This window comes from Phodopus roborovskii, unplaced genomic scaffold (genome assembly GCF_943737965.1).
Source record: "Phodopus roborovskii unplaced genomic scaffold, PHOROB, whole genome shotgun sequence".
NCBI classification, from domain to species: Eukaryota; Metazoa; Chordata; class Mammalia; order Rodentia; family Cricetidae; genus Phodopus; species Phodopus roborovskii.
In genome coordinates this window covers 118,691-251,991 of record NW_026125605.1, presented here as the reverse complement: position 1 = coordinate 251,991, position 133,301 = coordinate 118,691, and the positions used below count along the sequence as shown (strand labels likewise).

The 133,301-nt window shown below is 38.4% G+C and overlaps 1 protein-coding gene and 2 non-coding genes across 3 annotated transcripts; 1 reads left to right on the top strand and 2 right to left on the bottom strand.

The window, feature by feature from the left end:
• Positions 1-38,291: 38,291 nt before the first annotated feature.
• LOC127217069 (melanoma inhibitory activity protein 2-like) lies at positions 38,292-68,992 on the bottom strand. Its single transcript, XM_051177913.1, has 14 exons — positions 68,917-68,992; positions 64,411-64,542; positions 63,034-63,059; positions 62,854-62,938; positions 61,281-61,352; positions 59,981-60,085; positions 58,685-58,756; positions 57,264-57,368; positions 52,945-53,067; positions 44,216-44,326; positions 43,536-43,614; positions 43,349-43,395; positions 42,502-42,592; positions 38,292-38,434 (listed from the first exon to the last, which is right to left on the bottom strand). Exons 1-14 carry the CDS (start codon positions 68,932-68,934, stop codon positions 38,292-38,294), a joined length of 1,209 nt encoding a protein of 402 aa, XP_051033870.1. The 5' UTR covers positions 68,935-68,992.
• LOC127217072 (small nucleolar RNA SNORA61) lies at positions 41,129-41,257 on the top strand. Its single transcript, XR_007834067.1, has one exon. It is a non-coding gene; the product is annotated as a small nucleolar RNA SNORA61 (small nucleolar RNA).
• On the bottom strand, positions 65,799-65,918 carry LOC127217073 (small nucleolar RNA SNORA26). Its single transcript, XR_007834068.1, has one exon. It is a non-coding gene; the product is annotated as a small nucleolar RNA SNORA26 (small nucleolar RNA).
• Positions 68,993-133,301: the final 64,309 nt, after the last annotated feature.

Here is a 133,301-nt window from a genome sequence, read left to right as displayed (position 1 = left end):
AAGATAAATTGAACACAAAGAAAGGTCTAGAAAACTACAAGTCTGCTCCAAACTAGCCATTTGAGCTTCCGTGGAAAGGCTATCATAAATGCCCTTCCTGGAAGAGTGAGATCAACAACAAACTTATCCATGGAGTCGTAAACTTGTGCTTGATGGAAACAGGAGCAAACACCCATACATAAACACTGAGTCGAAGTAGAACCCGGATGCAGATGGAGCGGACAAGACCAGGCTGCAGAAACACATGAGACAACAGACACCAGACGAAGGGGCTAATGGGCCAGCAGACTGATGGCTGGGAGGCCAGCATGGGACTGACTCAGGCCACTCCTGAATATGCCTCTCAGCCAGAAGGACTGACAGATCTAAGGGACCTCAGACAGTGGAGCCAGGATGTATCCCTGTTGCACAAAAGGACTTTGTGAACACATCCCCCATGGAGGGATAACTGCCTTAGCCTAGAGACAGGGCCGAAGCCCTAGTCCCTACTTCACATGACCTGTCAGATCCTACATGACCCCAACTGGATGGCATTCCCCTACATATTGATGGGGTGGGGATGCGAGGGGAGGGTAGTAGAGTGCATTGAGAGGGCAGAGAGGGTAAAAGGGAGGGAAGGGAGGAGGGAGGGATATAGGGAGGGAGGGAAGGAGGGGAGAGAGGGAACTGGGATCGACATGTAAAATAATAAATTAAATTAAAAAATAATGCTTTGACTCCAATATTTAAGTTGAAGGACAAGTTACTGGGGGAAAGGATTTCTATTGTTTTGTTTCCACAGAAAATAAAAAGATGTGGATTTCTTCCAGACTAATGTGGTTTGATCCACGCCAGACCACCTGAAACAGAGTACAGGGTGATCCTACATTCCAAACCCCTGGACAAAGCAGCCCTACAGACTACAGCCAGGATTTCTGAATCTTCTTCGAATCCCCATGACAGCGCCCCTTACCAGCAGAATGTAGTTTGGAAAGAACGTTGCCAAAGTTCCCAAATATTGTTAATATAAATGTTTGTTTTTCATTTAATTGGACTTTGTTATATAAAATAAAATAAAATAATAAAGTAAAAAAATCTAAAATACTTTTTAAGGTTTAAATAAGAATAAGTTAGAAAATATGAAATAGTGCACAGAATGTACTGAAACTTTGATGTCCATTTAAAGTTATTTTTCCTTAAATAGACATATATGGTCTGTTTCTTTAAATGTCCCCCGAAGAATGGGTGTTTTGCATGCACATATGTGTCTGCATGCATACTACAATCACTCAGTGTTCTGGAAGGATTGAATTGGGATGCGATCACTTGAAACTGGAGTGAAGAAGGGTGGTGATCCATCACTAAGTACTAGGAATGAAAGGGAGGTTCTCTAGGAGAGCAGCCAGTACTCTTAACTTATAAGCCATTTCCTCAACCTATGTAGTTTATGAGACAAGTTCTTCTTAGATAGAGCACAGTGGCCTTGAAATCACCTTCCTCAATGCAAAATCAAAACAACTTTGGGGTACCATCTTACCCCTGCCCAGAATGGCTAAAATTGAAAACACCAGTCATGACTTTATGTTGGAGAGGATGTGGAGAAAGTGGAACTTTCCTCCACTGCTGGTGGGAGTGCAAACTCATACAGCCATTTTGGAGATCAGTATGGCGGTTCCTCAGGAAAATGGGAATTAGTTTACCCACAGAGACCTGGCAATCCTCCCTCTTAGGCATATACCCAAAGGATTCACATCAATACAACAAAGACATCTGTTCAACTATGTTCATAGCAGCACTATTTGTAATAGCAAGAACCTGGAAGAAACCTAGATGCCCTTCAGGTGAAGAATGGTTAATGAAGATGTGGCACATCTACACAATGGAATACTACTCTGCAGAAAAAAAAATAATGGTATATTGAGGTCGCCAGGCAAGTGGATGGCACTTGAAAGACATCCTGATTGAGAGTAGCGGAGTCACAAAGAGAAACACAGTATGTACTCACTCATATATGGATTTTAGAACTAGATCAAATGATCACGAGCCACATAATTCACATCACCACAGGAACTAGGATACAAGTTGTATTCCACAAGAGATTCATATAAAGTCGTTGAAGACAGGGAAGGGACAAGTCCTGGAGCCTCAGGTAAAGTGGGGGAGGACAGCTAATGGAGAGAGTAGGAGAAAATGAGGGAGGAGAGCTAGGCATGTGCGACCAGGAGGATTGAGCCTGGTTAGGAATGGAAAATAGGAAAGAGAGAGAGAGACAGAGACAGAGACAAAGACAGAGAGAGAACATAAAGGAGCCAATATTGGTTTGAAGATAAAGTTGAACACAAAGAAAGTCCGAGGAACAACAAGACTGCTCCCAACTAACAATCTGAAAACTAACGTGGAAAGGCTATCATAAATGCCCTTCCAGGGTGAGATCAACAACTAACTTCTCCATGGAGTCCTCAACTAATGCCTGTTGAAAACAGGAGCAAACACCCATATATAAACACTTACTGAGTCGAACTAGAACCGAGAAGCAGATGGAGAGGACAAGACCATGCGGTAGAAGTACATAGAGACAGCTTACCTGAACAAGGAGGAGCTAAGGGCCACTAGACTGATAGCTGGGAAGCCAACAGGGGACTGACTCCCCACCTGAATATGGGTCTCAGCCAGAAGGTCCTGAGCAGTCTAAGAGACTGCCTCAGACCAATGGAGCCAGGATGTATCCCTGGTGCACAAAGGACTTTGCAAACATATCCCCATGGAGGGGATAACTGCCTTATTCTAGAGAATCACGAAAGAGCCCTAGTCCATACTTCACAGGACATGTCAGATCTATATGACCCCAACTGGATGGCATTCCCCTACATATAGTATTGTTGTGGTGGGGGTTGGGAGGAGGGTGTTTAGAGTGCATGGGGAGAGGGCAGAGAGAGACAAAAGGAGGAAGGAGGGAGGAAGGGCTGGTGGGGAGGGAGGGAGGGAGGAGGAACTGGGATCGACATGTTAAATAATAAATTAAAAAAAAAAAAAACGCTTTGACTCCAAAATTTAAGTTGAAGAACAAGTTACTGGGGAAAAGGATTTCTATTTTTGTTTTCTGAAAAATGAAAAAGTGGATTCCTTCCAGACTGATGTGGTTTGATCACACCAGACACGCTTGAAGCAGAGTACAAGCTGATCCTACATTCCAAACAGCTGTAAAAGCAACCTTACAGACTACAGCTAGGATATCTGAATCTGCTTGAAGATCCCCCAAGTTAGAGCGCCCTTACCAGCAGGAAGTAGTTTGGAAAGAGCGGCACAACAATTCCCAAATAATGTGTATAAATGTTGAAAAAAAAAAAAAAAAAAAAAAAAATATACCAAAAAAAAAAAAAATCTTAAAAAAAAATTTTTTTTAATCTCCCCCCCCCCCCCCCCCCAAAAAAAAAATTTCCTTTCCTTTTTCACTATTCCAACTTTCAAAGTCCAAATGTCATTCACATTTTCCACTCTTCTGGCAGGGACAGGGGAAGAACTCGACAGGAATACAATAGTACTCCACCTTAGGATCCCCCAAATAGCCTGACACCTATGGAAATTCCACCAGAACTGATATCTTTTTGCAGTGTGCTGCTAACCTTTCCAGCTTGCTCTCAGGCAAACTTGCCCTTTCAGGCAACTCAGGATGCAGCATCCACTACCTGTTTTCTACATGTATCATACTTTCCCTAAGTTCACATCATATACTTTTTGAGGAAAAATACACTTATAGATAACTCAAGAAATACACATGAATATTTAAATTTCTGAATTATATTCTTTCTTAATGTTATTTCATTTAATACCTACATGAGATACACATCTTTCCCAGCTTCTGTGTGTAGTGAGTGATAATTGAAGAGGTCCTGACAAATACAATCTACTAAATAAGCAATGATTAAATAACATAACTAATTAAGAAGTACCCAAATTATTTTACTGGTAGGCTTTAACAAATCCATTGACATTTGCCTGCATAATAGCCATTACAGCGAAACACGTTATATGTAAATGGATTTAGAACAATGAGATAATAGCTATGGGAGAGAGTAAAGTTTTTATTATGGCTAGATATAGGACACCCTTACTAAGGCACCAAAGCTAACCTTCAATACATACATTAGTTGGCATGCTTAAAATTTTTCCCAAGAAAGGGCTAGAGAGATGGGTTCAATGTTAAGGGTCCAGTTGGCTCTTCCTTAGGACCTGTGCTTAATTCCCTGCAGCTACACAGCAGCTCACAGCCATCTGTAATTGCACTTCTAGGGGATCTGACGTCTTGTTCTGACCTTTTCCGGCATCAGTCATGCATGTGATACACAGAAACGTGATGGTAGAGATGACAGAGTCATGGAATATCTGCCAAGGAGAGTTGCTAACAGGGAGTGCATCCAGCCCAATAGAAAGAAGTGGCTTGCAGTCAACAAAGCTGAATAGAGTTGGAGATCTAAGAGGATTTTGACATCACATGGAGATGGAAAGATTGGAGTTTGCCCATTCGTTTCTCAGTCTTCCTTGGCCCAGTATTTCCTCACTCTTCTCTTTATTTGGAATGTTGATGTATATCCTGTGCCATTATATGTTAGAAGTATATGATCTGCTTTTTGATTTTGATTTTAATGGGTGATTACAATTAAGAGATTGCAGGATTCTCAGAAGCAACATTGAACTTTCTAACATTGTTGAGATACTGTGATAGACTTTGGGGGCTTCTAGAGTTGAAAAAAATGTATTTTGCAATGATATTATTATAAACTTCTAGTGCTAGTGAGTGACAGTTTAAAAGTAGCTGGCCCACATACTTTCACAGGGAGTGCCACTGATAGGAGGGTTGTCTTTCTTGGATTTGGGGTGGGTATGTTCATTTGGAGGGAGGGTGACACTGTGTGGGCAGGCTTAGAGGTTTCCTATGCTCATAAGACCTTCCAGAATTTCAATAGACTTCCTATTGCCTACAGAATGTAGGATTCTCAGCTCGTTCTCCAGACACGCAACTACCTGTACACCAGCATTTTATATACCATGATGAAAATGGACTGAATCTCTGAAAATATAAGTGAGCCACTTCAAATAAATGTTTCATTTATGCTCTTATCTCTTTCTCTCTCTCTCTACCTCTCTCTCTCTCATGCTATCTCACACTCTATCTTTCTTTTGTCTTTCCCTCCCCAGGCTAAATCTTCCTAGTCCCACCTGATTTTTCTCTCCTCCCCTACTCTTTATTCTGGCATCCTCTCCACTCACACCCCCCACACTCCCAATATGCTAAGAAGATCTAGTTCTTTTCCCCTTCTATGAGGGAACTTGTATGAATCTCTTAGAATCATCCTTGTATTCTAGTTTCTGGCATTATGAAATATAGGCTGGTGATCCTTTGCTCTATGTCGAAAATATATATATGAGCGAATACATACCATGTTCTTATTTTGCTGACTGGGTTACCTCATTCAGGAGGTTTCCTTCAAGTTCCATCCATTTGCCTGTGATTTTCAAGATTCCATTGTTATTTTTTCCACAAAGCAGTATTCCATTGTGTAAATGTCCCACATCTTCTTCATCCATTCTTCATTGGAGGGGCATCTAGGATGCTTCCAGGTTCTTGCTATTACAAATAATGCTGCTATGAACATAGTTAAACACATTTTTTGTTGCATGGATGTGGATCATTTGGGTATATGCATAAGAGTAAGATTGCCAGGTCCTGTGGTAGACCAATTCGCATTTTACTAAGGAACTGTGATGAAGATCTCCAAAATGGCTGTACAAGTTTCCAATCCCAACAGCAATGTAGGAGTACTCCCTTTTCTCCACATCCTCTCCAGCATAAGTTCTCATTAGTGTTCCTGATTGTAGCCATTCTTGCAGGAGAAAGATGGTATCTCAGAGTTGTTTTGATTTGCATTTCACTAATAGCTAAGGATGTTGAGCACTTGCTTAAGTGTCTTGCAGGCTTTTTGATTTCCTTTATTGAGAATTCTCTCTTCAGTTCTATACTCCTTTTTTAATAGAGTTATTTGGTGTTTGGGTGACTAGTTTCTTGAGTTATTTGTATATTTTGGAGATGAGCCCTATGTCAGATGTAAGGTTGGTGAAGATATTTCCCCACAGTGTGTGCTGCCTTTTGGTCTTGTCAACTGTGTCCTTTGGCTTACAGAAGCTTCTCAGCTTGAGAAAGTTCCATGTATTAATTGTTGATCTCAGAGTCTGTGCTACTAGATTTATGTTTAGGAATGAATCTACTGTACCAGTTTCTTCAAGGGTACCTACCACTTTCTCTTCAAAGATATTCAGTGTGGCTGGATTTATGTTGATGTCCTTGATCCATTTGGATTTGAGTTTTGTGCAAGGCTATAGATATGGGTCTATCTGCAGTCTTCTACACACTATCATTTGTTGAAGATGCTTTCCTGCTCCCATTGTATACTTTTAGCTGTTTTGTCAAAAATCATGTGTTCATAGGTGTGTGGGTTAATATCAAGATTTTTGATTTGATTACTTTGATCTACTTGTATATTTTTCTGCCAATACTAGGCTGTTTTCATGAATATAGCTCTAGTCAGGGATTAAAGTCAGGGATGGTGATGCCTCCTAAAGTTCCTTTGTTGTACAGGGTTGTTTGGCTATCCTGGGTCTTTTGTTTTTCTATATAAATTTGATTATTATCCTTTCATGGTCGGTGAAGAATTGTGCGGATATTGATGGGGATTGCATTCAATCTGTAGATTGCTTTTAGTAAGATTTCCATTTTTACTATGCTTATCCTATCTATCCAAGAGCATGGGAGATCTTTCCATTTTGTGGTATCTTCTGAAATTTATTGGTTTAAATAAACAGTTCTTGATATATAGGTCTTTCACTTGTTTGTTAAGCATTACCCCAAGATACTTTATGTTGTTTATGGTTATGGTAAAGGTTGATGTTTCTCTGTTTTCTATGTCAGTCCCATTGTCCTCTGTATACAGTAGGGCAACAGATTTTTTTTTTAGTTGATCTTGTATAATGGTAGTTTGCTGAAGGTGTTTATTAGCTGTAGGAGTTCCCTGATAGAAATTTTTGGGTCACTTATGTATACTGTAATATATCTGCAAATAGTTAAATTTTGGCTTATTCCTTTCCAATTTGTATCCCCTTGATCTCATTTTTTGTCTTATTCCTTTAGCTAGAACTTCAAGTACAATATTGAAGCAATATGGAGAGAAGTGTAGCCTTGTGTTGTTCCTGGTTTTAGAGGAATTGCATTAAGGTTCTATCCATTCAGTTTGATGTTGGCTGTTGATTTAATATATATGCTTTTATCATGTTTAGGTATGTTCCTGTTATCCTTGATCTCTCCAAGCCCTTTATCATGTAAGGGTATTGGAATGTGAAAAAGGCTTTTTCAGTAAACCCAGTTTTTTTTTTTTCACTTTGTTTATATGGTGTATTACATCAATCGACTTTTATATGTTCACCCATCCCTGCAACACAGGGATGAAGCCTGTTGGTCATGTTGGATAATTTCTCTGATGTGTTCTTGGATTTGATTTGCCAGTATTTTATTGAGTATTTTTGCATCTATGTTCATGAGGGATATTGGTCTATCCTTCTCTTTCTTAGTTGTGTCTTTGTGTGTCTATGGTACCAAGGTAACTGTGGCCTTGAAAAAAATGTTTGGGAATGAACATTTTGTCTCTATTGTGTGAAACAATTTGAGGAGTATTGGTATTAGTTCCTTTTTGATTTGCTGGTAGAATTCTGCACAAATGCCAACAGGCCCTCGGCCTTATTTTGTTGGGAGGCTTTCATTGACTGCCTAAATTTCATTGACGGTATTGGTCAGTTTAAGTTGCTTATCTGTTCTTGATTTCCTTTTGGTAAGTGATAGTTATCCAGAAATTTCTCCATTTCCAATGAATTTTCAAATTTTGTGGAGTATAGGTTTTTAAAGTACAACCTGAAAATTGTCTTCACTTCCTCAGTGTCTGTTTTTATGTCCACCTTTTTGTTTCTGATTTTGTTAATTTGTGTGTTCTCTCTCTGCTTTTCAGTTTAGTTTGGATAAAGGTTTGTCTATCTGGTTGAGTTTCTTAAAAAAAAAAAAAAAAAAAAAAAAAAAAACCCTTTGTTGCATTGGTGTTTTGTATCATTTTCCTTGTCTCTATTGATTTGTGCCCTCGAATTGATTATTCCCTGGCATCTACTCTGGGGTGACTTTGCTTATTTTTGTTCTAAGTCTGTTAGCTGTGCTATTAATTCTCTAATGTGAATATCCTCAGTTTTCTTTATATGGGCTCTTATGAAATGAACTTCCATCCTTCGTAGAAATCTTTTCTTTTACTTATTTATTTTTTTTTTAATTTTATATAACAAAGTCCAATTAAATGAAAACAAACATTTATACACAATATTTGGGAATTTGGGCGTCGTTCTTTCCAAACTACTTCCTGCTGATAAGGGGCGCTGTCTTGGGGGATTCGAAGAAGATTCAGATATCCTAGCTGTAGTCTGTAGGGCTGTTTTGTCCAGCTGTTTTGAATGTAGGATCAGCTTGTACTCTGTTTCAGGCGGTCTGGCGTGATCAAACCACATTAGTCTGGAAGGAATCCACATCTTTTCATTTTCTGTGGAAACAAAAATAGAAATCCTTTTCCCCAGTAACTTGTTCTTCAACTTAAATTTTGGAGTCAAAGCGTTTTTTTTTTTTTTTTTTAATTTATTATTTTACATGTCGAGGAGATTGACTCGTAGAAATCTTTTCAATGTTTAACATGAGTTTGTGTATGTTGTGTCCTCATTGTCATTGAATTCTAAGAAGTCATCCATTTCTTTCTTTATATCTTCTTGACCAGGAATGGTCCAATTGGACATTGTTCAGTTTCCATGAGTTTGTAGGGTTTCTTCGAGATTTGTGTTGTGGTTGAATTCTAGCTTTAAAGCATGGTGGTCTGATAAGATACATAGGAATATTCCAATTTCTTTTTTTAATTTGGTGAGGGTTTTTATGTGGCCTAGTATGTGGTTGATTGTAGAGATGGTTCAATATGGATTTGAGAGGAAGGTATATTATTTGTGTTTGGTTGTAATGTTCTGTAGATGTATCTTAAACCCAATGTAGACATAGCTTCTGTTAGTTCTTGATTCTTTATCAAGTTTTTGTATGGTGGTCCTGTCTAGTGGTATGAGTGGAGTGCTGAAGTGTCCCACTAGGAGTGGATGAGGTTTTACATGAGCTTCAAGATTTACTAGAGTTTCTTTTACGAATGTGGGTGCCTTTGTATTTGGGGCAAAGATGTTCAGAATTGAGAATTTGCCCTGATGGATTTCTCCTATGATGAAAATGAAATGACTGTTTTCATCTCATTTGATTGATTTTGGTGTGATGTCTAACATGTTAGGTATTAGGATAGCTATACCTGCTGGCGTCTTGGGTCCACTTCATTGGAAGATCTTCTCCCAACCCTTTACCCTGAGGGAATGTCTGCCTTTGAAACTTAGATGTGTTTTTTGTATGCAGCAAAACCATCAATTCTGTCTTTGTATCCATTCTTTTATCCTGTGAATTTCCATAGGTGAGTTAAGACCATTAATGTTAAGGGATAATAAGGACCACTGATTGTTAATGCTTATTGTTTTAGATTTTTTGTAGGTGCTGGTATTGTGAATATATTATCCATGCTTTAACTTTGGTTTTGGTGAATTGGGATTATCTATTACTTATGTCTTTGTGAGCATAGTTTACTTCCTTGGGTTGGAGTTTTCGTTCCAGAAATTTCTATAGGGCTGGATTTGGAGATATTCATTGTGAAAATCCAGCTCTGTCATTAAATATGTTGTTACCTCTATCTATAATGATTGAGAGTTTTGCTGGGTATAGTAGCCTTGTCAGGCATCTGTGGACTCTCATACTTGTAGAACATCTACCCAGGACATTCTGATCTTGAGAATTTCCATGGAGAATTTAAGTGTAATTTTGATCATTCTACCTTTATATGTTATCTGAAATTTTTCTCCTGCTGCTCTTAATATTCTTTCTTTTTTCTGTATGTTAGGTGCATTGATTACTATGTGTTGTGAGGTCTTTATTCTTTGGTCCAGTCTATTTGGTGTTGGGTTTTCTTCTTGTGCTTTTATGGGCAAGTCCTTATTCAGATTGGGAAATTTTTCTTCAACGATTTTGTTGAACATGTTTTCCACACCTTTGAACTGGGCTTCTTCACCTTCTTCTACACCCATTAGTCTTATCTTTTGCTTTAACCAGTGTCCCACATTTCCTGGATGTTTTGTGTTAAGGTTTTATTGGACTTATGATTTTCTTTGGTCGATGTATCTATTTTCTCTAGTTTATCTTCAGCCCCTGAGATTCTCTCTTCACTCTCTTGTATTCTGTTGGTTTTTCTTGAGTCTGTAGTTCCTGATCATTTGCCCACTTTTTCTATTTCCAGCATTCCTTCAGTTTGTGTTTTCTTTATTGTCTCTATTTCTGTTTTCATGTCTTGAACTGTTCCTTCAACTCTTTGATATTTTTTCTTGGATTACCTTGCTTTCTTTAAGCACTCACAAAAATGCCCCACACAAATTATATTTCTACATTCTGATCTTGCTTCTTCAAGCAATAATGCTGGTTACACTGCTCTATCTTATATATTCTTTAAAGGTTTTATGTAGTATAACTCCTCGTTATCCAGTGTAGGTTGAGTATTCCTTATTGGAAGTGCCTGGCACTGTGTTTGCAATTTTATATGATCTGGGAATTCCTTCTGTATATATTTTGTCTTATTGGTTGATGAATAAAATAATGATTGATTGATTGGCCAGCCAGAAAATATAGGCAGGACTACAAGATGAGAATGCTGCAAAACAGAGGTGGAGGGATAGTGATTTAGTGCACCAAAGAAGTAACAGGATGAAGAATTCTCCCATAAGCCAAATCCAGGTGGAAATACATGATTATAGAAATGGGTTAATAATTAAGACAGAGATAGCCAATAAGAAGCCCAACCACCAGCCAACTGTTGTATACCCAATATACCATCTGTGTATTCATTTAGGACTAAAGGGTGCCAGAGTCAAACAGGATGAAGAATATATATATATATATATATATATATATATATATATATATATATATATATATAGAGAGAGAGAGAGAGAGAGAGAGAGAGATGTGTGTTTATAGACCTTAAGTGTTGAACATCAAAAATTTAAAATCTGCTCTATGAAATGCTTCAAAATTCACAAAGTTTTGAGTGCTACATACACCCACAGTGTCATTGAGAGCACTCTGGATTCCTGAATTTCCATAGTTCGGGTGGACACTTGCCTTAAACTGTGTGGAAGAAGAATACAGATCAGAACAAGGAGCTACAAAGGATTTTGCTGTTTGGTTGTTTTTGAGGTAGAGTCTTACTAAGCAATTCTCAGAATGGCCTGGAACTCACTCTGTAGATGAGGCTGCCTTCACGCTCACAGAAATCCTCCTGCTTCTGCACCTCAACTGCTAGAATTAAAGGGATGTGCTACCATATCTGGTCTAACATTATTTACCCGGTTTAAAAAAATAAGTAAGTCTATAATTACAAGCAGTTGTGTTATTTACCCAAAAAAATTTTCTCTAGAAATATAAGTAAAAGCAGTGCCTATACTTCACAAATGTCTACTCACAGATTATTTTAAAGGTAAAGTGAGATGAAAAGATAACATAAGGGAGATTTTAGAGTAATGAAAATGTTTAAATACTATGCTTCCTCCTCCTCCCTCTTGAAGGAAAGGTGAGGTTCTGAATAGACCCTCCAACACAGTTGGAGGAGAGAGAATAGCTCCTTTCAGTGAAGGTCAGCACAGTATATAGGGACCATATGGGAAGTGCTCTGGAATAATTAAAACAGCAGTTGTATATACAAGGTTCTTTTGTGCACCAGGAATACATCCTGGTTCCACTGCCTGAGGTCCCTTAGACTGGGTAGTCCTTCTAGCTGAGACCCATGTTCCCATGGAGGGCACTCCCTTAACCTAGAGACAGGAAAGAAGTCCTAGTCCCTACTTCAAATGACTTGACAGATTTATATGTCCCCACCTGGATGTCATTGCCCCACATGTGGAATTGGGTGGGGGGATGGGAGGGGAGGGTGGTCAGGGTACATGTGAAGGGGGAGAGAGGGTAAGAGGTAGGGAGGGAGGGAGAGGGAGAGAACTGGGATCGACATCTAAAAGAAAATAATAATAATAATAATAATAATAATAATAATAATAATGACAATGATAATAACAGCAGTCTTAAATGCAGATCCAATTAGCTGAACCATAAGTCAGAATCACATTCAACAGCTCTCATCGTGTTATCCTACTGTCTGTCAGCTTATGTCTAATATGTGCCCTGAACACTGCACAGATTTGAACAGAGCATGGTGTTTTTGAAGCTTTTCAACAAATTAGAAGTTTATTAAAATAACAGCATAAGGTGCATATATAAATACTCACACCTTGAATTCCCTCAGCTTTACACCTATGTAAAGAATTCTGATATTTTCAAGGTTTTCTTTTTAAATTGGCGTGTGTGTGTGTGTGTGTGTGTGTGTGTGTGTGTCTTTCTTTCTTTCTTCCTCTTATTCTTTCTTTCTACCTTTCTATCAACATGGGGGTCATGTCCATGAAAGGTACAGTGGCCAATGAGGCCAGAGGCATTGGATCCTCTAAAGATGAAGTTTACATGGACCTTGAGCTATTCAATATGTGTGCTAGGAACTGAACTCAGGTCCTCTGCAACAGCAATATGTGCTTTTAAAAGCTGAGTCACCTGTTCATCTCAAAAACAATTCTGATTTTTAAAATAGGAAGGTCATAAGTTTGAGTGGAATGGTGCTTATTTTTATATTTATATGTTCAATGTGGAAGGCAGGATACAAGCTCTAGAGAAATTTTACCTGGGTAAATAACACAACTCTCAAGATGTATTTTACATAAAACCGAAACAAAAAACAACAGAACCACACACAATGCCAAACTATTATCTACTGTATATAGCCACACAAGTTAAACAAAGGTTGCTGTTGGTATTTAGGAGTCACTATAGGATTGAGGGAGGATGATGTGCATATGCTTTTTGTGTTTCTTTGTTAGCTTGTCATTTTTTGTGTTGCATTTTATTTTGTTTTCTGAAATGGTTTCATTATGTACCCCTAGCTGGCCTGGAATTGGGTATGCATACCCAATTACCTGAAAATGAAAATGATTTCCCTTTTTGACTCAGAGTACGATTCAAACGTGTCTGACAACATACACAGATATTTTTGGAAATTTGTGACCATATACTTCCCAATAATCCAACTTAACCAGTATGATAAACGTATTTACAGAGTGACATCTCCCATCACCTTATCATACTGGTTAATGAATAAAGTATTGTTGGTCAATAGGAAAGCAAGACAGGTAGTACTAGGAGACAAGAAGGATTCCAGGAAGTAGTAAGGAGGAGTCAGCATGGAGAGACTGGGGAGACCAGATGCCGGCCCCATTCCCCGTAAGATGAAACCACTTGGAAATTCTTAGATTAACAGAAATGGGTTAATACTTAAGACAGAACTAGCCAATAAGAAACTAGTACCTGGCCAACAGCATTATATCAAATATAGAGTCTCTGTGTGTTATTTGGGGCTAGGGTGGTGGTGGGCCCAGGCGCCGGGGGGGAAAAAACCTACTACATACATGAAGGTTTGCAATGTGAAAGTGCTTGATTTAAGTCAGAGCCACATAGGTCATGGCCAACCATGAAATGTTCTAGTCACACAGTTTGGGAGACACAGTTTGGGAGGTTTTATTTTGTTTTGATTTTTAGTTTTTTGAAAGAGCATCTCTCTGTGTGTAGCTCTGGCTATCCTGGAAATCACTCTGTAGACCAGGCTAGACACAAAATCAGAGATCTACATGTCTTTGCCTCCCAAGTGCTAGGACTAAAGCCATACACCAACACTGCCCAAGTAAAAGTCAGATTATAAAAGTAAACAAATTCATAAAATACTGTGGAGAATCAGAAATTACTTTTGAATTCTTCAAGTTAAAGACTCAAATATCACCATGTATTCAATATATAATCCAGATGACTGAGACCCCTATCATTTTACAAATTCATCATTCCCAATTGTGATTATGCTTCCAAAGGTAAAAAAAAAAAATCAACAAAATCAGCAACAAAAGGAAATTAAACACCAGGGAATTCCTGTTTCAAGTACAGTAAATCTTACAGAGTGTGTACCATCCCAACAAATGGTCTACAGAGACGATCAAAGCATGGTTGACCCATCATAGTGGCATCGTCTATATATTTGTCCCACTCCAAGCATTGTTACTACTTGAAGTCTTCAATATTTGCAGTGTAATATATATTTACATTTTAGTGAAATATGACTCTCAAAATGATTGCTGACGTCCATAGGTAGTTGAAGGTATATTCTACCCATGAAGATTTCTCTTTAATTCCACTTCAACTGGAAAGCACAATGCAAATGATTAGCTCTTTGGAAGTCATTAAAATGCTAACTTAGTAAATCACCAGCAGAGGTACTAAATACATCTTTGAAGGGCTAAGCTCCCTGGGATTATTACAGTCATCAAACTCTAGACCTTGTCTTAACTTTTAAATCAATACTCTGAAATTTGCTTGATAATTAAAATAACCATTCAAAAATTCTTAAAGTATTGTTAATATGTAGTCACAATGCTATTCCACTTAAATACTTCTCATTCATTCTCCCCAAAAATAACTAATGGTACCTTATTAATAGCACTGTGCCTTTAAAGGACCTGTCAGGACATTTCCCTGAGAAAATGAGGTATCAGTCATTTTCATTAATGCTAATAAGCCAAAACCCAGAGTTAATGAAACAATTTCAAATAAAATCACCACTACAAAATCCTAAATACTGTTGGGTGAAAATGTTAATTTAAACTAAACTAAACTATTATATACAATATATATGGATACGTGATATGTATTTAAAATATGGGTTATAAAAAACACTACCTCTGCCAAATGCTGTCTTTATAAAATCAGGTGAATATCCTGCTTTAGTTAGTCTGCAAACAAAAAACAAATATATCTATGTTACTCATCAGAAAGAAACACCACATTTTAGGCAAAGGCCAATTCCAAAGCAGTTCCAAGCTCAAAATCTGCTGAAAAAAAAAAAAGAAAAGAAAAAGAACAACCACTGATCTGCCCAGATCCATTTCTACAGTTCCACACTTCTTATGGAGGTCTGGCTTCTTCTTAGAGGTGCTCATGTTTACAACTGGATGTTTCTATAAATTGTACTTGGTTGAGTGCTATCTTACAGAGTATACATACATTCATGAAGTAGAACATACTAGATAAACTAGTAGAAATGTGTCATTTTATGACTAAGGAAACTGAGGCAGGGGCTTTAACTGACTCTGAAAGGAAAAGGTCAGGGCAACAGTGCAGAACTGCTCTGAGTTACCCACACTTCCCCTTGTAAAATTTAAAATTCCACTAAATGAGGAGACTATTGCATTTCTAAAGTTTGTATCTTTAAGTGTTACATTTCTAAAAAAGTGCTACTTAATTCCTGTTTCTTAGACTTGAAATAGAACAGCTTTATTTACTAGGAATGAAGTACTCTGAGAAAGCATCACAGTGTCAGAAAGGCATCCTTTCTTTTGCCCACTCTTGTTTTTTCTACACTCATCATTCTGTAATGTTTTTACCTGACACTTTTAATAGTGTGATTTGTAAAAGCATCTTGAAGTGTCCCTGAACTAACCAAACAAAAGTATTTCACACAAATTAAACTTCATAGTACTAAAACTGACCAGATATTTTATAACATTATGAAATTTACTACATTTATTTTAAAAAAATATATTTATACAAGCATTACACAATGAAGAAACTATTTCAAATAAAGTATTCTTATGAATACTTACTTTTGTCTCATCAGAGCATTTTTTTCTCTTTAATTCATTGACGTTTCTTTCCAAAGCACGAGCTTCCAGCTTGAAGAAAATAATAGATTTTGAAACTATATCTATAAAATCTCAAATGTCTAGAGCATGATGGCATATAACTTCACGACTAAAAACAGGTTAAGAATCTGCACTTATCTTTTTTCACCCCCATCACCATGCTTCTTTCAGTGACCCCCATCTCCTGACTTCTGCTGGAGTGCCAGACCTCTCCCAGAATGCCTATCCATGCAGGACCACCCTGAGTCCCCGCCTACCTGATCTTTGGCCCTCATGACCGGGACCCTGCTGGAGGTGAATCTGGGACCAGTTCAGGTCCAATCCCTGCCATACCCTTCCCTGGAAACTTCCGGGTTAGCCCTGAATGTAGCTCCCACCTACATCCAGTAGCCATCGAGAACACTCCTAGGACTTTGATCCACAAACCACCCACCCAGAATCTGCCCTCACCCCAACCTGTGCCCTAACTGGGCCACTGTCCCACTGCTTTCATTGAGCACTGGACCACAGAGCAGGTCCAATAATCCCGCCAACTTCAGGGAACTTCCTGGATCTATTCTGAGCACACTAAACCACATCAAGTCCCCTCCTGCATAATCTTTGAATCCCATCGCCTGGCCTCTGCCTGATACCTAAATAGCCAGGCCTCTGCCAGAGACCAGACTATCCATGCTGGACAACTGAGTCCCTGCCTACCTGATCATTGACCCCAATTGCCAGGCCCCTGCCTGAGAGGTAAGCTCCTAGAGAGTTTGGACCACACAGAGATACAGACATCGAACTCCTGACACACTTAAGCCCACTGGGGGAGTAGCATAAACAGGAGAGAAACCCCACATGTACCCATTGGAAGAAGTGAAGGTAAGGTGACAATACAAGAAAACACCTAACAATAGAAAGACAAGAAGGAAGTCATCAGAATCTAGGGAATCTACACCAACTACTAGACCTGAAGACTTGAAAGCAGATGAAGCAGAAGAGGAGGACTTAGAAAATATCGTCATAAAAATGACAGAGGCACTCAGAGACTATACGAGAAAATCCCTTAGAGAAATGAAAGGAAAAATATGCAAAAAAAATGGAAAAAAATGAACAAATTTCTTAAAGAAAGTAAGAAAAGTCAAGAAAAAAACAGATGAAGGAAATAATTCCAACAGTTCAAAACCTGAAAACTGAAATAGAGACAATCAAGAAAACACAAACTGAGGGAATGCTGGAAATAGAAAAATTGCACAAATAATAAGAACTATAGATGTAAGCATAACCAACAAAAACCAAGAGATGTAAGAGAGAATCTCGGGCACTGAAGATAAACAGGAGGAAATGATTCATTGACCAAAGAAAATCTTAACTCCAACAACTCCTTAACAGAAAACACCCAAGAAATGTTGGACACTGTGAAAAGGCCAACTCTATCAATAATATGTATAGAAGAACTTGAAAAAGCCCAGCTCAAAGGGGCAGAAATCATGTTCAACAAAATCAATGAAGAAAACTTATCCAAGTTGGAAAGGATACGTCCATGAAAATACAAGAAGCATATCGAACAACAAATAAACTGGACCAAGGAAAAAGAACCCCTCGACACATATAATCAAACATATGAATGAAGAAAGAATTTTAAGAGCAGCAAAGAAAAAAGACCAGGTAACATATAAAGCCAGACCAGTCAAAATTACACCGGACTTTTCCATGGAAACTCTCAAGGACCATAGGTCCTGGATATGTGGTTCTAAAAGTGCTAAAAGTCCATGGATGCCACCCCAGGATACTATGCCAGCAAAACTCCCAATCACTATAGACAGAAAAAAAGAATCAGCCAGATTTTCACAATACATATCTACATATCCAGGCCTACAGAAACTTCTGTAATGAAAACTCCAACACAAGGAAGTTATCTAGGCTCATGAAGACATAGGCAATAGATGACCCCAATTCATCAGAACCCAACTTAAAAACAGGGCAAATATATTCAGAATACCATGGCCAACAAAATATCTAAAGCAAATAAGCATTAACAATCAATGGTACTTACTTTCCCTCAACATTAATGGTATTAAATCACATATAAAATGACACAGGCTAAATGGATAGCAGGACAGAATCCATCTTTCTGCTGAATACAAGAAACACAGATAAGCTTCAAAAGCAAACATTAACCCATAGCAAAGGGTAGTGAAAAGAACTTCCAATCAAATGGACCCAAGAAACAAGCAGGTGTGGCTCTCCTAATATGTAATAAGTTAGATTTTTAACCAAAATCAATCAAAACAGATGAATAAAGTCATTTCGTATTCATCGTAGAGAAACCCATCAGCACAAAATCTCAATTCTGGACATATATGTCCCAAATACAAAGGCACCCACATTTGTAAGAGAAGCACTACTAAAACTCAAAGTTTACATAAAACCTCACATACTCACAGTGTGATAATTCAACACCCCAATCTCACCACTAGACATTTCCACCAGATACAAACTTAACAAATAATCAAAAGAACTAACAGAAGTTATGTCTCAATTGGGTTTAGCAGTCATCTATAGAACATTCCAACCAAACGCAAAAGAATGTACCTTCCTCTCTGCTCCACATGGAACCTTCCCTAAAATCGACCACATAACAAACCTCAACAGATACAAAAAATTGGAATAGTCCCCTGTATTTTATCAGACCGCCATGCTTTCAAGCTGGAATTCAACAACAACACACCTCGCAGAAATCCTACAAACTCACAGAAACTGAACAGTGCACAATTGCACCTGGATCACAGAAGAAATAATGAAAGAAATGGAGGACTTCCTAGAATTCAACAAGAATGAGGACACAACATATGCGAACTTATCGGACACCTTGAAAGAGTGCTATGAGGGAAGTTCATTGCGCTAAGGGCCCATATGAAGAAAACTGAGAATAGTCACATTAGAGAATTAACAGCAAAACTGAAAGCCCTAGAACAAAAAGAAGCAAACTCACCCCAGAGGTATAGAAGCAAGGAAATAATTTGAGGGCTGAAATCAATAAAGTAGAATCTTGGAAAACAATACAAAACTCAATGCAATAAAGAGTTCACTTTTTGAGGAAATGAACAAGATAGACAAATCTTTATCCAAACTAACACAAAAGCAGAGAGAGAATAGGACACAAAATAACAAAATCAGAAACAAGAAAGGAGACATAACAACCGACACTGGGGAAATCCAGACAAGTTTCAGGTCATACTTTGAAACCCTATGCTCCAGAAAATTTAAAAACTCAAAGTAAATGGACAAATTTCTCAATAACTATCACTAACTAAAATTAAATCAAGAACAGATGAGCACCTTAAAAATACCTATCATCCCCACTGAAATAGAGGCAGTCATTGGAAGCCTCCCAACCAAAAAAAGTCCAGGGCCAGATGGCTTCAGTGCTGAATTCTACCATAAATTCCAGCTAAAGCTAATAACGTAACTCCACAAATTGTTTCACAGAATAGAAGTAGAATGTTAATTACCAGACTCCTTTTGCAAGGCCACAATTACCTTGGTAACTAAGCCAAAAGAAGACACAACAAAAAAAGAGAACTAAAGACCAATATTCCTCATGAATATTGATGCAAAAATACTCAATAAAGTACTGGAAAATCGAATCCAAGAACACATCTGAGAAATCATCCAACATGACTAAATAGGCTTCATCCCTGGGTGACAGGGACAGGTCAACATATGAAAATCTATCAATGTGATCTACAATATAAACAAACTGAAAAAGGAAAACAACGTAATCATGTCACTGGATGCTGAAAAACCTTTGAGATAGAGGTCTTGGAGAGATCAGGGATAACAGGAACATATCTAAATGAATAAAAGCAATATACAGTAAACCAACAGCCAACATCAAACAGAGTGGAGAGATTAAGGCAATTCCTCTAAAATCAGGAACAAGACAATGCTGCTCTCTTACTCTCAATATCTCTTCAATAATGTACTTGAAGTCCTAGTTAAAGCAATAAGACAACAAAAGGAGATCAAGAGGATACATATTGGAAAGGAAGAAGTCAATCTGTCAGTATTTGCAGGTAACATGATAGTTTACATAAGTGACCCAAAATAACTCTACCAAGAAACTCCTACCACTGACAAACACCTTCAGCAAAGTAGCAGGATACAAGATAAACTTAAAAAAAATCAGTAACCCTAATTTATTCAGACGACAAAGAGGTAGAGAAAGAAATCAGAGAAACATCACCCTTTACAATAGCCACAAGCAACATAAAGTATCTTGTTGTAAAGCTTACCAAACAAGTAAGCTTACCAAACAAGTAAAAGACCTATATAATAAGAACTTTGTGACTCTAAAGAAAGAAATTAAAGACGATACCAGAAAATGGAAAGATCTCCCATGCTCTTGGATAGGTAGGATAAACATAGTAAAAATGGAAATCTTACCACAAACATTCTCAGTTTCAATGAAATCCCTGTCAAAATCCCCACACAATTTATCACTGATCTTAAAACAATAATAATCAAGTTCATATGGAGAAAAAAATGACTGAGTATAAAAAAACAACCCTGTACAATAAATGAACTTCAGGAGGCATGACCATCTCTGATTTCAAGCTTTACTATAGAGATGTACTCTTGAAAACAGCCTGGTATTGGCAGAAAAATATACAAGTAGATCTATATAATCAAATAAAAAATCCTGACATTAACCCACACACCTACAAACAACTGATTTTTGATAAAACACCTAAAAGCATACAATGAGCAGAGGAAATCATCTTCAAAAAATGGTGCTGGCACAACTGGATGATAGTTTGTAGATGACTGCAAATTGACCCATGTCTATAGCCATACATAAAACACAAGTCAAAATGGATCAAGGACCTCAACATAAATCCATCCACACTGAACCTCTTAGATGAGAAAGTAGGAGGTGCCCTTGAAAAATTGGTACAGGAGACTGCTTTCTTAACATACCTCCGTTAGCACAGACAATTAATAAATGGTAGCACCTGAAACTGAGAAGGTTCTGTAAGGCAAAGGACACTTGACAAGACCCAACAACAGCCCACAGACTGGGAAAAGATCTTCACCAATCATACATCGGAGAGAGGGCCGATCTCCAAAATATACAAAGAACTCAAGAAACTAGTCACCAAACACCAAATAACCTATTAAAAATGGAGCACAGATCTGAAGAGAGAAATCTCAATTGTGGAAATCAAAAAGGCTTCAAGACTCTTAAGAAAGTACTCAACATCCTTAGCTACCAAGGAAATGCAAATCAAAACAATTTTGAGATAACATCTTACCAGAAATACTAAAATTAGGAACACCATGAGAACTTATGCTGGAGAGGATATGAAGAAACAGGATAACCCCTACACTGCTGTCAGGAGTGCAAACATGTACAGCCATTTTGTAGATCATTATGGTGATTCTAAGGAAAAATGGGAATCAGTCTATCACAGGACCCAGCAATCCCACACTTAGGCATATACCCAAATGATCCACATCCATGCAAAAAAGGTATCTGTTTACTATATTCATAGCAGCATTATTTGTAATTGCAAGAATCTAGAAGCAACCTAGATGCCCCTCAACAGAAGAATAGATAATGAATATGTGGCACATTTACACAATGGATTACTACTCTGCCAGAAAGAAAGAATGTAATATTGAACTTTGCAGTCAAGTGGATGGAACTTGAAGAAACCATCCTGAATGAGGTAACCCAGTAACAAAAAGAGGGACATGGTACTTATTCACTTATATGGATTTTAGACATAGAGCAAAGGATCACTGGCTTATAATTTACAGTGCCAGTGATGAGACTAGGATACAAGACATTTCTAAGAGATTCATACATGATCTCTCATGGGGGGAGGAAAAGATCTCCTGAGAATATTCAGAGTGGTGGGGCAGTAAGTGCATAGGGGACTAGGAGAAAGAGAAGGGCAGGAGAGGAAAACACATGACATGAGACTAGAAAGATTGAGTCAGGGAAGGAATAGATGAGAAAAAGAGAGAGAGAGAAATACCATAAAATAGGGAGCCATTATAGGATTCTATAAAAAATGATTATAGAGAAATGTACAGAGACCTACAAGTCTCATCCCAATTTACAATTTGAGCAACATTTGCTAGGCTACTATAAATGCCCTTCCCTGATAAAGAGATTGATTACTTACTTATGTACAATAATTGAGCCCTCATCTAGAAGCTGATAGAAATAGAAGCAGATACACACAGCTAAACACTGAGCCAAACTGGAATCCAGATGCAGAGAGGGAGGACAAAACCAGGCTATAGAAACACATAGAGACAACTGACCTAAACAAGGAGGAGCTAATGGGTCCCAGAGTGATAGCTAGGAATCCAGCATTGGAACAACTCAGACCCCCTAAACATGGGTCTCAGAAGGCCTGGCCAGTCTAAAGGACCTCTGACAGTGTAACCAGGATGTATCCCTGATCCATAATAGGATTTTGGAGCATGTACCCCATGGAGTGATACTCCTTTCTCCTAGAGGCAAGAGGGAGGGCCTAGTTCCTACTCCAAATGATTTGACAGATTTAGATGACCCACCCAAGAACTCATCACCCTACATGTGGAGTGGGGAGATGTTATTTGAGGGTGGTGGTTGGGCATGGGAGGGTAGAAGAAAGGGAGCAGGAAGGGATGGAGCAGAAACTGGGATTCATATATAAAATAAGAAAAATAAATAAATATTATAAATAAATAAAAGAGAATTGGCACTTATTGTAGTCAATATAAAACATTTTTAATTTTGGGAATTATTCAAAAAGGGAATGAGTTTTAAGCCATCCAAATGCATAAATGTAAAGCTGGAGTTTTATTGGTACTTGACAATTAATGTTGCTGTTTAAATGCAGTATCAGAGCCTAAAATCATTTGATGATGAAAATATCCAATCATAAGTGGCTAGCAGACTAACATAGAGCAAAGTCAATGGAAATGGATGGTCCTTAGGTCCATAATACTGGAAACTACAAATGTCTAAAACAGTTTCACAGAATGACAATACAGGTCAATTTTAATAACTAAATACAATCTGTACATATCACACTACTATTAAGTATAAGACCATTCACAAACACAATTGCAGCAGTTATTATTTGTATGTGTGTATTTGTTGGTAGTGTGCAGCACCATGCCCAACTTAGTTATAATAAATACCAAGAACCTGCAATACTCTCAAATAATCATTAATAAAAGCCAAACATATGGTATTCTACATGCTTCCCATTCTGTTGACTCTACAGATCAGATATAGAATATAGAGTACATTAGATAGATCAATGCAAAATGTAAGCTTACCATTTATAAGTAGCAAATACTAACACTCTTCAAATAAAAGGGACACTACTGTCAATAACTTTGCAATATACATGAGAATTGACTTTAGCCAACTAATGCACTTAACATCCACCGTAAATATAGCTTAAATATATTTTACTACTATAATTTTTTTAGCTAGGCAATGGTGGTGCACAACTTTAATCCCAGTTCAAAGGAGGTAGAGGCAGGTGCATCACTAAGGCCACCTTGGTCTACAGACCTAATTCCAGGATTGCCATCAATACACAAAGAAACCTTGCCTCAAACCCCTGCTCCAAAAAGGATGTTTCTCTGTGTGTAATTATTTTCCAATTGTAATCATAAAAATCAATTTTAAACAAAAAGGAATTCAGTACAATACCCTGAGCTAGTAAAATGTTACAACTCACTTAACTGTTTTAAAATTTTATTTAGTTTTATGTGCATAAGTGTTTCTCCTGACTCTGATATACCTGGACTTATAAGGTGCTCACTGTATGACACATAAATATGAAGATGTACACATGTTATGTGTGTGTGCATGCACACACGAGTGTGATTGGAGGTGTCTTAAGAGGACAGAAGAGGGTCTAAATTCACCTGGAAGTAGAAGACAGGCAAATGTGAATCATCTGACTTGCTCAGAACCAAACACAGCTCTGGTCCTCTGGAAGAGCAGCAAGTGCTGAGCTGAAATACTGAGCTCTCTCTCCAACCCCCAAAACTCCTTCTCAAGACTTTGTGATTTTAAAACTAATTATATTCAGAGGGAAATGTACAAGTAAAGCACAGAAATAAAAGATTAATTCTCAGTGCTTCCTATGGTCTGGCCTAAATATGATTTAAATACTGGTAAAATTAATAAAATTCATAGAAAGTGATTATTTTTAAATACCGTCTATACCTTTAACTAATATAACATGAATAGTATATGTTAGGGGACTTAAAAACTTACCCAATAGTCATGTTCCCTTTGTTCATGAGCCATAACCTAAAAAACAGTTATTAAAATTATTCATAAATAAAAAACTTTCATTGCCACCACTAAAATTCATGGCCCAAACCATAATTCCCACTGCCGAGGCATCTCTGAAGCATTATAACCATTTTGAAAGCATAATTTCACATATACAGATGATTTTCTCTCCTGAAATTTTAAACAAACCTGAACATAAGGTTTTTAATGCCAACAAACTGCAGAAGATGATCAACTACTAGAGTTTCCAAGGAACAGATAACAAGCACAACATGGGACTGTGATGGTGCCAGACAGTGCTGTGCTGTATAATACTCATTCCAAAAGAAAGGAAAGCTGCAGAAGTTTTTTATTTCAGCATCTTTGGCTCCCTGTGTATATTTCAGTTTCACAAAACACCTCAGGAGTGATGAAAGCTACAGTCCTGCATCAATTCTATCCAGTCAGAGTGCTCTAACTGCATATACAGCTGTCACTTGACACACATACCTGCACTTGATAGGAGCAAATTGTTCTCTCCAATTCTTCTTCGATATCCTTGGCACGCCGTCTACATGGAACAAATAGTTACTCCACTGTGCTGACATATAATAAAGAATAACAGCATGTGGCTACAAGAATATTACTGAGTGTTCTTCCTTATTTAATTATAACCACAAGACTCCTCTTTTGAGAGATGCTGACAGGTATTAAAGACCATCTTCTCCTCCCCTAAGTCTAATGTCAATTAAACTATGTGAGCACTATTACTTGGATGTGCCTAACACGATGTCACAAAAATTTACACAGTACAGAAGGTCTCAAGCAGCCTGTTCAGGGGCTCAGTTACAATCTTACCATGCCTCCATCCTAAGTGCAAAAGTCTCAGGCACATGCAAGCATGCCTGATCATCTGGTTTTCATTTTCAGGACTCAAAAATCATGAAAGATAAACTCAGATCCTATAAAATTAACAGAGTCCCAGAAAAGGAAATCGTTTTTGTTTGTTTTGTTTTGTTTGTTTGTTTGTTTGTTTACTTCAAGACAGGGTTTCTCTGTAGCCCCAACAGTCCTAGAACTGGCTCTGTAGACCAGGCTGGACTTGAACTCACAGAGATCCACCTGCCTCTGACACCAATGCTCAGCTCAGGAGAGGAACTCTTAAGAGGTAAAAGTATAACTAACTTACTGTCTTTATGAAACAAAAAAGTAATTTGTCCTTTTAGACAAAGCCCAAACTTACCCTTCCTAAGGTTGATAGAAGTGTCTTATGACTCAAGTTGCTGTGGTGATCCTCTAACAGACATTCTAGTGTTTCCTCAGGTCCACTGAGGACTGAACCAAAGACTAGCTAAGCATTTACTAAAATTCTAAGAGTGGCTTGTTCATTTCATGGCAAACTTGCTGAATGCTAACACTGTGTATATTCTTTCCCAGCTGAAAAAATATTCATGAATGAGCTTGAATTAACTGCTCATCATGTCCTTCTTGAAGACAGGGTCTCATGCAGGTCAAGCTAGTTTCAAGCTCACGATTTAGCCAATATTGGTCTTGATCTTGTGACCATTCTTTTCCACCTCCCAGTGCCAACACACACAACATCCATACCTATTTATAAACTTCTTCATGTTAACATAAAATATGCTTATACTTATATGTCAAAATCCCCAAAAAGAAAATTTTCCTTTTTATATTCTCTGAATATCAACAAAATTCCACGAAATTCAAATACAAAGTAATGAAACAAAAATATGCCAATTCACTGAGTAGTTGTGTTAGGACACACAAGCCTTTAGTCCTAGCACTTGGTAGGCATAGGCAGGCAGATCTTTGAGTTCAAGGCAAGTCTGCCTCCAGAAAGAGTTCCGGATGGGTCAGGGATACAGAGACCTTGTCTGAGATCAAACAAAACAACAAAGCCATTTTATTTTACTGCTTCCTGATGCCAAGCATCAAAATAAGAAAGAGGATGTCTTACCTATAGGTGTCTAGTTCTTTGTTCACATGGTTGGTTCTCTTGTTGACTTTGAAAAGTTCTTCCTCTTTCTCCAATCGACAATTTTCCTCCACTGTTATTTTCCTTAAAAAAAAAAGAGTTTTTCATTCCTTTTAATGTATGTAATCAATATAATCAACTACAATCACAAATAGTGTATCACACAAAGCAATTGCCATACACCACAGCAAAGGCCATGTGCAAAAAAACAAGAAAAAAAAAATTGTGTGTCTCTGATATGAAATTTGGCACTGGGAAAAAGTGTGGTTCCAACAAACCCTCCACTTCTGTGGAACTTCCTGGCTCTGCTCTGAACCCACTGGACCCACCTATCCACTCAGGTACACCTTGATGCTACACTTTGAACCCCACCAACTGGCCTCTGCCAGGGGGAGCAATCTCCAAGAGAACTTGGATTATCCATGGTTGCAGACATCGAACTCCTGACCCAACTACATTCACCAGGACAGCAGCGTAAAGAGAGACAGAAACTCCACCTTCACACACTGGAATAAGTGATGGGAAGACAGAAATAGAAGAAAATGCCCAACAATAGAAATAAGAGTATGATAAACCAGAATCTAGGGACTCGACACCAAAAAGAACTAAACATATCAAAACAGATGAAGAAGAGTATGACTTAAAAAAAAAAAAGTTCTTAAAAATAACACAGGCCCTCAAAGATGCTATGAAAAAAAAAATCCCTTAAAGAAATGGAAGAAATCCAGACTAATGTGGTTTGATCAAGCCAGACTGCCTGAAACAGAGTACAAGGTGATCCTACATTCAAAACAGCTGGACAAAGCAGCCTTACAGACTTCTGCCAGGATTTCTGAATCTTCTTCGAATCCCCCGTGACTGCGCCCCTTACCAGCAGGAAGTAGTTTGGAAAGAACGCCCAAATTCCCAAATATTGTGTATATATGTTTGTTTTCATTTAAATGGACTTTGTTATATAAAATAAATTAAGAAAAGAAATGCAAAAAAAAAAACAAACAATAAATTGGAAGAAATAGAGAAAAAGGACACAGAATATATGAATGAAATAAAAAAAATCTCTTAAAGAAAGTATAGAAAGCAAAGAAAAACAACAAAACAGATGAAGGAAGCAATTCAAACTGTTCAAGACCTGAAAACTGATATAGAGACAATAAAGAAATCCCTAATTGAGGGAACGCTTAAAACAGAAAACCTGGGTAAATGATCAGGAACTACAGACACAAGCGTAACCAACAGAATATAAGAGATTGAAGAGAGAATCTCAGGAGTTGAAGATAAACTACAGGAAATAGATTCATTGACCAAAGAAAATCTTAAATCCAACAAAACGTAGTAGAAATGTGGGATAACATGAAAAGGCCAAACCAAAGAATAATAGGCAGAGAAGAAGGTGAAGAACCCCAGCTCAAAGATGCAGAAAATATATTCAAAAAAATCATTGAAGAAAACTTTCCCAATCTGAAGAGAACTTTTCCAATTTGAAGAAATTATGCTAATGAAAATACAAGAAGCATACCCAAAACCAAATACACAGGACATAAAACAAAACAAAACAAAACAAAAAAAACTCCCCTTGACTCATCATAATCAAAACATCTAACATACAGAATAAATAAAAAATATAAAGGACAAGAAGAACAAAGGCCAGGTAATTTATAATGGCAGACCTATCAATCAAAATATCAAAATTACACCTGACTTCTACATGGTAACTCTCAAGGCCAGAATGTCCTGGATAGATGTTCTACAAGTACTAAGAGTTCACAGATTCCAGCCAAGGCTACCATACCCAACAAAACTCTCAATCACTGTAGATGGAGAAAACAAGTTATTTAATGACAAAGCCAGATTTTCACAATATATATCCACAAATCCAGCCATGGAGAATGTTCTGGAAGGAAAACTCCAACACAAGGACGTTAACTACAATAACAAACAACTAGCCAATCGATAACACCCCTTCACCAGAACCCAAATGTAAAAGCATAGGAAATATACACAACAATACCACTGCCAACAACAACAAAATGAAATCTAAAACAAATAAGAATTAACAATTAATGAATGAATGGTCCTTACTTTCCACCAACATTAATGGTCTTAACTTGCATATAAAAAGACACAGTCTAATAGAATTGACCTGAAGACAGAATCTACCCTTTCGGTGTAAAAAAGAAACACATCTAAGCTTCAAAGACAGATACTAACCTAGAGAAAAAGGGTTGGGGAAAGAACTTCCAATCATTTGGGCCCAGGCAGCAAGAAGGTGCAGTTATCCCAATATCTACCAAGTTAGACTTCAAACCAAAGTCAACCAAGAAAGATAAAGAAGGCCATTTCATACCCATCATAGGAGAAGTCCATCAGTACAAAGTCTCAATTCTGAACATCTATGCTCCATATACAAAGGCACCCACATATATAAAATAAACACTAATAAAACTGAAAGCTCACATAAACCTCACACATTACCAAACTTTTTATGGGGCTTGTTACACAAGTCACACAAATGCACAAATAAGAAAGAGAACTACAGACCAACATCACTCATGAACATTGATCCAAATATACTATATTAAATACAGGTATATTGAATCCAAATTCACATCAGAGGACTCATCCAACATGATCAAATAGGCTTCATCCCAGGGATGCAGGGATGGCTCAACTTACAAAAATCTATCAATGAGACCCACAATAAAAACAAATGGAGAAGGAATAACAACATTATAATCCCACTAAGATGCTGAAAAGGCCTTTGAAAAAATTGAACATCCTTGGAAAGATCAGGGAAAACAGAAACATACCTAAATATAATAAAAGCAATATATAGTAAACCAACAGCCAACATCATACTGAAAGGAGAGAAGCTTAAGGCAATTCCTCTAAAATGAAGAACATGACAAGACTGCCCTCTCTCTACATATCTCTTCAATAATGTACTTGAAGTTCTAGTTAAAGCAATAAGAAAACAAAGGGAGAACAAAGGGATACAAATTTGAAAGGAAGAAGTCAAAATGTCACTATTTGCAGATGATATGATAGTTTCCATAAGTGGTCCGATAAACTCTACCAGGGAACTCCTATGGCTGGAAAACACATTCAGCAAATTACCAGGATACAAGATTAAGTTAAAAAAAAAAACCTTATGTCTACTATATACAGGCGATGATGTGGCAAAGGAAGAATTCACAGAAACATCTAATGGATCAAAGACCTCAACATAAAACCAGCCACACTTAGAAGAGAAAGTGGGAGGCACTCTTGAACAAATTGGTACAGGAGACAGCTTCCTGAACATAACACCAGTAGCCCAGTCACTGAGATTGGTAATCCATAAATGGGACCTCCTCAAATTGAGAAGCTTCTGTAAGGCAAAGTACACAGTCAGCAAGACCAAATGGCAGTGCACAGACTGGGAAAATTCTTCACCAACCCAACATCTGACAGAGGGATGATCTCTACAATAGACAAATAACTCAAGAAACTAGTTACCAAAACAACAAATGAAGAGAGAATTCTCAATAGAGGAATCAAAAATGGCTGAAAGAGACTTAAGAAAGTGCTTAACAGTCTTTTAGCCAACAGGGAAATGCAAATCAAAACAACTTTGAGTTACCATATTATTCTTGCCAGAATGACTTAACTTAGAAACACCAATGGCATCTTATGGTGGAAAGAATGTGGGGAAAGGGTAACACTCCTTCACTGCTGGCAGGAGTGCAAATTTGTACAGCCATTTTGGAGATCAGTATTGTGGTTCCTCAGGAAAATCGAAATCAGTTTACCACAAGCCCTGGCAATTCCACCCTTGGGCATATACACATCCATGTTAACAGAGACATCTGATCATCTGTGTTCATAGCAGCATTATTTGAAATAGCAAGAATCTGGAAGCAACCTAGAAGCCCCTCATCTGAAAATTGATAAAGATGTTGTCCATTTACACAATGGAATACTACTACTCTGCTGAAAAAAAAAAAAGAACAATGGAATCTTGAAATTTGTAGGTACATGGATGGAACTTGAAGAAATCATCCTGATTGAGGTAACCCACTCATAAAAAGAGGAACATGGTATTTACTCACTTATATATGGATTTGAGACATAGAGCAAAGGATTGCCAGCATATAAGTCTCACCGTGAGAGAAACTAGTATACAAGGAGGAACCAAAGACAATAATACAAGGTCCCTCACAGAAGGGGAAAGGACAGGATCCCCTGAGCATATTGGGAGTGGGTGGGGTCAGTGAGTGGAGTGTCAGGAGAAAGAGAAGGGGAGGAGCGGAGCACATGTGGGACCAGGAAGATTAAATTGGGAGACTAATACATGAGAGAGAAAAAGAAAGAGAATATAATAGAGGGAGCCATTATAAGTTTGAAGAGAAAATTGACTCAGAGACCTACAAGGATAACCCCAATTATCAATCTGAGCAATCGTAGAAAGTCTTAAATTCCCTTCCCTGATAATGAGATAGATAACTAATTTATATGCCATCATTAAGCCCCCACCTAGTAGCTGATGGCAATACAAGCAGAAACTCACAGCTAAACACTGAGCTGAACTCTTGGAATCCAGTTGTAAAGAGGGATGAGTGATAAGAAAAGTGGTCAAGACCAGGCTACTGAAACCAACAGATACAGCTAACCTGAACAAGGGACAGCTCATGGCCCCCAGACTGATAGCTGGGAAACCAGCATTGTACTGAATCAGATCCCTGAACGTGGACCTCAGTTAGAAGGCCTGGGCAGTCTAAGGGACCAGGATGTGTCTGTGGTGCATAAAAGGACTTTGGGAGCACATTCCCCGTGGAGGAATACTCCTTTAGCCTAGAAGCAGGAGGGAAGTTCTAGATACTACTCCAAATGATTAGACAGATTTTGATGTCCCCTCTTGGATGGCATCACCCTCCCTGTAGAGTTGGGGGGGATGGGATGTGAGGGTGTGAGCGGGCCATTATGGAAGGAGGGAGTGGGAACTAGGATCAAGTTTTATTAGTAAGAGGGCCAATAACTACAACTATGGCTTGTGTTGTTTTGTTTTGTTTTTATGACAGTGTCTCATAATGTAGACCTGAAAATCACATTTTAAACCAGATTGGCCTCTAATTCACATAGATCCACCTGTGTTTGCTTCTTGAGTGCTTGAAGTAAAGGTTGTAGACCCAATATTTTTAATTGGTAGTCAAAAATAATAAGAGAGTGAGCCCAATCCCCACAGAGGGATAGTCTCTTAGCCTAGACACAAAGGGGAGGACCTAGGCTTTGCCCCAAATGATGTGACAAACTTTGATGATCCAACATTGAAGGCCTCACCCTTTCTATGCAGCAAAAGAAGGATGTGATGGGGTCTTGGGAAGATGGGACGGAGAGAGAACTGGGATTGATATCTAAAATAATATTGTTTCTAATTTAAACTTTTAAAAAGGAAAAAAAGAACAAGAGAATAAATAATCCCAGCACTAGCACTAACCCTGCACTACTTTTTTTCTTTTACTAACGAGTAACAGGTAAATTATTGAACAGTTACTGTGTGCCAGAACTGTTACGAGACATTTCTGTGGGCAATTAAACTAGTCAACAGCCATACAAAACTATTATTTCCATTGCATAAAAATGAAAACAAGGTACAGAGAAAGCAGTCAGATACCATGTAACAATAAGTCTCTGAGAAATGAAGCAACAAGGCATTTCATCACTGTGTGGACATCAGAGTATACTTAAAGAAACAAATATGGCAAAGAATCAATGGGTGGCATTGTCCTATTTGTGGTCCATTTTGTACCACCATGTTATTATATGACACATGATTGTCACCGGGAGCAGGCTTTGGGAGCATATGGCCTCTTCCTACTTCTAGTTTTATCTGTCTTCTTCAACTTTAAGGGGGTTATGATCTCTCCTCTTCCTGCTCTAAGAACATGCTCCCATGCTCCCCTCACTATCATGGGCTCTCCCTTTGGAACTGTACACCAAAACAAGTTCTCCCATCTACTAGTTGCCTTGACCTGAATAGTTTGGTATTTAGGTGCTTTTGTTTGTTTGTTTGTTTTCTTTTCTGCCATTGTATTTTATCACAGCAACAGAAAAGTAACTAATACAACCTAAATGTTGAAATTTAAACTCTACTGATAGAACTTCGAAGAGAAATCACATATATAAAGCAGTATACTAAACTTCTAGATTCAAATATTTCACTTCTTCCCAATATTAAACTTAAAGAGCTGAACATAATGTATCAGTCATGAAAAAAAAAAACAAGAAAATAACGTGAATGAAAAAAAGCAATATAGAAAATAAGTTAACCAAAAGTATAGCCTATAGAGGCAAGAACTTATTCTGATATTTATACAGTTTTACATAGTTTCTATGTCCTACCCTGAAGAACAGCTTGTGGCATAATTCAGCTTGATCTGTGAGTTGATTCAGAGCAGAATATATAATACTATTCACAATAGACATACTCATTGGGCTTTTTGTCAACTTCTCACAAACTACAGAAACTTGGCAAAAGAGAATCTCTACTGAGAAAAATAACTCCCCAGGACGTGTTTGAGGCAAGCCTGTGGGCATGTTCTCCATGACTAATTGATGTAAGAGAGACCCCAGCCAATGCAAGTGGTGCCACCCCTGGGTTATATAAGGAAGCTGATCAATCCATGGAAAGCAACGCAATAAAAAGTCCTCCTCCATGGCCTCGATTTCAGTTGTGCCTAGACTTTTCATTATGACCAGTGTGATCAGGACAGCAACAGAAAATAAAGTAATACATGAAATCACAGTGTGAACACATACAAACAGAACACAATGCATATTTTCACCACTACTTTGAAAATGGACAAAAAAAAATGTGTTGCACCTTTGAATTTTTAAGCATTATTCATTAACTTCATTAACTCATTAACCATTAACTGGTAAATTAGCAAATACTGGGGCCACTGGTTCCTGGGGTAATACAGGATTACTTCTCTGTTGATCACTTTTCATGAAACATATGATGTAAAGAATACACAACTTTGAATCCTGTGTATTTTATTTAAAACTCGCCATGGGACTGGAGAGATGGCTCACACCTAAGAGTGCACAAACTGCTCTGGCAGAGGACACAAGTTCAGTAATCAGTAACCACATGGCAGCTCACAAGCATTTGTAACTCAGTTTCAAGAGATCCAACGCCTTCTTCGGGCCTTAGAGAGCACCAGGCACAGGCATTGTGCATAGACATACATACAGGAACTCTCACATACACATAAAATGAAAATAAATATCCATGGGCAGGAGCAATAGTTCAGCCATTAAGAAGAGTACATCCTGCTCTTGCAGAGGACCTGAGCTCAGTTCCCAAGACCCATATCCAGTGACTCATAACAGCATGTTATCTACAATTCCAGGGAGGGCCAACATTTCTGACTTCTACATGCACCAGCACTTATTTTTACAGGTTCACACACATCATACATAATTTAAAAGAGCAAATCACAGTTTTGTTTCTTTATTTTGCTTTGGTTGATAAGATGGGGTTTCTCTATGTAGCTTTGTAGACCAGACTCACAAAGATTCAGCAGCCTCTGCCTCCTGAGTGCTGGGATTAAACGTGTACACCATCCATGCCCAGCATAATAAATCATTTTTTAAAACTAGATAAAATCTACAATGGTGGAAAACATCTGTTCCAAGCACTTGGGAAGTGACAGCAGAAAGATCAGGAGTTAAAAGTCACAGCTGACTGTAATCAGGGTCAAGCCAGCATGGACTACATGAAACAGTCTCGAACAAAATAAAACACGTCTTGGTTAACATAAGTTGTGTATTTCCTAAAGTAAATTCCCAACCAACAGCACTGTAAGTTAAGACAAAACAAAGTTAATCTTATACATGGCATTTTTTTCACAAAGTATATTATGGCCTTCTCACCATCAAGAACACGTGACAGCACTCAAGCACATGCTTGGGTTCTATGTGAACAGGTACCTCACCAAATAAACAATTCTAAAAAGAAGAGATAGTCAGAGAAGACAATTGTTTACAGAATGAGAACTGAAAGAAATTGCTGTGTTAGCCCTCAACCAGGAGTTCTCACACTGGGCCTCTCAGAATCTTCATCATTCTCAGTTTACAAATGAAAGGCCAGCAAATCTCTGGGGAAAAAAAACAGGCTTTAAGGTTACAAACAAATTTAACAATGGACTTTACATCGCACACACACATACATAAATACATGCACACTTAATGTATGAAGGAATAGGACAGACAAGGGACTTCCAAAGGGCAATAAAAGTCAAAGTGTGCTTGGTTTTATAATGAAAACTCTAAACTATAATTCTTATTAGGAAATCTGCAATTGCAAGATTGGTATCACAAGGGTATTTTCTCTGCCTTATCTGGACATGTCAGGGCAATGTCTCATATTGCCATCAATATTTAAATAAACTGAGTACAATTTTATTTACTTATTTTCATTTTACATATTAATCCCAGTTCCCCCTTCCTCCCTCCCTGTTTCCCTCTGTTCATACCCCCATGCCCCCCGACCACACTCCTCTCCCACCCCCCACTCCACATGTAGGGTGATGTCTTCCAGGAGGGGTCATCTAAATCTGACACATCATTTGGAGTAGGGACTAGGCCTTCTCTCCTGTCTCTAGGTTAAGGGAGTATCCCTCCATGGGGGATGTGCACCCAAAGTCCTTTTGTGCACCAGGTACATATCCTGTTTCCACTGTCAAGGTCCCTTAGACTTCCCAGGCCTTCCGGCAGAGACCCATGTTTAGGGAGTCTGAGTCAGTCCAATGCTGGAATCCCAGCTATCAGTCTGGGGGCCTAGTAGCTCCTCCTTTTTTCAGGTTGGCTGTCTCAATGTATATTTGTAGCCTGGTCTTGTCCTCTCTCTCTGCTTCTGAATTCCTGTTTTGCTCAGTGGTTACTTGTGGGTATCTGCTTCTGTTTCCATCTGCTGCTAGATGATAGCTCTATGATGGTGGATAAGACAGTCCTCAATCTCATTATCAGGGAAGGGCATTTATGGTAGCCCTTCCACTGTTGCTCAAATTGTTACTTGCAGTGAGACTTGAAGGTCTCTGGATATTTCTCTAGGTTCATTTTTCTCTTCAAACATATAATTGCTCCCTCTATTATGTTCCCTCTCTCTTCTCATCTATTCCTCCCCTGACTCAATCTTCCTAGGCCCACATGCTTTCCTCTCCTCCCCTTCTCTTCCTCCTAGCTCCCTCTCCACTCACTGCCCCACCACTCCCCATATGCTCAGGAGATCTTGTCCCTTTCCCCTTCTGTGAGGGAACTTATATGAATCTCTTAGAATCCTCTTTGCATCTTAATTTCTTTGGCAGTGTTAATTATAGGCTGGTGATCCTTTGCTCAGTCTAAAATACATATATGATTGAGTACATACAATTTTATTCTTTTTGTGACTGGGTTACCTCATTCAGGATAGTTTCTTGAAGGTCCATTCACTTTACTGCAAATTTCAAGATTTTATTCTTTTCTTTTCCGGCAGAGTAGTATTCCATTGTGTAAATGTGCTATATCTTCTTTATCCATTCTTCAGTTGAAGGGCATGTTGGTTGCTTCCAGATTCTTGTGATTACAAACCATGCTTCCATGAACATAGTAGAACAGAAATCTGTGTTGCATGGATGTGGATCAGTTGGGTATATGCCTAAGATGGCGATTGCCGGGGCCTGTGGTAGACTGATTCCCATTTTCCTGAGGAACCGCCTTAATGATCTCCAAAATAACTGTACAACTTTGCACTCTCACCAACAGTGGAGGAGTGTTCCCCTTTCTCCACATCCTGTCCAGCATAAGTTGTTCTTGGTGTTTCTAATTTTAGCCAATCTGGCAGCAGTAAGATGGTATCTCGAAGTTCCTTTATTTGCATTTCCCTGATAGCTAAGGACTGTGAGTACATTCTTTAGTGCCCTTCAGCCTTTTAAATTTCCTCGATTGAGAGTTCTCTATTAAGGTCTGGATCCCATTTTTAATAGGGTTATTTGGTATTTTGTTGACTAGTTTCTTGAGTTCTTTGTATATTTTGGAGATCAGCCCTCTGTCAGATGTAGGATCGGTGAAGATATTTTCCCAGTCTGTGGGCTGCCGTTTGGTCTTGTCAACTGTGTCCTTTGCCTTATAGAAGCTTCTCAGTTGGGGAGGTCCCATTTATTAATTGTACATCTCAGTGTCTGTGCTACTAGAGTTATGTTCAGGAAGCAGTCTTCTGTACAAGTTTGTTCAAGGGTACTTCCCACTTTCTCTTCTATGAGGTTCTACGAGTTTCAGTGTGGAAGGACATATGATGAGGTCTTTGATCCACTTGGACTTGAGTTTTGTGGATGGCGATAGACATGGGTCTATCTGCAGTCTTTTACCCACCATCATCCAGTTGTGCCAGCACCATTTGTTGAAGATGTTTTCCTCCTCACGGTATATACTTTCAGCTGTTTTGTCCTAAATCAGGTGTCCGTAGCTGTGTGGGTTAATGGCAGAATATTTGATTTAATTTCATTGGTGACCTTGTCTATTTTTGTGCCAATACCAGGCTGTTTTCAGGACTATAGGTCTGTTGTAGAGCTTAAAGTTGAGGATGGTGATGCCTCCTGGAGTTTCTTTATTGTACAGGATTGTTTTAGCTATCCTGATTTTATTTCTTTTTCTGTATAAAGTTGATTATTATCCTTTCAAGGATATTGAAGAATTGATTGAGCACAAATATTGATTGGAAACCCACTATTTTCCTTTCAGTTTAGGCACTGGGAATATAAATAAAAGTACCATACTTCTTACAGAGTTTAAATTAATGTGAAGCGGAGGACATGATGATTAGAGAACAAAACAAGATGTGACGAGAAATAACGGAACAAAATAAGAGATATTGGTTTAGTTAGGGTACCGAGAAAGCCTTCTTTAAGATGACAGTGGGACCCCACATCTGAATGAAACAAAGATTCAAAAATGCAAGCACATAGAACACCACATAGTGAAAAAAATAAAAAGAAGGAAAGAAAAAGCTTGAAAGATGAAAGACCTTACCATACAGATGTGCTGGGCACACCAAAAATGAAGAAAGCCAATGGCAATAGATAGCAACAAAGAAAAGAGACATAGAATAGTCTATAGCTTCTCACAAGGTGGGTATGGTAAACTTGGTTCTGAGAATCTTGTTTTAAGTCTGTTTAAAACATTTGAGGGGGGTGCAGGAAAGACTGTGACAGTATGCACAATTTATGTTTTAGGAGTTATTCTGAGTTTACAGAGAAAAGACAGTGTAGGAAGATATAAAGACATTCATAGGGCTACTGTAATGAACCAACTACTGCTAATGATGGCTTTAACCAGAGTATTGGTAGATGATAAAAAGCCATCAGATTAAAGGTTAAGAAATTTGACAGAATTTGATGATAAGACAAACAAATATGGGACACAAAAGGGGCACTGAAGGATGACTAGCAGCTGCCCTGTTCACAAATACAATGATACTGCCATTTAGTAACTACAACAAAGAATATTAAGCAAGACTAACTTGCGCAGAAGAAAGGAGTCAGTTTTATATACAATAGGAAGTTCCATCCAAAGACACCGCTCAGATTCTTGGACCCTGTATGTCAGCATGAGTTTAAGGCAATAATCTGATAAATGTTACCAGATACTGAGAAAGGTAGCTTGGGAATTCCAACATATTTACATTTTGTTCATGAAGAAAATCGTCCAAGACAAAATAACATTCTTAAAAAATGAATGATGTAGCCAGGTGATGTAGGGCACTCCTTTAAAACTAGCAGTCAGGAAGCAAAGGCAGGTGGATCTCTCTTAGTTCAAGGCCAGCCTGGTCTACAGAGTGAGTTCCAGGATAGGCTGCAAAGCTACACAGACAAATCCTGTCTTGAAAACACAAACAAACACCAAATTAAAAAAAAAAGAAACAACATGAATGATTCTATGTAATTGATAACATCCAATAATCAATGTGTAAAGCCTCTAATACATAACATGCATTTAAAGACATTTCACTTACCATTCACTGGAGTTACCAAACACCTCTCACCTGTGAAGCATCCTTTCATTGTCTTGGTACAGCTCCCTCATCACTGTGATTTTCCTTTGAAGCTTCTGTTTCTCGATTTCAAGTTGTGTATTACCTGACTGCAAAGACACTTGTTCAGACTTGAGACTTTGCATATGCTCTAGACAAAGGTACAAAATCATAAAGAAACTAAAGGAATTAAAGAAATTCTTCAGTTCTTAATAAAGAAATTAAAGGAATTTCATACAATTAAAAACATATTAAAAATATTAACGATACACAAAGTTGGTCAGATCACTGTGACTTCAAAACCCACCTACTTTATAAAGATACACAGAGAAGCCTGTCTTGAAAACAAAAATCCTTAATCACATGCCTAGGGTTTTTTTAAATGTATATGGAATCACTCAGACAATATACAATTAAAAATATGTCTTAAAATTTAGTGGCTAGAGATGGTAAGGGGAGTGTTTGTTTTTCCAAAGGTCCTGAGTTCAGATCTCAGAAACTACATGGTGGCTCACACAATCTGTAATGGGGTCTGGTGCCCTCATCTGGCTTGCAGGTGTGCATCCAGTCAGAAAATTGTATACATAATAAATAAATAAATCTTAAAGAAAAAAAGATAATTGACAAGATTGGACATGCCCAGGGACATACAGCTATAGACAATTACTATACACAACAGTTCAGTTACTAGTACCATAATAAATCAGTCTTTTTTTCAGTCTAAATTGTTCATGTGCTGTCATTCAAACTAGCTGATAATAAGTGTTCATTTCCAGTTTCCTGAGAGACCAAGACTCAAACAAAATGAAGACTGGAAAGAATAATGACTTTTACATTATTTCAACTGCTATACTACTGAATCACCCACAAAATTGGGGAGATAGCTCAGTCAGTAAGGTACTGGCTAAACAAACATGAGGACCAAAGTTTGGGTCATGAGCACCCATATAAGACCTGTCTGAGTGCTGAAAAGGGAAAAAACAAGTTCCCTAGGGCTTACTGAGCAGCACAATCCAGGTTTAATGATAGCTTTCTCAATGAATAAGGGGGAAAGCAATTGAAGGAAAGCCTGAATATCTACCTTTGTCCTCTATATACATATGAATACAGACACACACAAAATGGATTAACAATTATAAGTGATTGTGAATTCTGTATGAACTAGCACACCATTATTTTTTCATATCTCACTTTTCTTTCATTATGATTAATACAACTCTACACAGCTCTAATATTAAAATGAGAACCTCAACTCTGACCTGCTCTAAGGTATCATTCCCAAAACATATGTGAACCAATCGAATACAAGAAAAAAATGCACTATACTTCAAAAGGGCAGTTTCAAAATCATAACAAGGAAAAGTTTAGTAACTATGTGCAATGGGATGTTATTATTCTAAAATGCAAGCTAAATAAACATATGGACCAAAAGAAAAGTTTGTGTCGATACAGTAATAGCAAAGGGAAAATGTACAGGAAATCATGAATAGTTGACTTCTGCAAAAATTGTAAAGCTATATCAGAAAAAAAAATGCCCATCCATGCTGTCTGCCAGATCTAACAAGTCACTTATCAAGAAATCAATGGTCAATACAAGCTGTAATATAATTGAATCATACTAATGCAAAGAAGCCTTAAAAAACAACACAAATTATTTTACCATTATACACTCAAGCTCTTTTTTCTAGTGTCTTACTTTATCTCATTTTAAAACTTTTAAAACTAAGTGTTTGGGAGACGTGGAGGGCAGGGGCTCAGAGGGAAGGGGACTGGGAAAAAGTATAGCTCAATTCAAAAAACGTTTGTGTGTGTGTGTGTGTGTGTGTGTGTGTGTGTGTGTGTGTGTGTGTGTGTTCACCTCAGCCTGCATGCCCAGGTGGGCAAAGGTCAGAGGACAACTAGCAGGGGTCTGTTCTCTCCTTCCACTGGAGACTGAATTCAGACCATCAGGCTCAGAAGAAGGGGCTTTTATGCACTGAACCCAGACACTATAATAGGGCACTGTACAGGCCAGGTGCAGTAATTTTAAGCCTATATAAAGCAGACATGTGAGAAGCTGAGGTAGAAATGTGAGGACTTCAAGAAGCCTGGGGTTACATAGAAACATGCATTTAAAGGAAGAACACTATAAATTACCAAAAAGGCCAGAATCTATGGGAGATGAGAGATGGTTAGAGAAAAATGCTCCCATATGTTAAAAATTAATTATTGAAAAATTTTATGACGCATTAAGGAAAGAATGTTGGGGCTGGAGACATGGCTCAGCAGTTAAGAGCAATGAATGCTCTTCCAGAGAACCTTGGCTCAATTCCGATCACCCACAGGGCAGCTCAAAACTGTCTGTAACTCCAGTTCCAGAGGATCTGACACTCTCACACAGACATATATGTGAGCAAACTCCCAATAAAGTAAATAAATAAAAAACATTAAATAATTTTTTAAAACACCATGGTAAAAGAAAAGGTGGATTTGGAGGAACGCTCTACACACACAAGAGTTTCCCATATTATTTGGTGGGGGGGGTTATTAAGACTGGCCAAGAGAAGGAGTAAACAATGGAATAACTGGTGAACTAATTGCTTACTACACTGGTACTTCCTACTAAGATACATGTACGTTAATGTATGCCTCGATAAAGCTGCCTTGAAAACAGAGTGCCTATTCCTCTCTGTATCTTCCACACTGTTACTACTATTCTCAGATAGCAGCATTTTTTTAATTAGACTAGTGTTTTTTCAGGTCTAATAACAATACAATTAGTATAATCAGTGAGTAGGGCAATTTAATCCAATGGTTCAATCTTTTTTAAGCATTTTGCTCATTAAAAGTCTTAAAGGCCTTTGAGACCCTTTTGGTCTTTTTCTCATCAGATCTCAACCCTGGTCTTGAAGGTTATAAAGAAGATAAAGTACACTGAAGCTGGCCTCACAACGATGAAGTCTGGTATAGAGCATAGGTCCAGATTCAAATGGTTCTGGCTATCGTTTGGAAGACAGAATAAGTTAAGAATGAAAAGGAAGAAATGTGAAGTTCTGGGCAGCCGTGGCAATGGTTGACTACATATTGACGTTTCTTGTATTCATTGAGAGGATTATTTTGTTGATGTTGATTTCTGGTATGTTTATATTCAGCTGTGTAATCAGTGAAGGGGCTTTGCCTGTGATCATAGGTGTAGAGTTAGAAACAGGCAGGAAAAGCATCAGGCAGGTAAAAATGAAGCTCTACAAGCAGAAGTTTTTGTCTTATGTTGCATCATTTAAGCAAGTGTAACAGGATCAATAAAGCCTGTTTTGAAAAGAAAATATAGATGAGGAGAAATAAAAAAAAAAAAAAGATGCCTGTGGTTCCATTCTGAGTTAACCAGCACAGACATTTGAATATGTCCATCCATTCTTTTCAGATATAAAAATATGAATTTATTTCATTAACACAGTGAGATGTGATATACCTTTTACAGCACAAACACAACTGGCAAAAACTATTTTTCAATGTGAACAAAATCAGCAAACTTTTTTAATGCTTTCCATAAAAAAATATATTTTTACAGGTGTAAAGCCACTCTTGTGTATGCTAATAAATTATATGAATATATTAAAATAGTAGACATTACAAGCTCAAGTCCTGAAGATCACTTTCTCAATTTTAAAAAATATAAGGAAAAAATTAAATTTAAAACTTTTTAACATCTAAAACTATATCCAACATTGTACTCCTTGTGGTGGCTTGAGTGAAAATGTCACCCTAGGCTCAGATGATGTGACACTATTAGGAAGTATTGCTTTGTTGGAGGAAGTTGTCACTGAGGGTGAGCTTTGAGGTTTCAGATGCTCAAGACTGACCCAGTGGCACTCTTCCTGCTGCCTGCAGATCTAGATATAGAACTCCTGGATCTTTCCCCAGCACCATGTCTGCCTGTGTGATCTTCTGCAGTGCAATTACTATGGAATACTACTTTATGGTATACTTATAATTTGCAGGCCCTAGAACTCTGAACTATAAGCCAGATCCAATGAATGTCTTCCTTATAAGAGTTGCCATGGTCAAGGTGTCTCTACATAGCAACAGAAACACTAACAAAGATGCACCATACTCCACATTTTTACATACTTTTAATAATTTACATAAATATAAGAGATAATGGAATACATTCACCACTGACAGTAAAACTCAGAAGTAATTCATTCTCTTTAAGGAGACGTGCTCGTCAAGAACCCTTACCTGTAAGATCATCATTTGTTGCATCTATTTCAGATAACTGAGTATAAATTTGGTTTCTGTCTCCTTCTAGGGTTTTTAACAAAGCACTTAACTTCAAAGAAGGAAAAGAAGAAGAAAAGCAATTATCAATTACACAAAAGAAACACACATCCCCAATATACCCCATACTACTGTTCTGCAGTTATTTTCCCCGTGATGATGTTATCATGGACAACATAAAGACATCAGTGCAGCTGCCAAAGCAGCCTTCACCCTATACAATCAGGACTTTTTACACAGATTAACTAAGAACTGACAGAGGGAATAAACCAGAAGAAAACACAGCTATTATTTATTTCTCAAAAGAGTATATAGAACCATTGGAACCAGAAGAAAAGAATGCACATGGGGAATGATTAAATAAAACAATAATATTCTGAAGATATCTTTAATGGAAGAAATGAGTGTACAATTTGAACATTTCTAAATACTATAATTATAAAAATTTCTAAAGTTGATATAAAAAAAGAAATTGATAAGGAAATCCTAGGGGCTGGAGAGATAGTACAGTGGCTGCTCTTCCAGTGGACCTGAATTTAAGTCTCTACACGCACATGGCAGCTCATGACTCTCTGTAGCTCCAGTTCCAGGGAATCTCAAACCCTCATAAAAACAAGCATGCTGGCAAACCACCAATGCACAGAAAATTAATACATCAAAAGAAAAAGAAAATTCTCATCATTTATCATATAACCTTATACAAAAAAAATTAAAGCAATCTTTAAATTAGTTACTAAGGACACACAGATTTCATGTCTGCTGTAGGTCCTGCTCCTTCTCATCTAGATTTTTACATACTAATACAAACCTCAGTAGCATATATTAGCTTCCTCAAAGCTCCCTTAGGCTGATTACCTACAGTGAAAAATAAAACCATACTTAGTGAACACATCCAAATGAATACATTACTTCTTTATCTAGTCTTGCAACCCCTCTTCTGGCCAAAATTAAATAATTTGAGGCTGAGCTTACTTGCTCTTGACTCTAATTCCAACATTTCACAGCTAAGACAAGGGGATTCCCATGAGTATAAGGCCAGCCTGGACTCCAAGGTGAATTCCAGGCCAGCTTGACCTACAGCAAGATGTTGTCTCAGTAAAAAGAGTAATTAAAATAAAAATAATAATTTATATAAGGTAGAGTGATCTACACTCAGGAAGATAGACAGTGTACTACAGAGACCCAACAAGAACTGAATATTTACCTAAACAGTGTCCATGGACTTAACTATGCTTAGATTCTTATGGCATTACAGCATCCAGGTTAATTAGTCAACCGTGGCTTCAACACTAAAATTATTAATGAACCATGGCTCCAAGTTAAGTACTATTAAACATAAATAGAATTTATGTTTCTTCTATTATAAAATAAAAATGAAAAATACAAATATTTTATATTACTATACCTTACTATAGTTCCCCTTTTGTTATGGAACTTAAGAGCTGTGTTGTTATAATGAAGAAATATAGGCTATAGAGAAGAACAAAAGAGAAGAAGTCTACAACTCTGAAGAGGTAAAGAAATATTTACACAAAAGACTAGCTAAATAAGGTGGAAAGGGAGCGTGGTATTTCATGAAGATAGACAAAATGTGCCAAGTCTAAGTATATGAGGAGCTCTATACACATGTGGAATGAAGAGGAAACAAGGAGCCAGTCGCCACAAGTCAGTGCACGTTATTCTCTAAGTCATTGTTCACTTCTACATCCAGATTACCATCATCAGTTACATCTTCCCCAAGCACAGAATTCCAGTCTTTCATCCTTAGCAGGCTCTCCATCAGAGACTGGATATTGAGTAAAAAGAGAAAACAAAAAGAGAAGGTAATGACTCATGATAATAGCTTTACAATTTAGAACTTAACTCATCTGAAATTCAATCCTGAGCCAATGAGATGGCTCGGCAGGTAAAAGCATCTGCCACTTAGACTGATAATCTGAGTTTAATCCCCAGAACCCACATGGTAGGAAAATTGCCTCCCAAAATTTGTCTTCTGAACTCCATACCCACATCATGGAATGCACATACCTGACACATACATACACAAGTAAATTTTTAAATATTATAATTTTTTAAATCAATCCCCATGAATAAATCCTTTTGTACCCTAAGTATCTCTCTGCAATTGAGATATGTAAACAGTTGGTTTTATCTTCTAACTCCACATTTAGGGACTATTAATCCTGAAAAACTAACTTGCTGAACATGGTACATCTTTTACCCCACCACTCAGAAGGAATAGGCAGGCAGATCTATGTGAGATGGGAGCCAGCCTGATATAATAAAGTGAGTTCTGGTAAGAAAAAACTACCTCTTGAAACACTGTATGCAAAAATAAATATTATGGATATTATGGAAAGGAGGGATGGAGGAAGGGGAGGTAGTGAGGGAAGGAAGGAATGAAGGATGAAGAGAAAAAGGAAAAGAAAGAAGAGAAAACAAAATCAAATACAGTGTTTTATAATGGTTCATTCTTGTTAACTACAAAGCAATAAAATATTTTCTTTTGTGTGTATCATACACACATGAGTATGCAGGTGCACATACAGCTGCAAGAGCATGAGGCAAGAAGATGCAAGTGTCTTCTTCCATCATACTCTACCTTACTGCCTGGAGACAGGACCTCTCATGGAATAAGAACTCCACTATCTCAAAAGCATGGCTGCTCAACAGGGTCTAATCTCCACTGTCTCTGTCCCCTGTGCGGGGCTCTCAGGCATGTGCAGCCATGATCTTCTTATGTGGGTGCTTAGAATTCAAACTCAAGACCTTATGTTTGCAGACCAAGTGCACTAACCCACTAAACCATCTCCCCACTCCCTAAAATACTTTCTTTTGACATTCTTTATATTTTTTACTAATTTACAGTTGGACTTGAGAGATAGCTGAGCAGTTTGGGACTTGTTACTCTACTAAAGCATCTAAGCTCTTTTCCCAGCACCCACATCAGATGGGTAACTTGTAACTCCAGCTCCAGGATATTCAGTGGTCTCTTCTGGCCTCTGTGGGAAGCATGCAGTGGCCAATAACATATGGAGTGGGATATGTTGTGTGGTGTTTCATCTATCTCCGAGACATACAAAAGCTATAAAAAAGATTCATACAAATCTATGAAAACATCATAGACATCTTGGGCACTGCACTCAAATGCACATTCCTATACATGGGCACATACAAATACACACCAACTAAAAAATTAACATCTCTGGCTGGAGAGATGGCTCAGCTGTTAAGAGCAGATATTATCTTGACAAAGGCCCAAATTCAATCTCACTACCCATATCTAGCATTTCTCAACTCCCTGTAACCTCAGCTGCAGGGACTACAACCTTTCTGGTTTCTGAGGGCCAAAAAACTCACATGATTATACCCACAAAAAACTAAAATACAGATTCTTGATTTATACAAGGAAGTAACTAGCTGGAGAGTCCAACTGAGACAAACAAAGACACGTTGTAAAATATTTTGAAGGAGTACTGGAAGACCATCAACTGATTTTTCTGCTGCTGTTGATATTTCCCTTTTTTTTTTTTTTTTTTTTTTGTGAAATCCACCTATATCTGAGAGTCCACTCTGAGTTCCTGCCGCCAGCAAGATCCTTGACCCCTAAAGCAGGGCCTCTGCTAAAGAAAGAGGCCTCAGCTGGAGAGTCCCAGTTTCAAGTGAGATCAGACTATCATGCAGAAACTTGCCAAGTTTCAGCTCAGCCTCTGTCCTCCTCCCCCAGCCATTGACTAGAGCCATTGGCTAGTGGCATCTTCTACATTATCCTCAGCCCTGACCCCATCCCTGGGTCCCTGTCTGTGGAGAGACCTCCTATAGAGCTTGGACTACCCAGAGATATAGATATTGACTCACTGACCACAAAATCCCACTGGGGAAGTATCATAGAGAGAGGGGGAGACCCCATCAACACCTACTGGAAGAAGCTATGAGAAGACGGCAATACAAGAAAACACCTAACAACAGAAAGACAAGCATGAAACCACCAGAATCTAAGGAATCTACACCAACTAGAATGGAACACAACAACAAAGCAGAGGAAGCAGAAGGGAACGACTTAAAAATTTCTGTCATAAAAATGATAGAGGCCCTCAAAGAAGATGTGAGAAAAATCCCTTAAGGAAATGGAGGAAAAAAACAAACAAAAAGTGGAAGAAATGAACAAATTCCTTAAGGAAAGCAAAGAAAGTACTGAAAGCCACCAAAAAAAAAAAAAAAAATAAAAATTAAGCAGGTAAATGAAATGGTTCAAGACCAAAAACTAAAATAGAGAAAATAAAGGCAACACAAACTAAAGGAATGCTGGAAATAGAAAAACTGGGCAAAAAATCGGGAACTACAGGCACAAGCATAACCAATAGAATTCAAGAGATCGAAGAGAGAATCTCAGGTACAGAAGATAAACTAGAAGAAATAGATTCATCGACCAAAGAAAATCATAAATCCAACAAATCCTTAACAAAAAACATACAGGAAATGTTGGACACCGTGAAAAGGCCAAACCTAAGAATAATAGGCATAGAGTAAGGTGAGGAAGCCCAGCTCAAGTTGGTGAAAGCATATTCAACAAAATCATCGAGGAAAACTTTCCAAATCTGAAGAAGGACATGCCCATGAAAGTACAAGAAGCATACCGAACCCCAAATAGGCTGGACCAAAAAAAAAAAAGACCCCTCCACATATAATAATCAAAACACCTAGCATAAAGAATAAAGAAAATTAAGCGCAGTAAAGGAAAAAGGACAGGTAACATATAAAGGCAGACCTATCAAAATTACACCTGACTTCTCCATGGAAACCCTCAAGGCCAGAAGATCCTGGAAAGATGTTCTTAAATATAAAGAGAACATGAATGCCAGTCTTGGCTACTATATCCAGCAAAACTCTCAATCACTATAGATGGAGAAAACAAGATATTTAATGACAAAACCAGATTTTCCCAAAACTTATCTACAAATCCAGCCGTACAGAAATTATTGGAAGGTAAACTCCAACCCAAAGAAGGTAACTACGCCCACAAAAATGTAGACAACAGATAATCCAACTACACCAGAAACCAAGGGTAAAGAAGAACTAACATATTCAAAATATCACTGCCAACAACAAACCTAAATCAAGCAAGCATCAACAATCAATGGTCCTTACTCACACTCAACATTAATGTCCTTAACGCACCAATAAAAAGACACAGGCTAACAGAATTGATACGAAGACAGAATCCATCCTTCTGCTGCATACAAGAAACACATCTTAGCTCCAAAGATAGACATTACCTCAGGGTAAAGGGTTGGGAAAAGATATTCCAATCAAATGGAACCAAGAAGCAAGCAAGCATAGCTATCCTAATATCTAACAAGTTAGACATCAAACCAAAATTAATCAAACAAGATGAAGATGGTCATTTCGTTTTCATCGTAGGGGAAATCCATCAACACAAAGTCTCAGTTCTGAACATCTATGCCCATAATACAAAGGAATCAACATTTGAAAAAGAAACGCTACTAAAACTCAAAGTTCATATAACACCTCACACACTTTTAGTGGGAGACTTCAATATACCACTCTCAACACTAGACAGGACCACCAATCAGAAACTCAACACAGAAACAAAAGAACTAACAGAAGTTATGTCTCAACTGGGATTAACAGACATCTATAGAACATTCCATCCAAAGAAAAAAGAATATACTTTCTTCTCTGCTCCACATAGAACCTTCTCTAAAATCGACCACATACTAGGTGACATAACAAACCTCAAGAGATACAAGAGAATAGGAATAGTCCCCTGTATCTTATCAGACCACCATGCTTTAAAATTGGAATTCAACAACAACACAAATAGCAGAAAACCTGCAAACTCAAGGAAACTGAACAATGTGCAATTGTACCACTCCTAGGTCAAAGAGGAAATAAACAAAAAAATTAAGGACTTTCTGATATTCAACGAGAATGAGGACACAATATGCCCAAACTTATGGGACACCTTGAAAGCATTGCTACGAGGGATGTTCATTGCACTAAGTGCCCATATGAAGAAAACAGAGGATAGTCACATAAGAGAATTAACAGCGCAACTGTAAGCCTTAGAACAGAGAGAAGTGAACTCACCCGTAGAAGTAGATGCCAGGAAATAATCAACTTGATGGCTGAAATCAACAAAACAGAAACCAGGAAAACAATACAAAAAAAAAATCAATGCAACGAAAGAATTGGTTTTCTGAGAAAATCAACAAGATAGACAAACCTTTATCCAAATTAACGAAAAAGCAGAGAGAGAATATGAAAATTAACAAAATCAGAAACGAAAAGGGGAATATAACAACATAGGAAATGCAGACAATTTTCAGGTCATACTTTGAAAATCTGCATTCCACAAAAATTGAAATTCAAAGGAAATGGACAAATTTGTGGATAATTATAACTTACCAAATTAAATTAAGAACAGAAAAACAACTTAAATAGACCTAAAACCTGTAAAGAAATAGAAGCAGTCATTGAAAGCCTTCCAACCAAAAAAGTCCAGAGCCAGATGGATTCAGTGCAGAATTCTACCAAACACTAAAGGAAGAACTAATACCACTACTCCTCAAACTATTCCACAAAATAGAAACAGAAGGTTCATTGCCAAACTCTGTTTATGAGGCCACAATAACCTTGGTACCCAAGCCTCACAAAGACATAACTAAGAAAGAAAACTATAGACCAATATCCCTGATGAATATCGATGCAAAAATACTCAATAAAATACTGGCAAACTGAATTCAAGAATACATCAGAGAAATCATACTCCATGACCAAGTAGGCTTCATCCCTGGAATGCAGGATGGTTTATCACACAAAAACCTATCAAGGTGATCCACCATATAAACAAACAGAAAAAGAAAAACCATATGATTATCTCCCTAGATGCTGAAAACTCTTTCTACAAAATTCAACACCCTTTCATGATAAAGGTCTTGGAGAGGTCAGGGATAATAGGAACATACCTAAACATAATAAGAACCATATACAGCAAACCAACTGCCAACATCAAACTGAATGGAGAGAAACTTAAGCCAATTCCTATAAAATCAAGAACAAGACAAAGCTGCCCTCTCTCTCCATATCTCTTCAATATCGTACTAGATGTTCTAGCTAATGCTATAAGACAACAAAAGCAGATCAACGTGATCCAATTTGAAAAGGAAGAACTCAAACTGTCTCCATTTGCAGATGATATGATAGTTTATATAAGCAACCCAATAAACTCTACCAGGGAACTCCTACAGCTGATAAACACCTTCAGAAAATTAGCAGTATACAAGATAAACTCAAAAAAATAACAATAGCCCTACTTTTTTCAGACGACAAAGAGACAGAGAAAGAAATTGAGAAGCATCACCCTTTACAATAGCCTCAAGCAACATAAAGAATCTTGGTGTAATGCTTACCAAACAAATAAAAGACCTATATAACAAGAACATTGTGGCTCTAAAGAAAGAAATTAAGAAAGACACCAGAAAATTGAAAGATCTCCCATGCTCTTGAACAGGTAGGATAAACATAGTAAAAATGGCAATCTTACCAAAAGCATTCTACAGATTCAATGCAATCCCCATTAATATCCCCCCACAATTCTTCATTGACCTTGAAATGATAATAAGCAACTTTATATAGAAAAACAAAAGACCCAGGATAGCCAAAACAACCATATACAATATAAGAACTTCAGGAGGCATCACCATTCCTGATTTTTAAATCTACTACAGAGCTATAGTTCTGACAACAGCCTGGTATTGGCATAAAAATAGACAGGCAGATCAATGGAATGGAATTGAAAATCCTGATATTAACCCACACACCTAATGAACACCTGATTTTCAACAAAACAGCTAAAATTATACAATGGGGTGCAGACAGCATTTTCAACAAATGGTGCTGGCACAATTGGATGAGGGTGTGTAGAAGACTGCAGATAGACCCATGTCTGTCACAAAACTCAAGCCCAAATTGATCTAAGACCTCAATCCAGCCACACTGAACCTCTTAGAAGAGAAAGTAGGAGGTATCCTTGAACATAACTCCATTGGCACAGACCCTGAGAAAAACAATTAATAAGGGACCTCTTCAAACTTAAAAGCTTATGTAAGGCAAAGGACACAGTGGACAAGACCAAATGGCAGCCCACAGACTGGGAAAAGATTTTTCACCAATCCTGTATCCGACAAAGGGCAAATTTTAGAACTCATGAAACTAGTCAACATAATACCAAATAACCCTATTAAAAAACGGGTTACAGAATGAAGAAAGAATTCTCAACAGAGGAAATCAAAAAGGCTGAAAGACACTTAAGAAAATGCTCCACATCCTTAGCTATCAGGGAAATGCAAATCAAAACATCTTTGACATACCATCTTACTCCTGCCACAATGGATAAATTAGAAACACAAATGATGACTCATATTGGAGAGGATGTGGAGAAATGGGAACACTCCTCCACTGCTGGTGGGAACGCAAACTCATACAGCCATTTTGGAGATCAGTATGGCGGTTCCTCAGGAAAATTGGAATTAGTTTACCACAGGACCCGGCAATCCCCCTCTTGGGCATATACCCATATGATCCACATCCACGCAAAAAAGACATCTGTTCAACTATGTTCACGGCAGCACTATTTGTAATAGCAAAAACCTGGAAGCAGCCTAGATGCCCCTCAATTGAAGAATGGTTAATGAAGATGTGGCACATCTACACAATGGAATACTACTCTGCAGAAAAAAATAATGGTATCTTGAAATTCGCAGGCAAGTGGATGGCACTTGAAGAAACCATCCTGAATGAGGTAACCCAGTCACAAAAAGAGGAACACAGTATGTACTCACCCATATGTGGATTTTAGACCTATATCAAAGGATCACCAGCCTATAATTCACACCACCAGAGGAACTAGGATAGAAGGTGTATTCTAAGAGATTCATATAAAGTCCCTCACAGAACTGGGAAGGGACAAGTCCCCCAGAGCTCAGTTGAAGTGGGGGGGGGGCAGCAAATGGAGAGAGAAGTAGGAGAAAATGAGGGGGAGTAAAGGAAAACATGTGCGACCAGGAAGATTGAGCCCGGTTAGGAATAGAAGATGAGAGAGAGAGAGAGAGAGAGAGAGAGAGAGAGAGAACATAAAAGATGGAGCCAATATTGGTTTGAAGTTAAATTGAACACAAAGAAAGGTCTAGAGAGCTACAAGACTGCTGCCCACTAACAATCTGAGCTTCTGTGGAAAGGCTATCATAAATGCCCTTCCCGAAGAGTGAGATCAACAACAAACTTATCAATGGAGTCCTAAGCTTGTGCCTGATGGAAACAGGAGCAAACACCAATACATAAACACTGAGTCGAAGTAGAACCCGGATGCAGATGGAGAGGACAAGACCAGGCTGCAGAAACACATAGAGACAGCTTACCTGAACAAGAAGGAGCTAATGGGCCAGCAGACTGATAGCTGGGAAGCCAGCATGGGACTGACTCAGGCCCTCCTGAATATGCCTCTCAGCCAGAAGAACTGAGCAGTCTAAGAGACCTCAGACAGTGGAGCCAGGATGTATCCCTGGTGCACAAAAGGACCTTGCGAACACATCCCCCATGGAGGGATAACTGCCTTAACCTAGAGACAGGAGAGAAGCCCTAGTCCCTACTTCACATGACCTGTCAGATCTACATGACCCCAACTGGATGGCATTCCCCTACATATGGAATTGGGGTGGGGGGATAGGAGGGGAGGGTGGATAGATTGCATGTGAGAGGGCAGAGAGGGTAAAGGGGAGAGAGGGAGAGGGAACTGTGATGGACATATAAAATAATAAATTAAATTAAAAAAATGCTTTGACTCCAAAATTTAAGCTCAAGGACAAGTTACTGGGGAAAAGGATTTCTATTTTTGTTTCCACAGAAAATGAAAAGATGTGGATTCCTTCCAGACTAATGTGGTTTGATAAAGCCAGACTGCCTGAAACAGAGTACCAGGTGATCCTACATTCAAAACAGCTGGACAAAGCATCCTTACAGACTACAGCCAGGATTTCTGCATCTTCTTGGAATTACCTTGTCAGAGACCCTTACCAGCAGGAAGTAGTATGGAAAGAATGATGCCCAAATTCCCAAATATTGTCTAATGTTTGTTTTCATTTAAATGGAATTGGTTATATAAAATAACAAAAAGGTAAAAATCATTATTTTATTTCTTTATTCATGAACACCAGGCTAAAATACTGGAGAACAAAGACATGGATTGTTAACATATATATTACAAATCTATGTATGTTCTAGAAGCATTTGAAATGTAACAAAAAGACACAATAGCAAATAAAAGCTGTTAAAATTATTTGAATTTACAATTAACCATAAAATTGTGACCCAACAATCCATTACCTTGATCTGATTTTCCTTAACTTTTAGGAGTTGCTCTGCCTGTACGTTGGATACTTCGATTGCTATTTTCTGTTTATTGAGTTGATTCATTTGTTCTTTCATGACTTTAGCTTCTTCTAAATACTGACAGGAAAACAATAACAACGATGTGAAAGATAGCACAATGTTTAGAAGAATTTTTTCAATATCATTAAAAGATACTAAATGTGTTATTAAATGATATTAAAAAAAGATAGGGTTGCTACTTAAATAGGGACTCAGATGTGGTTCCTTTTTATAAAGAACTTTCAAAGCAGAAGAGTATAAAATAAGAAATATTCTTCAATTGATTTACAAGGAAAATTTTAATCAAGTACACGATTTTGACACATACTTGTATGAAAAATCTAGTCAATTCTTTCTATCTTTGTACCCTATATACTCTGCTACATCTCATTACTTTTGTGTAATTGTTTGTTTTGTTTTCCCAATAGAGTTTCTCTGTATTGCTTTGGAGCCTGTCCTAGAACCTACTCTGTAGACCAGGCTGGCCTGGAACTCACAGCAGAGATATACCTGCCTCTGCCTCCCAGGTGTTGGAAAAAAGGTATGTGCCACCAATGCCCAGATATATATATATATATATATGTATATATATATATATATATATATTCTGCAGATAATCAGAGCCTGAACTGCACTGTGAGTTCCAGTTTAGCCTGGTATACATGGTAGGACTTTGAAGTGAGGATGACTCAGTTTTTATTATAGTAAGAACAATCAACACAGGAGTCCTCACCACAATGTTTTCTAAAACCTGAGATGATAGAACAAAGATGTGAAAGGAGAAGGCATCAACCCCAAAAGAAAATGGACAAACAGAAGGAACACATGTGAGACCAAACAATCCACAGACAATAGAAGAAACATAAGCCAGTTAGAAAATCCTAAAATAAGATGACTTGACACAATCCAGAGAGGCTCATGATTGAAAGCAGTAGTAGTAGAGGGAGGAATGGAAACCAAAAGGGAATAATTAGGGAACTGGAGAGACAGTAGAGTAGTTAAAAGCACATACTGCTCTTGCAGAGGACCCACACTCAATTCCCTGCACCTGCACTGAGTAGCTCACAGGTGCCTGTGATCTATATGATCTAATGTCCTCCTCTAGTCCCTATGAATGCCTTAACATATACACACATACCAACACACAGAAGTATACACATGCTCCTGATATCTCTCCTATTACCTCCCTGTACCTGTCTTCTCTCAAACATGCATATACACATCACATTTTCTGCCACTCATCTCATTTTTTCTTTTATGCATACATATAGCTGAATGTTTCATCCCTACTGGCAAGCTTCAATAGTGCTGTAAGGTGTTATGCATACAGCAGTCCAAACATATTCATCAATGTCACCTACCTGTGAAGCACACAAGCTGAAATAACAACCCAGCAGCAAGATGTGGCTTATGGTACCACAGTAGGATAAGTGTTATTAAAGTAAGCAACCACTTTCTAATTGGATTTAAGGCCAACCAGCTCAATGAGATGACATGTTGTCCAGCACAGCAATGCATACCTTTCACCTCAGTGCTCAGGAGGCAGATGCAGGTGGAATTCTGTGAGATCAAAGTCATCCTGATCTACATAGGGAGCTCCAGGATAGACAGAATTACGTAGAGAGATTCTTTCTAAAAAATAAACTGGACCGTCCCTGACACTATTAAGGCCTCTAGTCACTACACACAGTTACACATATGTATCCACGTGAACAAATGAATACACACACACACACACACACACAACAAATCAGGTAGTCGTCAATATCATTATCATGGAAGGGCTTTAAAGTTAGTCTCTCCAATATTTCTTGGATTGCTATTTGGTCACAGAAGGCCTTACCCTCCCTGAGAAGCAGAAAGGGGATAGGGTGGGTTTTGGTGGCAGTTATAGGGGTGAATGGGAACATGAGGGAACTGGGATTGACATGTAAAACAACATTTTTTCAAATTTAAATAAAAAGGAAAAAAAACAAAATTTAAATTATCACAATAAATAGTTCTAGTAACCCACAGTTTCAAGAGTTTCCAGAATGTAAGAATCCAACATATTAATGAAACCCTATGTGACACATCATCACACAATCTCAGAGAGCCAAAGACAACAGAAAGATAATGTTCGAGAAGAAAAAAAGGGCAGAAAGCAAAGAAGGTCCCATAATCAACACATCATTCAAGTTTCAAAACCAAACATGGAAAGGGAAGACAATGCAGCAATATCAAAATTTTATTTAAAAAAAAATGCAGCACAGCAGAAAGATCTCCTGGTTTGAGGCCTGCATGAGATTATAGTGAGTTCCAGAACAGCCAAGACTATTACACAGAGAAACCCTGTCACACTAACAACAACAAAAGCAGAATCAAAACACCAAGAAGTGCAAATAAGTATCGAAATATCAGAAACATGAAAGAGAACAAGGAGTTAGAGCAATTTCTCAGTGGTTAATACCATGCACTGTTCTCCAAGAGGTCCTGAGTTCAGTTCCCAGCACCTATATCGGGCTCATCACAGCCACTTATAACTCCAAGTACAGGAGATTCAACATCCTTCCCTGGCCTTTCAGAGCACCTTAATCATGAACACAAATGCACACAAATATAACATGCACAAAATTAAAAAAATAATAATTAATTTTGAAATAAAATCTTTTTTAAAAATGGAAAATAAGACCTTTACAGCTATGCAACTGCCTTTTAAAATTACCTACTGTACCTTATTATCTGAAAGATAAACAAGTTAATTAATCACAAATGTTCTCTTTAGAAACAGGAAACAGAACATTTAAGATAAGAAAACAAGAATCCTTGGCTGCTGAGTGAACTGTAGTATCAGGACAAAAATGCCCAGTAGATCTATAGAACACATTTTTCTTTTTCTTTCTTTGCTCTTTCTCTTTCCTTCCTTTCTTCCTTCCTTCCTTCCTTCCTTCTCCCTTCTTTCCTTCTTGGAGACATGGTTTCTCTGGCTATCCAGGATCTCATTCTGTAGACCCGGCTGGGCTCAAAGTCACAGAAATCCACCTGCTTCTGTTCACAGTGCTGGGATAAATAGGTATGTGACACCACTGCCACTCATTACACATTCTTATTGGACTAGGAGAATCTAAGATTCCAAGAAAAATGGCCCCCAGAAGAAAATGAAGGAGTCCAAGAGTATCTATGGTTATTTCACGAGACCTGAATTTGGTTCCCCTTACAGACCATGTTGGGGATCTGATGCTTGTGGCCTCCAAAGGTACCTGCACTTGTGTGCACATATCTACAATCAAGTTACACACATGCATATAATTAAAATAAAAAATAGAAGAGGAAAAATCTGGCAGTAGGCACACACATAACTTTGAACCCAGCAATTAGGAGACTGAGTACCTCAGTAAGTTCCAGGTCACCCTGAATTTCAATACAAGACACTCTCAAAAAAAATAACAATAATGACAATAATAGAATTGTAAATGAACAAATTAGCCAAGGTAGTTGAGTGATTGGCATTTCCATTGAGATAGATTACAAATATCCATTACAGGAAGCCAAGTAGTAAAATAAAACGTCGGGCAACTCAGGATATATAGTTAAGTCAGACAGACTACTATTCAGAGATCCATAATACTGTAAGAAGAAAATGTCTCACTAGTAATTTGGGAAGATAGTAAAGGCGTTTCCACAAGAGGAAAAGGACAGTATGTCTGTAACAAAGTAAAGGTAAGGACAAACACCATGTCACACCTGTGCACAGTCAAACTCTCACACCACACCCCCACAAACACCCCCATCTCAATATGCACACTATAGAAAGGAAGGAAAAGAGAGACAGCAAGGGAGGGAAAGGAAGGAAGAAAAGAGACAGAGGGGAAGGGGCCTGGGACCTGGGAAGACAAACAGATTTATGACAACAGCAGCGAGAGCACTGGTGGGTTAGTGTCTAGGAGAGAAGAGGGTGAGGATAAAAGGTAAGATTTCACTTTACATTACCCAAGAACTCCTCCCTCCTCTAGCACCCCAATTGGTAATCTGTTAACTCTTACTGCAGTCTTTATTGTGAGGAATCCTGTTAGCCGATGTCTCCTGTGAGAGTAAAAATTCTGACTGCCTTCTATCAGGGGAGAAGACAGATGGAAGAACACACTTTTAAATCCTTTATGGGAGTCTGCAGGGGAGACTTCCTGTTCTCATAAGCTTACTCATTCACTACACAACTCCACACATGGTTCATTTGTGAGTACCCACAACATCAAAGGCTATATTCATATCTAAAAAAATATCTGTAGTCTACAAACCTGACGCACACTTTCCTGACGTTGAGAATTTTCATTCAAGGTATCTGTTATTACTCCTTTAAGTCGTTCTTTATTTATTTCAAATATTCTTAGTGTGGTTTTGGCCTAAGTAAGAGAACTACACCGTTTATAACAATTTCGCAGAAAGCCCCCTGATTATGTCTTTTCTGAAGAACATAAAAAATGTAAGCAAAAGCCAAAACATTCCACTATTTACAGCAGAGGCAGTATCAACACTACTTTGATAGACAAAGTCATTTGCCACATGACTTTGAACAAATTATTGAACCTTCCATGTACAATGCAGACCATTTTGTTAACTACTGAAATAGAAAAGAACAATTATTAGTTACAGAATTATTGGTATATTTAGCGGCTTACTTAAAACACTGCTTTACTGCCTATTTGCCAAACATGGCTTCACTTGCTACCAGGAAGGGAATAACCTGGAGAAATAGCTGAAAGAATGTGTTGTCACCCTTAGCAACCTGCTACTGCCATGTACACTTCAGAAAAATTTGCTTGCTTGCCTGCCCACTTTGTGATTTTAGAAAAGAAACTCTAACTAGAATTGAAGGCTTTCTGGAGGTCTCAAGAGGACAGTCCACTGGTGACCTCTCTCTTCCATGCTCACTAGTGTAGGAGTAGATATTAGAGAAAGACCCCACACTCCTTACACTTTGTCTCCTGACCTAAACTTTATACAGCAGGAAGCAAATCTATTTATTATTGATACATGTTACACAACTTCAAGAGTGCTCAGATACATTCCTAGGTTAAATATATCTAGAGGAAAATGAATTTCAATCAAAGTAACACATTAAAACAAATGCATATTTAAGATTGGCTACATTTCAAATACTAACAATATTTTATTACCTAATGTGATGGCTGTTTGGTTATCAATGATAACTGGAATTAACTAAAACCCAAGGAAGCTGTGAGTACTGTTTCTAAATTAAATAATTTCAAGTGGCAAGACCCACATTTAATCTGGATCTTTTGAGGTGGGAAGATCCACCTATATTCCAGGCTATACCTTCTGGCAGCAGCCTATCTAAAGGACATGGAAGAGGAAGCTTGCTGGTCCTCACCCTCACTGGCATTACAGCCTACTTCTTTGGTATTCCAGTGTATACTGAGTATCAGGTGAGATATCCAGCCTCATGGACTGAGAAAGTGCTGGATTCTTGGACTCTCTGTTGGTAGACTGACATTGCTGGTCTGAGTGGAACACAGCCTGGAAATCGCTTTAATAAATACCTGATATATAGATAGATATCTATTTAGATAGATAGATAGATAGATGACATCTCATAAGTTCTGTTCCTCTAAAAAACTCTGACAAATATATCTAATAATAATATGAAACATAAATGGTCTTCAGAAGTGACAGACTAATTTATTTCAACTTAACTTACTTCAGCTAGCTGTGATTTGACAGACTGTGATTCATCTGCTAGAGACTGGATCATTTTAGAAAGGTCACTCATCTGAAAAGACAGTATCAGTCAGTAAGTATTTAATAAGTCCATTTTGCTCCAAGACAACATGCATTAGTTAGGTACATTGTTAATTTACTGTTAATAAAAGGGAGAGGCCAGATAAGGAGGCCTTGTCAGCTTGCATTCCAAGTGCTCACAAGGATTTTAAAAATTATGTAATCACATGATGTCCTTACAAAAGCAATACATCATAGAACTTTTCAGGTTTAAGGTGAACCCACTAATTCGTATGTTAAATAATCTCACACACATCAAGATTTTGCTTAATCCAGAATTTAAAGTAAAATAAATGATATATATATATATATATATATATATATATGTTATATATTTTTCACTATGAATATTCAAGTTATATTCTTTATGGTTGCTTCCAACGTAAACATTGAAATTTTCCATTTAAAATAACAAGCGAGCCAAGTGTGGGGGTGCACACTTGTAACCCCAGCTCTTAAGAGGCACAGGCAGGAAGGTCATGAGTTTTAGGCCAGCCTCACTTATACATACAGGACTATATTCTAATACTATGTCAATGAATATAAACAATAAGAAAACAGGAATATGCACAAGCCACTCATCATAACATCTAAAAAGTAAAAGTTTGATGGGAGGTGTTGGCACATGCCTTTAATCCCAGAAAACAGGAGGCAGAGGGAGGTGGATCTTTGTGAGTTCCAGGCCAGCCTGGTCTGCATAGTGAGTTTCACAACAGCCAGAGCTATTACATGGAGAAATCCTGTCTTGAAAAAACAAAACATAACAAAAAATAAACAAAAGAGGTGAAAAGATCAGATCAGATGTGAAAAATTTTGTTCTCATATTATTCTACATCATTTTTTTTTCTTTTGATTTTTCAAGACAGGGTTTTTCTGTGTCACTTTGGAACCTTCCTGGAACTCATTCAGTAGAGCAGGCTGGCCTCAAACTCACAGAGATCTGCCTGCCTCTGCCTCCAGAGTGCTAAGATTAAAGTCATTTGTCAAGAATGCCCAGCCTGCATTGCATTTTTTATATACATGAGTTTATTTACATTTTTGAAGATAGTATATCCTCTCCCTGTTCAGGGCAGGATAGCTTGGAACTGTTGTTTCTTCCTCCCAAGTGCTGGTATTATAAGTTTGTGCCACTATGGTTGGCTCACATATAATATTTTAATCAATATTTAATTTATAGGTAAGATTCATTAATTCTCTTGGAATATATAAGACTCACCAATTTCTCTTCTTCATAATGCTTAGCTCTCTCTTCTTCTAGTTTCTTCTCTATAAGTAATATTTCTTCTTCAAGTTTAGATTTATCTCTTTCTAGATTTTTATAAGTTGCCTAAAATAGAAAGCTAACTTTAACAAGCCAAACATAAGAATTTTTAGTTAGGGTAAAAATCAGATGATTGTAGGGTAAAAATCAGATGAGTATACTCAAATTTATAAACACTTTATACATTTTTTCATTTCTCAAATATTAAAATAACAGCAGGTTTAACAGTTGCCAGCAACTTCTATAAAAAAAAAAAGTGTAAGTATTTTAGGTGCCCACCAGTTAACCACGGCAAACAATGAATATCCCCTGAAGGAATTAAAACAGTTGCATTCCAAAAAAACTTTTATGTAAAAATAAAGAAAAATTAATGAGTTTATTTGGAGTCTAAACTCCCTGCAGATTCTACAAGGGCATTCTAAATCATAAGACACAGACTTGCTACTCAGGACAGAGGATGACAGAACTGACATACTGGACTTAACACATAATCTAAGGGACAAAGTTTTTTTTCTGTTTTATCATTGGTAGGAGCAGGCTACTTCTATTTACTCTACAGGCTCACAACTCAGTTTTAATAACCGTTCCACTTGCAAAGAGTATTGAGGCACTTCATCACATCATACTCTGTCTGTTAAGACAAGTCCTTGTGTCCTCTGAATCAGGAGAGTTAACTGTCCATCTCTCCTAAACTCTCCATTCTGTGAAATCATGGTTATGGACTGAAAACTGGCTGTGATGGAGTGTGTAGACAAGGGTTGATGCACAGAAAGGGATTAAATATTTATCACCATGCCACTCTTTACAATGTAAACCTCAATTCTAATTTTAGTAAATATCTACTACCATGGTAAGAAAAAACAATATGGTCACAAGTTACTTGTCTGCTACTATGCTTAAATTTGTGAGAGTTCTATGTCTCTTACCTGGAGCAAACTATGTCAAAAGTAGGAATTGTCTTTCCAATCCATTCACCAGAGTACAGAATGCAGAATTTCTTTCTTTCTATAAATCTATAGCTTCTGATAAACTGATTTTGTATCCCTCAAAACAAGTTAATGACAAGAGATAAAATTGTTATGTTTTAAAATATTTTATGCCACCTACAACTATTCTGTTTCCACTAACTTTTTCTGTACATTGTAAGATCCAGATACACAATTTCATATTTCTCTGACATAATTGTTTTTGAGAAGACAAGATATTTCTAATAAGAATCTTTTCCCTAGCTTTTACATCATACTTTTTTTTTTACCTTCAAACTCTGTACTTCTGTTGATGCCTTGTCAAAGTTGGCCTCCTTTAAGGATGACTCTAAGCCTTCATACTGAATAAAACAAGGGAACACATGAGGGAAAAAAATACAAATTTTAACTCAACTTGTATCTAAATAGACACCAAAGAAGGAAACAGAATTTATATCCACCATGTAAAGTACCCTTGGATTTTATGAGCTTAGTTTTGCAATCTAAACACTGTGCTGAGGAAAGCCAGGTCTACAAACAAGCCACAACCACCAGCCTAGGCAACATATGGCAGAACGTTTCCTTTGTGACTACCAAAGTTGCCCCACATCTGCTGGGGCTGAAAACCCTAACAGCAAGTGTGACTAAAGTGGATCTAAAGAAGTGAGTCATCTACTATCCCCTGAACAGATTAATGGCTTCTCCAGTCTGTCAGTAGAACAATATGTGGTAACTGGCTATCAGACATTTATATCATGTGATAAATAAGACAAGTAAGGAAGATAAAATCTGTGAGTTTCAGACCACCCTGGTCTACAGAGTGAGTTTCAGGACAGCCAGTGATGCACAGAGAAACCCTGTCTCAGCACCTCAGAATTTGTGTTATTTAGAGACAAAGCCTTTAAATACAGCTAGGTAAAATGAGGGATTTAAGATGACTGCAACGTAATATGACTGGTATCCTATGTGGAGAGCACTAGGACAGAGAGTGACATAACAAGCAGACAGCAATATCTAAAGTCAAGGGACAGGTCACAGAGGAAGCAAAGCCTGGCTATATCTTCATGGACTCATTTCAAGAACTGTAAGGAAATTCACTTCTGCTGCTAAAGGTATTTTGTCACAGTAGCCCTAGCATGCCCGAATGAAAACAGTAAATAAAGTCTCTACATGATAACAAGTAAAAGTACCTTTACATCCTTGATAAGCAAAAAAAAAATCTCATGAAACATTACACTACATTAAATTGTAATTCAAATCCTCTACCTTCTAAGACACTGAACAAAACAGAAATGTAAGCCACAGAGTAGAAGAGATTTACAATCCATATATCTGACAAAACTCTTTCTTATATATGACATAAAATAGTAAAAGCAAAGGCCCTAATCTATATGGCATAAACTGAGAAAGATTATGAGTGCATTTAAAAGGATGGAAATGGGCAAGTGTGATGGCTCAGTAAGTAGTTAAGGAGCTTGCTGCCAAGACTGATAACCTGAGTTCAATCCTAGGGACCCACGTAATAAAAAGAGGAAAGTGACTCCTCCATGTCCTATTCTTGGTACACGCCTACACAAATAGACACACACAATAAAAATAAAGTCATCTTTTAACGTGGAAAAGACTTAAAAGGCAATTTTACAGTATCTAAATGAGCAATAAGCAAATCAAGGTGCTCTGACTAATTAGTCAGGAAGGGAAACACTACACATCACCAGGGTGGCTGCAAAGAGAATGGCTAAGTGATGAAGTTGAGCAGCAACAGAGCTCTGGTCTGAAACAAAGCTCTGATGGCAGGCAATAACCCATGGAGAACAATTAAGCTCCACACTGTGATGGATGGTATTTTCAAACACATCTTACCTCCTCTTGAGCAAGGCACACTTTGTCAATTAGATCACATTTCTTTTTGATTTCCATTGCAAGTTCCACAGCCAGTCTATTCTCTCTTACTGAGCAAGCAAAGAAAAGATTATTATGACTAAAGTGTGAAAACGCTTTAAATTATATACAATCACAAGATCTAAAATCAAAAAAGACTACTTACTCAAATAAAGTCGGCTTTGAATCTGAAACAAAAATTTAACAAAATTACATTAAAACAAATATATCTTCAAGCAAATCTATCTGACTTCTACTTCCAGCTTTAAGATACCAACTTTCTTATGGCCTTATGGTAAATAAATTACCCAAAAGCCTTCTATTTCAAATGAAAACAATGTTATATAGTAAGGTCTCCCATTGTGTGGTATCATGTGTGTTACCATATTAAAGGCTCTGAAACAGTCTTATTCTAAAGAAAACTGTATAATTCCACTTAACTCCATGTTTCCCATGCATATATTGGCTCTAAAACAAAGTATTTTAAGGAGCCACCATTATTAAATCTCCTACGGTTAATAATCAAAATAAAAATATATGAAATATCATTGGACTCTAGACCTTGACTGACTAAAAAAACTCATTAGTCTTTTTCTTCTTCATACTTCAGCTTTCGATAAGGAAGGGATAAATCCACCCTTGAGAACAGTGGGGATAGGGTAAAGTGATCAAGGGATGCAAACAAGAACACTCATGCCACCTAGAAAACAGAGACAGAAAACTGGAAGAAAAAAAAATGACAAAAAAAAAAACAGTAGGATATATGTAAGCAGAAGGTAAGGAAGAAAAAACCATGAAGATATTAGAAATGAAGTCAGTCAGAAGCACAAAGGCCAACATCTAAAAAGAAGTCTCAGAAAGAAAAGGCTATGTTATGACTCCCTCCTTAAAAACAGTTAGCATAGGAAAAAGCAATATAGGATCCATAGGAAAAAGCAATATAGGATCCAGGAGAGCCATGAAAGTAGCGATTTTTACTCTTAGTTGGGAAGTAGATACACCTGCAAACTTTTTAATATTGTTAAAAACAAACACAGACACCCCAAATTTAAAGAAGAAAAGGGAAAGAAAGAAAGTTGGGGCTTTAGTGCTAGTGTGTAGTATCCCTACAATAAAATCCTTTAAAATACACTTACTTAAAAATATTTCTGTTAATCTCTGTTCAGTTTTTAAAAACCACCTGTTAGCATAATGCAGAACACTAAGACCTAACTCATTTCCCTGAAATAACAAGTTTCTCCAATTAGATGTTCAATCTAAACACAAAATGAAGGTTAGAGAGAAATGGCTCAGAACATTTGTTAGTCTTGTAGAGGACCAAGATTCAAATGCCATCATCGACATTATAGCTCACAGTCATCAGTAATTCCAGCTCCAGGGCATCCAACAATGGCCCACTAATCACTTCTGTAGACCAGGAACACATACCACACACACATGCATACAAGCAAAACAGCATACACATAAAAGGAAATAAACTTAAAAAACAAAAACAAAAAACTTAGAATGACCATTCACTTACTATAAGTGGTTACTTACTGATCGGTATCCTCTCCAAAGAAATAAGAAAATGGTAACCAGTCCAATGGCAACCACACATATCAGCGATTCTAATGATGGCTCACTAGGATCAAAGCTTGTTGTCATATCTTCAGGCACTGCTGCCACAACCTTCAAGACAAAGAAAATAAACTTATAAGCATGCTTCTTCAACAGTACTGGTACAAAGACAGGCACAGGTGGCTGTGGCCAACTCTATTCATATTGAATGGGCTACCATAAAATACAAAGCAGAATGCCTCCAAACATGTTTTCTAGTAAATTACAATTGTTCTTATTGAGGGGCTAAGTGTGGTGAAACAGTAGTTTTCAAACAGAAGTTATGGGGAGATTCCACAGAGCATAACTCCAGGAGAGTTAAAGGATAAGGATATAGTATCAAGAAAAGAACATTGTGGAATATTTTATATGTGTTTCATTCTTTTATGTTGCATTTGTTTAACTCTGTAAAGCTGCATTACTTTGCCAGTCTAAAACACCTGATTGGCCTAATGAATAGCTGAACAGACCAATAGCTAGGCAGGAAAAAATAGGCAGGGCTGGCTGGCATGCAGAGAGAATAAATAGGAGGAGAGACCTAGAGAAGATCCAGGGACAAGAGGAGGAGGACACCAAGGGCACCAGTCATAGAGTAAGAAGGAAAGAAAGGCATATAGAATAAATAAAGGGAAAAGAGCTCAGAGGCAACACATAAAGAGAAATGGGATAATTTAATTTAGAAAAGCTGGCTAGAAACAGCTGAGCTAAGGCCAGCCATTCGTAAGTAAGAATAAATCTCAATGTATTTATTTAGGAGATGGGTGAGGGACACCGTCCCTACCAAAGATTTTTAAAATCCAGTAAAAAAAAAAAAAAAAAAAGTATCAATGATCTGGGTTGGGTTCTTTTCCCTGAGTTCAAGTTCATGATTTATCCATATGCACTGGGTTTGAAAAAACATTTCCTGCAGAGGAAAAACACTGAACTGCAGCTTGTCCTCTGAGGAAGGGAGAGTGATAAGAAACTAATGACAGAGCTTCAGAGTTGGGATTTAAACCCTTCCTTCCTGTCTCTTGAGTTAAATTAATGCAGTTTGAGCCCAAAAAGAAAATGGCTCTTTCAAAAACAACCCTAGAAATGATGGGCTTGACTCTTTCCAGGCATCAACATACACCATCTAGAAACTCCACAGCTGTCTTCTCCTTGGGGTCTGAAAAAAGAACAACAAATCCTTAGATAATTACTATCTATAAAACCTGTTTTATGCTAGTACATGACAAGGACCTTTTACAAGCTGCTATCTACAGCTTATTAACCCTACCAAAAAAAAAAATACATGCAATAGTATCCTCTTTTTTTATTCCCTGTATCTTTATTTTCCTTTTTACATCTGTGACTCCAGAAAGGATCCAAAGTGTAGGTGCACAGCCTCTGCTCTGGGTTTCATGGAGAGTTCCTTTAACCTTGTTTTAGATCCTTAAGGTACAGGACTGACCTTACAAGGGCTCAGAAAAGGGTTGAAAATATTTTATCCTGGTCCTCTCTCTCTTTCTCACCTGAGCCACATACAAACAAGTGTGATATCATGTTGCAAGGCAATGATAACGATTTGCTTCTAGGATCACAAGAATAGATATTCAGGCACGGCAAATATTTCCATTATCTCACTCCAGAGACTATGAATGTATATCCAAGCCCTCCACATACCCTCTAAAATATTCTTCCACACCTCACAGAGTAAGGCCTGCAGTTAATTGCATATTTTACCTCTTCCTGAATCCATCTTCCCTCAGTGGGTTATTCTAGTCTTTATCACCAGGCCCCAATACTAACTGATCATAAACAAGTAGACTCCTCTGATAGCAGATAAAAAAAGACTAAGACTAAAACTGTTACTAGAAACAAAGATGTGATGGAAAAGGCTAGCTCAGTCTTTAAGATGTAGGATTTTATGCAAGAGAACAATAAAATGAAGTAAATCTGTTGAAGTAAGGATAAAACAAACCGTTCATCAACAGTAGTTAGTTATTTTTAGATCTCATTTTCAGTGAGTCAGCATGAAAAGAGAACATGGTAAAAACACAACAAATAAGTTAGACTATCATACTAGCAAAATACTATGCAATAATAGCAGAAAATACATTCACTCTCAAATGTACATGGAAGATTCTTCAGAAAAAATCCAGGCATTAAGCTAAAACACACCTCAATGTTTTCTTTGTTTTTTGTTTTGTTTCTTTAAATAATCAAACCACATGGCCAAGCCCAGAGAAATGGCTCAGCAGCTGAAAACATTTGCTGCTCTTGCAGCAATCCATGTCAAGAAGTCCCTAAGTGCCTGCCCATGACTCCAGCTCTGTGAGATCTGATGCCCTCTTGCCGCTTCCTTGGGCAGCTGAAGCTACAAGCACATACACACACATACACATAGTTTAAAATAGTAAAAATTCAATTAAAAAATTCCCATGTCAAGAAGCATCTTCTCTGATTACAACGTGTTAAAATTAGTTATCAAAAAAACAAGAAGGGCTGGAGAGAGAGCTCAGCAGTTAAGAGCATTTGTCATTCTTGTAGATAAATGACCCATGTTTGTTTCCCAGGATCCACTTGGTGGCTCACCACTATCTATGACTCCATTTCCAGGGAAATATGTCACCCGTTAAGGCATCTTTAAGCACAGCAAACATGTGACACATGGACATACATGCAAGAGCAAAACATCCATGAACATAAAAGGTTTTTTTTAAAAAAAAATAATAAAATGCAACATAAAACTTACACAAAACAACTAATTCAGTGTGTAACAGGAAAATTTATAGTCATAAAAGACTTTGTAAAAAAAATATGTGGGGGCAGAGGCGGGAGAGATCTCACAATGGTTAAAAACATTAGCTAGTTGTCAAGAGGTTCTGAGTTCAGGTCCTAGCATCCACATGGTAGCTCACAACCATCTGCAATGAGGTGCCCTCTTCTGGCCTGCAGGGATATAAGGAGACAGAACACACTATATATAATAAATAAATCTAAATAAAAATTTTAAATATTATTGGGCCAGGAAGATAGCTCAGCAGGTAAAAACTTTGCCACCAATCCTCAGGACCTGTGTTTGACCCCCATCACCAATGTGGTAGAAGGAAAAAACCGACTCTTGGGGCTTTGGATTTACACACACACACACACACACACACACACACACACACACACCATATATACACAGAAAGGAATGTAATGCTCAGTTAAAAAAAATCAATGTCATAATCCACAGTAAAAGAAATGAAGAAAAAGAAGATCTCAACAGATAGTAATAAAACATGTAAGAAAATCGACCGTCTAATCATCAGGAGACTGCAAACTAGGACTACTTTTCTCAATCTGACAAACAGCACCAATAGAAGACTCATAGCTAACACCATCCTGAAGGGGAGAGAATTGTTCCCTTACAAAATGCAACACACATCCACACAGCCCACTGAACCACAGAAAATCCAGCCAAGTCTGCAAAATCCCTCCGTGTTCCTCACCCCCAACCTTATCAAAAATAAGTGTTGGTAACTGCTAGGTGCCTGTGTATTTTATGTGAAAAGCCAGAGGCTGCTGTTGTAATGTCTTCCTTCTCTACCTCAATTTTTCTAAGGCAGAGTCTCTCACTGAATCTAGAGCTCACACATTCTCTGATAAACTGATGACCAGTGAACCTGGGATTCCTCTATTCATACCTCCACCCAGCATTTACATTGCCTTAAGGGCTCCTACTCCAGATCATGGCAAGCACTTTCCTTTCTGCACTGAGTCATCTCCCTAGGCCCTGATTGTGGATTCTGAGGGAGATGTGTGTGATCTGAAATCATCTCTCATCTACAATATGCTTCTCTTCCCATAAGGCCCATCTCAGTAACTTAGCTGACAGAGCCAGGAACTTGGGACTATTCCAGATTCTTCACACATCCCACCCCTCTCTGCAGCTAATCAAGAAAGTCACACTCATTTTAGCTCTTATTTCTTCTTGCCCCATTTAGGACCAACTTCTCTATCCTTATCCCTATCAATTCTCCTTCCTGTGTTTTTTCCCCTGACATTTGATTCTCATACTATCAGGAATATCTATACATTTTTCTATGGGTCTCACCACTGATGAGCCTGTGCTGGATCTCACACCCCACAGCAATCCTTGAGACCCACTGGTCTACAGTGAGCATCATGTCACATCAGGCCCTTGGCTCACTTATGCTGTGAGCTCCTGTGTATGCTGTTTTCACACCTCATCTACTGAAACTTATTTGCTCAGTCTAAAGACTTTGCCAGCAACCCAAGGAAAAACAATCACTCCCTTCCCTTATTTTGCATGTGTACTTCTATAGGCAATAGACTTCAACTGTGGATTAATTTTGTGTATTTTCTCCCCAAACAGCCAACATGATGAAAATGACCAAAATCCTTATTTCATTTAGAACCTCCATAGAGCATTTTATTCATGGGCAAATGAACCATGAGCATGGCACTACTTACTTTAAATTCACAGAACATGAAGATAATTAGAACTGGCAGCAGCTCAAAAATCCTCCATGGGCACACCACGGTGGCAGTACGAGGCACCGCCATCCCTGTGCCCACCATGGGGGGCCTTGCAGCTGGACAGATGGACAGCAGCAGAGCAGAGCACAGTCAGTGGGACACTGGGAAAGGGAAGGCTTCTGGGGCCGGCTGGCACCACTGCCCTCTCCACCTCCTTATCTCAGTTGACGCGTCAACGCTGGCACTCTGACCTCCAGCACCAGAGTCCTGGAGAGCTGGAGCAAGAAAACCTAAAGCACCCAGTGTGGGGCTGCAGGCCTACACTCCGAGGCCTGGGGCACAGCCCCGGAGTGAAAGCTCAGCCCCCTATCCCCAGCTACTATCGCACTCTGTCCTATCAAGTCAAAAAAAAAAAAAAAAAAAAAAAAAAAAAAAAAAAAAAAAAAAAACACTCCCCTATGGAACACTAAAAGCTGAAGCACCAACTTTGGGGCTACAGCCCTACACTCCGAGGGCTGGCACAGCCCCAGAGTGAAAGCTCAGCCCCCAAGTTACAGCTACTATCACGCTCTGTCCTATCCTCTCCAGTCCAAAAGCCACACTGTAGTAGCTAGGGGGAAACGCTCCTACGCAGAGATGTCGTCCTCCGTCATAATCAGTGTCAGAAAACGGCCTCTGACGTAAGAGACGATGACGCATTCACACTTCGAACTCACTGTGATCAGCCCAGTTATACCACTTGACTCCTAAGAAATATCCTTTCTTGACTCGGAATTAATAGCAGGTAGGTAGGTAGGTGTGTGTGTGTGTGTGTGTGTGTGTGTGTGTGTGTGTGTGTGTGTGTGTGTGTGTGTGTGTGTGTGTGTGTGTGTGTGTGTGTGTGTGTGTGTGTGTGTGTGTGTGTGTGTGTGTGTGTGTGTGTGTGTGTGTGTGTGTGTGTGTGTGTGTACTAATTCCTGGAGATGGAGACATTCTGCTCAGCACTGCCCTATTTAGCATCCTATTTGTAGGCCTCATGAAATAAGCTGATGCTTTTGTGTATCTCAAATGTAGGACCTGAGAGTCACTGCTCTGAAATGTCTTTTTATTTTTCAGTGTCAGATCTCATTTCATTGCTCCATGTGCTTCCAAGTAATGACTGCTTTGAATTTCCTCCAAGAAAACTATGTAGGAACTTGGCAAAGTATGTTGGAAAAGAAAACAAAAACAAACAAACAAATAAAACAGACCATCTAAAGTTTTTAAGCATCAGAAATTTGGTTTGTTTTTCCCTAAATTGGAAGTTAGAGCTGATGTGTCAGTTCATTTCCCCAGTTGTTACCTTCAGGGTGATTGAACAGAAGATCAACTGATAAGTATTAATTGCCCTCAAGGAAGTTCTGGGAGCTACCTGTGTTTGCTGTGCTCACTGAACCACACCAAGTTGCAAAACTAGGTACCACCTGTACTTGCCCAAATTTAGTTTATCACTTTGGGCCATGTGGTTTTAGGACAGAGCTGACTGGAGTTGGGTTTTGGCCCCAACTAAGCTTTCTTACATGCAGAAGAAGCCTTAAACTCCAGTGCATGTGTGCTGTAGGCCAGTAGTGACACTGTTCAAATACACTAAGCAGAAAATGTCAACATGGCATATTGGCAAGGTAGTGAAGAACAGACTGAGATCCTTTATAATTTGGATCTGGTTTCATTCTTGATGACTCATTTTCATAGTTTTCTTAGTAGAATTTTTTTTTTTTTGTTTCTTGGAACAGGTTTTTCAGAGGCTGCCTGGGAACTGGCTCTTATATACCAGGCAGGTCTTGGACTCATAGAGATCCGCATACCCCAGCCTCAAAGGCTGGGATTAAAAGCCTGCGACACTCCTGATTGGTTCTTAATAGATTTTCAATAGCTGTTATAATCCTTTAGTTTGGAGATGGAGCCATGATGATATATACCACAAAAAGTTATTCTTTATTAGTACTTTTTGGTATTACCCCCGAGGGAGTATTCATTTACGTTAAAATACAAGCTCTGTTGACCTCCATATTTTCTGCTTTGAATTACCATCTCCAATCTGTTACTCCATCCCAAGAATTGCACTACTAACTTCTTTATTGTTTTCACTTCTCAGTGTTCACTTGAACATCTTATTTGAATCAGTTTCCACAAACATCAAGAGCTACACATTGAAGCACATATGACTTTTCAAATCCAGCTCCAATAATTCTTCAAAACTCTTCATAATTCTGTTATTTCCTTGGTGTGTACTTCAGGATTATTGTGTAGAGGGGGCATAATATTTGCAAATTGCTTCACAATAGTGTCTCTTATTTAACAAACACTTCTCAAATGTGACGTCAATGTTCACATAAACACAAGAAGATCCTCTTCTTTTTAGATGGTCTCCTGAGTCCTAGGAACACTCCACCTTTGGAATTCTTTCACTGATATACAAAACTTGCGAGCACAGCAAATGTTTAGATATTGTCTTGAAGAATTAAGTGAACTCTTTCTACAATTTTAATTATATATTTGTCAGTGTCTGTGTGGGCAGGTGAACCCTTGCCATTGTAAACATATGGTCAGAGGCCAAATTAGGATTTGAATTGTTCCCTACTAATTTTGAATTGTGTAAGTCTAGAAGACTTAACTTAGGCCTTTAGCTTTGACAGCAAGCATCTTTACCCACAAGGCTATCTCAAGGCCTAATGAATCAGATCATAAGAATTTGATTTATTATTTTTATTTTATCAGTCAAATGAACAAATTTAAGTGAAATGAAGGAACAATAGAATTATTTTTCCTATTTTACTTGTCTGTTTGGCCGTGTGTGTGTGTGTGTGTGTGTGTGTGTGTGTGTGTGTGTGTGTGTGTGTGTGCGCTACAGAAAGGATCAAGAACCATGTGTGTTTTAACATGAGCTACACTCACAGCTATGTTTTATTACTTTACTATCTAGGGATGATATTCTTTTCCTTTTTGCACTCTCTGGGATGGTAAATTCCCTACATAGACACTTAGCTATACTCAATATCTGGATTTCTTACCAACCATAATATAAATAGTAAGGGCCTGTAATGGAGGGTGGATGTCAATATAACCATATTCTAACTAGTTTGGAAAAAAAGCCTCAATGTCGGGATCAAAATATTTGAAGTTTTTTGGTTAATGTTAGTTGCATGTCTTGCATGAATAGAATGAAGTTATACTCTTTTCGTGAGTGACCACTGAGGAGGGTCATTTTGTCAGTGAGATGAAGAAATTCAGACTGCCACATGAGAGAGATTTGCTTTCCATGTGTTGTGAAAGAAAACAAATTTAAAACAACCAGAAATTAACCAAGTGGCAAATAGGGTTTTTTCCCTTAACCACTCATGTGTCTGGTGTTCACATACATGGCTGCCCTTTAATTTGTGGTCCTTCCAAGTGAGTTGAGGGACAACTAAAAAGGAGAAGTTGGATGAGAATAATATTCAGCAGATGACCCCAGGACAGAGAAGTTGCTTTCTTGTGATTAAATCCATAATGACAAACACATCTGTGTAGTTCTGTGCTGTGACTTTGCTGTGTTTACTTCCCCCACCTCCCTGTCAGGGCTAAGTCAGTGTGCTGTAATCTAACAGAGATCAGTTCTCAGCTTTTTTTTTGAAATGATCTGTCCAGTCATAAGGAGTTAGTTTTCCTACTAATTCAATAACTACATTCTTCAATAGGATTTTAATTTCAAACCATTGGAATAACTTATTTTTTCTACCTCCATGTGAATGTGGGTTATTAATGAGTTCATTAGACCAAAGATAAATGATAAACAGGTGTTTAGTGAACAACTTATACAGCTAATAGTAAAGAACCCCTGAAACGGTCCTGCTTCAGAAGATGCAGTCTCTGCCCTTCTGATGCTCTCCAAGAACCTGAGAAAATACCCACCCCTACCCCCACTTCTCTCCCTTCAGGTAAAGGTAATTATCTTTATTCATAGTAAGAGGTAAGTATAATTTTAAAAGTGAGTTATATATCAGAAGTAGACATAATCACAGGCATACGGATACACAATCTGTTTGTTCTGTTGGCACTGTAATTTAGAAAATTAAACATGGGTACAAGATAAAGTTCACATTGCTGAAGGCAATTTAACTAGAGCACTTTCTCTGTTGGCTACACTCTTGTCCATAGATCACATGCCATGTCAGGCCTCTCCACTCTTGTGATTAAAGAAAACTCTGATGTAGACTGACCAAAGACTATGTGCCTGAATTAGAACTAGAACTATATCTTAGAAGTACCATACCACTCCAGGTGAGCCATCATCTCCTGAAATACTCTTAGGTGTCAAGAAACTGTCATTCCTCCCTTAGAGCAGAATCCCAAAGACCCAACTGAGTGTTGGTTGAAAGCATGCTGAATCTAGTTCAACAGTCCATTACTCATTGGTAGGTAAGGTACACAGTAAGCAGTGGATTTCTTTCTTTGGGTATTTGTGTGACACGGGCTCTTGTAGCCTAGACTGGCCACAAACTTATTGTATAACTCAAGACTTCCTGGAACTTTGGGCCTTCCTGCCTCTACTTTTCCAATTCTGGTATTGCAGGAATGAGCCACTATTTATATCTCGTAGGCTGGTGGTGGGTGTGAATTATACCTAGAGCTTCCTGAATGTTAGGTAAGTACTCTACTAACTGAGCTGAGTACATGTCCTTTTAGACAGCATTGTTTGTGTTGCTGTATTGTTTAACTTTTAAACTCTTCCCAGACTGTTCTCTCTGTTTACAGCTCAGTTTTAAGTATACATATATAAGTATATATTGAAACTATATCAATTACTGAAATTTCAAACATTATTAATTTCACACGATGTGGGGTCTAATGTCATTTTTCCCTCAGTGCACTGAAAAATCTAATAGTTGTTAAGGCAGTAATATTTCAGGAAACTAAATTGCTACAACAGCCCAGTTCACAAATAAGAAGGCTTGATGCTGAGACGAGTTTCATTTCAGAGTGTGACATTCTGAAGAGTGTGCAAGTAGTCAGGGAATGCTCCAGTGGACAGTCTCCTTAAGTTCCATGCATCTAAACAGAATCTGCTTCTGAGATGTGATATGATGAAAGGAAGGTACTGCAAAGATGGGATGGGGTTCTTCTCCTGTAGGTAGATCTGGCTGGGATCATGTTCCTCTGCCTCACTGAGCTTCTGTCCTTCCACAGTAACTTGTATTCACAGAGGTGATTTGTAAGTAGGTTTCTGTGGCTTTTTCAGTGGAATAAGGCAAGTATGTTAGTTAGGTTATGATCACACACTAAATAAGTTTCCCTTGATGCGTTACTACCTATACAGACCAGCTTTCAGTTTCTGCAAACTTTCTTTCAGAGATGCTGATGTTGGGAGATGGGAGTCCTAGAATTCAGCACTGCAGCTAATGTTGGTTAAGTACATCACTACAACTTTGGCTATGTATATGGGAACAGAATTTCTAAGTTTCCAATATCACAAGAGATGTGGAAGCAACTCCCATGTTTGGCTCTCTCAAAATAGTCAGGTCTTTACTTATATCGAGAAAGATCTTCTATCCTTGTACTCTCAGGAAACTGTCAGCTGTCAGTGGTCACTGTTGCTCAGAGATGTCTATGAATGTTTCTTGGAAATGAGCTAATTGGGAGCTACATGAGAAAACTAGCCAAGGAGACATGGAGAAGTGTTGATGTTGGGATGTCGTTTGTTTTTAATGTTACTTCAGTTATAATCTGTGGAGTTTAATATGACCTGCAAATGCTGACAGAAAACTCCAGACTCTTGAACCCTCCTCCAGACCTAATGAATCTAGAATGAGCACCAGAACTTGAATTTTTGGTATATTACCCCCGGATAATAAACCCTTATGATCCTTCTATTGCTTTGAAGTTGCCTTCTCCTACTCCAACCTCCATATATCATGCATTCCTAAAACACATCTGAGACTGGATCAATCTGGTATGAAAAACTCTTTTATTTTTCCACTCTAAGGGATTTCCCCATTCTCTTTAGTAGGCTATACATACTTTGCAACCTTCTGCTCTTTCGATATGAACCTCCTTCAATTCCAACCTTTGAACCTACCTTTGAACCTATAGCTGACTTCACAAGAATAGGCACATCTAAACAGGGAATGAAAACTGACTTCACAAGTTCACCTTTAGCATTCATATGCACATGGTGGTACACATGAGTGCATAGAGTAATCATAAATATTAGAAAGATTTCAGGCCATATTTATTTCACAAAAACACATACAGTCAGGTGTGCATAGTGTGTGCACATGCTTGGCAGTCTGTTTATATATATGGACACCTCTTCTATCTTTTTCCCTTTAGGTATTTGAGAAATTCTGCTTCCTACTTGTTTTGCAGACCAAATTGAAAGTTAATCTCCTCTGGACATTTCCATCTGATTGTGTCCATATTCTCCCCCCTCCTTTTAATTGTCATTCTATCAGATGGATGCTGTGCACCCACTTATCATTTATACCAGCAGAGTTCATTGTATTCTGTAATTACAGATGTGGGAGGTTATTACCAAATGGCTACCATTAAACCGTCTAGTATGTACTGTCCATACCCTTTCCACACAGCACCCGTGTGGTTGTAGAGAAAGAGTGAAGAAATGGCACCGTGCTCTTCTGAGGCCTGCTCTGCTACATGTAAACATAATGACTTCCACATCTCTCGTGGACTCTGGAAAGGGCAGCTGCCATTTTGATACTTGTACAGCCTCTGGAGTCACCCAGTTTTGAGGAACAGAGTCTTTCTATTAGCATGCAGATTTTTAAGCCCAATCCCAGACTCTGGTGACTAGAGATTCCAGTAGTACATAATTTTACAAAGAGTCCATCTGGCAGATGTATTCCCAAATTCTGTTATACAAACACCAGGTGAAATGATAAATAGCTATTCCTGTATGTGGAGGGTGTGTCTCATACAGTGACACTATGCAATGATGGTGTCGATACCTCAGATCACTGATATTGGCCTCTGGCTTATCCTTAGCCCCAGGAACTCATAAGATGTCCCTAAAATGCAGTATATTTACGTGTGTGTACAGGAGTATGTACATGTGTCAGCGGAGGGCTGAAATTCACTTTAAAGATCTTCCTCAGCCACTTTATATGTTATTTTTAAGAACATTTCACATTGATCTTGGATGTGACTGATTTCAGTTAGAACAAGGAGATATTGAGCCTCAGGAAATGTTCAGTCTGTGCCTCATGATGTATAGTGTCTCATCAGATTTTTATCAAATTCTTAAAAATTAAACTCGGGTTCTCATATGTATTAAATGTATAGCTCTTAGAGTAAGTCATTTCCCAAACCTCCTAATGTTCCTTTTTAATAGAAAGGAGAAATAAATATGGGTCTTGCCACTTCTGTTGCTCTCACTGTAGGTAGAAGGAGCATACCTACTCATGCTACCATGAAGCACCAGGATGTTCACACACTGGAGAGGGTGTACTATAAGTGTGTCATCATCTAACTGACATACCCAAAATTCTAGCCACTCTGCCAAAGAGACCACCTAGTTAGCCATGGCTAGACTCAAGGCCAGCTGCTCTTCAGAATGTATTGATTGATATTTAAAAGCTCATCTTTGTCCCATATCTTGTGGCACAATTCTGCTGGCCACTTTTGTTCTCCTTCCTCATTGAATGCTTCTCTCAATTGTGTGTCATGTCTATCACTTAGTTCCCCCTGTTTTGTGAGTCAGGAGATTGAGTCAAAGAAGGTAAATTTTCCAGAGTGGTTGTGAGGAACACAGGTTTTGGAATTCATCTCAGAGGACTCCCTAGCTGGTTCTCACAAGCCTCTTCAGGTGCCCCCACCCGATGACTGCATGATGGAGCTCCTGCTCAGGTGGTTTTACACAGAACCAGAACACTGCCAGAACAACCCCCCAGAACTTAAATGACTTTTCTATGTGTCAAAACATTTTTTTTCTTTATTCTTCTGTCATACATTATATCCCAACCACAGACTCTACCTCTCCCCTTCCCCCCAGTTCCCTTTTGCTTATCTCTCCCATAGATCTACTGCCTCTGTTTCCCTCAGAAAAGAGCAGATCTCCCAGTAATATCAACTGAACACATCATAACAAGATGCAATTATACTACCCATAAACACTCACATCAAGAAATAACAAGGTAACCCTGTAGCAACAAATCGGTTTCACGAGCAGGTAAAAAAGTAATAGACACCTTACTCCAAATTTTAGTAGTTCAACAAAATCCCCAGGGTAAACAAATACAGCATATATTGCTAGGGCCTAGCACAGACCCTTGTAGGCTCTGTGGTTACTTTAGTCTCTGTTCTGAGCCCCCGTGATTCCTAATAGTTCATTCTGTATGCTGTGTTCTCTTGCTGTCCTTCATCCCTCTGGCTCCTACAATCCTTTCTCCACTCTTCTCCTTGAGGGGACGGGGGTCCTGAGCTCTGCCTCATATTTACTGTAGGTGTCATTTCTGCTCCCATCAGGTGGAGGAAGCCTGTCTGATGGTGATTAGGCTAGGCCTCAATCTATGTGTATAGCAGGATATCACTAGGAGTAATTTAACTCTTATTCCTCCTGCCCTCCCTCCCTCCCACCCTCCCACCAACCACCTCCTTTAGTCCATATTTCCTTCTTCACCTTCCAGCATCTGGATCTGGCCATTCAGGCAGGATTGGGGAAGAGCTCCCTCTAGTGGCTCGGGTCTGAAGTGAGAACAGTCATCCATACTCCTACAAGCTCTGGACCACCCACCACTACCCCAGTGCATGTTACAGGCAAGACAGGTTATGGGTATTCAGGGTTTTTCTTTTTTGTTGTTCTTGTTGTTGTTAGTGTTTTGTTTTGACTAGGTTGGTGTCTCAGACCTGCTACTGGGAGCCTAGTCTGACTACAGAACATAGCCAGTACAGGCTCCATATAATCCATTACAAGGAGTGTGCACAAGGCTCATGCTCATGAAAGTTTCAACATTGTCTCCTAATCCCCAAACACTCACCTATTCCAGTTCTGCCCCTTGTACTGTTTCCATCAGTCTCTCTCTCAACCTGCTCCCAATCCACCCACAAAATCTATTCTAGTTCACCTTCCCAGGGATATCCTTGTGCCATCCCTGCCCTTTATCTAACTGCACTTGGTCTGTGGATTGTACATGGTTATCCTTTATTTAAAAAATAATATCCAGTATGAGTGGGTACATAACATGTTAGTCTTCTGGGTCTGGGCTGCCTTAGTTAGGATTTTTTTTTTCTTTTTTTTTTTTTTTTAGTTTCATCCCATTGCAAGAAATTTTCCTGGTGTCATTTTTTTTTTCTTTTTAGTAGTCGAGTAATACTCCATTGTAAAACTGACCACATATTTTTATCCACACTTGCAGTGTCAGTGTGATTTTTCATTTAGAGAAATAGGTTCAAATTGGTAAGGAAACTATTTTTCATGAGTAAATATTTCCTTAGTAGTGAGAGAAAGCTTACAGACTATAAATACAGTTACTTTGTTGTTATAATGGAGTAATTTTATTTTACAGGTGAGAAAATTAAGGCCCAGGGTTATTTAAACATTTAAAAGCTAGTGATGCCTAAATGTAATTAACTTACAAAGCAGAAAAGGAAGAAGGCAGAGGTGAAGGAAGAAAAATGGTTTCCTGGGACGATCAAATAGCTGTAGCATTTAAAGTCTTTGCTGCTTAGTCCTAAAAACCTTAGTTTGATCCCTGAGATTTACATTGTAATATGAGATGAGAAATTTGCATAAGTTACCCTCCCACTACCACATGTACACTATAATGTATACAAATATACACACACTAAATTAATTAATATATTTAGAAATCAGTGTCTTCCTTGCTGGGGAGAACTGTTCTACCTATGAATTATTTGGCTTTTAAGCAGGAGTATGTGATTTGATCTCTGGAACCATGCTAGAGATGGTTGTGTAGGCATACTTGTGTATTCTTGTAATAAAGGCAGAGGTTTGGGGTTCACTGGTCAGTTAGCCTAGCCCAATTGATGAGCTTCAAGCCAAAGAGACATTGACTCAAAAGGCATGGAAGACATTCTTAAAGATGATACCTGACATTGTACTGTACTCTCCACAGTCAAACACTCACATGCACAATAGTGCACACATTCTTGGCTTGCTGGTTCATTAAGCTGTTTATATGGATAGAGAGTTCTCCTCTGACCTTACAGGAACCCAGAAATGTAGAAGTTCTGCAGGGAAAAGGAACATGGAAGGTATTAGTTCAGGCTTTGGGTACTATGGCTAACTACAACTGATGGAATGCTTCTAAGGAGTTTAATATGGTAGCAAACTCTCCCCCAATCTCTGACGCTCAGTGAAGGATAATACATTTGTCCCTGCTATCATTACTGCAGTAGCCTAGAGACTACTGAAAATCAGCATTTCCAAATGAGAAGTGGACAGCCTTTCCTGCCCAAACCAGCCTCCTCAACTGCCTGTGTATTACCTGTCAAAAGTCCAAAAACTTGACATTAGACTGACACACCACTATCCTTCATTTCCTGGCTTGGGATTTTTGACTTTTGAAGATAAATCAGGAGTGTCCTCAAACTCATATCACTACACTAACTCAGGTTTTCTAGGTTATTTTTACAGGGCTACCGAATATTCAGTATGCTCAAGTCAGCTAGAGAGCTTTGAGGAAATGCCATTTAGTTCCCATGAATACCCAGAGTGTCATAGCTTCAGCAAGGTGAGTTTCTAACTCATAGTGACCTCCATCAACCACTTGAGAAGGAACTTGTAAATTGCGATTATTTCTGCTCCCTTATATATGTACCATATATAGAAGTCTTGGATTCAATTGGATTATTGCTAATTAACGCTCCTGCCACATGTGCTTAGAATTACTAACAGTCACTATAGGAATACTGTTCTGTCCATTACAATGAGGGTAATGTGTTCATTATTATGTAGACCCTTTGTCATTTATCCACTGTGGCAAGTGCCTCTGCCAGGTACTCTGCTTCAGTTGGATGTTGTCTGATGAGTGTTTGCATAGGGTCTATTTCCTTCCTTTTGTGTTGTTTATTATTGTCCAAACTCTGGTCCTCCTGATGGTACAGGAAGTACTTTATTCTGAGCTATCTTGCCAGCTCCTCCTCTAGCAATCCCAACCACAGATTTACATAATACCTGCTGTAAAGTGGGGTTGATGGTTAGATGGTTACTGTTCTCCTTTAATGCCCTCCATTCACCTGACCCAACTTTCAATTTTGCCCCTATGACCTGTGAGGTATTATGCTTTACTCTGACCAGGGTTTAATTCTATGTGGCTATGCCTTGCTATTTCCCTCCCTTGCTTTCCACACTGTTGTCCATTTTTTCTGGGTTCTGCAGTTTCTCCAGGTTATATAGTCACCAAAACATGTAGTGATGTTTAATGGCACCTAAATGTAGTGAATAAAAGAAATGATTCTACTTATAAAAAAATGAGGTGCTAGCTTGTTGTTGTTTTCTTTTGTTTTTTGGGGGGGGTTGTTTTGTTTTCATATACTTATTTTCTTCCCTGGACCTATATAATTTCCCTAATAATAATAAAGTCTTTTCAAAAGTCATCATAGAATTTACATTTAATAATTACATCACAACTAGGATTTTATGCCTGCATTGATTCAAATACATTTTTATTCCCAGAAAAAACTTAATGTGGCAAAGTTATATGAATAAATATTTAAAGAAAATTCATTTATTTATTTAAAAAGTTTGTAAAATTGGATATTGTTTCTTTCTCAGCATGGTTTTTAATGTTTAAGCAATGAATCCACATGGCTGTTTTCCCCTTTTTCTTATTTTACCATGTCTCTCCTCTCTTTCCCCTATCCCTCCCCCTCTCTTTACCCTTATTCTTCCCCCTGTATTTCCTTCTCCTCCCTCCCTCCTTCTCTACTGTAGAGAGCTGCAAAGTGCCAGGCCTTAAAGATGGCACTGGCTTCCGCCTTCCACCTTCCCGATGATGAGCTCTCTCTGTGGTAACCAAGTCATTATTTGGCTAAGCCTGTTCAGCTTGCTTGCTTCCATATAAGGGCAGCCTATCTGCAGGATGCACATGGCATTTCCCTGTTGTTAGAAGAAGAAGCTTGTTCAAGGATCCTGATTAAACTGCTAGAAGAAGATCTCCCCTGAGTTGCGTATTCCTTGATGGTCGAGGGTGGGCACAACACTCTACTTTTTTCTTTATATGTCTAGTCTGAAGTGTCCTGAATACCCAACAAACTCTACTCTGGGCTTTATGGACTGATGAAGTGGGTTCTGACCAGACTCTTCCTGCCAACCTAGAGAGAGTAATTGTCCTAGACACTGACATCACATTTGCAACCGACATAGCAGAGCTCCTGACCATGATCTGTGTGTGTGTGTGTGTGTGTGTGTGTGTGTGTGTGTGTGTGTTTGTATACATGTATATACCATAGTATGCATGCGAGCATCAGAAAAATTTTGAGGTCAATTCTCTCCTTCCACTTTCAATAGCAGGGGTTGAACTCAGATGACTAGGTTTGCAAGTCAAGCAGTTTAACTCATTGAGCCATTTTCTCAGCCAGTGTTAGTTTGCTTTTAATGTTGATGTTGGGATTGACTTTAGAGCCTTCTATGTGGCAGGCAAGCACATGCCATTGAGTGATAGTCTGGATATGAGCTTAATGATAGTGTCAATAAGAAATCACAAAAATGAAAGTCAGCTCTAATTTCAAAGTAGTTAAGCAAAACTAAATATTGCTTTACTTTAGAAACTGAAGAGACTGAATGCATGTTCATAGAAAAACCAAGTTTAGGAGACTTCATAGTTAGCAAATAATTATGTATAATTTTTAAATGTAGATCACAGTTCCCTCTCCTTCCCTCCCTCCCTTCCTCTTACCTTTCCTTCCTCTTACACTCTCTGCCCCCTCATGTGCACCTTGACCAACCTCCCATCCCATTCCCCCACCCCAATTCCACAGGTAGTGCAATGCCATCCAGGTGCAGTCCTGTAGATCTGCAAAGTCGTTTGAAGTAGGGACTAGGAGTTCTCTCCTGTCCCTAGATTCAGTCAGTATCCATCCATGGGGGATGTGTCCACAAGGTCTATTTGTGCACTAGGAATACACCCTGGTTCCACTGACTGAGGTCCCTTAGACTGCTCAATCCTTCTAGCTGAGACCCATATTCAGGGGGGCCTGAGTCAGTCCCATGCTAGATTCCCAGCTATCAGTCTGGGAGCCCATTAGATCCTCCTTGTTCAGGTCAGCAGTTCTATGTGTTTCTGCAACCTGTTCTTGTCCTCTCCCTCTGCATCTGGATTCTAGTACAACTCAGTGTTTAGTTATGGGTGTTTGCTTCTGTTTCTGACAGGTACTAGATGATGGGTCCATGAAGGTGGATAAGTTAGTTGTTGATCTCACTATCTGGGAAGAGCATTTATGGTTGCCTTTCCACGGTTGCTCAAATTGTTAGTTGGGGTCAGTCTCATAGATCCCTAGACCTTTGTTTAGTTTCAGTTTTCTCTTCAACCAATAATGGCTCCCTCTTTTATGTTTTTTTTCTCTATCTCTCTCTGTGTGGGTGTCTCTGTCTCTCTCTCTCTTTCTTCTGTCTTCAATTCCTACCTTTACTCAATCTCCCTAGTCGCACATGTTTCCTCTCCTCCCCTTCTCTTTCTCCTACATCTCTCTCCATTCACTGCCCCCCCCACTTCCCATGTGCTCTGGGGGACTAGTCCCTTCCCCCTTATGTGAAGGACTTTATATGAATCTCTTAGAATACTCCTTGTATCCTAGTTACTCTGTTGGTGTGAATTATAGGCTGCTGATCCTTTGCTCTAGGTCTAAAATCCATATATGAGCAAGTACATACCATGTTCTTATTTTTGTGACTGGGTTAACTCATTCAGGATGGTTTCTTTCAGTACCATCCACTAGCCTGCAAGTTTCAAGATTCCTTTTTTTTTTTTTTTTTTTTTTTTTTTTTTGCAGAGTAGTATTCCATTGTGTAGATGTGCCACAACTTCTTTATCCATTCTTCAGTTGAGGGGCATCTAGGTTGCTTCCAGGTTCTTGCTATTACAAATAATGCTGCTATGATTTAGTTGAGCACATGTCTTTGTTGCATGGATGCGGATCATTTGGCTATATGCCTAAGAGAGGGATTTCTGGGTCATGTGGTTAACTAATACCCATTTTTTGAGGAACCGCCATACTGATCTGCAAAATGGCTGTACGAGTGCAGATAATCAAATGTTGATATGCTTTTTCTATGTATATTTTTAAATTTTAATTTTTCCTCGTATTGATAAATTATTATGATTTTTTTATTTTTTCACATATACTATATACTGGTTGTGGTTTCCCCTCCTTGTGCTCTTACCAATTCCTTGCCATCTACACTTTCATCGAGATCTACCACCTTATCATCTCTCTTAGAGAGAAAACAGTCTTCTGAGGGATAATAATTAAATTAAAAATAGCACAACAAGATAGAACAGAAACTGTCATATTTGAATAGGACAATAAAGTCAAACGTAAGGAAGAGAGCACAGGAAAATGCTCAGGTGACAAAGGTGCATAGACTCAATTGGTCACACACTCAGGGATTTCATACAAAAGGGAAACCACAGCAAATAGAAAAAGTATAAAAATAGAAAACAAACAAGTATCCAGGGCTGTTATGAGAAAAGTATCATCCATTGAGTTTGTTTCCTCTTGGTCAACTAGTGCTTGGCATTAAGCGTGGTTTCTCTAGTGGGATTCCCTTGGAGAACACCAAACCTTCAGTTACAAGTGTTCATCAATTGTTGGTAGTGGCTGGATTAGTGATGGGATGGGATAGGGAAGGTGTCTATTTCACTTTTCAGCTCGACTCTATCAATCAGACATTGTGCAGGCTGTGTGCATGCTGCCATAGTCTCTGTGGTTCACATATGAGTCCATTGTCTTGATTTAGAGGCCTTGTATCATTGGTGTTCTCCCTCCCTCTGCTCTGGCTTTGACATTATGTGCCCCTCTTTTTCTGCAGGGTTCCCTGAGCCCTGGGATTTGATATCATATTCAGCGCTAAGTGTTACAAGATCTCACACTCTCTGCACATTTGGGTTTGTTCCCATATGCTTCAGGAAAAAATTTCTCTGATAATAGCTGAGAAAGGCACTGATCAATTAGTAGAACGAATTGTCCCCAGGAGTCATTTTGTCATGTTCTTTCAGGAGAACAGTAGTGTTTGCTTTTACCCTCAGTCTCTGGGCTGTCTAGTCTCAGATTCCTGGTTACTCAGGCAGTACCGCATATGGGTTCCACCTTGTGAGAAGGACCTTAAGTCAAATCAGATATAGTTTAGATTAGTTACCTCCACAAATTTTGTACCACCATTGTACTTACATTGTTTGAAGGCAGGACACCATTATTGATCAAATGGTTTGTAGCTGGGTTGATGTCTATATTTCTCATTGGGTAGTTTGCAGAATATTTTCAGTACTTTCATGCACCAAAGTCATTAGCTCATTGGGGTGAAGGCTCTATGGTGGCAGTAGCTCTATGTGTAAATGTTCAGTAGGGTCCAGCTGTCATGATGGGAAGAGCAAACTATAGTCTTGACAACAGTCTGGGTTGTGTGTGGCTTCCCGTGAGGCCAACAGCACAGTTAGATGTAACACATTCATGGTAATGGAGGCTTCCTTTGTTGAGAATATATAGCCATTCTTTGGCTTCATGTATTTTAGGATGTTTCTTCTGTTTTGTGCTTCTATACTGCCCTTCATATGATCTTTGATTTTACTGTACCCTTTTGTATCTCTCCATTGTCACTTTTTTTCATCCCCACTTGATCCCTTCCATTCCAGTTCCCAAATTTTGATATAGATATGTAGAGATATGCTGCTGCTTCCTCTTCATCCTTCAACTCCTCCTCTTCCTCCTCTCCCTCCTTGTCTTCTTCTTTTTTGTAACAAATGATGCCTTTATTGCTGAGAACATCTGGGAGGTAGTAAAAAAGAATATGGGTTTTGGAAAGTTTGAACTATTTTCTTGGATTTGCTGTCAGTAGTACTATGAATTAATATTTTAAGCATGTATGTAAAGCTGGATTTGTAGCTTTCTCTTCTAGTCTGGTTAGGTTTTTATTATATTTGTAAATGTGTGAAGTACATGAACACAAGTGTACAGCTAGACACAACTGTTCATGCACACATGGAGTTCACAACAGGACATCAATTGATTTCTACAATATTCTACTTTATTGTCTTGAAAAAGGGATCTTTTTTGAATATGAAAACTGCCTTTTTTTAGGATATGTGGCCAGAGCTCACCGCATCTGTCTCTCTGCTTCTCAATGCTGAAGTATATACATTTATGCCTGGCTTTTTAAGTGGGTGCTGAGGATTATTAATCATCTTCGTTTTGGACCAAATACTCTTACCCATTGAGCCATTTCACAAGACCCTCTTCTTAAATGTTATTTGAGCCAGTGGTCATTACTTCACAGTATATGAAACTATCTAAGGTCAAGTCATGAGCCTGATATGTGCATTTGAGGGTGTATACATGAGAGAAATATCACATTAACACAGACTGTAGACTATTTTAATATCACTTTCCTAGAGGTCTTCTTGATCTCTGCTTTTTCAATTTCTTCCACATTCTGTCCAAATACATTGGGAGAGAAATTTTGTAGTAAGGCTCCTACTTTTAATTTAATTTTTAGTTCTATTCTTATTTGAGTAATACTTGTTCTTTCCTGTTGAAAATCTCTCTGCCTCTACTCTTTGTTGTTTGGAGGGAGAAATCGCATTCCAGGAGCTTAGACCACAGTATACTCATTAATCTTGGGATATACCTATTGGTTTCTCTTTCCTCTCATAACAGAGAGTAAACTCCTTCTCTACCCTATTCATTCCTTGGTCATTGTGGGGGCTTGATAGTTCTCTACTAATTGAACAAAATACTTAGAAAGCATGAGGATCAAATAGTAATCTCTGGGATGCTCCTTTATCAAGATGAAATCATACTTATGTGAGTCAGTAATGACAATAAGGAAGAGATCATTTGACAGAACTAAGAAAACAGAAAACATGTGTGTCTCTCCTTTTATTTCTTAGCTTGTCAGAATCCATCTTTGTACTTCTTGAATAAGCTTTCATGGGTACAGATTTTTGCTCAAAACCAAACTCTGAACAGGTATGTTCCTTGACTCCTGTCTGCTGCTCTTCTCAAATAATACTGTAACTTTTGTTTTCTCCTCCTTTCAAAGCCACTTTGAACTCATCTGGGGACAGTTTGTCTTTAAGTAAGTTTGATTTCATCTCTGCTTTTATTCTCATGTTCAGTGTTTAATTATGCATTTATTCTGCAATCATTACTGCATCCCTACTGGGTGCCAGGCTCAGGAAATAAATCAGTGAGTATTAAAGAGACAATGAGAGTTGTCATCTGTTCTGGTGGGAAGAAGAGAAGTCAAGTAAAGAGTCTTGAAGAAATGTCTGTGTGCCTCGTTAGCCTATATCTTCTCTTTTGGAAGAGAAAACTTAGGGCTTCCATGTCTTTTTCTCTGTCTATGTAGAAAGCCAGTCATCAGTTGTCCATGAGGAAGTTGAAGAGATTCCTGTTTCCTCTTGCCAGATGCCATCCCTGGGTTACGCTTCTACTGAATTAAGTGAATAAAGAGGTCATTGGAGTATTCCATGAATATTGCCTCAGACATGATCTTCAGTCTTACCCTCGCCCCCCCCCCTTTTACTCATTTCACTGACAAACCTATGCCGTGGCAATTCCCATATTACCCTGCAAAGAATATATCCCATCCCCACATCAGGAGTTTGGAATTTCCTTCAGAGAAGTGAATTTCGGCAAATACACTGGAACATGAGTCCTCCAACAACAGAGCAGTAAGTAGAGTTCTGATTCTCCTATGCAGAAGACCTTAACCCTGTAGATACATCAGGCTGCACCTCACCAAGGCCTTTGCTGGAGGGTTTTAAAAAGCATTAATGCTTAGCAACAGAATCAGACACTACATTTGCATATGTGTACATAGTCTTCCACAGGCTTGTGTCTTGAAATCCACCCCAGCTGATAATACTTTTTGAGGAGATGCTGGAAATTAGAGAAGGTGAGGTTTTGCTGGGGAATTCAGTTACTGGGAACATGGCTTGGAAATATTCACGCTACCCCAGGACCTACTTGGCTCTCTCTACTTGGCCACCAGGAAGTAAGTTCTACCTTGCTCTTTCCTCTATGTCATGATTTTCTGTCTCATTGTAAACTCATAGAAAGGGCATTAAGTGACTACAAACTGAAACTTTTGAAAATGAAACAAAGTAAATCTTTCCTTCTTTAAATTTATATATGTCAAACATTTGCAATGTAAAACTAAGTAGCAAACAGATGATGGATAAAACATTGAACATCCCATTCAAAAATATTCTAATTACCAAAGAGCTTTTTGACAGCTTCAAACGTTGTGGGAATATAAGGAGGGAATTTATATGTAGGTACAGACTCAAGTAATAATTTAATAAGTCAAACATGTAATGTTTTAGATGGTGATTAGTACTGTAGAGAAAATGACAGAAAGGAAGAAGAGATTCCCATGTGAATGGGTAATAAACATGCAGACAATTGGGTAATAAGGGTTCATACAGAATAGCTGGTGCATAACAAAAAGTTGAAGAACTAGGCAGAACTAGTGAGCAAGTAGGTGTGCCTAGAGAAGACTAGGCTTCAGTCCTTCTGAGCATCAGAAACATCAGATACAACCTGCTATGTGTAGATAAGAAGAGGACAGATCTCAGAATGGATTTGAATGAGCCCAGGAGAGAACTAAAGGCTTTGCAAATGCATGTCATGGTACCTTGATAGGACAATATAATGTTTCCTTTGCTTTCAGTAGTTTGGGGCTCTGTGAGTAGACTGGCAGAGGTATGACATAATCCATTTTCTGTTTGTAGTGGATCATCCTTCATGTGCATAGGTTAATAGAATGAAACAAGAAAAACATCGAAGTCATCTTAGTGAGTAATATGTGAGTTTTAACCAGTTATAGTATGTGTAAAGTTAGAAGCTTTCATTTATGGCACGTCCAGGAGGTCAAGTCTTCTGGAAATTCTAGGGAGTCAGAAAATAAGGTGGAAGATGGTCCAAGGTGGTTATGTCAGTATGGTGACATTGTTTTACTGGGTTGTGAGAAAGAGTCCAAAGAGAAGGGCAGAACTTGGTTCTGAACCCTGATCATTTTGAATGGCTAACTCAACATCGGCATGGAGAGGTAAGGAGGTGGACAGAGAGCTGATTATCTATAAAGCAAGGGGAATTTACTATTCTCTATTAAGTACTTTTCTTTGAGAAACCAAACTAGAAGCTTTATAGGTATTAAAGCTGAATCAACTGGGCCTGAAAGAGATTAAATTGCTGTTCTTGTCCAGACAGTAATTACTTTGCAAAGCTGACTGAAATATCTTTAGCTTTAGAGCCTAGGTTCTACCATTTTGTGTTACATCTATATGATTCCCATTTGGACAGAGAAAGTAGCACCTACCAATTTGAGGGTGAGGTCTATATAGTGTACTTGGGGTCCTGAAGCCTGAGGTAACTGCATATATAAGTTCTGAATGCAAAAGTTACAGGAAGATGTTTTGAGGATATAGTTGTTTATCCATGACTTGAGGTTTTTAGAAGAAAGTCTTTGTGAATAATGAAGATGGCATTCTGATCAACAAGAAAAATGCCTCTTCTTGAAAAGGAGCTTATTTTCCTTGGGTACAAGGTGACCTTCAAACAAATGTGGCCAACCTCAAGCATATATTGTCACTGCTCAGTTTATCCTCATGTGATACTTGTTTTTCAGGTCACTTGGTGTCTTTATGGGGGCCTGACTGACTTACTGGAGTGGACCAGAGATTACTTTGGACTAAGTACTTAACTAAACACATTCCATCGGAAAACTCATTCCTCACAGCCTAGCATCAAGTGGTTACTGCTACATCCACTATTCAATTCAACCATTTTGGAGGTGATACTCACTGAGGTACAATATAAAACACAAAGTCTAGTTTCTCAATGAGCATTCCAACTCACATAGCTTACCTTAAATTGCATACCTAATATGAAGAGTAGTAAAGAATACTGCATGAAGGGAGCTACATCTGGAGATGCCAAAGGAAAGAACTCCAAGGAACATGTTAGCTGGTTTGTACTGGTCGGAGCCGTGGTGATATATTTGTCCTGATCCTGCATGTATAGGTGCAGAAAAGATACAAAGACATCTGACAGAGGGCTGATCTCCAAAATATACAAAGAACTCAAGAAACTAGTCAACAAAACACCAAATAACCCTATTAAAAATGTGATACAGAAATGAATGGAGAACTCTCAAAACAGGCAGTTCCTCAGGAAAATAGGAATCAGTCTACCACAGGATCCGACAATCCAACTCTTAGGCATATATACAAATGATACACATCCATACAACAAAGACATCTGTTCCACTATGTTCATAGCAGCCTTATTTGTAATTGCAAAAATCTGGAAGCAACCTAGATGCCCCTCAACTGAAGAATGGATAAAGACGATGTGGCACATTTACACAATGAAATCCTACTTTGAGGAAAAAAACATGGAATCTTGAAATTCCCAGGCAAGTAGATGGAACTTGAAGAAAGCATCATGAATGAGGTAACCCATTCACAAATAGGGGAACATGGTATGTACTTGCTCATATACGGATTTTAGACATAGAGCAAAGGATCACCAGCCTATAATTCACACTGCCAGAGAAACTAGTATACAAGGAGCATTCTAAGAGATTCATATGAGGATCCTCACAGATGGGAAAGGGACTAGAAGTATTGATTCAGGCAAGTGACAAGTGGATGGATCTTGAGTCACATACAAGTGGATGAAACTTGAAAAAATCATCCTGAATGAGGTAACCTATTAATCAAAAGAGGAACATGGTATGTACTCGCTCGTACATGGATTTTAGACATAGAGCAAATGATCATCAGCCTATAATTCACACTGCCAAAGGAACTAGTATACAAGGAGGATTCTAAGAGATTCATATGAGGATCCTCACAGATGGGAAAGGGACTAGAAAGACTGAGTCAAAGGTCAATAGATAAGAGAAACGAGAGAGACAGGGAGAGAGAGAGAGAGAGAAGCAGGAGCCATTATAGTTTCAAAGAGAAAACTGAACCTGGAGAAATGTCCAGACGTCCTACAGTGACCCCAACTAACAATTTGAGCACCAGTGGAAAGGCTACCATAAATGCCTTTCCCTGATAATGAGATCGAAGTCTAACTTATCCAACATCATGGATTGTTCATATAATAGCTGATGGAAACAGAGTCAAACACCCACAACTAAACACTGAGTCAAACACGAATCCAGATGCAGAGAGGGAGGACAGGACCAGGCTACAGAAACACATAGAGAAAGTTGACCCTAAGAAGGAGGAGCTAATGGGACCAACACTGATACTTAGAAATCCAGCATTGGACTGACTCAGACCCCCTGAACATGAGTCTCAGTTAGAAGGCCTGGGCAGTCAAAGGGAACTCGGACATTGGAACCAGGATATATCCCTTGTAAACAGAAGGACTTTGGGAGCACAATCCTCATGGAGGGATATTCCCTTAACGTAGAGATAGGAAAGAAGGCCTAGTCTCTATGCCAAATGATTTGACACATTTAGATGACCCCTCCTGGAAGGCATCACCCTACATGTAGATTGGGGAGGGGATGGGAGGGAAGAATGGTCATGGGGCATGGGACGGCAGGAGAGAGGGAAAGAGGGTGGGAGGGAGAGGGAACTGGGATGGATATGTAATATAAAAATAATTAAAAAATGGAAAAACATCTATGAATGAAAAAAATAAATTTAAATGTTTGAAACTTATACGTTCTTAATATGATTTACTCTAATACCTATAGTAGATACACATCTTTCCCAGTTCAATGGATAGTGAGTGATTGTTGAAGAAGTCCCGAGAGATTCAATCAACAAATGTGAAAGGCATAAATTTTTAAGAACAAGACCCAAATTATTTTATTGCTAGTAATTACATATCTATTGCCATTTTCCTGCCTAATAACCTTCACTGCTAAACCAGATTATGTAAATGACATAACAACAATGAGAAGTTGTATATGGAGAAGAGTAAAGATTGTAATACAGCCAGATACAAGAAAACCTTACTATGGCAGCAAAGCTAACCTTCAACACATACATCAGGTCAGATGGGATACCTGGAAATATAACACAAGATACGGCTGGAGCAATGGGTTCAGTGGTTAATTGCCATACCAACTCTTGTGGAGTCTCTGTGACACGGTGAAAATCATGATTTCAGTTTAATAGCTACAATATATATATATATATATATATATATATATATATATATATATATCTTTAACAGCTTCGGTGGGTAGTGATAGTTGAAGAGGTCCTGACAGATTGAATCTACTGAGTGAAAACTGATCACATGAGGCAACAATTATGAACAAGAACACAAATTATTTTACTGGTAGACTTTTACATATCCATTAACATTTGCCTGCCTAATATCCTTGACTGCTAAAGAGGATATATATAAATGTCTTAAAAACAATGAGAAGTTAGACATGGAACAGAGTACAGTTTGTATTCTAGCCAGATATCAGAAACCCTTACTAAGGCACAAAAAATTAGCATGAGCACATACAATAGATGACATCCCTGATATATGAGAGATGGTTCCCATGGTTAAGCACAACTCCTATGGCTTTATTTCCATAGGACCTGTGCTTAATTCCCAACAACTACACAGCAGCTCACAGCCATCTGTAAAACCAATTCCAGGGGGTCTGATGCCATGCATTGTCCTTCTCAGTCATCATGCATGCATGTGATACACAGAAATAACATGTTAGAATTGACCAAGTCATAGGATACAAGCCAAAGAGAGTAGTTAACAGGAAGGCACACCTCCCAGGAGAGAAAAATGCCTTGCAGTGAACTGCAATGTGGATGCTGGGAACCAAGCCCAAGTCATCTGGTCTAGAGTAGCAGCCAGTCTTAACCACTGAGCCACCATCTCTCCAGCCACAGACACTTCCCTCTGGAACAGCTGAATTATCTGTATTGGTAAAATATCCTAATTTATGGAACCATGATAATGGGACACTGCCTAGTTTTATTACTGTCAATGTGAAACAAAACATTTATTCAATTAAAATTCATATGATTAAATTTACAGTTAACTTTACATTTGTCTACAACTAGAAGTTTCTACACAACACAGGTATATAGACATAGCCTTTTGAGATTAAGATATCCACAACTATAAGGTTACACATATAATAGCATAATAATTATGTATGAGGTAATAATGAAAAGCAAAGATACCATACAGAATGAAATAACATGGAAATAATTTACTCATAAGATATTTAAATCAACCTTACTTACAAAATATTATCCAGAATTTACAATTGCATTAAGATTCCATTTGTGCAACAAAAGAATCAAATAAGCAACAGCAGTTGCTAAAACTGAAAATGAGAAGAAATGACTGCCAAGGAAACAGCCAGGTCTCCTTGTGTTTCAGGAGGTTCCAGTGCAGAATGGAGGTTCAGGTGCAGTTTGTTTGGCATGGGGACTCAAGTCTACATCAAACTCATTTCTATTTTCAGGATGTGAGAGGAGTTGAAAACTCTGCTTTTGGTGAAGGGTAAAATGCAATGTCCCTTGGTTCCTACATATTTCCCCATGTTCCTAGATAAGTGTAAAGGAAAATGGAAGTTGAACCCCAGTACTGCACACTTTTTAAAATACTAGCTCCAAATATCACACCACAATAATTAATCTCACAAATAAATCTTGACATTGAAAAATGGACATGGTAGCTACACAGAAATATGAGTACATCACCGATACTTTCAGGTGTGTTTGTCCTATCTTGGCAGCTACCGAGATAACAATACACTGGAGACTGAATGTAAAACAGTGCTTCCATGTAGTAAAATACTTAAAGTTAATATTCAGATCAGTGACCCCGACCTGATATCCTACAAGAAACATTTCCTGTAATTCCACCTAGGACAACCGAGCTGCTTCTTGTCCAGTATTGCAAACATGATATACTGTGTAAAACTTAGGATTGCAAAGGGGAAATTATGCCGTAAAATCAATAAAATACTTTTATTTTAAAATATAAGCATAGGAAGGAATTTCAAGGAATTCAACAAATAACAATATATATGATCTTAGATTTTAAATATGTTCATGTGGGAACTACTATATAGGAGACATACTTAAACACTTGTCAGTAATCTTAAGACAAAAATATAAGTAATTACTTTAAATAATGACCTCTATATAATTCAACAAAATGAAATACACAAAATGTTAACCTAAAAACTGATTAAAGCTGGGCATTGGTGGCACAAGCCATTAGTCCCAGCACTTGGAACAGAGCCATGTGGATCTCTATGCATTCCAGACAAACCTTGTCTACAAAGTGAGTTCTAGGACAAGCTCCAAAGATATGGAAAAACTCAGCATTGGGGAAAAACTAAAAATAAACCTGGTAGAAAATATACTGATTTTCAGACCTATCATACTACATTTATAATTCAAATTTCCCTAAGTTGGGTCAAGATGAATGCTTGACTTCTTTTGTTGCTATGTTGTAATTTGTGAGCCATATAAACCCTTTCCTCCTCACATTGGTTCTGGCCAGTGAGTCTCACAGTAACAGTAACCAAACTTGAAAAGCACAGATAAATGTTGACACATACATAGACTTTAAAACATCCTACCTGGAAATGGTTGAAATGGTGGGTTAGCTAAATTGCATGGTGGAAAACAATGTCCTGGATCTCTGTAGAGGTTTTCTGGAGGATATGGGGGTGGGAGGAAGAACCCAGCTCTTAGAGTAAGGTAAGGTAGAAAGCCCCATGGTTCATATTCATTTCTCCCTGTTTGAAGACATGGGTAAAGGATAGTGCATGCTGAAACCAAATACTGTACACTTTTTCATCCTCTAGGTAAAGACCCTATTCTGATATCCAAACACTCACACCATAGTATTTTGACTCCAAAACAAATCTTGACATTGAAAAGTACACTTCTTAACTACGTAGGATCAATGAGAACTTCACCATCAGATTCACCTGTGCTTGTCCTAACTTGACAGGTAAGCATACTGACCTCGTCTACAGATTGAGTTCAAGGACAGGCTCAAAATCCATAGAGAAAACCTAACGTGGGAAAAGCAAAACCAAAAACAAAATGCTCTGGTAAATTCACTGATTTTCTGACCTATTAAATGCAGTAAAAATTCAAAATTCCTTAAGAAGAAACAAGGTGAATCCTTGACTTCCTTTGTTGCTGAACTGTAACTTGAGCAATACAAACACCCCCCTCAAGTTGGTTGTGGCCAGAGTTTAGCACAGTAACAGGAACCACACTTGATGGAAAGCACAGGCAAACATTGACACATACAAGTACCTCTAAAATAGCCTACTTGGCATTGGAGGATATGGTGGGCCAATGAACACTCTCGTACGAAAATATCCCCATAGATTTTCTTGAGGATTAAAGAGTGAGGGAAAGAACCCAGCTCTTGAAGGAAAATGAGATGGAAAGCACCTTAGTGCATACACATTTCTCCCTGTTCAAAGACGGTGAAGTAAAGTGGAAGGAGATAATCCTGTACTGCACACTTAATAACCACTAACTCCAGGCCCTATTTTATAAAAAGTAAAATGACTAATTTATGGAACCAAGTTTATAGGACATTGGAAGGTTTAATTGTAATCAATGGCAAACAAGTCTTTAATTCAATTAAAATGTATTTGATTACACATACAGTTAACTTTACACTTGTCTACCACAAGATGTTTTTTACACATTTCTAGTCTAAAGACACAGCAGTTTGAGTTTAAGATATCCACAATTATAAAATTACATGAATAAAACTACAAAGATTATGGATGTGCTGATAATAAAAGTAAAAGCTACTATCCATAATAACATATATATAAATAATTTACTCATAAGATAAATATATACATCATTTATCTTTACAAACTACTATCCTGAAAATATAATCACATTAGCTTCTATTTCAACAATAACAGAATCATTAGGAACCGCAGCTGCTAAAATTTAAAATGAGAAAAAATGACTGCCGTGGAAAGTACCAAATCTCCTTGTGTTTCAGGAGGTCCAAGTGCAGGCTAGAGGTTCAGGTGCAGGTTGTTGGAAAGGGGGAATCACATCTGGAGAGAGCTCTTTTCTACTTTAGCCTATGAGAGTCAGGAAAACCTGGGTTCTTGGGGGAAGGTCAGATGGAAAGTCCATTGGTTGGTAATCCCCCTGTTCCAAGATATGGGTAGAAGACAGTGGAAGTTGAACCCTGTACCATACACATCTTAACCCACTAGATCCAGCCCCAATTCTGTTTTCCAAACACTCATACTAGGGTCCAAAGCTATAGGGAAACCCTGCCTTGGGGAGAACAAAACAAGACCACAACAACAACAACAACAACAAAAAGAAAAAAACAAAAAAAAATCTGCTTGTAAATTTACTGATCTTCTGGCCTATCACACCAAAGTACAATTTCAAAATACCCTAAGGTGTATCAAGGTGAAGCCTTGATTTCATTTGTTGCTGGACTGTAACCTGTTAGCCTCCACAACTTTTCCCTCTCAATATGGTACTAGCCAGTGTTTATCTCAGTAACAGGAAACAAACTTGAAGGAAAGCACAGATAAATATTGACACACACATGGACTTTTTAAGCAATGCCTACCTGGCATTGGAGGAAACTATGGGCCTCCAAAATCCCATGGTGGGACATACTATCCAGGATCTCCACTGATGTTTCCTGGAGGAGGAGGTGGTGTGATCTGGCCTCTCGAATTCCCTGGAAAGGCAGGTCCTTTAGGGACTCTAGGGCCTCTAAGCTTTGGAACCATTGGAGGAGTCATGCCAGAGTCAGCTGCTTTGCATTCAGAATGACCAGAGGTGGGCAAAGTTGCCTTCTGAAACAAAATGACAATCAGCAGTCAGTAAAGCTGCATCATGCACAGTTCTATTCGTGGGAGTGTCAGGCAGTGAGGAAAGTGGTCCATGACATTCCAGAAAACATGGGAATAAGCTAATTTTTCCACACCAGTGTAGGAGCTGATTATTCCCTATTTTAAGTACTCCTTAGAGCTCAATAGAAATCTTTAAGCATGGTAGTAACACTCTGCCTGTTGCATGCTCAAACACAAGTACAGTTAGGACATATCAAAACAGGCATTTTGTAAAATAAACATAAAACAGGAGGTGGGGCCACAGGCCTTTAACCCAGAACTCCAATGGCAGTGAGAGGTGGACCTCTGTCAGCTCCAAGCCAACCTGGTCAATAGAGTGAGTTCCAGGACTGGCTCCATTGCTACTACGAAATGCTATCTCTGGAAGGATAGAATTGGGCTTCAGATCCCTTGAAATTGAAGTTAAGAATGGTTGTGAGCCATCACTCAGGTGCTGTGTGAATCAAACCCAAGTTCTCTAGGAGAGCAGCCTGTGTTCTTAACCTGTAAGCCATAGACTCAGCCTATGTGCTTTTTGGAGACAAGTTCTGCTTATATAGCCCACATTGGCTTTAAATTTGCCTTTTTTACTGCCTCAGCCTGCCAAAATGCAAGGATTACATACACCACCCAAACCCACCTAGTGATTTGTACTATTTCATAAAACATTACAAGACAACAATGGAAGTCATGTGTTGCCCAGATCTTGAGAGGCTATATTCAGATCAAACAGAGAATATCTGTATATTACAAAACTGCTGCAGGTTTTCCAGAATTTGAGAATTTTCATTCAAGGTATCTCTTATTACTCCCTTAAGTTATTTTTTTCATTGATTTCAAATATTGGCTTAAATCATAGAAATTCACAGTTTATAACAAGTTAACAGAAAACCTCCTGTTTATGTCTCCAATAAATAACATGAAATTTAATCTAAGGACAAAACATTCCACTATTAACAGCAGAGGAAGTATCAACCCTAATTTTATACAACACTCATTTGCAACATGACTTGAGCAAATTATTGAACCTTCCATGTAGTATGCAGACATTTTTGTTAAGTACTGAAATAGAAAAGAACAATTACTAAATACCGACATATTGGTTTATTTAGTGACTTACTTAAAACACTGCCTGTACTGACTATTTTCTATGCATGGCTTCATTTGCTACCAGGAAGGGAATAAGCTGGAGAAATAGCTGAAACAATGGGTCGTTGCCCTTAGCAACCTGCTACTGCCATGTACACTTCAGAAAACTCTAGCTAGCTTCCCTGCCCACTTTGTGATTTTAGAAAAGAAACCGGAACCAGAATTGAGGCTTTCTGGAAGTGTCATGCAGACAGTACACTGGTGACAACACCCTTTCATGCTCACTAGTTCAGGAGTAGATATTCCAGAAAGATCCCACACTACTTATTCTGTCTCCTGCGCTAAACTACATACTTCAGGAAGTAACTATATTTACTATCATTACATGTTAACACAACTTAAAGAGTGCTCAGATACAGTCCTAGTTTAAATATATTCAGGTGAAAATGAATTTCATTCAAAGTTACTCAGTTAAAATTAAATGCATATTTAATATCTGCTATATTTCAAATCTTAATGTAATATTTTTTCACCTAATATGATGGCTATTCTTGGTTGTCAATGACATTTTGAATTAACTAAATCCCAAGGAAGCTGTTAGAAAATTTTCTAAATTAAATCATTTCAAAAGGGAAGACTCACTTTTAATCTGGACCTTTTGAGATGGGGAGATCCGCCTATATTTGGGGCTACACCTTATGGCAGCAGACTATCTAAAGGATATGGAAGTAGGAAGCTTGCTTGTCCTCACTCCCACTGGCATTGTAGCCTACTTCTTTGGGATTGCTGTGTATACTGAGTATCAGATGAGACATCTAGCCTCATACACTGAGCAAATACTGGATTCTTAGAACCTCTGTTATTAGACTTTCATTGCTGGAATAACCAGAATACAGCCTGACAATCACTCTAATAAATTCCCTTTAGAAAGATAGATTAGATAGATAGATGATAGATAGATAGATAGATAGATAGCTGGCTGCCATCCCCTAAGTTCTATTCCTCTAGAAAACTCTCACTAATATATCTAATAATAATATAAAAACCTAAATGTTCTTCAAAAGTAATAGACCAATTTAAGTAATTCAACTTACCTTACTCCATCTAGTTGTGATTTGATAGACTTTTGATTCATTTTCTAGAGATTGTTTTGCTTTTGAAATATCACTCATCTGAAATGACAGTATCAGTCAGTAAGTATTTAATGAGGCCCTTTTGCTCCAAGAAAACATGCATTAGTTAGTACACTGTTAATTGATTATTAATAAAAGTGAGAGGCCAGCAAAGAGGCCTTGTCAGATTTCTTACCTTATGTTTACAAGGATTTTACAAATTATGTAATAATAGTATTTCTACACAAATTCAAAGTATCATAGCACTTTTCAGGTTCAACATGAACATACTAATTCATATTTTAAATAATCTTACACACATCAAGTGTTTGCTTATACAAGAATTTGGAGTAAAACATTTATAAATATTCTAAGTAAATATATGTATATAATATATATGTGTGTGTGTATTATATATGTGTATATATGAGTATATATCCTTCACTATGATAATTGAAGTCATAGTATATATGGCTACTTCTACAGTAAATATGGAAATTTTCCATGTAAAAGCGTTGGGGAATACACTTGTAATCCCAGCACTTAGGAGTCACAGGCAGGAAGGTCAGAAGTTTGAGACTCAATTATACAGTTATACAGTTATAGAGACAGGGCTGTATTCTAACACTGTCTCATCAAATGGAAATAAGAAGAAAACAGTAATATGAAACACCACTTATATTCATAACATCTAAAAAGTAAAATTTTAGGAGAAGTGGGGGAACATGCCTTTAATCCCAGCAAACACCAGGCAGAGGAGGGTGGACCTCTATGAGTTCCAGGCCAGCATGGTCTACACAGTGAGTTTCAAGACAGCCAGGGCTTTTATACAGGGATGTTTGTCTTGAAAACAATAAGCAAAGCAACATACAAGCAAACATAGGTAATAATATCAGATGTGGAAATTTTTGTTCTCATGGTCTTCTACATACATTTTTATTTTTTGTTGGTGAGGGTTCAAGACAGGGTGTTTATGTATTGTTTTAGGAAAAGCACTACATATCACCAGGGGGACTGCAAAGAAAATGGGTAAGTGATGAAGGTGAGGAGCAATAGAGCACTTCTCCGAAACAAAGCACTTACAGCATAAAATAACCCATAAGCTCCACAAAGTGGTGGATGGTATTTTCAAACACCTCTTACCTGCTCTTGAGCAAGGCTCACTTTCTCAATTAGATCACATTTCTCTTTGATTTGCCTTGAAAGTTCAAGAGCCAGTCTTTTCTTTCTTACTGAGAAATCAAAAGAAAGATTATTGTTATTATGACACAAGTGTTATAAGGTTTTAAATTATATACAACCACAAGATATTAAATAAAAAAAATACTACCTGTTCCAATAAAGTCGGCTTTGAATCAGAAAGAAATTTTTAACAAAATTACATTAACACAAATATACCTTCAAGTAAATCTATATGACTTTTACTACCAGCTTTAATATACCAAATTTCTTATGGCTGTACTGTAAATGAATTACCCAAAAGCATTCTATTCCCAATGAAAATACTGCTACATAGTAAGATCTCCTATTCAAATATTACACTGTGTGTTATCATATTTAAGTCTCTGAAGCAGTCTCATTCTAGAGACAACATATATTTGGCCCTAAATCTAAGTATTTTAAGGAGCCACCATTATTAATTCTCCTATGGTTAATAAACAAAATGAAAGTCTATGAAATATTGATGGGAGATGTCATTCTGTAAATATGTATCTCTTATTAGTTAGTAAATAACCAAGTCACTAACCAATAGGAAATAGGAAATCAAGATAGGTGCAGATTGGAAAGGAGGGTTCTGGGAGTTGTAGTTAGGTATTCAAGATATAAAGACTTGAGAAAAAAGGTCAGGACCCTCTTTCCAGTAAGATAAGTCCATGTTGAAACACTTATATTAATAGATGGCTCACTAGGATCAAAGCTTGCTGTCATATCTTCAGACACTGCTGCCACAAGCTTCAAGACAAAGAAGATAAGCAAATAAGCATGCATCCACCACAGGGCTGATACAAACACATGCACAGGTGGCTGTGGCCAACTCTATTCATATGAAACTGGCTACCATAAAATACGAAGCAGAAAGCTTCCAACAATGTTTTCTGGCAATTTATAATTGTGCTTACTGAGGGACTAAGTGTGGTGAATCATTAGTTTTCAAACAGGAGTTATGAGGAGATTCCACAGACCTTAACGCCAGGAGAGTTAGAGAATAAGGATAGTGTCTAGAAAAGAAGAGTATGGAATATTTTATATGTGTTGCACTCTTTTATATTGCATTTGTTTAACTCTGTAAAACTGTGTTACTTTGCCCGTCTAAAACACCTGATTGGTTTAATAAAGAGCTCAACAGGACAATAGCTAGGCAGGGGAAAGGATAGGCAGAGCTGGCATGCAGAGAGAACAAATAGGAGAAGAAACCTAAAGAAGATCAAGGTACTACAAGGGAATAGGAAGAGGATACCAGTGGACAGCCAAGGAGTAAGAAGGAAAGAAAGGCAATAGAATAATAAAAGGAAAAAAAGCCCAGAGGGTAAGCGTAGTTAAAGAGAAATGGGATAATTTAATTTAGAAAAGCTGACTAGATAAAAGCTGAGTTAAGGCCAGGTGTTCATAAGGAAGAATAAATCTCTATGTATTCATTTAGGATCTGGGTGAAGGACATAATCCCTACCACAGATTTAAAAAAAAAATCGATCTAAAAGAGAGTATCAATGACCTGGGTTGGGTGCTTTACCCTCACTTCAAGTTTATGATTTATCTATTTGCACTGGGTCTGTAGAAACATTTCCCTGCAAAGGAAAAACACAGGTCTGCAGCTTGTCCTGTGGGGGAGGAGGAGTGGTCAAAACAACTGACAGGGCTTCAGGGTTGAAATTTAAACCCTTCCTGTCTTTTATATTCAGTTACAATGAAGCAGTTTGAGCCCATGAAGAAAGCTGCTCTTTCAAAAACAACCCTAGGGATGATGGGCTTGACTCTTTCCAGGCATCAACACACACCATCTAGAACCTCCCCAGCTGTCTTCCCCTTGGAGAGTCTGACTAAATAAACAGCCAAGGTGACCTTAAACTGGGATCCTTTTGACTTTTCCAAGTATTAAAGAACAGGTGTGCTACCATTGCCAATTTAATTGTTGTTGGGGACTAAACCCATGGCTTCCAGTATGCCAGAAATGAACACTTACCAAGGCTAAACCTCAGTCCAAAATTAATCAGTTAAAAAGGAATACCCTTGAGTACAAACAAAACAATCACCCATATAGTGAGAGAGACAGACAGACAGACAGACAGACAGACAGACAGACACACACACACACACACACACACACACACACACACACACACACACACTATTCTGTAAGGAAAACCTGACAATCACAGATGACTGACAGTTGTGAACAGAGAAGTGATTAGCAGACCCAGAAGGGCAGACACATGTGGCCTCACAAATATGTTAGCACAGAAGATTACCTGGTAATGGTGACAGAAAAAGAGAATTGGAGACAAAATGTGGTATACTACTACTGTGTATACATGTTATATATCCACCCAAAAGAACTGTGAAAAATGGTTCTTACTGGACTCACAGTTGCTCTTCACCTACAGCACCTTTGCAGGTCTAGTTGATTTCAGAATAAATCAGCTGGTCCCTAGCTATGACATTGCTCTACCTCACTGCCAAGAATGGATGAATGAACCCTGCCTGGGAGGAGCCTGGAATGGTGTCTGATAAATGTCAGGTCAAGTCCCCCAATCACCCCTTGTCTCAGGAAATAGCCATGTCAGAACTGACAGCTGCATCTACAGAAACCACTTTAAGACCTGCTGGTTTATCCCATGGAATTTTCCCCAGGCAGGGGAAGTGAGACACCCTCGTTGTCTTCAGGCAAGCCTATCTGTTGTTTCGGTTGCTGAGCAGCAAGCATAAGATCAGCTCCAAGTAGATGCACAGCACTTCCAGCCAGGGAGAAAAGAGATACATCACCTCACCTTCCTCACCTCCAGTGGCATTGTCAGCACCTCCTCCACCACTGCCATCACCCAAGATGCTGCCTCTGCTCAGGTCATTCTCCAAGGCAAACTCCACATGCAGCTCCTGCAGGAACCAACCCTACTTGCTCATGAGGAACTCCAGCCACCATGGGCAAAACACAGAGGCATATGCCGAGCTGGGTCAACAGCAGGGTAGAAAAGGCACTCTCAGCAGGGCTGAGGCCCACAGCCCATTAGGCAGCAGCAGAAAGGAGATGTGCATGGTGAATTCCTGGGTGGCGACAAAGCTCAGGCTGCCTGCCCACACAGAGGCATCCTGCCAGTCCGCACAGTCCTCGCAGTAGAACCGAGGCAGCCCTGGAAGCCAGCCTAGCTGCCTCTGCCTCTGACACCGCACCCCTGGGCTACCCCGGTTTGGGTTCTGGGCACTGATGAGAAAAGCATCAATGACAAGGAAGAAGGGGGCGAAACCATCAAGCACCTCTGTGGAAGCCAATGCAGGAAGAGTTGGCAGAGACCAGGAAAAGCTGAGGCGGGTAGGCCTGCTCGCTGCCAGTTGCTGGTCTCCCATACTGCACATGTGGTCCACTTAACAGCTTCAGAACCCTGACTCCATCTGACGCGGCCAGGAAGTGGATGTGCTGCCTCTGAGGAATCCTCAACTCTGGATTCATCTGAAGCAGGATGCCAGCAGGCGGGAGGACATGGCCGGAGGCGAGGGGGCGTGGCCATGCCCTGGGTCCCTGTAGGGATAGGTCTGCCTTTGCCACGTGCTCATAATAGCGCCCCAGCATGATAGGAAACTTCCTGACATTTTCTCTTTCCATAGGCTAAGGTCGCCAAGCCAGAGGGCCCCCTTTGAAGTCTTTCTCCATCATCCCTGTTAGGAGTAGGACAAAGTCAGCTACCGAGGGGGCAGTCTAGGTGGCATGTGGACAGGCCTTCTCTATTTGCAAGGGCACTTTGCTCCAAAAATGAACCCTTGTTCTTAGGACATCTACTTTTAGGGAGACAACACCCCAATAAGAGATTCCTTCAGACTGGGAAAAAATCTATATACAACAGCAGTTTGGGACTTATGAGAGAGCTCAATTTGTTAAGATCTTGTCATGAGGATCTGAGTTCAACCCACAGCACCCATATGAAAAAAGAAAAATCAAGAATGGTGACACATGTTCAGTGTTGACGAAATGAAGTCAGAAATCCCTGGGTCTTCCTGGCCAGCAGGTCTTGCCTAATGAATGCACACAGTCCTCAGTAAGAGAACCTGTCTTTAAAAAGTATGGCCTTCATACTCATGCACTCGCATCTATAGACATAGTGATTAGTTTGCAAATGAAATATGGCCCAAAGTGTCACCATACAAGTTCTATCACTGTGGTTATTCAGAGTTGAGCAAACAAACTGTATTTTCAAAGATTTGGCATTTTTATCAAGTCTCTTCTCCCTTTTCAATTTATGCCTTGAAGTAAAATCCAAAGGCTAGTGTACAGAGATGTCATACAACTTAAATGTGTCTTTGACCTGTGTTTTTATAAGTGGCTTTTGCCTTCCATTCTCTGTGTCTAATGTCCCTGACTCAAACAGTCAGATCTTCATGACACATATGCCACAATATTTCCTGAGCCATATGTGTGCTTTCAAATCTGTAGTGATCACAGGTATGAGCACAGAGACTTAACAAACTTATTAAATAATATTCCTGTATCTGAAACTAACCTTGGTCCTGTTCTCATTCAGACTGTTTGGGATCATCCTGATTATAGCTAATGCACTTGAAAAATGAAATGTTTGTGACTGACCTATGTCCTCTCAAAGACTCCATATTCTACATAGGAGAGGTACTTCCTTCATCATGTTAGAGCATTGAATAAAATGATTATGAGCCTACCTCTAAGCAGACATGGAAAAGATCAGAGTTCAAATGTAGACCTTAAAACAGAGCAGATCTCCTGGGCCACATATACCACTTGCCTACATCTTGAGTAAGAACCTACTTCAGGATTCCTGTAAAGTTAGTATAATTGGTTTTGAAGATTAAACAATGTTATAAATCAAAGACAAAGGCAGAATGGGAAGGAGGAACACTTTTACCTCGGAGATTTGTTGGGAAAAGGGCTGGATTGCATTTGAGAGTGGATGTTTCAGCCTTGGAACTATGGATAAAGTTGTTGCTAGTTTGAATGATGACAAGGACTTATTAGTGTGACATGGAGCTTCTGGGATAATATGATCAAAACCACATATGTATATGAATCAAAGGATGTCAGTGCTTACTATTCAGTGCACATTTCAGTAGCAGGAATTAAATAAAATTTCTCCTTTAAAGCGGTAATTTCCATGAAGAAGAATTGTAGGTAACATGATATGCTTAACAAATATGGTATATCAATGTTCCACAATGTAGATATGCAGAGTTCACCATTTCCTGGTGAGGAAATTCGGTGCTCTCAAAGAACCTTGTTCCAGGAACTCTGCTCATTAGTTGTAAATCACAAAATCTGACACTGGCAAAACAGTTTGATAGGAATGAAGTAGGGCATGATTTCTAGAATTTTAAATTTTCTGTAGTTACATTTTAAACAGGAAAATCAACCTGGGCATATTGCCATATACCTGTAATTACTGGTTCAAGAATCACAGATGGCAACACAGACTACTATACCCAGCAAAACCCTCAATCATTATAGATGGAAAAAACAAATTGTTCAATGAAAAAGCCAGGTTTCCACAATATGTATCTAGATATCCAGCCTTACATAAAGTTCTGGAAGGAAAATTTTAACCCAACACACATAAAACATAGGCAATATATAATCCCACTTCAAAAGAACCATTGGAAAAGTAGGGCAAATAAATTCAAAATACCACTTTCAAAAACAAACCTAAATCAAACAAGAATAAACAATCAATGGTACTTACTTTCCCTCAACATTAATGGTCTTAACTCCCCTATAAAAAGACACAGGTTAACAGAATGGATATGAAGACAGAATCCGTCCTTCTGCTGCATAAAAGAAACTTTTCTAAGCTTCACAGATGAACATTGCCTCCATCTTAAAGGATTGAGAAATGATCCTCCAATCAATTGGACCCAAAAAGAAAGCAGGTGTAGCTATGATAATATCTAACAAGTTAGACCTCAAATCAAAATCAGTCAATAGAGATGAAAAAGGTCATTTTTTATTCATTAGAGGAGAATTCCATCACCAGAAAGTCTAAATTCTAAACACCAATGCTGTACATTCAAAGGCTGCCACATTCGTAAAAGAAAATGCTACAAAATTCACAGCTCACATGAAACATCACACACTAATGGTGGGAGACTTCAAAACCCCAGTATCAGCACTAGGCAGCACCACAAGACAGAAACGTAACAAGGAAACAAAACTACTTACAGAAAATATGTCTCAATTGGGCTTAACAGAAATCTATAGAACATTCCATCCAAACACTGGAGAATATACTTTCTTCTCTGCTCCATATGGAACTTTCTTTAAAATTGAACACATACTAGGGGACATAACAAACCTCAACAGATACCACACACACACACACACACACACACAAAGGGAATACTGCCCAGTATGTTATCAGACCACCATACTGTAAAGTTGGAATTCAACAACAACGCAAATCACAGAAACCCTACAAATTCATGTAAACTGAACAATGTGCAATTGCACCATACCTGGGTCAAAGAAGAAAAAAAGAAAGAAATTAAAAACTTACTAAAATTCAATGAGAATGAGGACACAACATACCCTTACTTATGGGACACCTTGAAAGCAGTGCTATGAAAGAAGTTCATTGCACTAAGTGCACATATGAAGAAAACAGAGAATAGTAACATTAGAGAATTAACCACACATCTAAAAGCTTTAGAAAAAAAAGAAGCAAACTCACCCCAAAGGAGCAGATGCCACACAATAATCAATTTGAGGGCTAAAATAAATAAAGTAGAAAACCAGGAAATCAATTTAAAAATCAATACAACAATGAGTTGGTTTTTTGAGAAAATCAACAAGATAGACAAACCTTTATCCAAACTAATGAAAATGCAGAGAGAGAAAACATGCAAAATTAACAAAATCAGAAAGGAAATGGGGGGGGCATACTAATGGACACAGAGAAAGTCCAGACAATTTTCAGGTCATATTTTGAAAACCTGTACCCCCCAAATTTGAAAATACAAAGGAAATGGAGAAATTTCTAGATAATTATCACTTACCAAAATTAAATCAAGAACAGAGAAAAAACATAAATAGACCTATAACACCAAACAAAATAGAAGCAGTTATCAAAAGTCTTCCAACAAAAAAAAAAAAAAAAAAAAAAAAAAGCCAAGGGCCAGATGGCTCCACTGCAGAAGTCTACCAAAAATTCATTGAAGCGTCAATACCAATACTCTTCAAATTGTTCCACACAATAGAAGCATAAAGTTCATTACCAACTCTTTTTATGAGGCTGCAATGACCGTGCTAGCCGAAACACACAAAAACACAACTAAGAAAGAAAACTAGAGACGCATATCCATCATGAACATTGATGCAAAATCCTCAATTATATACTGGCAAACTGAATCCAAAAATACATCAGAGAAATCATTCAGCATGACCAAGAAGGCTTCATGCCTGAAGTGCAGGAAAATCTATCAATGTGATGCATCATATAAACAAACTGAAAAAAAGAAAAAAGTAAATGATCCTCTACCTAGATGCTAAAAAAGCCTTCGAGAAAATTCAACACCATTTCATGATAAATATCTTGGAGAGATCAAGGACACCAGGAACATATCTAAACATAATAAAAGCAATATACAGTAAACCAACAATCAACATCAAACTGAATGGAGAAAAGTTTAATGTGAGTCTTCTAAAATCAGGAACAAGAAAAGGCTGACCTCTCTCTCCATATTTCTTCAATATTGTACTAGAGGTTCTAGGTAGAACAATAAGACAACAAAAGGAGATCAATGGGACACAAATTAGAAAGGAAGAGGCAAACTGTCTATATTTGCAGATGATATGATAGTTTGCATAAGCCAACCAAAAAACTCGACCAGGGCACTCCTGTAGCTGATAAACACATTCAGCAAACTAGCAGGATACAAGATAAACTCAGAAAATTCAGTAGCCCTACTTTATTCAGATGATAAAGGGGCTGAGAAAGAAATCAGAAAAACATCACCCTTTACAATAGCCAGAAACAACAGTAAGTATCTTGGGATAACACTTACCAAACAAGTGAAAGACTTATATAATAAGAACTTTGTGTCTTTAAAGAAAGAAATTAAAGAAGATACCAGAAAATGGAAAGATCTCCCATGCTCTTGAATAGGTAGGATAAACATAGTAAAAATGGAAATCTTGCCAAAAGCAATCCATAGATTCAATACAATCCCCATTAGAATTCCAGCACAATTCTTCACTGACTATGAAAGGATAATAATCTATTTTATATGAAAAAAAAAAAAGACCCGGGATAGCCAAAACAACCCTGTACAATAAAGGAACTTCAGGAGGAATCACCACTCAGACTTTAAGCTCTACTACAGAGCTATAGTCCTGAAAACAGCCTGGTACTGGCATAAAAATAGACAAGTAGATCAACAGAATCCAATCCAAAATCCTTATAATAACCCACACACTTATGAACACCTCATTTTTGACAAAACAGCTAAAAGTATAAAATGGGAGAAGGAAACTAACTTCAATAAATGGTGCTTGCACAACTGGATGATGATGTGTAGAAGACTGCAGATAGATCCAGGTCTATCACCACACAGAAAACTCAAGTCTGAATGGGTCAAATGCCTCAACATCAAATCAACCACACTGAACCACTTAGAAGAGAAAGTGAGATGTACATTTGAACAGCTTGGTATGGGAGAATGCTTCCTGAACATAAGTCCAGTACACATACACTGAGATTGACAATTATTGAATGGTATCTCCTCAAACTAATTAGCTTCTAAGGCAAAGGACACAGTAAACAAGACCAAAGAGCTGCCCACAGACTGGAAAAAGATTTTCACCAATCCTACATCTGAGAGAGGGCTTATCTCTGAAATATACAAAGAACTCAAGAAATTAGTCAACAAAACACCAAATATCCCTATTAAAAATGGGGTATATAAATGAAGAGAGAATTCTCAATAGAGGAAATCAAAAAAGCTGAAAGACACTTAAGAAAGTGCTCAACATCCTTAGCTATCAGGGAAATTCAAACCAAAACAACTTTGAGATACCATCTTACTCCTGCCAGAATGGCTAAAATTAGAAACACCAATGACAGCTTATGCTGGAGGGGCTGTGGAGAAAGGGGAACACACCTACAGTGCTGGTGTACAGTGCAAACTTGTACAGCCATTTTGGATATCAGTATGGCGGTTTCTCAGGAAAATGGGAATAAGGTGACCAGAGGACCCGGCAATTCCCCTCTGAGGCATATAGGTAAATGATTTATACCTATGAAAAAAAGACATCTGTTCAACTATGTTCATTGCAGTATTATTTGTTCTAACACGAAATTGGAAGCAAACTAGATGCTCCTAGACTAAAAATGGATAAAGAAGATGTGGCACATCTGCACAGTGGACTACTACAGTGCAGAAAAAACAATGGAATTTTGCAATTTGTTGTCAAGTGGATGGAACTTGAAGAAACCATCCTGAATGAGGTAACCCAATAATAAAAAGAGGACCACTTTATGTACTCACTCACATATGGATTTTATACCTAGAGTAAATGATAACCAGCCTATAATTCACACTGCCAAAGGAACTAGGATAAAAAGTGTATTCTAAGAGATTCCTATAAGGTTCCTCACAGAAAGGGGGAGGAGCAAGTTCTCCAGAGCACATGTGGAGTGGGGAAGGTAGTGAGTGGAGAGGATACTAGGAGAAAAAGAAAGGGAGGAGAGAAAAGCATGAGGGACTAGGAATATTGAGTCAAGGGAGAAATAGAAGAGAGAAAAGAGAGAGAGACCATAAAAGAAGGAGCCAATATAGGTCCAGAAACCTACAAGTCTCACCCCAACTAACAATTTGAGCAGTAGTGGAAAGGCTACCATGATAATGAGATCAACGACTAACTCATCAACCATTATGGAGCCTTCATCTAGTAGCTGATAGAAAGGAAGCAAACACCCACAACTAAACACTGAACAGAATTAGAATCCAGATGCAGAGAGGGAGGACAAGACCAGGCTGCAGAAAAACATAGAGACAGCTTACATGAACAAGGAAGAGCTAATGGGCCCCCAGACTTCTAATCCCATGATGGTAATCCAGCATGGGATGACTCAGATGCCCTGAATATGTGTCTCTGCTAGAAAGCCTGAGCAGTCTAATGGTCCTCATCTAGTAGAACTAGGATATATTCCTGTTGCACAAGAAATTTGGCAGGCACATCCCCCGTGGAGGGATATTGCCTTAATGTACAGACAGGAGGGAGGGCCTAGTCCCTACTACAAGTAACTTGACAGATTTAGATGACCCCTCCTGGATGGCATCACCCTACATGTGGAGTGGGGAAGAGGATGAGGGGGTAGGGTTTTGGGAATGCATATGAGGGTGGGAGTGAGGAAAAGAAGCAGGGTGAAGAGAGAGGGAACTGGAATCAATATGTAAAAAAATAAAAATAACAAAATAAGAATAAAAATAAAAAATTGACTACATACTAGGTAGCATAACAATATACAACAGATACAAAAAAAAAAATAGAATAGTCAATACTCCCCTGTACCTTTGAGATCACCAAGCTTTAAAGTTGAAATTGAACAACACATTGCAGAAAACCTACAAGCTCATGGAAACTTAACAGTGAGCAATTGCCCAATTCCTGGATCAAAGAAGAAATAAAGGAAGAAATTAAAGACTTCCTAGAATTCAACAAGAATGAAGACACTACATACCTGAACTTATGAGACACTTTGTGAAGGCAGTGCTCATGGAAAATTCATTGCACTAAGTGTTCATATGAAGAAAATATTAAGGAAAGTCATATTAGAGGATTAAAAGTACAACTGGAAACATTAGAACAAAAAGAATCAAACTCCCCCCACTCAACCATGAGGACTATATGCCAGAAAATAATCAATTTGAGGGCTGAAATCAATTTAGTAGAAACCAGGAAAACAATAAAAAAAATCAATTTAACAAAGAGTAGGGTATTTTTTGACGAAATCAACAAGATAGAAAATCCTTTATCCAAACTAACAAGAAAAAAAAAAAAAACAGAGAACATGTAAATTAACAAATTAGAAACAAAAAAGGAGGACATAACAACAGACGCTGAGGGAATCCAAAAATTTGCAGGTCATACTTTGAAAAACTGTATTACATAAAATTTTAAATTTCACAGGAAATAGACAAATTTGTGGATAACTATCACTTACCAAAATTGAATCAAGAACAGACAAACAATTGAAATAGAACTATAAAACCTTAATTGAAATAGAAGCAGTCATCAAAAGCCTTCCAACCAAAAAACCCCAGGGCCAGATATCTTCAGTGCAGATTCCTACCAGAAATTTAAAGAATAGTTAATAACAATACTCCTAAATTGTTCTACATAATAGGAGCAGAGGGTTCATTACCAAATTCTATTTATGAGGCCAAAATTACCTTCATTGCCAAGCCACACAAAGACACAACTAAGAAAGAAAACTACAGATGATTATCCCTCATGAACATTGATGCAAAACTATTCAATTATATACTGGCAAATAGAATCCAAGATCATAGGGATGACCAAGTGGGTTTCATCCCTGGGATGTAGGGATGGTTTAACATAAGAAAATCTATCAATGTTTTTGATCATATAAACAAACTGAAAAAGAAAAACCACATGACCACCTCCCTAGATAATGAAAAAGCCTTTGACAAAATTTAGCGCCCTTTCATGATAAAGGTCTTGGAGAGATCAGGGATAACAGGAACATAACTAAACATAATAAAAGCAACATACAATAAACCAACAGCCAGCATGAAACAGAATGGAGAGAAAATTAAGGCAATTTCTCTAAAATAAATAACAAGACAAGCCTGTACTCTCTCTCTCTCCATATCTCTTCTATATTGTACTTGAATTTCTAGCTAAAGCAATAAGACCAAAAAAATGTAGATCAGGGAATAAAGTTTGGAATAGAAAAAAAATCAAACTTTCTCTTTTTGCAGATGATATTATTATTTACATAAGCAACCCAAAAAACTCTACCAGGTAACTCCTACAGCTGATAAACACATTCAGCAAACTAGCAGGATACAACATAAACTCAAAATAATCAGTATCCCTACTATATACAGATGACAAAGGGACTGAGAAAGAAATCAGAAAAATTACACTTTACAATAGCCAAAAATAACATAAAGTATCTTGGAGTGAAGCTTACAAACAACTGAAAGATCTATGTAGCAAGAAATTTATGTCTTTAAAGAAAGAAATCAAGCAAGATAACAGAAAATGGAAAGATATCAGATGCTGTTACATGGGTAGGATAAACATAGTAAAAATGGCAATCTCGTTAAAAAGCAATCTATAGATTCAAAACATTACCCACAATTCTTCACTGAACATGAAAAGATAATAATCAATTTTATATGGAAAAACAAAAGACCCGGGATAGCCAAAATAGCGCTGTATAATAAAGGAACTTCAGGAGGAATCACCACTCCGACTTTAAGCTCTACTACAGAGGTATACTCCTGAAAACAGACTAATATTGGCAAAAAATAGACAGGTAAACCAATGGAATCAAACAAAAACTACCGATATTAACTCATATACCTACAAACACCTGATTTTTCATAAACCATCTAAAAGTATACAATGAAAGGAGGGAAGCAACTTCAACAAATGGTGCTGGCTCAAATGGATAATGGTGTGTCATGTACAAAACACAAGTCTAAATGGATCAAAGACCTCAACATTAATCCAGTCACGGTGAAGCTTTTAGATGACAAAGTGTGAGGTACCCTTGAATCTAATTGTGCAGGGGATGCTTCCTGAACATAACACCAGTAGCACAGACTGAGATCGACAATTAATAAATGGCACCTCCTCAAACTATGAAGTTCCTGTAAAACAAAGGACACATTTGACAAGACCAAATGGCAGCCCACAGACTGGCAAAGGATCTTCACCAACCCTATATCTGCCAGAAGGCTTATCTCAGAAATATAGAAAGAACTCAAAGAAGTAGTCAACAAAATTCCAAATAATTCTATTAAAAATGGGGTACATAATTGAGGAGAGAATTCTCAATAAAGAAAATCAAAAAGTCTGAAAGACACTTAAGAAAGTGCTCAACATTCTTAGCTATCAGGGAAATGCAAATCAAAACAACTTTGAAATACCATCTTACTCCTGCCAGAATGGCTAAAATTAGAAACACCAGTGACAGCTTATGCTGGAGAGCATGTGGAGAAAGGGGAACACTCCCACACTGCTTGTGGGAGTACAAACTTCTATAGCCATTTTGGATATTAGTATGGCAGTTCCCCAGGAAAATGGGAATCAGTTAACCACAGGACCAGGCAATCCCCCTCTTAGGCATATAACCAAATGATCCACATCCATGTAAAAAAGAAATGTGCTCAAATATGTTCATAGCACCATTAGTTGTTATAGCAAAAACCTGAAAGCAACCTAGATGTTCCTCAACTAAAGAATGGATGAAGAAGATGTGGCTCATTTACACAATGAAATAGTCCTCTGCAGGAAAAAAAATGGAATCTTGAAATTCGCAGACAAATGGCTGGAACTTGAAGAAACCATCCTGAACGAGGTAACCCAGTCACAAAAAGAGAAACATGGTATGTACTCACTCACATAGGGATTTTAGACATAAGTCAAAGGATAATCAGGCTATAATTCATACCATCAGAGAATCTAGGATGCAAGGCAGAGTCTAAGAGATGCATGCAGGGTCCCTCACAAAAGGAGAAAGGAACATGATCTCCTGAGAATATTGGAAGTGGGAGGGGGATCAGTGAGTGGAGAGGGAGCTAGGAGAAAGAGAAAAGGAGGACAGGAAAGCACGTGGAACTAGGTATATTGAGTTGGGGGAGGAATAGATGAAAGAAGACATAGAGAGAGGGAGAGAGAGAGAAAGAGAGAGAGAGAGAGAGAGAGAGGGAGGGAGGGAGGGAGGGAGGGAGGGAAAGAGAGATCATAAAAGAATTACAGGATCAAAGACAAAACTGACTCTACAGAAATGTCCAGAGACCTACATGCCTGACCCAAACTAACATTTTGAGCAACAATGAACAGGCTATTTAAAATCTCTTCCCTGTTAATGAGATTGACGACTAACTTATTCACCATCATAGAGCCCTCATCTAGTAACTGATGGAAATAGAAGCAGACACCCACAGATAAACACTGAGCCAAACTGGAATCCAGAAACAGAGAGGGAGGACATGACCAGTCTACAGAATTTCACAGAGACAGCTGACCTGATCAAGGGGGAGCTAATGGACCCCCAGACCTATACCTGGAAAACCAGCATTTGACTGACTTAGAACCCCTGAACATGTGTCTCAGTTAGAAGGCCTGGGAAGTCTTGAGGATCTCTGACATTGGAACCAGGATATATTCCTCCTGGAAGGCATCACCAACCTGTGTAGTTAGGGGTTCAAATGGCATGGGAGGTTGTTCAAGCGGGCATGGGAGGGAGGGAGAGAGAGAGGGAGGGAGAAGAAGGGAAGAAGGGAGTGGGAACTGGGATCAATATGTAAAATAATAAAAAAATTAAAAACAAAATAAAACAAGGACAGGGACTCACTACGTAGCCTTGACTGGCCTTAAACTTAGAGATCTGTTTGCTTCTTCCACATAAATGCTTATATTAAAACCAGAATCATCATGCCAGGCTCCTAGGATATTTTTATATACCTGAACGTACTGTTTATGTGACTCACTTTATTTGCATTTAATTTGTGTTTAATTGATACAAACGAATGAGGTTACATGTGACATATGCAATGCATAAACAAGTTTAATGCACTCTTCTTTCTTATTTATGACAAAAACTGTAAAAAATAATATATCTTCACAGTTTTAAGCAAATTAACAAGAGTCCAGTGATAATACCTATACATTCCCAGGATAGATGATAATAAAATATGTCCACATTCATCACCATGGGTATTTAAGAATCAGAATCTCTTAGGACCCAGGTAAATTGGGTAGATTGTAAAGGTACTGGCTGTTCAAACTAAAGCCCCACTTTCAATACCCTAGACCTCCATAATGGAAGGAGAGAAACAACTCCAAGAACTTGTCCTCTGTATTCTACTTGTACACCGTGGCATGTGTAAGATGTGTGAATAAGTTCAGGCACATTACACATATGTACACGCACTCAGGCACACACACAACATTTAAATATAAATAGTTGTAAACAGCTAGTAAAAGGAATGCAAGGCCTTGTTTTCAAGGAGCAGGCAGTGTGTACTGTGCAAGGGTGTATATAGAATGACTTCAAGAATAGTTGCCTTAAACTAAATGCAGGCCTGAGTATAAATATCAGCAAATAAGAACATCAAACATCTGATCACAGACATTAAACACTATGTGGGATATGGATTGATCATAAAGCTCCAAAATGTTAATGGCTTGTGGGAGTAACTCAACGTTCTGCAAAGGCCCAGTGCAATGAATGATGAAATGAAGATAATTAGGAATGAACTATTTCAAATTATTGTTACAAATAAAAAAATGTTTAGCTAAGATAATAGAAAATTCTTGCTAATACAAATATTGCTGCCATGAACATAGTTGAGCACATATCTTTGTTGCATTGATGTGGGTGTATGCCTAAAAAGGGAATTGTCAGGTCCTGTGGTAAACTGATTCCCATTTTCCTGAGGAACTACCATACTGATATCCAGTATGGCTTTAGAAGTTTACACTCCCACCAGCACTGGAGGAGTGTTTCCCTTTCTCCACATGCTCTCCAGCATAAGCTGTCACTGTCTAATTTTAGCCATTCTGGCAGGAGTAAGATGGTATCTCAAAGTTGTTTTGATTTGCATTTCCCTAATGCTAAGGATGTTGAGCACTTTCTTAAGTGTCTTTCAGCCTTTTTGATTTCCTCTATTGAGAATTCTTTCTTCAGTTCTTTACCCCAATTTATTAATAAGGTTATTGGGTGTTTTGTTGACTAGATGTCTCTGAACTGAAGAACGGATAAAGAAGATGTGGCACATCTTCCAATGGAATACTACTCTGAAAAAAAAAATAAGGGAATCTTTAAATTCCTAAGCAAGTGGATGGCACAAAAGAAACCATCATGAATTAGATAACCCAGTCACAAAAAGAGGAACATGGTATATACTCACTCATACATGGATTTTTAGACCTAGAGCAAAGGATCACCAGCCTATAATTCACACCACCAGAGGAACTAGGTTACAAGTTCTATTCTAATAGATTCCTATAAAGTCCCTCACGGAAGAGGGAAGGGGCAAGTCCCACAGAACACATGGGAAGTGTGAGGAGGGGCAGTGAATGGAGAGAGATGTAGGAGAAACAGAATGGGAGGAGAGAAAAGCACATGAGCCCAGGAAGATTGAGTCGGGGTAGGAATAGAAGAGAGGAGAGAGAGAGAGAGAGAGAGAGAGAGAGAGAGAGAGAGAGAGAGAGAGAGAGAGAGAATGGCCATAAAAGACGGAGTCATTATTGGTTTGAAGAGAAAACTGAAACTAAATAAAGGTCTAGAGACCTACAAGATTGCTGCCAACTAACAATTTGAGCAACCATGGAAAGGCTATCATAAATGCCCTTCCCAGATAGTAAGAGCAATCCACCATCATGGAGCCCTCAACTAGTACCTATTGGAAACAGAAGCAAACACCCATAACTAAACACTGAGTCAAACTAGAATCCAGACCCAGAGGGAGAGGACAAGACCAGGTAGCTGATCTTAAGGAGGAGGAGGTAACGCCCCCCCCAATCCAGCATGGGACTGACTCACACCCCCTGAATATGGGTCTCATCTAGAAGGACTGAAAAGTCTAAGGGACCTCAGTAGAATCAGGATGTATTCCTGGTGCACAAAAGGAGCTTGTGGACACAACCCCCATGGAAGGATACTCACTTAACCTAGAGATTGGAGAGAAGTCCTAGTCCATGCTTGAAATGAATTGACAGATTTAGATGACCCCACCTGGATGGCATGGAGCCACGTGTGGAATCGGGGTGGGGAGATGAGAGGGGAGGGTGGTTAGGGTGCATGTGAAGGGGAAGAGAGCGTAAGAGGGAGTGAGGGACAGAGACTGGGAGGGAAAGGGAACTGGGATCGACATGTAAAATAAAAATTAAATAAAAATAAATAAAAAGAAAATAGGAAATAAAATGGCAAGGGAAAACATTGGTGCCATTAAATATGCACCTGGAAATCATGGCTAAATCTTGTTCCTGTATTTAAACCTTAGCTTTTCTATAAAGTAGAAATCTTCTCGATAAAGCATATACTCCAAGAAGCACAGGATGTGTGACCATAGTTACCTCAAACCAAAGAGAGTTTACAAAATGTAATCAGGCTCCATAGCTACCAATCTCCCTATCTACCATGAATAGGAAAAATGGATATTTAAATAGTCATGCCAAATTTACACATAAAAGCCTCATTAAATTCCAGACAAACAATATTGTTAGTACCCTGACCTGACTCCAATGTAGGAAAATGAACCACCAGGAACTTTTTTTTTTTAAGTTTTTTGAGACAGGGTTCATGTGAAGCTATGAAGCCTCTCCTGGCACTTGCTCTGTACATAGGACAGAATACATAGGTACATAGGAGAGAAGCTGTGGTTCTTCCCATTGGAGTGCTTCACTGCTTGTTAACATGCACAGGATAGGGTATGGTCTGGTGCTATAAGGCTGATACCATTCTGAGATTGCTGGTAAAACTTTGGATAGAAAAATGCCCTGAAATTCTTGGGGTCTGTATACATCATCAGGCATGCTGTTTGCTTATGTTATGTTTGAGGTACTTTATGAGAGATGTGAAAGTGCATACTTGGAAGGTCACTAAGAATTTGCTTCTCTACCTATTGTGCATTCAAAGAGTGTCAGCTCTGCATTAGCTACTACAGTTTGTGTGTGCATGTGTATTTGTACCTTTGTTTTCAGTCTTACCCTCAAAGAATTGAGAGTACAGCTCTGAGAGACAGCTATGTACATCCCATATTTAGGTTTAGTGTGAGAACCTTACTTATTTAGGATGCAACAATTATCAGTAATAGTCTCTATTAGTCAGCTTTCATCTCCTCTCACTAGCTTTTCTTTTAACCTTTAGCTTTCCAGTTTATAATTTTGGAGTTCAGGTTGAATAACTTGTGTGTGTGTGTGTGTGTGTGTGTGTGTGTGTGTGTGTGTGTGTATGTATGTATGTTTGTGTTTTTTCATGTGTGAGTGCCTGTATGGGTGTGTGTTTTTGTAGGATTATTTCCAAACTCAAAGTGAGTAGACAGTCCTGAGAATATCCAGAAAAGCATAATGGCTTCCAAATACCTGTTGCTAACTCCAATTAAGCATCTCTGAATTCTCAACTGATATGGGGGGTATTTCCTGTCCATGCAGAGTAATCAACCAACCAGATGATAAGGATTTGCTGAGAGTATGTTGATCCCTGGGAATTCCTATTTGGAACAGCTGTTCTTTGAGAGGTTAGTGACTAATGTAACTGGAAACACTGATAGGCTGATTCCAGTAATTGGGAAACTGAGGTGGCTTCACAGAAAGAGCATGACCTGAAACTGAGCTTGGTCTGGGTCTATCATGGTCCCTAGTGCCAAGAAGGGAGTAGATGGCATTTTCCATTATCAAGAATCCAAAAGATTAAGGAGAAAGTGACAAGAAACAGATTTTTTTTCTGTTGTGTGAATGATAAACAGGTTTCTGTGGCCCATGGAAAAGACTGTTATCCAAAGTAAACTCTTGCCTGCTTCTAATCTCCAGTGCATTCTCTGAAAATAAAGACATGCAGTCCTTTATCACTTTAGTACTGTGTATTTTTCTGTGTCTGGTTGAGGAGACAGAAAAAAAACTGAAAACTTTCTCCCAGATCTAGTCAAGATTTTTCTGGCTTTCAGGAAGTATATAGTCGATGTGTGTGCACTTTAAGAAGTAAGCCTCTGCTCTACTCTGAGAGTCTTTGAAAGCACTATGGTTTACAAGTTATGGTGGTGAATAAGGACCACAAAGGGTCCCCTTAAGTATACCTGTGTACACAGTGAGTAACAAATTAGAGAGGAGGGTGAGAGAAGCATGATTAGAAACAGAGTGGAGTAGATAAAATTGCCCTTGTGTTTAGAAAATTGGACTTAAATTTTATAGGGTATAGAACTGATTTCAAAAGCAGTTTCCCCAAGCTATAAAGCATGTGACAGGGAGGAGCAAGAAGCTAAATGTGATGGTCTTTGCTCAGTTCTGTCCAGAATTTTAGTTTTATTACTGATCAACTTGCAACAAATGACAACTGTAGACCTTGGGGTGCTGCCACAGGTTATGGGCCATCCCATGAAGGAATGGGTCCCTAAGGCAGATGTTACAGAAGATAAACCGAAGAAGAACAGATTTTGTCCATCTTTTCTACACTTATTGTTTTGTTTTACATGGTTTCCTAAGAAAAGGTATTGGAATGCTTTGTGGAAGCCCCCTCTGTAAATGTCACATCCTTGGCAGGAGATTGATGACAGCTGCATTGACAGGGTGTGGACATATGTAGAGAGTGAACAAATCTCACTCCCTGGCTGAGAGTTCTAGTATAAGCTGGTGTATACACTGGGAGATAAATGAGAGAAATTGAGAAAGAAAATGTTTTCACAGGGACAAGGATTATACTTTTTCTAGGTTTTTACTTACAGGTATTTAGTAGTAAAAGTGACTTATATACTGCCAAATACCAACTAATGTGCTTATCCTTTATGTATTTTGTTGCCCCTGAAATATTGGTGAATACAGAATGGACAGAGACACAGTTCCTCATAGGAATGGATGAAGGAGACCTGGAGGTAGGGGTAATCAATATATTGCTTGTCCTGAGAACCTGACTTCAATTAGTATAATGCATAATTCATGTAAAAAAAACAGTGTAATAAACAGAGTATAGTGTCTCACCTTATAATTCAGAATGAAGGAAACAGAAATAGGAGGAACCCTGTTGAAGCCATACATGTATGCATATGCATGTGTGTACACATACATGCACTTGCACACAGAAGAATAGGGAGGTTTTCTGTGGCACCTCCTGTAGCTGGGCCCAGGCAGAGAACACTACCTGCTACTTTTCATGCAGAACAAATGTTTTGTGCTCATGACCTAGGATGGCTAAAATCTGGTACTCACAACCATCACTAGGGTAAGAGTGTTGTGGGAGCTTCTCAGTCCCATGGGGTCACATACTTGTTTTAATGAGTAATGGAGTTTGGTGTGACATTTACCTGCTGACACATACTGGGCTCAAGCAGAAAGGTGCACCCTGCCTTTTTGGTAAAGAGCCAGTGAAGGCATAGATCAGTGTCTGCAGCCAAGAGCTGCATTCCCTGAAGCAGGTAGTGGACTTTCATGCTTAACCAAACCTTAGATCCCTTCTAGCAGCCAGAAAAAAAAAAGCTCTTTCAGCTTCATTGGGTGCTGCAGACAGGATTCTTGCTTCCTTACCCCCTTCAATGTCTTTCCTTACCTCTGAGAATATAAAATTTCTGCTGTGTCCAAATGCTTGAATCTCCTGCCATTATCAAATGAAGACACAAACAATGTACCTAAGCCTTAACACTATTGATAGTTTGGGCTTGTAAATTATTTATCCTGAAAGATGTTCTTTCTGAGGCTTCTGGACCCTGGTCTCGCCACATAGCTCCCTGTAACACACACACGCACACGCACACACACACACACACACACATATATACACACACACCACACACACACACACACACACACACACACACACACACACTGTAAGAATTGAGAATATATCTTAGATTTGCCAAACAGTCCTTAGTAACACACAGATTATAATCACACATTGCTGTGACCCTATGATCCACTGAATTCTGACTACTGTGATTTTAGAGCATATGGAATGACAAACTCAATACTCTGAATCCATTTTGCAGAAAGCAGATTGCAGATTATGCCCTTTGGTATAACCAATTGCATGAAACACAGTGTTGCTTGCATTGGGTATATCTGCACTGCATCCCATGGTGATTTCTCTTCATGCCCCTTAGCCCAACTGCACATCCCAGGGCCAGATTCCCTTTGTTTTCTAATTGCAGTGTTGAGTTCCTAACAACAGCTATGTATAGGAGACTCAAGAAACACTCCAGATTCTTCAGCCCAAGTTCCATGTCACCAGCTTGATCCTAGGAGAAGGAGTGCCTTAGTATCAAATTGTACTTATTTGCTGAAGAACAAAAGTCAGTGCCTCAAAAGCATTTATTCCATTTTCAGGGGTAGTGGTATCAGAAAAGCTGTCTACCTTATATCAGTAATTTTATGGAAAATGAAAATGTTTTTTCTCTCTAAAAACCTACTAGCTATGTAATTTGGGTCTATGGTATTTCAAATATACATTGTCCTCCATGTTAGAAGGAAATGTGAATACCTTTCTTGCCCTTTGCTCATAATTATTTCAAGAGTTTCTGAACCCAAATAATGGTACATGTGTATTATGACTATTTATTACTAGTACTACTGTTACTATTTTTAGGATCATTTTTCAAAGATGGACATCTTCACAATCTGATCTGATAAATGCCATTTTATATGTAGTAATCCCTTGGATAAAAACTCATTGGAAAAATTTTCATTGGATTTAACCACTCAGCCAGGCTGCATTCAAGACACCAGTGAGGTTTAAATCTGTTCACTACTGGCTAAGTAACATGTTTGAAAAGAAAATAGCAAGCAATGATCAGCATCTTATTCTCAGGGGTAATAGGCCTGCTGAAACACCCCATTCCCATCCCCTATTATTATTAATGCAATACTATTATGTAATGTGCATTCTGTTCCAGTGGGGGCTCATGGCCTTTATATTACACACACAGAGTAGCAATTATAATTAAGGGCAATAAATCACAGTAGCTAACAGAGGAGATAAGGAGCTCTCATTCTGTGCTCACATACTGTGATCAGGCCCTTTATACCATTCACAACTAATGAAATATCCTTTCTTGACATGGAATTAACTAGCAGTAGTGTGTGTATGTGTATGTATGAGTGTGTGCGTGTGTGTGTTTGTGTGTGTGTGTGTCCACACTAATTCCACTCTGCTCAGTACTGCCCCATTTATCATCCTTTTTTGTAGCTCTTGTGGGATAAGCTTGTGCTTTTGTGTATCTCAGATGCATTACCTGAGTGTCACTACTCTGAAACATCTTTTCAAATTCCAAGGTCAGGGCTCATTTCATTGCTCCACATGATTCCATATAAAGATTGCTTTGGATTTTCCCCAGGAACCTATATAGATGCTTACCAAAGGGTGTTGGAAAAGCAAACAGGAAGAAAAACAGACCATCTAAAGTTAATAAAGCAAACGGATTAATTTGCTCTTGTTTTCCCTAAATCGGAAGTTAGAGCTGATGTGTCAGTTCATTTCCCTAGTTGTTACCAAGAGGGTGACAGAATAGAAGAATCAAGTGGTAAGTATTAATTGCCTTAGAGGAGGTTCTGGGAGCTACCAGTGTTTTCTTTTTTTTTTTTTTTTTTTTTTTTTTTTTTAATTTATTTTTTATAACAATGTCCACTTAAATGAAAACAAATATTTATAGACAACATTTGGGAATTTGGGCGTTGTTCTTTCCAAACTACTTCCTGCTGGTAAGGGGCGCTGTCATGGGGGATTAGAAAAAGTTTCAGAAATCTTGGCTGTAGTCTGTAAGGCTGTTTTGTCCAGCTGTTTTGAATGTAGGATGACCTCATACTTTGTTTCAGGCAGTCTGGCTTGATCAAACATGAGGTAGTCTGGAAGGAATCCACATCTTTTCATTTTCTGTGGAAACAAAAATAGAAATCCTTTTCCCCAGTAACTTGTCCTTCAATTTAAATTTTGGAGTCAAAGCATTTTTTTTTAATTCAATTTATTTTTTTACATGTCGATCCCAGTTCCCTCTCACTCACTCACTCCCTCCTTCTCTCCCTCCCTCCCTCGCTCCCTCCTTCCCTCCCTTTTACCCTCTCTGCCCTCTCACAGGCACTCTAAACACCCTCCACTCACATCCCCCCAACCCAATTCCATGTGTAGGAATGCCGTCCAGTTGGGGTCATATAGATCTGACAGGTCTTGTGAAATAGGGACTAGGGCTTCTCTCCTGACTCTAGATTAAGGCAGTTATCCCTCCATGGCGATGTGTCCGCAAAGTCCTTTTGTGCACCAGGGATACATCCTGGCTCCACTGTCTGAGGTCACTTAGACTGCTCAGACCTTCTAGCCGAGACCCATATTTAGGGGGTCTAAGTCAGTCCCATGCTGGCTTCCCAGCTATCAGTCCGGTGGCCCATTAGCTCCTCCTTGTTAAGGTAAGCCATCTCTATGTGTTTCTGCTGCCTGGTCTTATCCTCTCCATCTGCATCAGGGTTCTAGTTTGACTCAGTGTTTATGTATGGGATTTGATCCTGTTTCCAACAGGCATTTGTTCAGGGCTCCATGGATAAGTTAGTTGTTGATCTCATTCTCCAGGAAGGGCATTTATGGTAGACTTTCCACAGAAGCTCAAATTGTTAGTTGGGAGCAGTCGTGTAGTTCTCTACACCTTTCTTTGTGTTCAATTTTATCTTCAAACCAATATTGGCTCCCTATTTTATGTTCTCTCTCTCTCTCTCTCTCTCTCTCTCTCTCTCTCTCTCTCTCTCTCTCTCTCTCTCTCCTCTCTCTCTCTCTCTCTCTCTCTCTCTCTCTCTCTCCTATCTTCTATTCCTAACCAGGCTCAATCTTCCTGATAAGACATGTTTTCCTTTCCTCCCCCACGTTTTCTCCTACTTCTCTCTACATTCGCTGCCCCCCCCACTTCCGCTGAGCTCTGGGGGACTTGTCCCTTCCCAGTTCTGTGAGGGACTCTATATGAATCTCTTAGAATACACCTTGTATTCTAGTTCCTCTGGTGGTGTGAATTATAGGCTGGTGATCCTTTGATCTAGGTCTAAAATCCATATATGAGTGAGTAAATACTGTGTTCATCTTTTTGTGACTGGGTTACCTCATTCAGGATGGTTTCTTCAAGTGCCATCCACTTGCCTGCGAATTTCAAGATACCATTATTTTTTTCTGCAGAGTAGTATTCCATTGTGTAGATTTGCCACATCTTCATTAACCATTCTTCAATTGAGGGGCATCTAGGTTGCTTCCAGGTTCTTGCTATTACAAATAATGCTGCTATGAACATAGCTGAACAAATGTCTTTGTTGCATGGATGTGAAACCTTTGGGTATGTGCCTAAGAGGGGGATTGCCGGTTACTGTGGTAAACTAATTCCCATTGTCATGAGGAACAGCCATACTGATTTCCAAAATGGCTGTATGAGTTTGCACTCCCACCAGCAGTGGAGGAGTGTTCCCCTTTCTCCACATCCTCTCCAACATAAGTCATCACTGTTGTTTCTAATTTTAGCCATTCTGGCAGGGGGTAAGATGGTATCTCAGAGTTGTTTTGATTTGCATTTCCCTAATAGCTAAGGATGTGGAGCATTTTCTTAAGTGTCTTTCAGCCTTTTTGATTTCCTCTATTGAGAATTCTTTCTTCAGTTCTGTACCCCATTTTCAATAGGGTTATATGGTGTTTTGTTGACTAGTTTCTTTAGTTCTTTGTATATTTTGGAGATCAGCCCTTTGTCGGATATAGGATTGGTGAAAATATTTTCCCTGTCTGTGGGCTGCCGTTTGGCCTTGACCTCTGTGTCCTTTGCCTTACAGAAGCTTCTAAGTTTGAAGAGGTCCCATTTATTAATTTTTTCTCTCAGTGTCTGTACCCCTGGAGTTATGTTCAGTAAGCGTTCTCCTATAACAATTTGTTCAAGGGTACCTCCTACTTTCTCTTCTAAGAGGTTCAATGTGGCTGGATTGACGTTGAGGTCTTTGCTCTATTTGGACTTGCGTTTTGTGCATGGCAACAAACATGGGTCTATCTGCAGTCTTCTACATACCCTCATCCAATTGTGCCAGCACCATTTATTGATGATGCTGTCCTCACCCCATTGTATAATTTTAGCTGTTTTGACAAAAGTCAGGTGTTCATAGGTGTGTGGGTTAATATCAGGATTTTCAATTCAAATCCATTGGTCTACCTGTCTATTTTTATGCCAATACCAGTCTGTTTTCAGAACTATAGCTCTGTAGTAGTGCTTTAAGTCAGGAATGGTGATGCCTCCTGAAGTTCTTTTATTGAATAGGGTTGTTTTGGCTATCCTAGGTCTTTTGTTTTTCCATATAAAGTTGATTATTATCCTTTCAAGGTCAGTGAAGAATTATGGTGGGATTTTAATGGGGATTGCATTGAATCTGTAGATTGCTTTTGGCAAGATTGCCATTTTTACTATGTTTATCCTACCTATCCAAGAGCATGGGAGATCTTTCCATTTTCTGGTATCTTATTTAATTTGTTTCTTTAGAGCCACGAAGTTCTTATTATATAGGTCTTTTACTTGTTTGGTAAGCATTACACCAAGATACTTTATGTTGCTATTGTAAAGGGTGATGATTCTTTGATTTCTTTCTCTGTCTCTTTGTCATCTGAGAAAAGTAGGGCTACTGATTTTTTTTTTTTTTTTTGAGTTTATCTCGTATCCTGCTAGTTTGCTGAAGGTGTTTGCCAGCTGTAGGAGTTCCCTGGTAGAGTTTATTGGGTCGCTTATGTAAACTATCATATCATCTGCAAATAGAGACAGTTTGACTTCTTCCTTTCCAATTTGGATCCCCTGGATCTCGTTTTGTTGTCTTATAGCATTAGCTAGAACTTCTAGTACGATATTGAAGAGATATGGAGATATAGGGCAGCCTTTTCTTGTTCCTGGTGTTAGAGGAATTGGCTTAAGTTTCTCTCCAATCAGTTTGATGTTGGCAGTTGGTTTGCTGTATATTGCTCTTATTATGTTTAGATATGTTCCTGTTATCCCTGACCTCTCCAATACCTTTATCATGAAAGGGTGTTGAATTTTGTCAAAGGCTTTTACACATCTAGGGAGATAATCATATGGTTTTTCTTTTTCTGTTTGTTTATATGGCGAATGACATTGATAGATTTTCGTATGTTAAACCATCCTGCATTGCAGGGATGAAGCCTTACTTGGTCAGAGAATATGATTTCTCTGATGTATTCTTGAATTCAGTTTTCCAGTATTTTATTGAGTATTTTTGCATCGATGTTCATCAGGGACATTGGTCTGTAGTTTTCTTTCTTAGTTGTGTCTTTTTGAGGCTTGGGTACCAAATTTATTGTGGCCTCATAAAAAGAGTTTGGCAATGAACCTTCTGTTTCTATCTTGTGGAAAAGTTTGAGGAATAGTGGTATTAGTTCTTCCTTGAATGTCTGGTAGAATTCTGCGCTGAATCCATCTGGCCCTGGACTTTTTTTTGGTTGGAAGGCTTTCGATGACTGCTTCTATCTCATGGCAGGTTATAGGTCTAATTAAGTTGTTTGTCTGTTCTTGATTTAATTTTGGTAAGTGATAGTTATCCAGAAATTTGTCCATTTCCTTTGAATTTTCAATTTTTGAGGAATACAGATTTTCAAAATATGACCTGAAAATTGTCTGGATTTCCTCTGTGTCTGTTGTTATGTTCCCCTTTTCATTTCTGATTTTGTTAATTTGCATGTTCTCTCTGTGCTTTTTCGTTAATTTGGATAAAGGTTTGTCTATTTTGTTGATTTTCTCAGAAAACCAACTCTTTGTTGCATTGATTTTTTTTGTATTGTCTTCCTGGTTTCTATATTGTTGATTTCAGCACTCAAGTTGATTATTTCCTGGCGTCTACTCCTACAGGGTGAATTCGCTTCTCTCTGTTCTAAGGCTTTCAGTTGCACTGTTAATTCTCTTATGTGACTATCCTCTATTTTCTTCATGTGGGCACTTAGGGCAATGAACTTCGCTCGTAGCACTGCTTTCAAGGTGTCTCATAAGTTCGGGTATGTTGTATCCTCATTCTTCTTGAATATTAGAAAGTCCTTAATTTCTTTCTTTATTTCTTCTTTGACCCAGGAGTGTTCCAATTGCACATTGTTCAGTTTCCATGAGTTTGCAGGTTTTCTGCTATTTGTGTTGTTGTTGAATTCCAATTTTAAAGCATGGTGGTCTGATAAGATACAGGGGACTATTCCTATTCTCTTGTATCTGTTGAGGTTTGTTATGTCACCTAGTATGTGGTTGATTTTAGAGAAGGTTCCATGTGGAGCAGAGAAGAAGGTATATTCTTTTGTCTTTGAATGGAATGTTCTATAGATGTCTGTTAATCCCAGTTGAGACATAACTTCTGTTAATTCTTTTGTTTCTTTGTTTAGTTTCTGATTTGTGGTCCTGTCTAGTGTTGAGAGTGGTGTATTGAAGTCTCCCACTATAAGTGTGTGAGGTTTTATTTGAGCTTTGAATTTAAGTAGTGTTTCTTTTACGAATGTGGGTGACTTTGTAGTATGTGCATAGATGTTCAGAACTGACACTTTGTATTGATGGATTTCTCCTGCGATGGATATGAAATGACTGTCTTCATCTCTTTTGAGTAATTTTGTTTTGAACTCTAACTTGGTAGGTATTAGGATAGCTACGCCTGCTTACTTCTTATTTCCATTTGATTGGAAAATCTTTTCCCAACCCTTTACCCTCAGGTAATGTCTACCTTTGAAGCTTAGATGTGTTTCTTGTATGCAGCAGAAGGATGGATTCTGTCTTCGTATCCATTTTTTTTAGCCTGTGTCTTTTTATAGGTGAGTTAAGACCATTAATGTTGAGGGTGAGTAAGGTCCATTGATTGTTGATGCTTGTTTGATTTAGGTTTGTTGTTGGCAGTGGTATTGTGAATATATTAGTTCTGCTTTACCTTTGGTTTCTGGTGTAGTTGGATTATCTGTTGCCTACATTTTTGTGGGCGTAGTTACCTTCCTTGGGTTGGAGTTTTCCTTCTAATACTTTCTGTAGGGCTGGATTTGTAGATACATATAGGTAAAATCTGGTTTTGTCATTAAATATCTAGTTCTCTCCATCTATAGTAATTGAGAGTTTTGCTGGATATAGTAGCCTAGGCTGGCATCGGTGTTCTCTTAATACTTTTAGAACACCTATCCAGGACCTTCTGGCCTTGAGGGTTTCCATGGAGAAGTCAGGTGTAATTTTGATAGGTCTGCCTTTATATGTTACCTGTCCTTTTTCCTTCGCTGCTCTTAATATTCTTTCTTTATTCTGTATGCTAGGTGTTTTGATTATTATATGTCGAGGGGTCTTTTTTCTTTGGTCCAGCCTATTTGGTGATTGGTATGCTTCTTGTACTTTCATGGCCATGTCTTTCTTCAGATTTGGAAAGTTTTCCTCGATGATTTTGTTGAATATGTTTTCAGCACCTTTGAACTGTGCTTCCTAACCTTCCTCTATGCCTATTATTCTTAGGTTTAGCCTTTTCATGGTGTTCCACATTTCCTGGATGTTTTGTTTTAAGGATTTGTTGGATTTATGATTTTCTTTGTTCGAATCTATTTCTTCTAGTTTATCTTCTGCTCCTGAGATTCTTTCTTCCATCTCTTGAATTCTGTTGGTTATACTTGTGTCTGTAGTTGCTGTTTTTTAGCCCAGCTTTTCAATTTCCAGCATTCCTCCTGTTTGTGTTGCCTTTATTTTCTCTATTTCAGTTTTCAAGTCTTGAACTGTTTCCTTTACCTGCTTAATTTTTTTTTTCTTGGCTTTCTGTACTTAAGGAATTTGTTCATTTCTTCCACTTTTTTGTTTGTTTTTTCCTCCATTTCTTTAAGGGATTTTTTCACATCATCTTTGAGGGCCTCTATCATTTTTATGATGGTAATTTTTAAGTCGTACCCTTCTGCTTCTTCTGCTTTGTTGTTGTGTTCCATTCTAGTTGGTGTAGATTCCCTAGATTCTGGTGGTGTCATGCTTGTCTTTCTGTTGTTAGGTGTTCTCTTGCATTGCCTTCTTCCAATAGTTTCTTCCAGTATGTTTTGGTGGTTAATCCCCCTCTCTCTATGGTACTTCCCTGATGAGCTTTTGTGGGTCTGAGATTCAATATCTGTAGCTCTGTGTGGTCCAAGCTCTCTAGGAGGTTTCTCCGAAGACAGGCACCCAGGGATGGGGTCATGGATGAGGATCCAATAGAAGATGCCAGCAGGTACTCACAGTGGTCTATCAGAGATAGGCGGATCTCTGGGAGGGTCCCGGAACTCCAGCAGAGGACTGGAGTTGGGGTCAGAGATCAAGCAGGTAGAAATTACAGGTGGTCCCACATGGATAGGCAGGTCTCCTTTGTTCAGAGTTGCTCTGAGAAGTCTCCGAAGTAGGGTGGACTGTTGGCTCCACCCTCTGTCCCAGTGCTCAACCAGAGCAGCAGGACCATGTGTAGGGTACGGCACAGGGTAGGGGGGATTGGCTGGCAGTGGGGATGGGTGTGGGTGTATCAGAGCTCCAAGGGTGCTCTCGATGGGACCAGAGACAAGAGCATCAGGATTAGGGGCCAACCCAGGGAGTTCTGGCGGGGGAGGAGGGGAAAGAGGTTGTAGGGAACAAGCAGCCCTGATTGGGCCCAGACTCACCTCTGGCCAATAGCTGGCAGAAGAGGGCAAGGGCTGAGCTGGGACTTGGGACGGTTTTGAAGGATAGTGAGATCTCACTGGAAACTGGAACTCTCCAGCTGAGGCTTCTTTCTTTAGCAGAGGCCCAGATTTTGTGGTCAAGGATCTTGCCCGCAGGAACTCAGAGTGGTGCTATCTGTGTTTTCTGTGCCCACTGAACCAGACCAAGTTGCAAAACGGGGTACCACCTCTACTTGCCCAAGTTCAGTTTATCACTTTGGGTCATGTGGTTTCAGCACAGAGCTGGCTGGTGCTGGATTTTGGCTCAAACTAATATTCCTTTTTGCAGAAGAATCATGACACTCCAGTACACATGTGCTGTAGGCCAATAGTGACACTTGTCAAATGCATACATTGGGTAAACAGCAAGGTAAACATGGCATGTTGGATCTGGTTGCATTTTGATGATTCACTTTCTTAGTTTCCTTTATAGAATTAAATTTTTTTGTTTGTTTGCTTTTTTTGGACAGGGTTTCTCTGTATTGCTTTGGAGATTGTCTGGAAATTAGCTGTTGTTTACCAGGCTGGTCTCAAACTCACAGAGATCTGCCTGCCTCAGCCTAAAGTGCTCGGATTAATAAACGCATGCACCACCAATGGCCATGTCTCAACAGAATTTCAACAGCTTCTTATAATCCTATAGCTTGGAGATGGAGACATGATCATGTTTAGCACAAAAAAAGTGATTTTTTATTAGTAGTATTTGGTATTACCTCGAGGGAGTGCTCATTTAAGCTAAAACACAACTTTGTTTTCCTTCATATTTTCTGCTTTGACTTCCCATTTCAAATCCGTTATTCCATCCCAAGAATTGAACTACTAATTTCTTTATTGTTTTCGCTTCTTGGTGTTCACTTGAACGTCTTATTTGAATCAGTTTCCACAGCATATAGAGATTCACATTAGAGCATTATGACTTTTCAAAACCAGCTCCAATAATTCTTTAATCCTGTGATTTCCTTGGTGTGTGCTTCAGGATTATTGTGTAGAATAGGAGATAATATTTGTAAATTGTCTCAAAATACTGTCTCTTATATAGTGAACATTCCTCAAATGTGACCTCATTGTTCACATAAACACAAGAACATTCTTTTCTTTGTATATGGTCTCCTCAGTCCTAGGAAAACTCCATCTTTGCAATTCTTTCATTGATATACAAAACTGTGAAGAACAATGAATTTTTAGGCAGATAATCTCTTGAAGACTAGAGTGAACTCTTTATACATTATTAATTATTTATTTGTTAGTGTCTGTGTAAGCAGGTGCATCCTTACCATTGTACATACATGGAGGTCGGGGGGACAAACGGGGATTTGAATTGTTCTCTCCTAATTTTGTGAGTCTAGAAGATTTAGGCCTTTAGCTTTGGCAGCATTCATTTTTACCCACAAGGCCATCTCAAGGCCTAAAGAACCAGAACATGAGGAATTTGATTTTATTACTTTTACTTGATCAGTCAAATACTCAAATGGAAGTGAAGTGAAGGAAGAAGGGAATTAGTGGAATTATTTTATTTTCTTCTATGTAACGTATCTGTTCTCATTTTCTCATTTTTTTTCTTTTTCTTTCCTTTTTTTGTCCTAAGTAGAGGACTGAGAACCATGTGTGTTCTAGCCACGTGCTGCAAGCCTGAGCTACACTCCCATCTATGTTTCATTACAGTGTTATCTAGGGATGATATTCTTCTCCTTTCTGCATTCTCTGGGATGGTAAATTCTCCACTTATACACTTAGCTGTACTTAATGTCTGGTTCCTTAACAGCCATCATATAAATGGTAAGGGCCTGTAATGGAGGGTGAATGTGAACATAAACACATAAGAATAATAGGCATAGAACAAGGCAAAGAATCTCAGCTCAAAGAGGCAGAAAACACATTCAGCAAAATAATTGAAGAAAACTCTCCTAATCTGAAAAAGGACATGCCTATTAAAGTACAAGAGTATACCAAACAACAAATAGACTAGACCAAAACAAAAAGTCCCCTCACCATATAATAATCAAAAGACCTGACATACAGAATAAAGAAAGAATATTAAAGGTAGCAAAGGAAAAAGATAGGCAACATATAAATGCATACCTATCAAAATTACACCTGATTTCTCCATGGAAACTCTGAAGGCCAGAAGGTCCTGGATAGATGTTCTACAAATACTAAAAGTCCAAGAATGCCAGCCCAGGTTACTATAACCAGCAAAACTCTCAATCACTATATATGGAGAAAACAAGTTATTCAAAACAAATCCAGATTTTCACAAATATATATCTATAAATCCAACACTACAGAAAGTTTTGGAAGGAAAAGTCCAACCCAAGCAAGCTAACTACACTCACAAAGACATAGGCAAATGATAATCCCAATTTACCAGAACCCAAACGAAAAAGCAGGGCAAAAATACTCACTATACCATCACCAAAAACAAATCTATAACAATCAAGAATTAATAATCAATGGTCTTTAATTTCCCTTGCCTATAAAAAGACATAGACTGACAAAAAGATATGAAGACAGAATCCATCCTTCTGCTGCATAGAAGAAACACATCTAAGATTCAAACACAGATATTATCTCAGGGTTCAAAAAGATCTTCCAATCAAATGGACCCAAGGAGCAACCAGGTGTAGCTATCCTAACATCTAACAATTTAGACTTCAAACAAAAATAAGTTGAAATAGATGAAGAATGTCATTTAATGTTCATCACAGGAGAAATACATCAACGCAATGTCTCAATTCTGAACATATATGACTCAAATACAGAGATACCCACATTCTTAAAAGAAATGCTACTGAAACTCAATTCCAACATCAAAACTCACAACTCATAGTAGGAATGTTTAACACCCCACTCTCACCACTAAACATGACCACCAGACAGACATTTAACAAAGAAGCAAAAAGAACCAACAGAAGTTAGGTCCCAATTTGGTTTAACAGACATCTATAGAGCATTCCATCCAAACACAAAAGAATATACCTTCTTCTCTGCTTGACATGGAACCTTCTCTAAAATTAACCACATACCAGGCTACATAACAAACCTCAATAGATACAAAAATATTGAAATAGTTCCATGGATCTTATCAGAACACCATGCTTTAAAGTTTAAATACAACAACAACACAAACTGCAGAAACCCTACACACTCATGGTAACTGAACAATGTGCTATTGCAACATTCCTGAATCAAGGAAGAAACAAAGAAAGAATGAAAAAATTTCCTAGAATTCAACTAGAGTGAAGACACAAAATACCCAAAATTACAAGACACTTTGAAATCAGTGCTACGAGGAAAGTTCATTGTACTAAGTGCCCATATGAAAAAATCTGAGGATAGTCACATTAGGGAATTAACAGCACAACTGAATACCCAAGAACCAAAAGAAGCAAACTCACCCCCAAGGAGAAGACATCAGGAAATAATCAATTTGAGGGCTGAAATCAATAAAATAGACACTAGGAAAACAATAAAAAGAATCAATGCAACAAAGGGTTGGTTTTTTGAGAAAATCAACAAAATAGACAAACCATTATCCACACTAACCAAAAACCACAGAGAGAACATGCTCAAAATCAGAAATGAAAATGTGGACATCACAAGAGACACCGAGGAAATCCAGAGAATTTTCAGGTTATACTTTGAAAACCTATACTCCACAAAATTGAAAAATTCCTGGGAAATGGATGATTTTCTGGATAGCTATCACTTACCAAAATTAAATCAAGAATAGCTAAACAATTTAAATAGACCTATAACACCTAATAAAAATTAAGCAGTCATTAAAACCTTCCCAATTAAAAAAGCCCAGAGTCTGATGACTTCTGTGCAGAATCCTACCAGAAATTCAAAGAAGAGGTAATACCAATACTCCTCAAATTGCTGCACACAATAGAATCAGAAGGTTCATTACAATATAATCAGAAGGTTCCTCACAATAGAATCAGAAGGTTCATTGGCAAACTCTTTTAACGATGCTACAATTACCTTGGTACCCAAACCACATAAGACACAACTAAGAAAGAGAACTACAGACCAATATCCTTCATTAACCTTGATGCAGAAATGCTGGCAAAATGAATCAAAGGACACATCAGAGAAATCATCCACCATGACTAAGTAGGCTTCATCCCATGGATGCAGGGATGGTTCAACATATGAAAATCTGTCAATGTGATCCACCATATAAACAAACTGAAAACAAAAATCATATGCACATCTCACTAGATGCTGATAAAGTCTGCTTCTGTGTTGGTCAGTCAGACACTCTAGGCCTTAGCAAAACTGGTTGCCACTATGGTGCTGTGAGACTCTCTCTGGTGACTGCTGAGGTAGTCTGCTGTTTCTGTC

What these genes read in the sequence shown, in the direction of transcription:
- LOC127217069 (XM_051177913.1), bottom strand. An exon ending in AGCCGACTTTATTTGAGTAA is followed by an intron (nt 62,939 to 63,033) that starts GTAGTCTTTTTT and finishes TTGCTCAGTAAG; the next exon opens with AGAGAATAGACTGGCTGTGG. An exon ending in AGCTAATATATGCTACTGAG is followed by an intron (nt 42,593 to 43,348) that starts GTTTGTATTAGT and finishes CCTTCTTTGAAG; the next exon opens with TTAAGTGCTTTGTTAAAAAC.